The 121,202-nt window shown below is 42.9% G+C and overlaps 1 protein-coding gene across 1 annotated transcript; it reads right to left on the reverse strand.

The window, feature by feature from the left end:
* Positions 1-17,833: 17,833 nt before the first annotated feature.
* On the reverse strand, positions 17,834-105,397 carry ULK2 (unc-51 like autophagy activating kinase 2). The gene is made up of 27 exons (XM_087825799.1): positions 105,224-105,397; positions 103,943-104,035; positions 102,597-102,638; positions 91,510-91,542; positions 91,141-91,177; positions 80,720-80,893; positions 79,920-79,993; positions 77,479-77,580; positions 76,098-76,156; positions 68,047-68,129; positions 64,363-64,410; positions 63,914-64,002; positions 57,740-57,908; positions 50,546-50,606; positions 44,137-44,274; positions 36,182-36,327; positions 34,341-34,424; positions 32,049-32,335; positions 31,020-31,207; positions 30,537-30,640; positions 27,031-27,180; positions 25,261-25,466; positions 23,513-23,691; positions 22,972-23,090; positions 22,069-22,226; positions 20,181-20,316; positions 17,834-19,376 (listed from the first exon to the last, which is right to left on the reverse strand). Exons 1-27 carry the CDS (start codon positions 105,311-105,313, stop codon positions 19,318-19,320), a joined length of 3,108 nt encoding a protein of 1,035 aa, XP_087681925.1. The 5' UTR covers positions 105,314-105,397; the 3' UTR covers positions 17,834-19,317.
* Positions 105,398-121,202: the final 15,805 nt, after the last annotated feature.

The following is a 121,202-nucleotide window of genomic DNA, read 5'->3' on the forward strand; positions in this document are numbered from 1 at the left end:
GCGGGCCCTTGGTGCCCGCAGCGGGGAGGCGGGGCAGAGGCCGCGGGCTTCCCGGGCAGGGCGCCCTGTCCGCCGGCGCTGCCCGGGGCCCCTCTGGTGGCCACGGGCGTGAAGTGCAAAACCCCGCCCGCTTCCTAGGTCGGCAGTTCTCAGTTTTTCCATCTCATAGCGCATAAACTAACAACTAACATTCTGCGGGGCACCAACAAATATATTTTTGCCAATCTGACTGAAAAAAAGGTATAATTTTGATTCATTCACACTGGACACTGGCGTTGTGTTGGCGGGTGTCGCCGTTTCGTTTGACAGTCCAGGGGCCAGGGGCAGGCCCCTGAGCAACCGGCCGGGCCCCGCGTGCCTTCAGCGTTCTTGCGGCAATCGCTGCCCAGGCCACCGCGCCCTTGGCCAGGTCTCCTCGGCCCCACCTTCCAGTCCGGCTTTCTCGAGGCTGCTGCCCTTCGGCAAGGCCGTCCTGCGCTGTCCGAGGGTCTCTGCACCTTGACCTCGGACCCTGGCTCCTCCGAGGCCGCAGGGCCCGCGGGGCCTGAAGGCTCCCTCCTAAGCCAGCCTGCGGCCGGACTCCCGCCTTCGTTCCCAATCTCTAGGCCTCCCCGAAATTCCTTTTACAAATAGTCATTTTGGACACATTCCTTCCTGCCAACATCGACCAGGGCCATTTCTGTTTGGGTGGGTTGCAAAACTGGCCGCGGGACTTCCTCCTATCCCCGTGTCAACGCGAGGAACATTCAAACCTGTCCAGAATTTTTGTGAGTTTATTTGAGCCAAACTGTTGACAACCGCCGGGAAGCAAAACCTCAACGGATTGAGAAAATGCTCCGGAGAACGGCGGGTTAGCACCTGATTTAACACGTTACAGCCAAAAGAGGAGCCGTAAGTGGCCACATGCAACCCGCGGGGGAAAGCGGAGCGGGGAAGCCGCTGGGACTGGATGGAAAGTGAAACGCAGGACAGCGCTTCCTCCACGCGGGCGGCCGGAGAGCTGACAGCCAGCAGTTAACATGGTAACAATAGCAACGAGGGGATTTGGGGGCTCTGCCCCCTGCATTGGTTGTGCCCTGAGGCGTCTGGAAAAGGGGGAGTTACCCTGAGATTCCAGGGGAATGTTCACGTAGATGCAAAACACCATCGACGGCTCGGTCAAGGTAAAGATGGACCTTTGTCAGGGAAGATGCCGGCCTAGGCATGACGACCCGCCATAAACTGCTTTTAGTTTAAAAGTTTTCATTTCAGCCCATCCTTGTGGTCTCTTTGGTCTCTGAGTTTTGCAGCCACCGCGAAGGCCTCCAGAGCGCGCCGGGGAGCATGTGGCCCTTTCGGCCGCAGCCCCTTGTGGCTGGATAAGGGGGCGCCAGGGCGCTAGGAGGGCTCATCCCCAGGAAGCCTCAGTGTCAGCGTTTGTCCCGCTGACTGTGGACCGTTGGGGATGGAAGTCAAGGGTGGAAGTCAGGGCCAAATTTTTTTTCTTTTTCCAAAATGAAAGGCAGGTAAATGGGAGGCAGTCAGGTCTTAGGGGCCTTTATTAAGAAAAACACTGGAGTATTCCTAACCTACAAGCTATTATGATCCAGGTTTTGTTGCCTGTTTCACTTTTTTATATTTTGCACATAGTATAACATTTACTTATAGTCTGAGGGCATAACATACCCCTTTCCAGTTTTCATAATCTGGCCATGAGGTGGGTTTCTAGTTACTGCGGCCCATTTACTTCCCTTTGGAAACATTTAGGGGCTGTTATTAATTTGATTCCCTCTAGTTGCGCAATTGGAAACTGTAATCTTATGTGGTTTTTTTCATTGGGGCCAAGGCTATAAGAACATAATGCTGTAAATTACAATTACCATTTAAATTCCAGAGGCCAGGAAGTTTCATGAGTAAATTTCCTGCGCTCAGCAGCAGGTATAAAGGGCCATGTTTTTACAGCCACTGCAGCTTCTGTCTGAATTAATATAGTTAGTAGTCCTTGTTGGGCTAGGGGGTAAGCACATTTCCACAATTGGGTTCTGGGTTTTATATATAAAATTCCTTTCTTAATATTTCTTTTTTACTAACTTTTTGCAACAGCATTTTTTTCTAAATTTCAAAAGAGAAACTATAAAGAATATTCTTGATAATACAGAAAATTACATTATATACCTTCAGCAATTATGAACAGTTGGGCTATATAAATAGAATTTGAAAAAAGTCTAAAGTACAAGTATAATAATTATTATTGATATTAGCAGCAACATTAATTTGTTGGCATACAGGCCTCATTGGTGTCTCGGGATATCTGTCTATTTCTGGTGAAAAGTCTTTGATCTCCACTGTAGATGGAGGTGAGTGTCAGAGACAGGGGCAGATGTCCATTCACCGTTAGGCACCTGATAAGCTAAGGTCCCTTTCAACACTGTTGGAACGAAAGTCTTTAATTAACGTCTTTCCCTGGTTGTGCGTCATGGTCTTTGGAGTCTTCTTCTCCCGGGGGTGCACTGTGAAATGAATGTTACTAATTCATTAGTCCCCATAAACTGGTTAATGAGTCATTGATAATAATACAGAAAGTCTCACTTTAGTTTCCCTTATATTTGGAAAACAAAAAGATTTAAAAGTCAGCAATATTTAAAACAGAGTCATAAGAATAATTATTCTCATTTCATTTAGTCCCATAACCAATTTTTTTTGTTTATCCTGATTATTTGCCAGTATTTTCATGAATTCAGTTATTCCTTGGAGTTCTATAAATCGTCATATAGTTCCAAGATATGACCTGCTTAGAAACCTGTAATTTAGAGTAAGTCAGAGTCCTTTTGTTGTGGGCAGCGGGAACAACACAGGGTGTTAGGCCCGTGGGGTCGGACGGGACCTGGGTTCAGCAACCTCGGTACTTGAGTTCTGGCTAGGAAGGAATTCAGAGCCAAGACCCAAACTATATGAGAACATTTATTTAGAAAATCACAGGTGGAAGAAGCAATTCCTAGAAGAAATGGGCTGAGGAAACAAGTTATAGAGGCAAAGGGCCCTAGGAGCTTGGGAGTGAGGAAGGTAATGGTAACACGCCTGGGGGGAGGGGAGGGGGCGAAGGGAAAAGCTCAGGCCGGCTTCCGGGAGGGAGGGCACACTGGGGCTCCTGGACCCTCCGTCCTAAGGGTTTTAAGGGTGGAGATCTTAGGGGAGGTCCCAGGGGAAGATCTCAGTGGAATATTCTGCAGCTCTCCAGGTGTGTCCTTTCAGGGTCCAGGTCTCCACTGATTGGTCAGCGCCAGGGCAGGGGCCATTCATTATCCAGGTCAGCTGTGGCTGGTTTTGTTGCTGTTTTGTGCCTGGAGCTGAAATACAGCTGAGGCCTAGATGTTACCTCTAGGGAGGAAAAGTCAGGGGTACAAACCACATGACCAGTGATCTGCTAGGAGAGGAAAGGTCACCCTGGGGGCGAGATTCCCACCCTACAGTTGTCCTTTGCTAGGCACCAGGGCTTTCCGCCCTGGTGACCTCCTGTACCTGACCCATGTCTTTGCTGTGCTCATGTCTGTCTGTCTATAACACTTTTCATGAATCTTTCTAAAGATGTAACATCTCTGCAAATGTATTAGAGTAAAATAATGACTATCTATAAATGACAAAAAATAAGTAGCATGGTTATAACCATTTGATTATAATGCAATTTGATTTGATATTAATGCAATTGATAAAGAACTTTGCTTTTCTGTAAGATATAACATTCCAAGACAACAGTTTCTTGGTAAATAATAATTACAGTAAAATGACATAGAGAATAATATATAAAGTCCATATTTTTTAAATTTTTTAAATTTTTGAATGCATTCATTTCTTTCTTTTTTAAATATATCTTTATTGATTTCAGAGAGAGGAAATGAGAGGGAGAGAGACAGAAACATCAATGATGAGAGAGTCATCCATCAGTGCCCTGACTGGGAATCGAACCCTGATCGCCTGGATCCCAGGTCGACGCTCAACGGCTGAGCCACACCCGGCTGGGCAAAGTCCATATTTTTTTTAGAGTTAATACACAAATTCAATATATAAAGAACAAATAATATGCAAGATTTTTAAATGTTGCATATGGCTTATTGGAAGTGTGCATTGAGCATTGGAAATAATTCATAGACTCCCAATGTCTGAAGCATTACTGACGGATGCCCCCTCAGGGACCCTTCACTCTTGGCTTGCCTGGTGTCACTGACAGGACACCTACCACCCTTGGGCACCCCCTGTTTGAACTTGGCTCTGAATCTGCAAGTTCCTCCCTGGGGCAAGCTGAAATCTCTAGAACATCCATTTTAATAAAAATAAAAGTACACAAATAGAACAGTTATTATTTTTTATTTGGCAAAGCTTCCCATTTAATTTCAAGCATATTAAATAGGTCTAATTAGTTTAAAAACTTTTCTTTTAGCCCAGCCAGGTGTGGCTCAGCGGTTGCGCATCAACCTAGAATCCAGGCGATGGGGGTTCGATCCCCAGTCAGGGGCGTGAAGGAGGCAGCCGATCCATGACTCTCTCATCATTGATGTTTCTCTCTCTCTCTCCCTCTCCTTTCCTCTCTCTGAAATCAATAAAGATATATTTTAAAAAACCAAAACTTTTCTTTTAGCCCTAGCCAGATTTCTCAGTGGTTAGCGCCCTGGCCCTCGGACTGAAGGGTCTGGGTTCAGTTCCAGCCAAGGGCACATACCTTGGTCGCAGGCTCGATCCCTGGCCCTGGTTGGGGCTGTGTGGGAGGCAACCAATCGCTGTGTCTCTCTCACACTGATGTTTCTCTCTCTCTCCCTTCCACTCTCTCTGAAAAGCAACGGGAAAAATATCCTCTGGTGAAGATTAAAAACAGGAACAACAACAATGAAAAAAACTTTCATAAAGAGAGAGAATAAATCCTTGATATTGTAGGGCCCATCGGAATAACTGAAAGTCACCTCTCAATTAAAGAAGTCTCTTAAAATTTAAACTTTGGGAAGGTTGTCAAACAAACTTAACCAAAAGATTATGGCAAATTTTGTAAACCCAGATAAAATAAATACATTTTTATGGTAATAACTTTAAAAGACTTCAATCAAACTTTAAAACAGTTTTAATATTAAATGTTTTGTCCAGACTACAGAATTCAGCTTAATTTATATAAGTATGTAATCTCTTTGAGCCAACAAAAGATTATACCCTAGTAATCCCACCCGCAGGCTGAAGATGCACCACACATAATGTACAGATAAACACATATCACATAGAGACCACACACATAAAGACCATTCACACAATTGGAATTATTAAGTCTTGCAGAGAAAACACAAGACTTTTTTTCATTTGCCCTTGATAATTCTTAAGAAGACTGGAAAAGGGGAATTTTTTAATTCCCCAGCAGGTCCTAATTACCGAGCAGAAAGATCTGCTGAGACTTGGTTAAAGCCGCAAGGGCTGTGAATGAGCCGTGGGAACAAAGCGAGTCTTGGCTCCCATCTAAGGAATTAAGAACAGGAGAGAACCGGGCTGGGGTTTTGTTTTTTTCTTTATAAACTTAAAACTTTCTCAAACTTTTATAGCTTTCACAACCTTTCACAAACCTGCTTACCCATTCAGAAATAAGTATCCTTAGAACAACTCACTTTTGTTTTCCCACAAAAATCAATCTCCGTACCTCATGTCTTCTGTTACCAAAACCGTATCATTTCTTTCCAACTTAATTAGAATTTCTAACTGTAAGGAACCTCAATCTCCAATGATAACCAAAAAGTAAGCAACCGGCATTCCCTAGATTGGCTTTTATGAGCACATTTCATAACCTTAGAAGCACAGGTTCCTCTCTTGGCAAACACGCTTTCAAGAAACACCTCTGACAAAGCACTAGACAGACAGACAGACAGAGGCGCCACATCCACTCCACGGCCTTTGCAACAGCCAAAAGCAGGTGAACACAAGGCTTGTCTAACGATCAATGTTTCCGTATTTCACGTTGTTTCAAAATATCTAGATAATCAAGAACTTTTACCAAAGTTACTAAAAGGAACAGCTGAAATAAGTTAAATTGATTTGCTTAGAGGACTAAGGTTTTGTTTCCTTTTGATAAGATTTACCTCCGACAAATTTACATTTTAGAAGATGGTCCAGATGAAAGTTCTTGAAGATCAGGTATTTGCATTTCAAAGGGCCTAAGACTTTGGTTTCTTAAAGCCGGTATCTATAAGGGAGGTAAAAGAACTTGGTGGGCTTTTGATGTTCTGGAGCCACACCCCTGGCCCTGTCCAGACTGCAGTGTAGCCCCAGCTGCTTTTTCCCAGTGGTTAGAGCGTCTGCCCACGGGCTTAAGGATCCTCAGGTTCGATTCCAGTGCAGGCCACGTACCTCAGCAACCACATTGGTGTTTCTCTCTCTCCCTCCCCCTCCTTCCCACCTTCTCTGAAAAGCAAAGGAAAAAATATCCTGAGGTAAGGATTAAAAATAAAAAAAGACTGCATTGTAAAACAAGGACAGTATATTTTATTTTATTTATTTTTATTTTTTTATTTTTTAATACCCCAACAATCAGGTCACCACCCAAATGTTGGCAACAGACTGTCAAATCCATTCACCCATTTTTGGAATGTTTCTATCCATCTGGCACATTTTTTCTAGTTTACAGAGAACCTGCACTTTAGGGTCGCCTCTGAGAGCCATAAAGGCTTGGAGATGTGGAACCTCTGTCCAGTCCCTGGGGAATGGTAAAACAGGCCTAGCTGCAGCATCAGCTAAATAATTTCCTTTTGCTTCCATGGTGGCAGCTTCAGAATGTCCTGGAATTTTGACAATTGCCTGTTTCAATTTCCGTATGGCATCTACTAATTCTGCAACCTGTTTTCTATTCTTTACGGGCTGCCTTAGAAAATTAAGAAGCCTCACTGCTTTCACAACCTTCTAAAGCCACGAGCTGCGCCGAGGCATAGCTACTATCAGTGTAAATGTTGGCTATTTGGTCTTTGGCCAATTGACAAGCCCAAATTAGAACAATTAGGCTTGTTGGGCAGATTTTATTCAGGTAAATAAGAACCTTCAGTTACGTCCACACGGAAGTTCTTGCGTCTCCAGCTCAGGAACATTCCTGCTGACCCTTTAAAGATCCATCTGTGAACCAGACTAAGTGGGTGGTACTGAGGAGCGTCCCCTAACCATCCCCAGGCGTAAGGAGGTCAGTAAGCAAAACGTAAAGGTAGATGCCCTTGTCCTGCAAAGAAAGTAGCAGCGTTGCTGGGTTAAGACTGTTCCATCGAGTTCAGTTGCAGAAGGCAAGAGCCAGCAGGCTGACGGGTGTTGAATGTGCTGAGAATTTAGTGGAGATTTGAACATAAACAAAGGAGAGCCTGTAACTATGTTTGTTTGCTTGCAGAACACGTCTACAGCAGAAATGGCGGTCATGCAGCTGATGACTATAACAGCCTGCAGATCTATGATGATCTATATTTTTGAGTTAAAATTTCTATAATTTCTATAATTAAGGTGTCCCAGGGTGGAAGTTTTAGATAATTCTTTAGAGACTTTATAACTTGTTTCCCTTCTGGGTTCACTGAATTTGGATCAGGTACATATAGAGGCTGGGTCATTAATGAAAAATTTGGAATCCAATTGTGACAATATTCAGTCAAAGCTGCTTTCTTGTTTTTTTGTTTCATTTTGTTTTTTGAAGAGAAAAAGATAGGATTCCTCTGAGTCTTTCAGGGTTAATTAGTGGCCCATCTTTAGATATCAGAATCAAGTATTTAACCTGGGTAAATAGAACCAGAGCTTGTTCTTGGATGTCCATGTCCCTTCCTAGCTAGCTGCTGTAATAGGTATATTGTGTCCTTTTGGGAGCCTAGTAATTATCTAGAGCATAAAACTAAGTCACCCTCATGTTCTTGGAGTGGAATATCTAGGAAATTTAACATCATTTAAATCAGATTTTCATATCTAAGACAATGGGGGGGGGCTCTTTGTATATTCCTGGGTGAAAGCAGAGAGGCATTGACTATCTTTTTCTACTGGAGTGCCACAGAAATCTGTTACTGAAAAATACTGGCAGCCACAGGAATGGCTGGTATGTGGGTTCGGACCACAGGGTGTCTGGGAATAATTAGCTTATTTGTAGCCCTGAGATTTCGTACAGATCTCCATTTTTTTCCGTTTGGCTTCTTTACTGGATGGATAGGAGAGTTACAGGGGCTCATACAGGGACTTATAAGCCCCACTTTCTGTGGTAATTTTAATTTCTCCTAAATTAATAAGAAGGGGAGACGCCTTCTTGTAGTCCTCAGAGCAGCCCTGTGCTTGTTGCTGTTAGTTGTGATTTTTTCTAAATCCCATTTCAGTTTCCTATAATCCTGAAGTGGACAGACAGACTTCTCTACAGGAGTTTTCCTGCGAACCTGATTTAGTAATTCTGTTGCTTTTGCTCCCAGAAACCAGTAGGTATATAAATTGCAATAAATTAGAATAGCCACGATTACATGTTCTAACAGTTAAATTTCTTTGCGAACCCATCAGGGTCGCAGAGAAAATCAGAAACTGTTGTTGGTTCCTCTCTGGCAGAGACCAGCTTTTCTCCAAAGGGAGCTGTTAGAGTCCCTGCCCCCCCATTTCCCTCCAGTCAGGAGGGCAGGGAGGGGGGCAGGTCCAGATGGGAGCTCAGAGAGCACAGGATACAGTGCAGGGGCTACGGAAGGGGAGAAAGGGGTGTAAGCATTTATTACCTTCAGAAGAGTTCAGACAGTCTCTAAAATTTTCTTTTTTATTTAACCTTCACCCGAGGATATTTTTCCCATTGCTCTTCAGAGAGAGTTGGGGAGAGAGAGAGAGAAACATTGGTGTGAGAGAGACACATCGATTGGTTACCTCCAGAATGCACCCCACCTGGGGCAGGGGATGGAGCCCGCAACCGAGGTACATGCCCTTGGCTGGAATCGAACCTGGGACCCTTCAGTCCTCGAGCTGACGCTCTAACCACTGAGCCAAGCCAGCTAGAGCTATTTTTTTTTTAAAGAATGTATCTGTGCTTCTAGAAGCTTCTAATTTCCAAATCAAGGCATGCTTCCCATTCACTCATTCATTCATTCAGTTTAATTTCAGAGTCAGCATCTTTCTCATTTTTGCATGCAAAGATTAATTTACGCACCCAAAGACAACTGCATTTTGGCCATTTTAAGTTGATATCATCTCTGCAAATGCCTTGCAATGTACGGCTTCCTATCAGGAGTATTAATGAGGGCCGGAGTCTGGGAGTTCCCGGCCTTGGAGGCACGTTAATTTTAGGTTTTGTTGTGTGAGGGTTTTTTTAATATCCGCAGAGTCTGAGCATATTTTCTAGGGATGTCATGTAGTGCGTCTAAGTGAGCTGCTTATGGTTAAGCTCCACAAGGCTCTCATCCCTCGAGTCACATTAAACTCTCACGTGTCTCAGTTTCTCTCCTGGCCATCTGAAACAGCTGGAAGGGCTTGGGCACTGGTGACTGACTGTCATGGGTGCTCCCCAGATGAGCCAGTCAATTTCATTGCAGTTGAGTTGGACTCTCCCTATGAGGCTCCTGCACAGAGCGTCTTAATCGCCTAAGAACACCCGAGATTCCACCTGGAGGGGAGACCTTTAGTAAGGAAAAGTACTGCCTTAGGACAGGACTGCCCGACATGAACTACCCTTAGTTAAAACGTTTTCATTTCAAACCATCCTATGTGGTTATTTTAGGTCTCTGAGTTTGTGAGGCCACCATGAAGGCCTCCCCTGAGCTTATCAGGTTTAGTATGTGGCCCGTTTTCATCCACACCCCCTTAGAGGGGGGATGGAAAAGGGGACTGGAGAATAGCCCTTAAGTATTAACCCTGAGGGATAAGCATCTTCATCTCAGTTGTTTCAGCTCCAGGCCCACAAAAGCAGTAAAACCAGACAAGGGATGCCTTGGCTGACCTCAGGACACTGACTAATGACCCCCTACCCTGACACAGACCAATCACTGGAGACACCAACCCTGAGATGACACACCTGGAAAGCTGATGAATATTCTATTGAGATCCTCCCCTGGGACCTTCCCTAAAATCTCCACCCTTAAAAGCCCTTAGGATGGAAAAACTGGGAGCACACTGAGCCTTACCCCTGTCCCTCCTCTTCCCCCAGGCATGGTGCCTTGACCCTGCGCTCTCCTAAGCTCCAAGGGCCCTTCTTTAGCCTCTATAATTGTGTCCTGAATTCATTTCTTCTACAGCTCACTTCTCCTACCCCTATAACTTTTGCTTATAGCTTGAGTCTTGGCTCTGAATTCTTTCTTAGCCAGAACCCAAGTACCAAGTTTGCTGAACCCAGTCTAGTCTGACCCCGCCCATCTAACACCCGGTGCTGTTTTGTTCTCACCACCACCAACCCTGTCCACTGTTCTTATTCATTGAGGCTATTATACCCTTGAAATGTTGGGGTAATTTTCTTTTCCAGACCCCTCGAAGGCTTTGGAGCACAAGGACCAGAGCACCCCTCAGTGTTACCTGTTCTCCGAGTCCCATCTCTATGTGCAGTCAGGTGTTAATTAGTAGCTCTCCTATACCGACCAATGTAAAAGAAGAAAGTGTGTCTTCATTTTGTTTTTTACCCAATCCTAGAGATTTCCCCATTTGCTTTCTCCCACCTCCTTAGTGGATTTCATGTGACCCTCCTTACATCTCCTCCCTTGATTCTAATGTGTAAAATGAGCTGCAAAGCTGCCATTCTCCAGAGCATTTTCTCAGTATGAGATTTTGCTTCCAGCATGTTCTCAAAGTTTTGGCTCAAATAAACTCTTATCGAACTTTTGTATAGGCTGGACATTCTTTTGTGGACAGGGCCATTCATCTTTCTCATTTGAATAAGTTTAAATGTGTCCCTGCATCCATTTGTGCCCCCTCCAATCTTTTCTCCAACCTGCCAATTCGATCAGACCACACCCTCTGCTTTTAATGTCTGCAAGATGACCTCCCCCACAGGCCTCTCCCTCTCACTTTGCACCCACTCTGTCCCAGTGATGGTGCCCGAGAGCCTATGTTCCATCATGCAATAGTCCCCTCTTGCTAACACGAGCACAGGCATGCTTAAAATAGTAGATGCACTTAAGCAGATTCCCCAGCTTCCTGTGAATTTTGGGCCAGCGTGTAAGGCCATGGTCTCTAGAGGAAGCTGCCTGAGGTCAACTCCTGACACAGGCACTCACCACCTGTGAGAAATCAGCAAGTTGCTCAACCTCTCTATGCTTTAGTTTCCTCAAAGGGGGGCTGAGCCCATATATATAAGATTCTTAGAAGTGTGGCTGGCACAAAGTATGCACACAACATATGTCAGCCATCATTTCCCACATATTCACCGGGCACTACAGTGTAAGCCCTGACTTAGTGAAAGTTTCTTTTTTTGTGATGCAAGAGCCTGATTTAGGCCTTGATTGCAGAGGTGCCCCCTTCAATAGACAGACTGCAGCCAGAACCGAGGAGCCGGCCACCTCCCCACACAGAGGCTCCTTTGTTTTAGAAATTTTGGTTGATTTCAATAACTGACCACTTGAACCAATTGTTTCTTTCACCTCTGTGCTTTAAATTCCTGTTCTTATGTTTAAAATTTACCAGTAAAGTGTGAGCCCCCAAAACCCTACCCCCAATTCCAGGAAGTCCAGAACCCCGGGTGTTTGCTAACTCGCACTCTGTCTCCCCACCACCACCTCCACCTCCACCACCGGCCCTGTGGCTCCAGTTGTGCTACAGGATTTCCAGGGCCTGTGAGTAATAAACTGTATCTTCTCAAAGTGTCCTGGTGATTATTGCTGAAGAGCATCTTGCAATCACAGTAAGAGGCAAAAAGGCCGTCCAGCCACAACATAGGCTGTTGATAGAATGAGACCAACGCAAAACAAGCACCTATTTGCCAGGCACTGTTCTAGGTGGATGGGGCACAATTAACAAGACTAAGATTCCTGACTTTAGGAAGCTGACATTTTCGTGAGGTGAGTAGGTAATAAACAAGTAAAAATACAGGCTAGATAATTTCAGTTATTGATTACTGTGTTGCAGAAGGCAAAACTGCTGGGATAATGACTCTCATATCTTTTTTAAAAAAAAAATGTTTTTATTGATTTCAGATAGAAACATCAATGACGAAAGAGTCATTGATCGGCTGCCTCCTGCACGCCCCCTACTGGGGATCAAGCCCACAACCTGGGCATGTGCCCTGACCAGGAATCGAACCATGACCTCTGGGTTCATAGGTTGACGCTCAACCACTGAGCCACACAGGCCAGGTTCTATTATATCTTTATCACCTAAATTGCTTCATGTTCCCCCACCACAGGACCTATGCACATGCTAGTCCCTCTCTTTGAACACTCCTCTCCTTTCTTAACTTGGTTAAGGACCATTTATCCTTTCTTGACTTTCTTCACTGGTCCCACTTCCCCCACCACAGTTCCCGTAACAAGAACACCGTCCAGCCCGGCCGGGCGTGGCTCAGCGGTTGAGCATCGACCTAGGATCCAGGCGATCGGGGTTCGATTCCCGGTCAGGGCACATGCCCGGGTTGTGGGCTGCAGCCGATCAATGACTCTCCTCTCATCATTGATCTTTCTATCTCTCTCTCGCTCCCTCTCTCTTCAATCAATAAAGATATATTTAAAAAAAAAAAAAAGAACACCGTCCATCTCTTTGTGGCGTTAATCCCACCGTCATGCTTGGTTACCTAGGTCTCGTCTGAAGAGCACGTCCCAGGGCAGCGCCATGCCTCTTGTTCACTAGTCGCCCCAGTGGTTAGCACAGTAGGTGCTGAACAGCTTAGAAAGTGTCAGTGAAGCAGATTTAAAGCAGACGTCACGTTCCTGGAGATTTTCCATCAGCCTCTGGCATGGGAAGCATCTCCAGGGGAGGCAGCGCCTTCCTGAGACCTTGCCGCATCCCCCCCAATTCTAGGCCTTCACTCCTAAATCCAACTGTAGAGCAACTTGGGGATTTTTCTTCTGTATCATGATTGGCAGGAGGCCTTGCCTTTCTCGCAGCCCAGGCCTGTCCTCGACGCAAGAGCAGCCTTGGCCTGGCTGAGGACAAGGGTCCCTGGGGGGCAGGAGGCAGAGAAAAATGAGGGAACCCTCGGGACAGGGGCCCTCTGTCTCCTTTGGGATAGGCTCCCCCACCCCCAGGAAAGGCTGATCTGCCCGGCCCCAGAGGGGCTGAGGGCATCCCTGGAGCAGAGTTTCCGGGGGGAAGAAGGCGTAAGGACTCACCTCACTGCCTCCCTCGGGAAGGGAGCTGGGCTTCTAGGAGCAGGCGAGGTGGGCACGGGGAGCTGGGGCCATCTGTGCCAGCCTGTGCACCTTCTCGGATGTTTTAAGCCTCATTCCCGGGTTGGGCGCCCTCTGTTGGCTGGGGGCGGTTAGAGGCACCTCTCACCCACACCAGAGAGGTGTTTCCGACACCCCAGGGTCAGCGGGAGAGGACTGTCCCCACCCCGTTCTTGTCTTCCCACACAGTGAATTTATACAAGACCTTGACTGCGTTGTGATGAAGCAGTTTTATTGAAGCAATTAAAGCACGCACCTTTATGAGAGAAGCCAGGCAAGCAAACCCGTACACCTGGCCTAGGAAGCACAGATGGGCCCTCAGCTAATCTGAAGAGCGAGCTGGGTTGGGATCCAAGGCCTTACATACCCTCCTGTCTGTGGGTCTCAAAATGCCTCTGCTGAATATTTTAGTACAGAGGAATTCTCAAGGTCCCGTTTTACTTTGTTGTGGCCTTCCCAGAATTCATGAGAAGCACCTGGCGATTTTATCTTCCAAGCCTCGGGGCAGCTGGCTCCTCTGCTTAGGGAGTGAAACCGCCCTTGTTTCCCTTCCCCTTTCCCCTGCCTTCCCTGCATCTCTCCTTCGGGAGGCGTGTCCTTGGCTGGGAAGATAATGGCTTATTTGCAGGCTGGCGGCACTGTTTGGCCTTGTTTTAACTTTGCTGTCTCAGTTTCCCTATTCCACTTGCCCTGGAATTTTCCCAGCTCCTTACTGCCCTATAATAGTGGGACTTGCCTGGCGGGACCTGGGTGCCAACTCTCACCCAGGCAGTGTGAAGTGGGGGCGCCCAGGGGGCCACCGGGGACAGGAGTTGGGCACAAGCTGCTTCTCAAGGCAGGGATGGGACCTGCTACTGACACTGTGGCTGTGGGAGTCAGAGACTTATGACCTTAAAGGAAATTACTTGCTTCAATTTACATACACACAAGAACGAAAATATCCACTTATTTCCTATTTTAAACACAGAAAGAAGAGAGAACTAAACGGTTTATGGAGGATCAGCCCCACAGTGAGGCACTGGGACTTGGTGTTGCACAGTCAACAAGCCCAGGTCACCAGGGACAGGACGGAAGGGCAGACTAAGGAGCTCCCTGGAGAGGGGTCTGGAGCTGCTGCCACCAGTGAAAGAGCTGGGCCCTGGGCACGCCTGGGGTTGAGGCTCCTCTTACCTGGGACTGGCCCAATTCCCTGCTGTTTGATTTCACTGGTACATGCAAAAAACAAGCAAGGAAACTGTGAGGTGGGTCAACCAAATCCGCGAGTTTGCTGAGTTTCAGGGGGTGTCTGACACGGCCCCTGGCTCCAGCCTGTCCCCACGGGGCTGCACCAACCCGACTTCACCTGCTTCTGGAAACGTCTGCCTGCTGCAGGTAGAAGACAGCTCCAGCAGGAGGCATCTGGACACCAGATGGCATACAACTGCCTCGTCCCCTCTTCCTGTGCACCCTCAGGAGGGGGCATCAGGACACGGGGGGAGCAGGTGTGGGCCTCCAGGTGCACTGGGCAGAGAGCAGGGCGCTGTGCCCGGCTCCCAGCCCAGCCGGCCGGCAGCCAACCCCTGGCAGGGCTCGGCCTCTACCATTACCTAGTCATGGGCTTTTCCTCTTGGGAAAATTACCCTCCAAGTCAGTTTTTCCACCTGTAAAGTGAGGCATGTAAGGGTTACTGTGAGAATTAACTAAAGTAATAAATATTAGGTTGACACAAACATTTCATTAAAATTGCCTGGTTGACCTAAAAGGGTCATTAAAGGATACCTTGAAGCAGGGTGCCCGGTGGGACAGCAGGGAAGAAGGAAGCAGCTGTGTCCTTTCTTTAAAATCCTCACCTGAGGATTTTTTTAATTGATTTCGGGGGGGGGGGGGAAGAGGGAGAGAGCGCACGAGCAAGCGAGAAATGTTGATGTGAGACAGAAACACAGACCAGTCACCTCCAGTACGCACCCCAAAGGGGGATCAAACCCTCAATCTAGGTCTGTGCCCTGACTGGGTGAACCTGCAACCTTTGGGTGCACGGGACAGTGTTCCAAACGAGCCACCCGGCCAGGGCAAGCAGCTGAGTCCTTTCAGAAATTGTCTAACTCGAGCAAGGGTGGTTCCAGTGAGCCCTGAATCCAGGCCTTTCCCCCCACGCAAGACAAATCGGTCCCCACCCCTCTGAGACAAAGCAGCAAGGAGCAGGGGGGCTCCTGAGGCCTGCCCGCGCTGGGCTGTTCAGGGCACTTCCCACTTCCTAACCTGCTTCAGTCCCACCAGCTAGGAGCCGTCCCTTTCCCGTCTGACAGGGGTTAGGAAGGTGCCCACGGACACACCGCTGTGCAAGGGACAGCGGTGGTCTGACACCTGCAGGACCACGTGCCCCAGGACTGGAGAACGGGTTTTTTTTAACCCCCACCCAAGGATACTTTTCCATTGCTTTTCAGGGTGGAAGGGGAGAGAGGGAAACACTGAAGTGAGAGACACATCGACTGGCTGCCTCCCATGTGCCTCCTCACCAGCAGGGATCCAGCTGCGACCGAGGTGCGTGCCCTTCGCCAGAGAACCCAGGACCCTTCAGTCCCCAGGCTGACGCGCTAACCACTGAGCACACTGGCCAGGGCTGGGGAAGTTTTCAGTAAGCTAGTGCTCAGTTGGCCTTCCCTAGTGATGTAAACAAACTCTTAAAGGACAGGATGGCTTCGGAGGACACGGGGCAGCTGCACAAGAAAATCAAAGCAATACTGTGCCTCCTAATACAATCCTTGTGTGCCTTGCAACTCCCTCAGTGCAAACTTCAGAGGAGCCCCCGTGCCAAGGGTGACCGGAAGCCCGAGTCTAGTCACATCAGCCTCATCTCAGATCCACACTCAGGAGGCCCCTTAGAGATGTGCAACATTAAAAACTGGGCCGAGAGGCCCCCTGTGAAAACACACATACAGTGAGTTCCGCCTGCAGAATGCAGAGCCTCGTACCGGGCGTGCGCCTGGTCCTCAGGGCACAGCCTCTGCCCACCGTGCGCTGCCCGCAGCTGGCTCTGCACCCGCTGGCCTGGCGGAGTGAGCTCCCTGAACTCACACCGAGTCTGCACTGCTTGGCGTGGCCTTTCACAACAGCGGACATCCCAGGGAACGACTGTCAGGCTCTAGCGCAGCGCTTTCCTGGGTGGGGAGCCTCTGATGCAGTGTTCTCAGACGCGGGTGAGGAGAATACCATTCTGGCCCCTCTCCCAAAGAAAGCGCTTTCACAGTTTTACCGACCAATGAAGAGTCTCGGGTGGACTCGGTTTCAGGGCAGGATGTGAGTCGTCCGGCTAAGCAGCAGTGGGCAGAGACTCCGAAGATGCACCGACCAGCGGAGCCGCCTCCAGCTCTCTGAGCAGCAGCTGCTGCCTATGAAGTGCCCAGCAGGCAGTCCTCTGAGAAGGCACCGCCCGCTTTACCCAGGCAGAGTTTGAGATTCCTACAGAAGCCCTCGAGGAGGAAGCACACTGACGTGGGAACTTACCTCCAAGGCCTGGGCGCGGGCCACTCCACCACCTCAAGAATTCTTTAGACGCTGAGTCTTGGCCTCTTGTCCACTACGTGCTACTCGGCATCCTCCTTCCTACCCAGTGGAGGCTGAGGCTACCCACCCCGAACAGTAAACCCCTCTCCTGGCTCCTCTCCCGACTCCAGTGGGGACCAACACTGGCTGCTCTGCTCTCCCTCCTGGTGGGGAGAGGGGAGCGTGTGACTAAGGGGCCCAGCAGGTCTAGCACAGGGTGCGATTAAAGCAAACTCACAGCAGGAAGAGCCAATAGCAATTCATTGATTTACCCTTGTGTGATCAATAACTTCCCAGGCTGTGGCTTGAATATGCACATGAACCCATGAATGTATGAACTGGTCAATTTCTATGCTATGAAACAGATAATATGAAATTAAAAAAAACTCACGGGAACAAAGTACTTGTTTATTATTGCTATAATCAAGGCAAAATCTCAAACAATTCGCCTTGATAATGGAAGTACAATCAGAACTTTATTCATGGACTTACAGCATGCTCCTCCCTGCTGCTCAGACTTCGGTTTCACACACACCACCTACCACAAGCCCTGGTCACACAAGAGGACAGAGAACTGGGAGGCTACAGAGGCGGTGCAGTCCCTTCCTAGTGACCAGACTCCAGCCACTCGTTCCCCGTGAACCTGTTTCATCCTGAGTTTAAAAAATAATTGAAGGGGAGATGGGACCAGCATGAGCCCACCCCTTGGAGGGTCAACAGAAACAGCACAGCAATAACTGAGAACCATCACCCCGCACGCTTCACATTTACACAAGGGGAGCATCACCCGCGCGGGCGCCCAGAGCCCCTGCAGAGGGCAGCGACCCTCGCTGCAGTCTGTGCTCCTGGCAGCCCCGGACAGCTACCGGGTCTGAACTCCTGGGCGGGCAAAGTGTATTCGTGGCTAAGCCTCCAAGCTCACGGAGAAAGGACCTGCCTCGAAAAGCCACGCAGCATGGACCCAGCTTTACCCTGGAAAGAATTTGTAAGGTTTATTTTACCTTAATTTACATCTGTACAGGCAATAATAAAAAGGCTGTTTATTATGAAACAACTTGGAGAATTTACCTAGTTATAAGAATAATGCATGCAGTTACAAATGAGAGGTAGAAACACTGTATTAAAGACCTAAGAATACAAACATCATATAAATAAATGTTCAAATTAACTGCTAGATTTTGATCAGATAAATAAGGTAAAATTACATTACTTCGTCAAAGTAAAGGAAAGCCATGTCTGTTTTATCAGCACACTAAAATTAGATTAATGCCAAAGACCTGTGCAATTTGTCAAGAGTTCAGATTTATTGTCTAAAAGGATTAAAATAAAAGAATTAAAACTGGAGAATGGTTTATTCAAGTATTCAAGCAGGTAAATAAAAGAAACCAAATAATACACAACGTAGGAACCATTTCTGGAGGGGTGTTAACTGCCCCCAGTCCCCATGACTAGCTATGTGGCGAGCCGTCAGGATTAATGTGGAAAATGTGTGTTAGGCTGGAGACAGCTGCCCTTGTCCTCAGAGGAAACACACCTCACTTGTCACTAATTTCATGTACGAAGTCCACACCATTAACAAGCCCTCGGGTCACCAATGCTGTTGGCCCTTTTAGAATTCTTGAGGGTGTCCCAAATGACATTTTTCCTAATACTGCCCAATAAAGCAGCCGTTAGTAAGCGAGCAGCCCAGGCATCGGTGCGCATCCGCATGCACAGTGAGGTATGCAACCTGTGCAGACGGCCGCACCTCAAAACATCACGGAGAAAACCCAAGGGTGCAGGTGAAGAGGTTGAAAAACACAAGGAGTAGGTGGGCTAAGCTCTCAGCTCGGCAAAGTCACCAGAGATCCGTGTGGTTCTGGGAAGGGTGTGTGTATACAATTAACCATTTCTTAAATAGTCCACTGTGCCTCAGTTAGTTTTAAGTTGCAAAATCCAATACAGAGTTGTTTTAATAAATTAGTGCAATATATGAAAGATTTTGGAAGATTAACGAGAGTCCATATGAGATCACGCTGAAGATTTCACAAGGCCTTCTAAGAGCCACCTTTGTGTCTTCTCACGCTAGTTCCTCCTGAGCTATTTAAGGGTCATGCTCAGATTTAGACACTCACCCCAAGTACCAAACTGCCTGGATGGGCCGTGGAGTTTTTCTACTTTTACACCTCAGTAAACACGTGGAATTCCACACACTGCTCTGCACTGCCTCACCCTTAATTATCTGTAAGAATAAATGTGCTGGTGACTCTAGGGCTAAGGTACATTTATTTACCAAGTGCGACACTCTTGCTTCTGCTTCTACAAAGGGAAAGGAAGGGGTGACTTCTCCAATAAGGCAGATTTCCTACAATATGTAGTTTTTGGATTGTTTTTGTTTTGAAATCACTGCTTGTTCTTTGGTAGTCACCAGGCAAGAACCTGCAGTTTCTTGGGGATGGGCCCACGGAGCCCAGGCCGCACGCCAGATGCACCCGCACACCCCGCACGTGCCCTGGGGGCCTGCGGCTGCTCACGTCACCGGGGCCCCACAGCAGAGAGCTGCCAGTCTTCTCTCCACGCTACACTTATCTAGAAACAAAAGAAAGTAAAGCACAATAAAGACCATTTACATTCTCAAAACCAAGGAAAGAAAATCTAATAAAAATCACTAACTCGACCCACATCATCATCTCTGCTCTGTGCCAGCCCAAAGCTAAGTTTTAAACACTTTTTCTTCTTTGTCCCTGGCAACTGCTTAGCTACAACCTGTGTTCAGCACGGCACATTGGCAAAACTTAGATTAGCATGTTAGATGAACATTTAGATTTTAACAGCTAGCTTGCTCACAACTGCCAGTAACTTTAGACTTGCCATCCCTTGTAGCTCTTGAAAATGTGGTAATTCCACATATACTCCAAGGGCCACCACCTCCGCCTGGAAAACCAGATCACTGTGCTGGATCTGACAAGTGACACATGTAGCATCCCGGCATCCTACCAACCTCCGTCTGTCATCTATACCACACACGCGGTACACAGGGTCTTCAAGGATCCTCAGTCACCAAGCCCATAAGGCTAAAATAATTGCGTTATTATTTAATAATAAAAACAAAGTTCTCTGCAAACACAGACACATGCCCACCAACACAGTAATGCGGAGTAGACACGGAAGGGTAATGACAATGGCCCTCAGCACTTTACAAGCATCACCTGAGCTTCGCAACTCTGCACACCAGGCACCATCCCTTCTTTCAGAAGAAACTGAGGCCACAGAGGGGGAAAGGGACTTGCCCACAACTGGAAAACCAGCACCCAAACCCAGGCAGCATGACTCCAAACTTTCTCAGCTCTTCCCACTATGCCTATGGGAGACACAGCTTCTAAGTCAACTTACACTTATGCACACTTTCCACGTCAGCAGGGTCCTGGAGGATCTTGGCCAGGCCTTCCAGGAGGAGGGCTGCCTTATGATAGCGATAAACAATGTCTTCCGTGGGCTGGAACATCTCATCCAGGGCCGCAGCCTGAACCTGGCACAGTCAACAAAATGAGGAGTCTCAGCTTTTCCAAGAAAATACAAATCCATCAGGCAATGTAGCTTTAAGTGGATCTATCTAAAATTAATACATTTTCATCAAATGATACAATCTACCAATGTAAAGGAGCCTCCAAACAAGTTCTTTTGCATTCAAACACAACCTTCTTGTTCTCCGACATTCATGACTCCTGGAATTTATATTTCTAAATGGCTCTCCTATGACGTCAATAAAAAGTTTATTTTATACATACACTTTCACACTAGGGTAACCTGGCATTTCATTAAGGTAGAGTTTGTTATAATAAAATTAAATAATGTTAAAAGTCATTTTCAGCTTCTTCTTTTAAACAACTGTCTGGTATAGTCAACCACACTCCTTCAGAGATATTCACTGAGCACCTACTAAGTGCCAGGCACTGGGCACACAAGGACAGGAGCTCAGAGTCTGGGGGAGGGGCTTGCGTGACCTACCATTCAGACTCCCAGGGACACGTGTGTTCTGGGAGGAAGCCCCAGATGTCACAGGACACACACGAAGTGCATCCCACCCGACCATGGGAGGAAGTGGAGGTCAGGGAATCACCATCAAGTGACGCTTGGGCCAGGTCACTTGCCCAAGAATTTAGGGAGGGGATGGACAGATGCATGGGGCTCTCCAACATGAGGGGACAGTAGCGTTACGCACAGGGCTATGAGTATTTGAGCTTTCCCAACAGCATTCTGATTTTCTCTTTAATAATTAAATGCCTGGATCGTCATTAATCCAGCACCCTGATATACTTGTCAATATGTTCTGTTTCTGTCAAAAAATAATTTAAAGCCACATACAGTAAGATAAATAAAATGTGTATAGAAAATCAGAGCCAGGAAAAGGAAGAAATAACTAAACAGAAGTGGTAACATCCCTAAGCTTGCTAAGCAGCCAGGGCAAAGGGAGGGCCCGTTGAAGTCACATGGCTCGTACTGTCAGAGGAGAGACACCATATTCCTTTGGGGCGGACATTTCTCCTGGCACAACGTCTATAAACAACGATGTGTGATGTCTTAATTTGGCATAGAGTGATACAATGCATATTATTCATGTCAACAGTCCAAAGCTATTTCCATGACTTTTTATTATAATGGCTTTCCAAGTTAAGTCCAAGGCTGTGCTGTAACAGTCCAGAGCAAAGGAAACACACTGGGGGAGAAAGGAGGTCTGTTATGTTGATGTGGTAAAAATAAGACTGGTCAATAGTTAATTTTTTTACCACTATTCTTTAACAGTTCCTAGTTTCACCTACACTTTAGAGCAATTTTTTCCCCATGAGACAGAAAACGAACGCTTTCCAATAGGATAACAGACAATGTGAAAGCAGATTTTACTGCGTCTATACCTAAGGAACCTGAGTACATAAATTCTTGTGGATTAACAGGGCAGTATTTTTCCTAATGTTTATCAAGCCACAATTTCTAATATTGTAGAAACAGATCCAGCTGAGCTTTTAGATGCAAACTATGAAATGATGAGACCATGCCTCATGTTAGTAATTTTTAAGAAGTATAGCAGAACTTTACCAAATGTGGGAACCAATGCTACTTACTGTGTTACTTCAACATTAAGTCCAAGGTTGGTAAGAGGTGGTCACAATACTTGGGGGAGCATAAGCTCTTTTTAAAGGGCCAGAGAATGTCCAATAGGCATTCAATTGAAAAGACACTCTTCAAGTGGTATCATACAACAGTAAACCTTAGAAAGCGTTACCATTTCTACAGCACAATTATAGATGAGTTTCTCCGCAGTTACACTGTTGATTTCATCAATAAATCTCTGTTTGTCAGAGAAGAAACGAGTCAGCTTTTCTGTAAGTTTCTTGCACATGGTGATGCAGAATTTATATCGTTCATTCAGATTTTTGACAACTGAAAAGAAGAGAATTAATTTTAATTTTCCTCCAGAAATAAAGTCACATGCACCTTTCCTGCTGATTTAAGGAAAGTGACACTAAAGGATCATTAAAAAAAAAAAGTGACTGGAGCCCAGCCAGCATGGCTCAGCAGTTGAGAATTGACTTATGATCTAAGAGATCAAAGTTCGATTCCTGGTCAAGGCACATACTCGGGTTGCGGGCTAGATCCCCAGCCGGGGGTTGTGCAGGAGGTGGCTGATCAATGACTCTCTCTCATCATTGATGTTTCTGTCTCTCTCTCTCCCTTCCTCTCTCTGAAATCAATAAAGATATATACAGTGGTACCTCGGTTTTTGAATGTAATCCGTTCCGGAAGACGGCTGGAGTTCTGAAACATTCGAAACCCGAGGGAGCAACAGCTGACAGCTAGGGCTCAGGATCTTGCACTCAGCGGAAGCCATGTGGCGTGTTTGAAAACACAAGCATTTACTTCCTGGTTACCGGCGTTTGTAAACCGAAACGTGCGTCAACGGAGACGTTTGAAAACCGAGGTAACACTATATATATTTTAAATGACTGGAAATCAGATTCTTTCAGATGCTCTCTTTCCGTTTAGAAGATTGGATAAAGCACTTCTCATTGGCAAAAACAAGAAAACAGGAAAGCCGGCATCCTTTCCCTTTAAAAATGTGTAACGGGTTTGTCATCAGGAGCTTCCTTAGAGTGAGGGCAGGGCAGCTCCAGCACTGCACCCATACCTTGCTTCACCGCCGTGGACGGGCTCAGCTTCCCGGACTTGACCTGGGCTTGAGCAAGGTGCAGCGAGGCCGCCAGCAGCTGCGCCACCTTCATGTACAGCACCAGCTGCTCCACCCGCCTGTGCCGGAAGACAGCAAGCAGAGCATTACCCCGTGAGCCAAACGTGGACACGGCTCTCTCCACATCACTTCACCACTAAAGCAGCCCTTCTAGGGAACAGCACATGCCTTGGTATTTTTAATGCACAGGTAACTCCTGATGGGAGATGTTTTGGCATGGAAAAAGGTGTGTGTACTTTGAGTACAATACACTCAGAAATCAGTATGACCTCTATCAAATACCCTCAACAGTATAATTTGCAGGGTAAACCTCCAAGTCTCAGCTAATGCAGTAAATCTAGCACGAAGACATAACTTAGGGACTTCCTTGTCACCTTTAATAACAAGATAGGTTCTTCAGTGGATGACCAGGCCTCCCATCGCAGACGCAACTTTACAGAAAGCATACAGAACCTGGAAATAAATGGCAAAGGGCACCTACCCCCAGTCTTTGCTCAGCTGGCTGATCTGGTCCACAACCACACTTTCCTGGATCTGGTACAAGGAGACGGCGGATGTGCACAGCTCTGGGCTGCCCCCCCTCACTGCTGTCAGGTCCAGCACACACTCAGTGAACAGCAGCATCACATTCAGGTGGCGTAAGGTGTCTGTGTGTTCTCGCTGCAGCAAAGCCAGTTTGTCTTAGAAACTTTTAGGTAAAGAAGAGGTGTGTACTCAACTGTATATACACCACGGCACTGCTAACATTGTTCTATACTTATATTAGAGTGATCAAAGGAGGTGAAAAATTTTAAATTCCAGGAAACTAGTGAGAAAATAAACACAAATAAAACCAAATGTGGATGCGAGCACGTTTGTGTGTAATATATGAGAGCACTCACAAAACTGAACCTCAAAGATATGAGGCCACTGTGCTTTTACCAGAAAAAAAATGAAATGCTGAATGATTAAATTGCTATACATGCGACAAAATCATGATAAAACATATACCAAGATTACAAGGATCTTCAGCCCAGTAAACCATACTTCTTGATGGTTTAGTGAATTCTACTGACTTACAATTTCAGAAATGCTTTATTTTAGTTTCTGGTGGCTTTTCAGTTAACACGATTCCTAACACCAAAGCTGAGCATACACTGAAAATAGGTATTCCAAAATTAATGTTTTGAGATTTATTTTTAGCTATAAATATATTTTGAAATCTCACGTAAGATTAAGCTTCTCACTCTCCTTTTATGGTTGAAAAATGACGAGAACCGTTTTCCTAGAGAGACTTATCCCATCAGCTCCCAACGGTCGGCCCTGTGACAGAGCACTGGGCCACGTGTTCCCACACACTGGCTTCGCCAGTGACCCTCCACACGCATCCGGACGTAATTTATGTCAAATCTGATGGAGACTGAAAAAACTCTGAAGGTTGCTTTTCCAGTCTCAGATTGTATTACAAACTTTCAAAATCACTACTAAAGTTCTTATGCAGTGAAACTTTTATGTGAAATATTTAATTCTCATTCACACAAAATAGAAATGTTAAAAGGACCAGCACAGAGAGAAAATTTATTCTTTAGTTGGTCCAGAGAATGACTTGTTTTAGTTTGAAATGCAGACCAAGTTGGCATTGTACTCAGGGACCAAGGACCCGGTGCAGCTGCCGGATGCTGTCCCAGAGTCGGGTCAGGAGGTCATCTTTGGAATCAAAATTAACTTCTCTTGTTCTGGACTGGCGCTCAGCAATCTTCAGGTGATGATGTGTCTTTCCCCGTAGAGCTGGGTCCAGGAGGGAAGGTACAGGGCTACAAATGTAAGTGAGCATCCAGCCTGCCTGGCAGATTTATTTTCCAGTGTTACTGACAAATCTAGCATCATGCTTTTTATTTTAAAACCTGAGTTTAACTGTATTATTTTTATCTTATGAGGAAAAAGAAGCTTTGAGAATAAAAAAGTTATGGCTTTAGGAGAAAGATTATACTTTGGAAGTCACATAAATAGTAAATAAACTTCAGATTAAAAAATTAAGAATACAAAATCTATGTGTAACTTCCTATCAACCAAAGCTTACTATGAATGAGTGTCATGGTCAACATTATTCTAAAAATATGTCAGCAATGTTTTTCAAATAGAAAAGGTCAGTTAAAGAGAAGAAAAGAACTTCAGAACTTCTGAGAGTCTTTTGTTCTTGTGTCATCACTAGAACATTCTCCTACAGATCAACATCACAATGATCTCTACCTCCATCAGTGTCTCCTCTGGCAGTTCAGGGACTTCAAAGGTGACGAGCCCCTCCAGGCTGGGGGGTGAAGCACCATAAGGCATGTATCTCAGGCTAGGAGCCGCCTCTGTTCCCGGAGGAGACCCCCAGCAAGGCCCAGGCGGGGAGCCCACACACACTCGGCCACTTGCGGAGCACAGGGAGCCTCCAGAGCTGCTGGAGCCCACTGCAAGGAAACGGGACACAGGCACAGTGCCCACAGTGAGTGCACGGAGCCAGGGCCTCCATGCCCACTCCTACTACAAACGGACAGAGGAAATGTTAGACGAAAAGCGACTGATCCCCTACGGGAACATATCAATAGGTTTTATTTTGCCACGTTCACCTTTATTCCTTGTTGACATGTATATTTCAGACTTCATCACAGCCACTTTTTAAATACTGCTTTTTTAACCTCACCTGAGGATATTTTTTCCATTGCTTTTCAGAGAGAGAGAGAAACATCAGTGTGAGAGAGACACATCGATTGGCTGTATCCCAAACATGCCCTGACCAGGGCCGGAGATGAACCTGCAACCCAGGTACATGCCCCTGGCTGGAATCGAACCTGGGACCCTTCAGCCTGCAGGCCACACTCTGACCACTGAGCCACACTGGCCAGGGCTTAATTTATAGCATATACATTTCTTTCTCTCTCTCCAGTCTTCATAATTATAAAACTCAGTGGATGCAATTGTGGTTAATTAAATTTATATACATAATGCTTATCTGAAAGCATTTATACTATTTCTGATTTTTTTATACTACAAATAATACTTCAATAAAATCCAAATTTTCCCCCTTTTGAATTATTTATTTGTGATTAATACTCCAAAGTGGTGTTATAAGCAGGAATGGGATTACCATAGAGAAAATATCATAAACATTTTTAACAGCTCTTTGTAAGGACTGTACTACTTTCTAAAGCTGCTGTGAGCCAGCACACAGAGCCCGCTAACCTCAACAACACTGGATATTCTACTGTTTTAAATACTGGTTTAGATAATAGGTATAAAATGTTACTTTATTATTACTTAATGCTTTTAAAATCTTAAAAACAAGATCATTAGCTCTCATTGCTCTCTTGTTATCTATTTATATCCTCTGCTGATCTACTGAATCTTGATTAGTACCTTATTTAGCATATGAGAACTTAAATGACACAGTGCAATATATGAAGTAATGTCAAATGATTTCTCATCCCACGTCCAATCTAAATACTTTCTTAAGTGTTAGTATTAATAACCTATTTATAGAGTATGAATGATAAAACCAATCTATTAGCCTGTCTAAATGTATATAGGATTAAGTGCAAAGATCGGGAACCAAAGTACAAAAACAAATGTAAAACTTAGGCTGTGAAATAAACAAAACAAAGATAAACAACAACCTATCATTTTTAAAAACTTGACTGGATGTACTAAAATAAGCCTTCAGTATATGCAAGATCATATATGCACAGCTGCTTCATCATCGAAAGTCATACTTATAGTCTAATGCTATAATATTACATATCATTACAAATATGTAATGTAAGGCTTTTGTTTTATAAAGGTTTTTCCCCCCACAAATATTGCTTCATTTATTCCTTATAACCCTTTAAGGTAAAGAAAATAGTTATTTCTATGGATTGGAAAGAAAAACTGAATTCCAGAGACATTAAATGATTTAGTTAAGTTACACCACTAAGTCATTATCCGGACACTATACTCCAAACACAAGCCAAAGATTGTAGCAAGACAATTCCTCACCTGAGGTTGTCCTTGTTCGTAGGACCATGTGGGTACAAGTGGGGGCTGTGGCACTGTGGGGAGGAGATCCCACAGTGAACAGGACAGCCCTGGAACTTGCTGCTATTCCCACGGGAGGCGCCAGTGCACCACCACAGGCTCCTGCAGGGGCTGCCACAGAAAGTTACAAGAAGTTACTTTACTTTGATAATGTTTATATTTGGGGGTGGGATTATAGGGGAACCTTTACTTTTATACTAAGTTTCTTTTTTTTACAATAAGCTTTCAATACAGATACCCATTAAAATATTTTATAGTAATCTCTTCATGGCTATGACTCCTCTTCACACCAAAGCCTAGTGCTCAGTTAGTTCTTTATACTTAAAATACATCAACTGGCCCTGGCCGGCGTTGCTCACTGGTTAGAGCGTCAGCCGGAGCACCGAAGGGTTGTGGGTTCGGTTCTAGTCAAGGGGAGGTACCTGGGTTGCAGTCTTTCACTCCTTGCCCCTGGTTGGGGTGTGTGCAAAAGGCACCCAGTTGATGTGTCTCTCTCACATCACTGTTTCTCTCTCCCCTCCCATCTCCCTCCATTCCACTCTCTCTGAAAAGCAATAGGAAAAATATCCTCAGGCGAGAATTAACAAAAAAAATTTTTTTAAATATAAGAATTGGCCCTGGCCAGGTGGCTCAGATGATTAGAGTGTCATCCCACACACCAAAAGGTTGTAGGTTCGATCCCTGGTAGGGGCGCATATGCAGGAGGCAACCACTTGATGTTTCTCTCTCACATCGATGTTTCTCTCCCTCTCTCTCTCTCAAAAAAAAAAAAACCAAAGCGATAAAAACATATTCTCAGGTGAGGATTAAAACAGCAGCAACAACAAAAACTGCAGTCACACCTATTGAGGATAATTTGAAAAAGTGGAAACCAAGAACAGGGAATAAAAATTTGAGGTAAAGCTGAAGGGGATCAGGAGTCTCCATAGCAACAGAGCTGTAGATGGATGTTGAAAATTGAGTCAAAGTATACAAATATTAAGCCTTAGGATCACACACTCACAACCGCCAGGAAGAAAGGGAGTTGGGACAGGTGTCAAAGGGGCCTGATGGGCTGAACTTGGGCTAAATGAAGAGAAGGTGAAAAATCTCCCATCCACCAAACTAAGCAGAATCAAGAAAACTTGTCCAAAGCGTTTTCACACTCAAGCATCTGAAAAACATTACAGTTCTGAGATCACAGAATGGAGGCAGGAATTAACAACATAGACCATAAATTTAAATGAGAGACACTGATGTGTCCATCTTCTCTGCAACAGAGCATAACAAACTCAAAGCATCTAATTAACAGCAGAAAAACAGGTTCATAAAAACCTATAGCCACAGCAAACACTAAACAGCCTAACTCCTAGCTAGATTAACAAAAAACTTCACACTATTTAACTCAATTCCTTTTCTCTAGTGCATCATGTCTGGCTTTCAACAAAAAATTAAACGGCAAGCTAACAGGTAAAAGCAGTTTGAAGAGATAGAGTGAGCATCAGAACCAGACTCAGGTATAGTGCAGATACCGGAAAAAGTAAACAATATGCAAGAACAGATGGGCAACATAGGCAGAGAGATGGCAACTAAGAAGGAATAAAAAGGGAACGCCCCCAAGTCAAAGTCACTGTAACAGACGAACAATGCATCTGAAGAGCTCGTAGACAGACCTGACATGGCTGAGGAATCAGCTCTAAGATCTGTCAACAGGAACTTCCAAAACTGAAAAGCAGAGAGAAAGAAGAATGAAAGAACAGAAACAAAAACTACGGAATATCTGAGAAACTGCAGGACGACTACAAACGAGTAACATGCACAGTAGGAACATCAGAAGCTGGGAGAGAAAAACACCCTCACCCGCAGAGGAGCAGGATAAGAATTACAGCAGACTTCTCTTCAGAACCATGCAAGCAAGCAGCAAGTGGAGTGAAACAGTAAGTCTTACAACACAATATTCCCTTCGGATTAGAGATCATGTTCAATCAGTTATTTGCTAGTCTAGATATTTGCCCCTTCAGATGCTCATGGGAAAGTCAATTAAAAAATTATACTGTGTCACAAGAGACCTCTGCCATTGGTTCCCATGTCACAGCTCCTAGGTCATGAGACCTTGGCCCCAGAGGAAACCAATTCTCAGAAATTCTTTGTGGCTTCAAGTTCCTGTACTAGCTCTATATATTTGGCATGCTTAAAGGTGTGTAAAATAGTAAAAACTCTGAGCTATTAAAGAGAATGGGGAGTTGAGCCACTACTGTATGTTGACACATTTCTTACTCCTGTGTAAACATCTTAATTAATAATTATGATTTAAAAAAAAAAGTCTATACTGATTTCAGAGAGAGGAAGGGAGAGGGAAAGAGACAGAAACATCAGTGATGAGAGAGTAATTGATCAGCTGCCTCCTGCACCGCCCTGATTGGGGATTGAGCCCGAAACCCAGGCATGTACCCTGACCGGGAATCGAACCTTGATTTCCTGGATCCTATGCCGATGCTCAACTGCTGACCCACACTGGCTGGGCAATAGTTATGACTTGTGATTCTGAAACTTCAGTGTACTTGGTAAACATGTAGGGAGCTTATTAAAGATACAGACTCCTAGAATCCACTGCCAGAAAGTCTGATTAAACAAGTTGGGGTTAGGGTCTAGAATCTTCCTTGTTTTTATTTTTTGACAAGCAGTCCAAGTAATACAGATGTGCATTTATAGACATAACAGTCCCTGGAACAACTCTGAAATGGCCAAGAAGCTCAGGGACCTACGGTTCTTTAGAGGATCTACTTGCTGCATAAGAAATGGTGGTGAGCCTAAATTTAGTCAGTACTATCCTACTGATAAAAAATAACCTTGGTCAGAATTCCTTCTAATTCACAAGCTATTGATCATCAAGATATGGAACAAGCCCATCTTAATGGGCTACTGAGAAAGATGGAATGGCAGGCGCAGGATGAAGAAATCTAGGCCAGTAAGTTCATTCTCAATCACCAGAAGCAGGTGAGTAGAACAGTTACCTCCAGCCCCAGCCAAAGATGACATGTCCTAACCCCTGGGGCCTTTAAATAGGCCACGCTATGTGGCAAAAGGAAGTTAAAGTGGCACATGGAACTAGAGTTGCGAATCAACAGACCTTAAAATAAATAGTCCTGGGTTACACAATGGGTCCAATGTAATCACAAGGGAGGCAGGTCAGAACCTAGACCGGCCACTGCTGACTTTCAGGATGGAAGGGGCAGCACCAAGGATGAACACAGTCTCTAGAAGCTGGGGGAGGCAAAGAAATGCGTTCTCCCCAGAGCCTGCAGGAGGAACGCGGCAGGCACCTTAGCACCTGACTAGCCCAGACTTCTGATCTCCAGAACTGTAAGATAATGCATGGATGTTGTTTTTAGCTTATGGTCATTTGTTACAGCAGCAACAGGAAATTAATGCAGATGCTAACAAATTACCTGCTCCCTGTCCCCTGAAAACAAACAGGTTTTTCTTACCTATATCCATTGGTCGTTCTGTATTTAAACTGTCTGTGCTGCCCTGATGTCCACCTAGAGGTGTCTTTACTTGTTGATCAGATAATTTCCCAGTACTGACAGATCTGAAAAGAAGAGTCATGTTAATAACAAAAAGTACACTTTTAAAAAATCCATACATTTGCATAGTAAGGATGTAAGCCAAGCCATAAAAGGGTCAGTGGGAAGTCAGAGAACAAGGAGACAAAAAGTAGATGCCAAACAATTCAAGGTAGAGATAAACTTCATTAACAAAAATAAACAAAAGGCAGAAATAGATATTCAGGAAATTCAGCAAGAGCTCTGTATTTATAGTTACAGGAAGCATCTATGGTTTTCAGAGATTCTAAACATATACAGTTCATATCCAGCTGTTAAACTAATTTGGTCTGGTTGGTTTTATAACAGAAATGTATGTACATTACAGCTTTCACGTTCAAAGCTGAAGGGCCCGGTGTCTTTTACCTGCCAAACACTGCCTTGTTTTGCTGCTCAGACGTCTGCCTCTCACTTCCTTGTACTAAGAGGCAGTGAGAGCATTCGCGTGGGGTATTCCCATCTTTAGACTGCCCTTCCGAAGGCCCATGACGAGGAACCAAGGCTAGCAGGTTGGAAGATGCTTGTGTTTTGGGGATTTTGAAAGGAGCAGTGGCCTAAAGAAACATATGTGGGCTGGTTATTATGATGTGTATGTAAAGCATTCAGTGCTGTCAGGTTGCATGGCCCAGCAGCCAGGAGCACAGACTCCCTTGCAGTCCGTAGACCTGGACTCAAACACTGGCTCTCCTCCTTACAGCCTCTATGACCATGCACAACTCAGTGGGGTAACATACATAAAGCATTCATCAAGTAAAGGACCTACGCTGTGCCTGGCACATCCCAAGTGCTTGATAAATTGTAGCTATTCTTATCCTAAGTCCTTTCCATAAAGTCCTTACTATACTAGCTCATGACCTACTGCACGGAGTTCACTAAGCTACACGGTACTGCCGCCTCAGCATCCATTCTGTTTGGCCAAGTGGGCTCAGGAACCTTAAACTGACACTCGCCCCCTGCAAGTGCAGGCTCCAGATAGCAGCCCTCTGCATCAGGAGCAAACGTAAGCTCCTGATGTAACACCGCACTTCCCAGGATCTCCCTCCTGTGCACACCTTAGATAAGGCCCCATGGAGCTTACCAGAACCCTGCTCTTTTGGTTTGAATCGACCAATCCAGCCTTAGCCAGGGACCCCGAAACACTCTACCCATGAACCCTAATAAAGGCATGCGCCCAGATCCTGTCTCTCCCTGTCTGCTTCCTGTTTTGACATCCCTGTGTGCCCCCGCCCCAAGGTGTGCAGGGCATTTCTTTCAGGGCCTGTGAGTAAAGACCTCTGTTTCAAATCCTCTGTGGTCTGTTGCTGAACTTGGCACTCTATCCGCAGCCTATGCTCCACTTTGCAAATGTTAAATTAACAAAGACTTAGGTACTTACAAAGGGCTTAATAAACACACCTTAGTGGGAGAGCCAATGATGGTAGGCAAAGGGGTTTTAAAGAACCAGTCAGAACTCCGCGGAGAGGACCCCATGTGTTTGGTGGGAGAAGTCCCCAGGCTGCCAGGCCGACTGGGCTGAGGGGAGTGGCTGCCCCCAGCCCCAGTGTGGGACGGACACACAGGGTCAGAGTGCTGCTTTCTGAGCTTCTGCTTGTGCTGGTAGATGTCAGTGAGGCTGGGGGCACTCTGCAGTCGAGCACCCAGTAAGAAAGACTGTGGTGACTGAGCCTGCGGCACTGAAGAACCTACCGAGAAAACGGATGCAGTGTTAGCCCAATGGGAAGACGTACATGGCAGAAATATAAAAATTCAGAACACAATTCTTAAAATGAGAATTCCAGTGAATGTCTTATTTTTCGTGAGATATTCTTAAAGTGTTTATTGGCAGGAGACTATTTTTTGGCATACTTTACAGTGACAAGAACATCCGTCACTGGTACTCTCAGGACATGGAACTGGATAACGGGTATATCAGCTGTTTATCAGCAGCTACCACATAACTCAGATTAATGCAAGGTCTAATTAGGACCAAAGAGAACTGTATAATAAATGGTTCAGGTTAATGAAAACAATAAAAACCTACAATGAACAAGATGACTTCTACCCTTTACATAAACACATACTTGGGTTTAGCAATGTGATTATTCCCTTTTCTCACATCACAACTAAAATAAATTTTTCAAATTAACCCAGAATAATTCCTTATTTAAAATATATAAAGTGTAAGAAAGAGAATTAGATAATACACCTTTCCTGGATTTTATTTGTTTAAAAATAACAACAAGCTTGCTCTGGCCGGTTGCTCAGTGGTTAGAGCATCGGCCCAAGGACTAAAGGGTCCTGGGTTCAATTCCTGGTCAAGGGCACACACATTGGTTGCAGGCTCAATCCACGGCCCTAGTCAGGGCACGTGCAGGAAGCAACCAATCGATGTCTCTCCCCTTCCCCCCTCTGAAAAGCAATGGAAAAAATATCCTCAGGTGAGGATTAAAATAAATAAATTAAATAAAAACAAGCAGCTCATCGCCATGGCTGGTGTGGCTCAGCTAGATGGGCACTGTCCAGTGCACTGAAAGGCTGCCGGTTTGATTCCCAGCCGGGGCACATGCTCAGGTTGTGGGCTCATCCCCAACAGGGGGCGTGCAGGAGGCAGCCAATCCATGTATCGCTCTCACATCAATGTTTCTCTCCCTTCCTCTTTCTCTAAAAATCAATAAAAAATCTTTTTTAAAAAAAGAACAAGCTTATGGATAATTTATATTATCAATTTCACTAATGAAATTCATTTAAAACATGGAGTATCCACATTCTCTTCAAAGAAAATACCTGTCCACAGATATTCTTGACTCTAAGGGGACCATTATCGAGAGCCTGAGAGACAGTCTCGATATGCTGAGCAGTTGGGAATTCACCTACATAAACCTTGTTGCCAACTTAAGGTCTACCTAAGCCTTGAGCTCCACTTACAAATTCTTTGGCACTTCTTTAAGCCAAACTACCACTGATACCATTAAGAACATACAAATCTTCCTAGTGATATAACCATCATCTTCCCCAAAACAGACACCAATAGGAGCTTTTGCCACTGACCACTCCTGGCTTAATCTCATCCTGAATTTGATATTTAACCTTCCAGAACTGGGTTCTGCCAAACACAAACACAGGCACACACATATATACGCATGTATATATTTGTATATACATACACAATACATATGCACACAAATAAATAAAATTTGTGGCTAAGTGTTATGATCTGGAGAAAGCTAAGTTTTATGCCTTCTCAAGTAACACAATTCCTTTAACTGGCCAACTCCTCAAATGCACACACAATAAGATTTGACTTAAAAAAATATGATTTACATATATCTCTGGACGCATACATGGTACATAATAAAGCAAATAAATAACTACATTTCTTTTTTATTTGATGATAACTGGTAGTTCTTATCAAGAATAGTATTAATCAAAGTAACGAAATTCCATCTCCTAGATTGATTTTCATTATTTGTGTGACAATGACCAAAATTTAGCTAAGTTACTTAATTCCTAAGATTTATTTTTCATAAAAGAATGATATACCCAAAAAGGGATATTCGATTGGCTGATTGCTGAAACATAATGAACAAGATTCTAAAAAACAGGATAGCATTAGAAAACATTTCACACAAATTCTGTTCTTTTGATAGGACTAGAAAAACAGGACTCAAATGCAAATGAAATTATCAATATGTCAAATATATCCCCTACCAGATGAGTTTCTCCTCCTGGATTCCTCATGGCCCTGAGAGTACCCACAGCAGCACTGACTGAACTGCTCAGGAATGGCACCAACTGTGAAGAGGGAGTGGGACGGAAAGAGGAATGATTAAAAACCCGTGAGGAATGGAGACAAGCAGTATACGTACAACCTGCACATGCATTTTAGTTTACAAAGTTTAATCAGCACACATTTGGCTCAGCTAACACCAAGCATCAATGTGCTGGGTGCGGGGCACACTAGAATCAAAAGCACCCATAGTCTTAAAACAAGAGCAGTAGGAAAAAAGCCACGTAAACAAATCAGTGCCTATAACAGGTATGTCGTTAAGACAAAATTACAAAGAGTTTGTATATAGTTTGGGGCCTGTGCAGCTGACAGCCCAGCTGCTGTCCCACTGAATCCACCTCGTTCCAGCTGAGGCATGCTCTCCAGGGCTCCCCAGCCATTGGTCACATATGGTCAAGGTATTAATTCAGGCCTATTCAAGCAGGTCAGGAAATTTGGAAAACTCAGTGCTTGGGGACACTCCTTCAGCCTGAAGTCTTAGACCTCACTCCAGTCAGGACTCCCCTTCCTTCCTTCTCCCTCACAGGGTCACACCTGCATGGCTGTCTCAAGGGGCTCCCTGTTGACTCCTGCTTCTTCCCTTTATCCATGACAAGTGTCTCCCCAACTTCTCTTGCACATCTCTGCATCTACCTTCTTTGCATGTACCTCTAAGAACCCAAATCAATAAAAAGGAGAGCTGGGGAAGACTTCAGGACTTTAAGTAGACAAAAGTACATATGTCTACAAAAAGGAAGAGGCACTGACCAACTGGTTAGGAGGCAGGCAAAGCTTAGAGCCTGGGAAGAGCCTTTTCTTTGAGCTCAAAGGTAAGTTTTGAAACTTGTCTCTGGAGACCTTGGAATGCCTCAGGAGCTGCGGGGGCGAAGGGTTGTGTGTGAAGGAAGGCCAAGATTTTGTTTAAAAAAATTTTTCAGCTAAAAACAGCTTCAAAACCATTGCAACAGGTGAGGTGGTGATATAAACATTAAAAAAACAAAAATTATCACTGTGGTTTTGTTTTGAAATCAGGGCTGCTGGGCACTGTGCTGCTCACTCTGCCTCCTCCCAAGATTCCTTCCCATCCTGAGCGCTGCAGCAGTCTTGGGGGAGGGTGGCTGCCCTCTCCTTTCAGGGGTGTGTACGTGTGTGCATATTTTGCAGTTTTGAAATCTGCCGCCTCAGGCCCTCTCTGCACTGCCTTTTCTTCCCCACCACACCAACGCTGTTTCTCACACATTCTGCAATCTGCTGCTCTGGCCTCTCTCATGTGTATTGAGTTGAAGCATTTTCTTTGTCTCTTAGTTTCACTAAAACTGTGCTTTGAAGTTTTTAGGTTTGGTTGGGGTTTTACTGTTGCTGTTGCCTCACTATTGCCTTTGGCCTTATCTTAGCATTTTCCTTGTTGCTGTATACAGTTCCAGGAGAGTTGGGAGACTTCCCACGGAGCTGCCACCACGTCTCTCCCAGAGCTGTCAGACCTCTGCCAGACGCAACACAGTGCTGCTTGCTATGTACACTACTGTCTTCTCAACCTCAGAGAGCTGAGTGGCGAGCAGGGTGGGCATTTTATGTACTTTAATCATTATTATAGTTCCAGTAGACATCCTAACAGATTTAGCCAGAGCTTCTCAAGAGGTAGTAGGGAGTAGTCGGAGGGATGGGACAGGATTCCCAATCAGCTGAGGCTCACTGCCATCGTAAGCCAATGTTCCTAAAGAGAGTGTCTTGTCAGATCTGTTACAGTGAAAAACAGTTGAAAACAACTGCTCTAAACTCTTACCCAAAGGGGAAGGTGAATAAGGCCTGGAAGACCCCGTAGAGAGTCTTCGTCCGACTGTCTGCACTGTGTCTGCTGGCGCTGGGGAGCAGGATCCCACCCGGAGAAAGCCCATAGGGCTGGTGTTGGACCTTCGTACCACTGCAGATCTGAGAAGAAAAATAAAATGACTCCCTCTCTGACAGATTCTAGGACTCTCTATTTTTGTCTTTTTTCCTAAAACGTCCTAGAAATATGCCACGGAGTATATTTTTTAAAAATCCATAACACAGTCACATGAACAAATATAAAATGTATAAAACTGTACAGCGAAGTCTCCCTCTCATCCTCGTGTCCTGTCTACCTCATTCTCAGCACCCCCTCCATCACATTAAAAAGGTTACCACTACTTTCAGTTTCTAATGTCCTTCCCAAGTTCCTCATTCATACAAAGGCAAACCCAAAGCTGCAAATACAGCTGGCAGCTTCAGCAACACAGGTCTGAACCGAGTGAGTCCACTTATATGTATTTTTTTCCAATAGATACTGTAAATGTATTTTTTCTTTCTTATGATTTTCTTACTATTTTCTTCTCTCTAGCTTATTTATAGTAAGAATACAGTATATAATCCATGCAATAAACACAATATGTGTTAACTGGCCGTTTATGTTACCGGTAAGGCTTCTGGTCAACAGTAGGCTACTAGTAGCTAAGGTTTGGGGAAGTTGAATTTTCGACTGCACAGGGTATTGGTGCCCCTAAGCCCTGCGTTGTTTAAAAAGCCACTATATAATCATACTTTCGTCTTGTTTTAACAAAGATAATGTTATATATACCAACCATTTTCAATTTTGGGGGTCTCAGGTCTCCATTATACTTTTTTCTTTTCCTTTTTTAAATTCTTACCTAAGCCCAGCTGGTGTGGCTCAACGGTTGAGCATCAACCTATGATCCAGGAGATTGCGTTTGATTCCGGGTCAGGGCACACGCCTGATCCCCCGTAAGGGCCGGCGTGCAGGAGGCAGCCAACCAACAACTGTTTCTCGTCACTGATGTTTCTATCACTCTCCCTCTCCCTTCCTCTCTCTGAAATCAATTAAAAAACATTAAAAAAAACCCAAAAGCATAAATAAATAAATCCTCACCTGAGGAGTGAGGATATTTTTTCTATTGATTCCAGAGAGAGTGGAAGGGAGGGGCAAGGGGGAGAGAGAAACATCGATGTGGGAGAGACACATCAATTAGTTGCCTCCCATCTGTGCCCTGATTGGGGCAGGGATCAGGCCTACAACCCAGTTATGTACCCTTGACTGGAAATCGAACCCATGACCCTCTGGTGTGCAGGTTGATGCTCTAAGCACTGAGACAGACCAACCAGGACCCCCATCATACTCTTAAAATTACTGAAGATCCCAGAGAAATATTGTTCATGTAATAAACAAGTTGATATTTACTGTATTATAATTTAAGACAAATTTTTGGCCCTAACCAGTTTGGCTCAGTGGTTAGAGTGTCGGCCTGCAGACTGAAAGGTCCTGGGTTTGATTCTGGCCAAGGGCACGTACTTCGGTTGCAGGCTCAATCCCCAGCCTGTTGGGGCACATGCAGGAGGTAACCAATACATGTGTCTCACTCACATCAATGCTTTTCTCTTTTCCACTCTCTCTGAAAAGCAGTTGAAAAAATATCCTCGAGTGAGGATTAAAAACACACACAAAACATCCAGAAATTTTTGTAATTCATTAAAAATAAACTTATCACAGGTAACATAATTATGAAAAATAATTTTATTTTCCAAAATAAGTGAGAAGCGCGACTTTATTTTCAGTTTTGCAAATCTCTAATGTCTAGCTGAATAGATGACAGATGGGTTCTCATACCTATTTCTACATTCAATCTGTGTAACGTGTTACTTTTGGTGTAGTATGTGAAGGAAACCCAGACTTACAGATATATAACTGGAAAGGGGAGAAATATTTTGGTAGCCTTTTCAAACACTTCTCTTCGATACTACACAAAAACTCAGCATGTGGTCATTTCTGAAAGCTGAGTCACAGCGTGGAATTGGAAACCAAGTCAGAGAAATTATGTACTATTACCTTAAATCCATTCTTTTGCAAAATATCTTGCCTTTGGAATGGATCTTTCATCTATACATAATTTTTTTAAACATTTGGTCACTTAGAAAATATTGGTTGAATGAGTTAAGCAGATATTCCAAATGTTGACACATTATACAGTATCAAAAAGTCACATTCATATCAAAACAGGACCATCAGTCTTAACAGAAATGGCTGTCAAGACATAACAGAAGCCATCAAGATCACAGTGGTGAATACAAGTTTTCCAAAATACTAATTTTGGCTCAGGAGCTCAAATTTAATGTCGCTTGTTTTCTATGAAATGACAGACTTAGTTCACTTCTGACAGAATGTCTGCCAAATACCCATAATCATAGTTTTGTTCTTTCAAGTAAAAATGGTGTTCCATGGAAAAGTGGCTAGTTCATCTTGCAACGGAAACAATCATACAAGTGCTTTTCCTAAGACCACTACTCAATGTGCAGCAAAAGTGCTTTATGCCTACATTCCATACGTAAGGCTAAGATTTTCAAAGAAAAACAGTAATTTTTACTGCTTCACTAAAGACATTTCTTGGTGCCGCAAGTGTGTGACAGTACAGAACACAGACTAACAGCACAGTTGGGGGCCACCACCCTGAGGCACTTTAAGGCACCAGCCGTTTTTCCATCACTGCTTTTGCACTACCAGAGCACACACAAACACGCTGAAAAGGGAGCCACAAACCACACTTTGAGACCATTGCCAATACCTGCTGATCACCTTTGCTTTTTCATTTTATAACATACCTTCAAAATTATTCTGTCTCAGTACACAGAGAACTGCTTTTTGGGGAAAGAGTTTGATTGTCAGAGATAAACTGTAATAAATCAGTCCCTTGCTGGTGGGCATTTGGCTTATTTCTCCTGTGCTATGACAACTTTGTACACATGCAGTTTCGTACACAGGAAGGACTGGGGTCTGTAGAATACGCTATCAGGAGTTCAAGTGCTGGGTTAAGCTTTATGCATTAATAATTTTCACAGGTATTGTCAAATGCCCTTCGTGGAAGTTTTCTCAATTTAATCCTTCGAGATGGTGAGGGTCACTTTCCACTCACTGAGCTATTTACTTGGGCCCTTTTAATCTAAAATCTTGTATCCTCCAATTCTGGAAAAATTTTTCTTATTATTTCCTAGAAATTTTCTTCCTCATCATTTTCTTCTTCTTTCTGGAATACCTGTATCAATTAAGCCTTGAAGAATATTCTTCATTTATATTTTCCGGCTTTATCTGATTCACCTATTTCAGATACTTCCTCAACTTTGTTTTCCAACACTTATTTTAGTTATATTTTTGTAATGTCCAAGAGGTCTTCTTTATTTTGATTTTTTTCAATAGGATTTCATTCTTATTTATGGATGCAGTCTCTAACCTTTCTCTAAGGGTACTAATTTTTTAAATGAGTTTCTTTTCTTTGCATTCTTACAATTTCCTTCAGATTTATTTTTCCTATTTCTAGCCATAGGCTTTACTTTCACCTCTCCACTCCATCTGAGTTCTCTGAGATTTCAGCCTCTAAGGGAAAGGGTACTACCATGGGGCAGCTGCTCTCATCAGAATCTCTGATCACACACTTTTTGCCTGCCCTGCTACAGCAGGCATCCATCTTCCATTCTCTTTCTGTAGCCCAGAAATTTATTGAAATCTCTCACCCACTGAATAGTTATTCTTATTTCACTTTTTAAAAAATTTTATTATTATTTTTTTACTTTTATTAGTATTTATTTTATGTTGAATTTACTCCCAGGCCATAAGTTTTTGTTTCTTCAGGGATATCTTTTTCTTCTGTGCAACCTCCTCTTCTGGCTTAGGAACAATCTGCTCTTTTCCAGTAGGATCAACTCAATGTCGCAGGGAGAACTCATGTATGGGTTAATCCGCCCATGAGCTCTGTAAGTTCTATATCACATCTTGGGAGCTTTGTTCACCTGGATGTGCTCAATTACCAGAGAATCTACATCTAAACCCTGAAGTTCAGCATTGCTCTCTGTGTTTTTAATCACGTGCAGCAAAAATTCAGCACTCTTTTTGGGCCACCGACCCTGTGTCCAGCCCCATTGTTTCACCTGGGGACACCTACCAACTCTGCCATTGTAACGACAGAATAGCACACATTGCTTCTGTAAAGTGACATCCTTCAGATAGTTGGTAGCTTTTCGAATATGCATACTCTTGATGGCCTGGGCAGTTTCACGAGTGTTCTTAAAGTGAACACGAAGATTTGAACCTCTTGATTTGCATGATTTTGTGTGGTTTTCTGGGTCAAGTGAATAGTGAACCATTTTCAGAGAGTACCTCTGGCCGCTTTCGGAGAGAGGAAGCTCTTTTTATTTATGTTGTGTGTTTCTTGTTAATCTTCATATGAGGATATTTTTCCATTGCTTTCGCTTTTCAGAGAGTGGAGGAGGGAAGAGAGAAACAATGATGTGAGAAAGACACACCAACTGGTTGCCTCCTGCATGCGCAGGGAGCAAACCTGCAACCCAGGTACCTGCCCTTGACTGGGAATCGAACCTATGTACCTCCAGTGCACAGGCCGACGCTCTAACCACTGAGCAACATGGGCCAGGGTGTATTCTTATTATACGTCTCTTTGTGGACTTACATTATCATCATTTCTTTGCTACCTTAGTGAGGGTTCAGGATGTAGGAGAAATAAATAATATATAAATAATCTGCTAGGGCTGGTGGGATTCCATTTTTAACACATTTTCCTCAATTCTTCAAAATAATTATTATATTTGTGAACAAATATATACATATATTATTCAGCCAAGCTTAAATATCATCTAAATAGATCCATTAGAAAAAAAAATTTTGTTCCATTTTTTGTACCATTTTGTACACCACCATCAATACAGAATGGGGCAAAAGTAAGTTTACAGCTGTGAGTACACGAAACACTGAGCTTATTCTTGTATTATTAATTATTGTCCATATGAACAACTGTAAACCTATTTTGCCCCACCCTGTACACATACATAAGGGACAAAGTTGGCTATGGAAAGTAAAAGGTCTTTCAACAACAAAAACAAATATTTTTAATAAAAATTTTGTTTTTAAATCACAGTTTACATTATTTTGTATGTGTTCCCCCTGACATTTGCAGTACCCACCTGGCACCATACTTATTACACTATTATTGGCTATATTCCCTGTGCTGTATGTTACATGCCCATGACTATTCTGTAACTACCAGTCTGTACTTCTTAATCCCTTCACTTTTTTCACCCGTCCCCCAACCGCCTCCCTTCTGCCAACCATCAATCTGTTCTCTGTATCTATGAGCCTGTTTCTGTTTTGTTTGTTTGGTTATATTGTTCTTTAAGAATCCACATAAGTCTTTCTCTGACTGACTTATTTCACTCAGCACAATACCCTCTAGGTCCATCCATGCTGCTGCAAATGGTAAGATTTCATTCCTTTTTTATGGTCATTTATTATTTGTATTTTTTATCTTTCTCCTCTTCTTCTTTTTAAATATGTCTTTATTGATTTCAGAGAGAGGAAGGGAGAAGGGGAGAGACAGAAACATCAATGATGAGAGAGTCATTGATCGGCTGCCTCCTGCACGCCCCCCACTGGGGATCAAGCTCGCAACCTGGGCATATGCCCTGACCGGGAACTGAATCTCAATCTCCTGGATCCTAGGTTGATGCTCAACCACTGAGCCACACCCACTGGGCTCTTCTTCTTCAAGAAGACCCTTTAACATTTATTGTAACACTGGCCCGTTAGTGATGAACTCCTTCAGCTTTTTCTTGTCTGGGAAACTCTTTATCTGTCCTTCAATTCTAAATGATAGCTTTGCTGGGTAATCTTGGTTGTAGGTCCTTGCTTTTCATCACTTTGAGTATTTCTCATCAATTGCTTCTGGCCTGAAAAGTTTCTGTTGAGAAATCAGCTGAGAGTCTTAATATGGGAACTTCTTTGAAGGTAACTAACTGCGTTTCTCTTACTGCCTTTAAGATTCTCTGTCTTTAACCTTTGCCATTTTAATTATGATGTATCTTGGTGTGGACCTCTTTAGGTTCATCTTGTTTGGGACTCTCTGCACGTCCAAGACTTGTATGTTTATTTCCTTCACCAGGTTAAAGAATTTTTCAGACATTATTTTTTTCAACAGGTTTTCAATGTCTTGCTCTCTTTCTCTGGCATTTCTATGATGTGAATGTTGGTACACTTGACGTTGTCCCAGGAGCTCCTTACACTCATTTTTTTTGGATTCTTTTTTCTTTTACTGTTCTGATTGGTTTTTGCTTCCTTGTATTCCAAACTGCTGACATAAATCTGTTTCATCTATTGTACTGCCGATTCCCTGTAATTCATTCTTCATTTCAGTTAGAATATCCTTCATTTCTGACTGGTTCTTTTTTTATGGTTTCCATGTCCTTTTTATGCTGCTGAAGTTCTCACTAAGTTCCTTGAGCATCCTTATAACCACTGCTTTGAACTCTGTATCTGGTGGTTTGCTTCCCTCTGCTTCATTTGGTTCTTTTTCTGGAGATTTTTCCTGGTCTTTCATTTGGTACTTGTTTCTTTGTCTCCTCATTTTGGCTGCTTCTCTGTGTTTGTTTCTATGTATTAGGTAGAGTTATGTCTCCCGGACTTGGTGGAGTGGCCTTATGTAGCAGGTGTTCTGTAGGGCCCAGTGGCACAGCACCCCCGGTCACCCAAACTGGACCCTGCAAGTGCTCCCCTATGTGGGCTGTGTGTACTGTCCTGTTATTGTTGAGCCTTGACTGCTACTGGCATCATCAGGAAGAATTGACCATCGAGCTGATCAGCTGTGAAAACTGGCTATGACTACAGCAGAGGAGCTGCTATACAGAGGCCGATCTTACAGAGCAGGACTTGCTTCAGTGGGGTTTTGGTGCTCACCGAGTCTGCCCCTTCAGTATGTCACTTGTGGAGGTGGTAGGGTTATAATCCAGTGTGGTCTGAAACTGTCCACTGGGTGCACTGGTTCTGGGGCCTCCCAGGAGGTAAAGGGTCAGCCACTGCCTGTGCTCTGCCTGGGGCCAAACCGCAAAAGCTACAAAATGATTGACAGATGGTTGTCACTTGTGCTAGGCTTGGAGGTGCCCAGGAGAGGACAAGCTGCAAACCAAGGCCAGCTGCTGCTAGTGCTGGGCCTAGGGCCACATAGCAAGAGGTATGGGGTATGCAGAGGCCAGATGCTGCTTGTCTGAATTCCAGCCGCCTCCATCTCACTCAGCTACAATCCCCGCTTGCTTTTACAGCCACAAGTTATGGGCACTTCTCTTCCTGGCACTGGAACTCTGGGCTGGGGGCCCTGGTGTGGGACTGGGACCCCTCACTCCTCAAGGGGACCTCCACAGCCAAGATATCCCTCCTGATTTTTTTTTTTTAATTTTTAAAAAATTGATTTCAGAAAGAGGAGGGGAGAGGAAGAGATAAAAACATTGATGATGAGAGAGAGTCACTGATCAGCTGCCTCCTGCATGCTGGGGATGAAGCCTGCAACCCGCATATGCCCAAACTGGGAATCAAACCCTGACCTCCTGGTTTATAGGTCGAAATTCAACCACAGAGTCATGCCAGCCAGGCTCCCTCCTGATTTTTATCTGCCACACGCGGGTGTGGGACCAGACATTCTGTGTCTCCACCCCTCCTATCAGTCTTGATGTGGTTTCTTCTTTATATCCTTAGTTATAGGACTTATGTTCAGCTAGATTTCAGGCGGTTCTAAATGATGGTTGTTCTGTAGTTTAGTAGTAATTTTGATGTGGTTCTGAGTACCACGCTTACCTATGCCACTACCTTGACTGGAACCCTCAATATTTTTAAAACAAAAGAAAAAGAGATTAGAAAGGGAAAAAATACTAGCTTACCTTGGAGAACCATGCAGATTTGTGCCAGAGCTGGCAGTAGATGTAAGGTTCTGCTCTATGCGCTGATAATTCCTTATCTGAGTAGGAACTGGAATTGGAGCTGTTTCACTGTGTGGGGACACAGTAGGCTGACACTGTCTGCAACCATAATTTATTGAAAAAGAAAGAAATCCAAGTGAGACCATTTTTCTTTTATTTGAACCATTGGTAATATTTAGAGAAAAATTCTAGAAGAAGCCAAATGATCACTTCTGTATGTAAGAAACGATCATCTTACAAAAATATATAAAGCAAAAAAAACCTCATTTTTCATTTAAAGAACTCTCCTGGCATTCCTATGCATTTTGAGGACTAAGAATTATAACAAGAATTGGAAAAAACATTCCTCTACATTAAGAAAAGTAGGTTGGCAAAACTCAGCTTCATCTGCCTACATTCTGCTATTCATTACTGAGAGAAAAAAATATTTCTAGGAAAATAAGCTGGGTAAATGAACAGGAAGTTCAAGAGCAAAGATGACTGGAATGTTTACAAAAGTTATGAATGCATTAAGCATTCCCATGGAACTCTTTTATGAAGATTGAAAATACACTGTGCAACTCTCAAAGCATAGAACTGATCTAAGGTCCACATTTTTAAATGTTAGTATTTGATTTCTTAATAGTCTGTTTCCCTGATTTTCATAAATTCAGAAATAGTATGTCCTTAGATGACTTTCAGTTCAATTTACAACATAACAATACAGAGCCTTAAGATGACTTACTTCATTCTTCTGCCTTTCTATAATTCTAAAAAAACCATGCAAATCTCCCATTTTTCCCCAATTACATTATAGATATAAAAAGAGATTATACAGTTATCTAAGTAAAACAATGACTATTTTCTAGTTTCACTTTAGAACATTTTAAACCATTAGATATTTTATATTTAAATCAAAAGAAAATCTCATCTGTAGCAGAGCTGTTGCTTTCCCAATATCCATTCACCTGTTTCTTACTATCAGAACTCAAATATGGAAGGTAGTGATTCTCCCAGTTAATTATGACATATCCCAGACTTCCTGGCAGCCAGAGTAACCATATGTCTTTCTTGGTCAATAAGATGGGAGGGAAAGTCTTCTATCCATTCTTCCTCCTGCCTGGAATGCGGGCATGCTTGCTGAAGCTTCAGCAGCCATCTTGGAACCATGAAGAAAAGGCCAAAAGAACTATAGAAAATTTCCTTGAGACACAGAAATGAAGGCAACAACTACTTATCTTGACTTCTCTTCATGCAAGAAAACAAAACCTGTAGTGTCCAACTACACCATAGTCAGGACCCTATTGTTTACAATCAGGTGGAATCCTGAATGGGTGCATCTATACACTCTGGCTAGTTTTACTTACCTAATTCTATTAAGTATCTTTTAAATACAATGATTTATTTATGTTTTTAATATCTACACATCTGATTTTGAAGCTTATCTACAACCTAAAAGCAAAACAAAACACTTCTACTTCTTGGGACTAAACAGCTTTACAAGACTTTATTAACTCCGATGCCCCCAGCCCAGTGCACACACAGGCCTGACACCCTAGGTTGCTCAGTAACAGAATAACCAGCAGTCAAGAATGAGAAAGGGAATGAACAAATGCCATCTTTCTACTGCCTCAGGTTAGTAAGGACACAGAGCTGGTGAAGCGTTCATGGTAACTAAGTAACTAGTAGGCAGATATAACCCAGCCGGCATTCAATGAAAGGAAGGCCAGTAAACTGGTCAATAATGTCAAGAAGTACAACTTTATAAACCCTTTGAGAAGCTAGAGGAAATAAAATTCAAAGGAGAAGGTACTTTGGGGCATTTCACTACTAAGATACCTAAGAAAAATAAAGGACCCATTCAAGTGCGGCTCACAATAGTGTCATTTACATTACGCTTTAGATTAATTCTTAGGCTCCTAGCCTAAGCAACGCTCTCCTGAAATGGTAGACTAAATGTGTGCCCAGTAACGCCAAAGTACTGCAGGCCAAAACTTCAGATGCTAAGACTTTCAAGGGTGTTAGTTAACATCAAACAGCATGTACATATATATCACTCAATGTATGTTCCTCAGGGGGTGCTACAAGTAAAATTCTATATCCTGAATTATATTGTCCTAATGTATAAAACTAGAACCAGTTTTTCAGACAAATTTCTGACGCCTAGACAAAAATTACTCATTTCAATAAAAGTGAGGTTCTAAGGAAAGAATTAAGTAAATATACCACTACTAAAATTGTTCCATGAGGTGGTTATCTATTGGGATATGGAGATAACAAAATCTTAATGGCTCCATAAAGAATAAGTGTTTCATCTGCAGGGAACCATTTTAATTTTGCATACAGCATAATTTTAAATATTCTTTATATTCCTGTTTTCACTTGCACTTAATATCTTATGATAGAATGTATGACTTTCTTTGAAAATATTCACTACATCTCTCTGGACCCATTTCTACAGGCCCTGATGTACTCCCTGCCACAACACCTGGGAAGCCGCGGTTGGAAGAGCAGCTCCTACTTGGGACATGCTGTTCTCAAAGCAGAGGAACACAGACTGGTGACAGACCAGAAGCTTCCAGAGCCACTAAGTAGTTCTGCCATCACTCTTTTTCCCTCTCCTTTGAGATCAGCATGTCCCAAATTCCTGTATAGAATCTAAGAGCAAAAGTACAAAAATCCAGGCGTGGCTCATCGGTTGAGCATCGACCTAGGATCCAGGTGATCGGGGTTGAATTCCCGGTCAGGGCACATGCCCGGGTTGTGGGCTCAATCAATGACTCTCTCATCATTGATGTTTCTATCTCTGTCTCTCCCTCTCCCTTCCTCTCTCTGAAATCAATGAAGATATATTTAAAAAAAAAAAAAAAAGGTACAAAAAACCACAAAGCAAACACAAAAAAACACCACCCTAGAAATCTATGTTCATTAACACATTATAGATAAAGATGCAATTTGTGACATCAATAACATAAAGTGGGGGTGGGTATTTTTTCCATTGATTTTTAGAGAGAGAGGGAGGGAGGGAGGGAGGGGGGCGTAAGAGAGAGAGAGAGAAACATCAATGTGAGAGTCCACACAACACAAAGGAAGCTAGAGAGTAAGGGAGGGACAAAGAACTTACAAGACAGAAAAATAACAAAATGACAATAATAAATCTTTCCCCATCAGGCTGAAAGTGCAAGGATGGAAGAAGATACTCCATGTAAATGGTAACCCAGAGAGCAGGGATGGCTATATTAGTATCAGACAAAAGAAACGTTCAGTCAAACACTGTTACAAGACACAAAAAATGACATTGGGTCAATTAACCAGGAAGATACTGTAATTATAACTATTTATAGGCTAAACATCAGCATTCTCAAATATATAAAGCAAATATTGACAGAACTGTTATAGTTGGACACTTCCAATACCCCACTTTCAATAACAGATAGAACCACCAGATGAAAGATCAATAAAGAAACAGCGAGTTTGAACAACACAATAGGCAACTGAAACTAACAGGCATCTATAGAACACTCCCCCACCAACAGAAAAACACACACGCTTCTCAAGTGCACATGAAACATTCTCCAGGGTAGACCATGTTAGGTCACAAAACAAATCTTAACAAATTCTTAAAAATTCAAATCATGCAAAGCATCTTTTATCATCAAAATGAACAGAAACTAGAAATCAACAGTAGAAGGAAAATTAGAAAAATCCAGATCTATAGAAATTAAATAACACACAAATGACCAGAGTCAAAGAAGAAATCACAAAAGAAACCGGAAAATATCTTAAAAAAAAAGTTTTTATTGATTTCAGACAGAGGAAGGGGGAGGGAGAGAGAGGTAAAAACATCAACGATGAGAGAGTCATCGCCCCCAATTGAGCCCGCAACCCAGGCATGTGCCCTGACAGGGAACTGAACTGTGATTGCCTGGATCATAGGTCGATGCTCAAGCTCTGAGCCGTGCCAGGTAAGCCAGAAAATATCTTGAGAAAATGAAAATGAAAACACACATACTGAAACTTACGGGATATAGTAAAAGTAGCACCAAGATGGAAGTTTATAGCTATAAATGCTCACATTAAAAAAGAAAGTTCTCAAATCAACAACCTAACTTTATCCCTCAAAGAGCTAGAAAAAGAACAAACTCAATCCAAAGCTGGCAAAAAGAAGGAAATAATAAAGATTAGAGCAGAGATAAACAAAATTGAGAAAATAGAAAAAAAATCAAAGTATCTAAGAGTTGGTATTTTTAAAAGATCACAAAATTGACAAACCCTTAGCCAGATTAACTATAAAAAATAAAAAATAAAAAATAAAAAATGAGAGGAGGCTTAATATTAAAAAATGAAAGAAGGGACATTACAGCTAATGCCACAGGAAAAAAATGTATCATACGAGAATAGTATAAACAATTGCTTGCCAACAAATTGGGTAACAGAAGAAACTGATAAATTCTTACGAACATACCACCTAACAAGACTGGATCATGAAGAAAGAAAATCTGAACAAATCCGTAACTGGTAAGGAGACTGAATGAGTAACTGAAAACCTCCCTATGCTGCCCCCTCCGAAAAACAATACAATCCAGCCCTGGCCGGGGGCTCAGCTGGCCAGGGCGTTGCCTGTGCACCAAAGGGCTGGAGTCCGATCCCCGGTCAGGGCACGTGCCTAGGCTGGGGAGTCGGTCCCCGGTCGGCATGTACCAGAGGCACCAATCGATGTTTCTCTCTCACACTGATGTTTCTCTCTCTGTCTCCTTCTCTCTAAAATCAGTAAACATCCTCAGGAGAGGATTTAAAAAAAAAAAGCCCAGGACTGGATGGCTTCACGGTGATTTATCCTGAATACCCACAGAATTTTTTAATCCACTGATCTGAAGTCAAAACATCCTGGAAAAGAGCAAAGCTGGAGGCCTTGACTTTTAACAGAGACCCCAGAACCTACCAGTGCATCTTCAACAAGGGTGCCAACACCTTTCAGCGGGCAAAGGATAGCCTTTCAGCAAATGGCGCTGGGAAACCTAGATACCCACATGAAAAATAATGACGTTGGACCTTACCTTACACCGTATTAAAAAAATAACTGAAAATGGATTAAAAATATAAACATAAGACCCCAAAATATTAACACTTAGAAGAAAACATAGGAGAAAATTTTCATGCCTAATCATAGGATTAGGCAATGATTCTAGGATATGGCTACCAAAAACACAGGTAACAAAGATAGACAAATGGGACTACATCAAATTTTAAATCATCTGTGCTCAAAGGACACAATAGAGTGAAAAGACAACCTATGGAATAGGACAATATTTGTAGATTGCATATCTGATACAGGGTCAATATCTAAAATATATAAAGAACTCTTACAACCCAATAACAAAAAATAACCTGATTTAAAAATGGGAAAAGAACTTGAATAGACAATTTCCCCAAACATGATATACAAATGGCCAATGAGTATATAAAAAGATGCTCAAAACCACTAATCATTAGAGAAATGCAAATCACAACCACAATGAGAGATCACCTTATACCCATTAAGGATATGGCTACTAAAAAACCAAACATAAAAAGAGATGGCTATTATCAAGAAGAAAAAAAGCCCACAGAAAATAACAAATGTCTGCAAGAATTGGAGAAATCAGAACCCTTGTACACTGTTGGTAGGAATGTATAAAAATGGTGCATCCAGTATGGCATCTCCTAAAAAATTAAAAATAGAATTACCATATGATCCACCAACCCCACTTTTGAGTATATATCCAAAAGAATTAAAAGCAGGGTCTTTTAATTAACAGATGTCTGCACACTCACATTCATAGCAGCATTATTCACAGTAGCCAAGAGGCGGAGGCACTCCAAGTGCCCACTGACAGACGAATGGATAAATAAAATGTGGTGTGTACACACACAGCGGAATACTATTCAGCCTTAAAAAGAAAATTCTGAGACATGCTACAACATGGACGACCTTGAAGACATTGTGCTGGCTGAACTAAGCTAGTCACAGAAAGACAGTGTATGATTCTACTTATATGAAGTTATATAAAGTAGTCAAATTCATAGAGACAGGAAGCAGAATGGTGGTTACCAGGGCCTGGTGAAGGGGAAATGGAGAGTGTTATTATACACTGAGTACTGAATTTCAGTTTTGCAAGGTGAAAAAGTTCTGGATCTTTTTGACAATACTGAATATACTTTACTGAACTATAAACTCAAAAATGGTTAAGAAGGCAGATTTTATGTGTTTTTTAACACAAGTATATATTTTTTTAAAATGATAAATTGAAAAACAATAAATTTTAGAATCACAAACACAAAGTTCTATAACTTTACTCACAAAATATTTAAAACATAAAAAAATCTTTTAGTTAATTATATGTAAACATACCCTCCAAACACCAAGAACTCATTTGAAGCTCGTCTGCCAGCAGTTCCCACTGGCATATCATCTAAAGGAGAAAGAGAAATATAGTCAGTTCTGCTAATACCATCTACCTAAACATAAATTGTTTCTACATGATTATTAGGGTGGACAAAACAGAGGCCACATACTAAGCCTGACAAGCTCAGGGGAGGCCTGCATGGCAGCCTTACCAACTCAGAGACCTAAAGTCAGCACAGAGGACAGTCTGAAATGAAAACTTCCTAACTAAAAGCGAGTCATGGCAGGTAGTCATGTCCTAGGCCAGTATCTTCCCTGACAAAGGTCAGTCTTTACCTTGACTGAGCCTGGCTATTGTTTTTTTGCATCTATGAAAACATGCCTTTGGAATGTCAGGGTGATTTCCTTTTTCCGGACCCCACAAGGCACCTTCTCCCACCAGAGGAGGAGACCACAGAGCCCCACTGTTATCCTATCCCGCCTCAGCACACCATCTCTATGTGCTGTAAATGTTAATTGTTACTATCCTATACGCATCAATGTGAAAGTATGTGTCTCTTGGTTTTACTTTTTATCAAATCCCACAGATTTCCTGGATTTGCTTTCTCCTGCCTCCCTAATCTATCACCAATGGATTTCACATAATCCCCTTAAGTCTTCTCCTTTGATTCTAATGTGTAAAAAGTAGGGCACAAAACTGCCATTTTCCAGAGCATTTTCTCAATCCGTTGAGGTTTTGCTTCCTGGCAATTATCGTCAGTTTGGCTCAAATAAACTCATAAAAATTCTCTACAGGTTTGGATGTTTCTTATGTCAACATTAGGAAACAATCTGAGCACAACCATTTGCTTACATGCAGTTTCGTCCATGAGTAACAACAGGTGAACACAGAACACTGCAAGCAGCTTAATTCACAGGCTGCAATCCTATCAATGCCCACTTCTATAAGCAAACATCAGGTCTTCTCAAGGTAAAGTGTCACATTTATGTATTTCTTCACCATTTAATAAGTGCACAAACTGTGCTGTGGTTTTATTGTGCTTCTTTTAATATGTCACTGACAAAAGTTTTTGTTAGGGGCAGGAGGGAGAAACAGAATAGTGGGAACTAGCTATATAAGAAATATTAACCCTGCTCTGTTAACCATGATTGTTCTGCTCTGATTAGAGAAAGCACATTCTGACCTGGCTGGGAGCTGCAGGCCCGGGACCTGGGAGTTAACCTCGAAATGCGTCCCTTCTCCTATTCTAGAACTGCCTAAAATCATGGAAAGATTAACAGCTTTGTTGCCCAATGTAGTCCTGGATTGTAACCACCTGGAGGCGCCCACCCTCTGCAACCCCAGCCCACACTGCCGGTAACCTGTATCAGTCATACTCATTCTTAATCTTCGTCCTTCTACCCAATACAAGCAGCTGGTTTACAGAAAGGGAGGGTGGTAGAGCAGATTTTCATGGATGACCTGCTGCTGTCCCACGCTGCCGGCAACATTAGAAAATAAAATGCTCATATACAGTTCAACCCTGTCTCTGCTTAACTGGCTCAAGCAGTGACAAGCAGCCCAGACACATTTGTTGTCCGGTTTCATTTTGAGTATTGTACCCCCCTAATCCCAATTTGCCCATAAACTCTGTTGCTTTTACTGAACAGCTTTGCAGGTTGTGGTGATTTTTAGACACACACCTTGCATTCCAGCACTGCTGACTAAACAGTCTAGTTCACTTTAACACTGGAGCACCTCCTGCATCATAAATACTCTCTTGGGTCTTGCATGGGTTGAACGAGGTGCCATGGAAGCTGGGGCCTCAGACACCAGCCATCTCCATCTACTCCTTAGTCATCTATTTATGGGAATAGAGCACAGCTCAGAAGGCAGGGGCCCCTCAGCCCTTGTCACTGTTATATCCACTATGTCACATTGCCCTGTGTGATTTTAAATGACTGTAAAGGTAAAATTAGTATGTGCTGATGTGAAATCACAATGTTGACCAAATAACATAAATCTAAAAAAAACCAAATACTATTCTAACTTACACCTTATGCTCAAAAAGGGAAAAGAAACAAAAGCAGTCACAACACTCCTCTGAGTGGCCCTACATGGGCACTGAGAGATGCATTTATTTTGGCACATCCCGGTCCCTGCTCTTATGAAGGTTATATTCTAGCAGTGAAAGGAGGTAATCATGTCAGGGAGAAGTAAGAGTTAGGAAAGCAAATTAGAATAAGGGGATAAAGAGCAGTGGGGCAAGGAAGTAGCTGTGTCTTAAAGATGATAGTTGCCTATCAAGTAAGAAACAGGGTAGGTGGGACCATGACAGAAGCTAGATTCACTAGCTGTCCATTTTGTAGCTTTGAGTTTGAAACCATACATAATTATGAAACAAAATTAAATTTAAAAGAAAAGAACAATCCCTAGAAATCAAAAGTAAAATGCAGCAAAGGAACCTAACCATATATCAATTTGATAGCATAATCACCAAACTTGAGGCAGGCTAAGAGTAAGCCAGGACAAGCAGAATAGGGAAACTGAAACCAATAAACAGTTTGCAGCCACCTAGAAAATCTAGATGTCAAGCATTTGGCAGCCATCTAGTAAATCCTATCTTCCCTAAAGCTGGGACACTTAAGAGGCTTATGTAAATGGATTGCACTTCTCCTCCCCAACCAGAGGGTAAATAGCTTAAATCACCCTACTCAGGGAGACGGACACCAGAAATCCAATTAGTTGGCAAAACCACACCCAAGGAAAGATGAAGTTAAGAGAATAAACTTCATTTTGGTCCACTCGCATAAAGCTGAGGATATTCTATCGAAATCCTCCCCTAAACACGTGGCATTTAAAACCCCTTAAGACCAAGATCCCAGCACAAGCTCTCCCTCCCAGGAGCATGCCCAAACCTCCTCCCCCCCTTTCCCCACAAGCATGAACCTAAACTCTGTGGGATTCCACAAGGCTTGCAACCAGGGCAGCAGCCAGCAGTTTGTCCCAGGCAACCCCTCTGAACCTGTCCCCAAGGCCCCCTTTTCTCTGACTTCTTAGTGAGCCAAAGCAGACCAGCCTAGGCTCATTTCCCCAGCCCTTTCTTGTTTCACTGTCCCTAACTTTAACAAACATGCTCTAATATTCACCTGGACTCATGTTGTAAAATTTTTCCTGCACAAGTCAAGAACCCACACACTAACGGCTGGGACTAGAGAGACCTGCTCAGGGCCAGGTAGGTCCCCTTTTTGGTAACAAAATGAATTTTTCAAGAGAATTTAAACTCAGTAATTTAATTTGGACATTCCTAATGGGATTGTCCTAAGGACAAAAAGACCCACAAAAAGTTTTAAATGTTTTTTTAGTAATCATAATTGTTATTTTGATGCCATGTAGTTATTTTGAAACTACAGGGGAAAAGGGAAGGAGAGAAAAGAGCCTAAACTCACAAGGGCAAAAGAACAGAAAAGTCAACAGCCACAAAAATTTGGAAGCTAAAAAGTTGATATAAATGGTATTTGACCTATTAGACCCAAGAAGATACAATCCTTAGCCAGCAGAAGGAAAGCCCAGAAGTACCAACTGATATCAGATTCCCAAAAGGCTGGTAATTAGTAGTATCAGATCCTCCACTACAGGAGAGACTAGGTGTTTATACTTAGGACAGAATAAAACACAGGGTCTCTGAGCTGCAGAGCACCAGGTGGAGATGAAGGCAGTGGTATAGAGCAAGAGATGGTTGGGGGAAATGGGGGTCAGTAAGTGAAATTTTGCAACCTCCAGCCTTCTTCCCCTATTTGACTCCCCCACATGGTATCAGGTATATACTCTTTAGGCAGAAGACTGGCTGAGTCTTCTCTGGGGGATCTGAGAAGCCCCCCAAAAGGAAGCAGTCCAAGGCAGTGACTGAGCCACACCGCCCAGTGCAGAGGCTCACTGCTCCTAGACCCACTACACACAGAGCTCTCAAGCAATGTTTTAATCTTCCATCCTTAGTTATGAGCATACAACAATCACCAAACAGCCAAGGAAAGAATCTAATATGAAGACCAGACTCCAAAACAAACTAGGTAGAAAAAAAGAACTAAAATATTTTTCAAGGAAAAGTTAAAATATATATATAATTAATGACCTCAGAGATAAAACAAAGTATTTCACCCTGAAGTAAGATCAATACTACTCAGAGCGGGGGAGAAAGAGCTTCTGAAAATTCAAAATATGAGGGCATAAATGAAAAACTCTACAGAAGTGTTAGAAGAAAGCATTAAGGAAATTTCCCTAAAAATGTAGAGCAAAAAGACAAAAAGATAGAAAATCTGACAAAAAAATAAAATCAGAGAAAGGTACTCAGGTATCTGTTTTCACTTTTAAATTGTATAGATGTTTTAAATATCTTACATGGGTTCTTCCCATATCTGTTTTCCTATGTAAGGAGCTTAAAAGTCGGCATTCCATCCTAACAAATAAAAAGTTTAACAGACTGAAAACCCAGTAACTCGTCTTGTATCCAAAAGAGAGGGGAGGACACAGGGCAAGCAGGTGCCCCAAAAATTGGAGAGACAGAGACAGACAAATACAGGGAGCTCTGGCTTACCTGAGAAGACTCACCAATAGAAACCTGCTTGGAAATCAGAGCCAGGACAGAAAAGCCTGAACCATATCGACAATGTGCTGGAGACTCAGTGCAGACAACTCTAAGAGTTACAAATTCCAGGAGGACCCAGTCAGAGGGTGGCTCAAAATATGTCAGATTTACCTCCAGGAGCTCACAGACTCCCAGTAAATATTGGAGAAAAATCTCTTCTTGCTTTCAGTGGGAAGAGGGGAAAAGAAACATTTTTAAGTTAAGTCAGAGCATTCTGATCTTAACGAGGCCTGCCCTCAGGGGAAACTATTAATCTGCTCACATTAAGCTCAGAGCCTAACTGCCCTGGGCGAAGAGAAATACCCAATTCCTGCCCTTCTAGCCATCCTGTCCTCCTAATACTGGAGAAAGAGCTGGAAAACACTGTGAAGTTCTCAGGTCAAAGGCTCACTAAAAGACTGAGACCTAGTCATAGGCCTACAGAACACTGCCCCTCCCCTGAACCTCACCACCACATTACTGAAGGCCTAGTTACAGCAGTCCCTTTCACCTGGTACACCATACATAGCTATCAAGAAAAAATTGCAGCCCAGATGGTGTGGCTCAGCAGTTGAACAATGACCTATGATCCAGGTAACTGCATTCAATTCCCGGTCAGGGCACATGTCCAGGGTGCGGGCTCGAACCCCCAGTAGGGGTCGGTTGTGCAGGAGGCAGCCGACAGATGTTGAGTTCTCACTTCAATGTTCTTCTTTTTCTCTCTCTCTCCCTCCCTCTCTCTCTAAAAATCAATAAACTATTCTTAAAAAAAAAAAGTGGATGGAAAAAATAAACAACACTAATACTAATTGAAAGAAAGCAGAAGTAGCTATATTCATTTCAGACAGAGCAGACTTCAAAGTAAGAAAAGCTATCAGAGATAAAGAAGGACATAACTTAATGATGAAATCTTATTTACATAAAATAAGTTATCCAAGAAGACATAACAATTCTTAACATGAGTCAAGCCATTTAGGCAAAAACTGACAGAAGTGCGAGGAGAAACAAAAGAGTCCACTATTATAGTTGGAGATTTCAACAAACCCTCTCAGAAATGGGCAGGTCAAGCAGACAGAAAATCAGTAAGGACAAAGTTGAACTCAATAGCACCATCAATCACCTAGATATAATTGACATCTACAGGCTATTTCATCTAACAACAACAGAATATACACATTGTTCTCAAACTCACCAAGACAGATTACAGACTGGACCATAAAACATTCCTTAACAAATTTAAAAGAATAAAAATCATACAATCTCTACTCTCTCAGATAATGATGGAATAAAACTAGAAATTAATAGAAAGATAAATGAAAAATCCCAAAATATGTGGAAATTAAACAACACACTTCTAAATAACTCATGAGTCACCCAGCCAGCATGGCTCAGAGGTTGAGCATCCACCTATGATCCAGGAGACCGAGGTTTGATTCCAGGTCAGGGCACAAGTCCAGGTTTCAGGCTTCCCAGTAGGGGGCGTGCAGGAAGCAGCCGATCAATTACCCTCTCTCATCATTGATGTTTCTATCTTTCTCTCCCCTCTCCCTTCCTCTCTCTGAAATCGATAAAGACATATTTTTAAAAAATAAATAAATAAATAAATAAATAACTCATGAGTCAAAGAACGAGCTTCAAGAGAAATTTTAAAATATTTTTAAGTAAAGGAAAATGAAAACACAATTTATCAAAATGTGTGGGAAGCAGTGAAAGCTGTGCTTGAAAAGAAATATACAGCATCGAATGCATGTATTAGAAAACAAAAAAGGTCTAAACTCTAAGTTTCCACCCCAGGAAACTAGAAAAAAAGCAAGTTAAATTCAAAGTAAGCGGAATAAAAGAAATAATAACAATTAAAGTAGAAATCAATGAAACTGAAAACAGCAAATCAATAAAATCAACAAGACCAAATTTGAAAAGTTTGAGAAAATCGAGAAAGGACACAACTTTTAATATGAGAAATGAAAGAGAGGACATGACTAAAGATCCCACTGAAATTAAAAAGATAGATAATGGGAAGGTAGATTATAAAGGACTACTATGACCTCTATGCCCACACATTTGACAAACTAGATGAAATGGATCAATTCTGTGAAATACACAATTTACCAAAACTCAAACGTGAAAACCCAGACAATGAAAACAGAACTATCGTATTCAGTCAACTTGGACTCACCTCTCTTCATAAATATTCTCCCTGTATGTCTATGAAGTTTGCTCCTGAATTTACACCATTATTTCCTGAAGGCCTCTAGATTGCTTTAGGACTGTGACCCTTAGGTTTTTTTCTAAAAGAGATCTTCCTTTAATTCCTTTCCTTAAACTTAATTTTTCTTATTATACAAATTATTTCTATTTGTATCTTTAGATACAAACAGAATGAGATCATTTTCTATAAAGTTTTCATGCACCTTCAGAATCCAAAGTTATGATTTTATGGAAGATGACTAAGAATATTTTAGAAAGGCAGGTCTGTAATATTGGGAATTCAAACTAAATAAAAAGAGAGCGTGATATAAAGGTTAAAAAAACAAACAAACAATGCTAGTCTAGTAAATTAAGAAACAGAATGTATATAGCTAGAAAAGATTCTCACATGAGTGGTCTGACGAGATGTGTGGAACCAAAACAAAGTCGTCCGTGTCACAGGAAGAGTTCTTGCTACTCGTACTGGCAGAATCTTTGGACACCTGTAGGTAGCTGGGAGGACCCAGAGGTGGGGAGGACAGGGTTTCTTCCTGAATATGCTGCACATCTGGAAAGGACTAAAATTAACAACATAAAATTAAACCTGGCCTAATAATAAAGTGCAAGTCAGAAGAGCCATCAGACTAAAGAATATTTTTTTCATAAAAGTAGCCATAAATTCAATTTCGTCTAAAATTTCAAAAAATGTCTTCGGAAATCTTTCCTTTAGAAAAGCACAGTTTCAAATCTCTTTGCATAAAGACTTCTTAAATGTTTTCCAAAAGGGATACTTAAAAATATACCATGCCAGCCAGTGTGGCTCAGCAGTTGAGTATCAACCTAGGATCCAGGAGATCGAAGTTCTATTCCCAGTCAGGGCGCATGCCTGGGTTGTGGGCTCGATCCCCAGTAGGGGGCGTGCAGGAGGCAGCCGATCAATGACGCTCTCATCACTGATGTTTCTATGTCTCTCTCCCTCTCCCTTCCTCTCTCTGAAATCAATAAAGACATATTTTACATATATATATATGAAATATATACACACACCATGCCACTTACCACATGTACCCGTACGCCTCTCCAAAAATGTTTGAGATGAGTTTGAACCATCTCAGTATCCCCAGTTTCAGCTCACGGCTTTGCAAAGCAGATATTCGATAACTGTTCACTTAATGACTAAAACAAAATGTCCAGGGATTTTAATGACATCCTGGAAGCACATAAAGTCTTAAATCTCCGATGAAGAAAAAGTTACAAACAGGAAAGCTGGAGACCATATTATGTAAAAAAGTAAATATATCAATAATAATAACTGCATTTAAGCCTGAGGTTTATTTATATTCACAAAAAGTTTAGAAAACCTTAAAGGTGTAGGTGTATTTCTTTTGTTAGGGGGAAGAGTTGGTCTGTGGGAGGTAGGACAGCAAGGGAAGAAAACTATGAAAATATTTAAACAAACAGGTGTCTCTTTACCTTCCTAGTAAGCACTTGCCCAGTTCAAGGTCTCTAGTGACAACTCTAACTGAATGTCCTGATTATATAATGGTTTTTCTAAAACAACAAACTAAAAAGTTATTATGTTTAAGTCCCCATTAAGTTTAACCTTTGTTTCCATTTAAGAAAAGGAAAAATACTACATAATGCTCTTTAAACTCAAGTCTTAAACACCCAACTCATTGCTGGTGCTTCTCTTAATGTCACTGTGCAATGAAATCAGTCTCAAATCTCCTTATCACTTCTTTTTGAGTGTGTGTGATGTACACAACATAAAATCTATTACTTTTTGAAGAGAACTTATATCTCAAGGAAGGGAAGATGGAAGGACTAACTATAGTGGACATCAACCATGGACTAGATACTGTGAAGAGTTTTCCAGGTATTAGCTAACTTCAGTCCCAATATGAATTCTATTCCGTTTTTAAAAATATATCTTTATTGATTTCAGAAAGAGGAAGGGAGAGGAGAGAGAGAGACATCAATGATGAGAGAGTCGTCATTGATCAGCTGCCTCCTGCACGTCCCCGGCTGGGGATCAAACCCGCAACCTGGGCATGTGCCCTGACCAGGAATCGAACCACGATCTGGATCCTAAGTCGATGCTCAACAGCTGAGCCACGCCCGGCCGGGCCATTCCAGTTTTAAATAAAAAAAGCTCAGAAGATCAGACCCTGGCTGGCTTGGCTCAGTGGTTAGAGCGTTGGCCTGTGGACTGAAAGGTACCAGGTTCAATTCCAGCCAAGGGCACCTACCTCAGCTGCAGGCTGGATTCCTGGCCCAGTTGGGGCACATGCAGGAGGCAACCAATCGATGTTTCTCTCCCCCTCCCCTTCACTCTCTGAAAAGCAGTGGAAGAAATATCCTTGGGTGGGGATTAAAAAACAAAAACAAAACTCAGATGATCAGGATCTGCCCAAGATCACACAACTAAAAAGCAGTCATGTTGAGATGTGATTCCAAGTATGTCCACAACTTCTTTCAGTGGTTTAGGCAGAAACTTTTTGCATTTCTTCCTGTTACCTGTAAAATTATCTGCATCCACAGTTACCTTGTGAAAGGGGGGCTTCTTGCATGAACAGCCAACCTCTCCTCTACGCTCGTTCTAACCCCATTCCCCCACCTCTTCCATGACCTAGGTCAGCTTCCCTTTGCTCCTGACACTTTGCCCTCTGCCTTGGTTCTGGCTTTTCCCCTTCTGCACATTACCATTTCGTTTTCTCCCATCTCAAATCCCTGTAATTACCATCTTCTCTTAATGATGTTTCTTGAAATTATCGATCTTCACCGACTCAAATTCCTGACTACCCATATACCCGTTAATCAACCATCATCCACTTTCTGCCTTTAATGCTCCAATAAAATGGTCTTCATTAAGCTTACCAGTAATGCCCATTGCCAAGTCCTGCGGATACTTCCTCTACTCCCTAAGCTCCTTGAATTCTCTGCTGCAGCTGAACTGTGGACCACTCCTTTCTTGACACTCTACCCCTTCATTCAGCGACCCTGCTTCTGCCTGCCTTCCCTACTTCTCTTTTGTGGGTGCCTGCTTCTCATTTGCCCCTTCAAAGAGAAGAGTACAGCATTCCCCAAGATGCCACCCTGGTCCTCTACTCCTGACATGTTTTATACTTACCCCAGTGACCACTCATGACCTACCTTCGGCTACCACTTGCATGATGATGACTTTGAGCCCAGATGCTCTCCAATGAGCTCTAGCCCGTGGCTTGCTTGTACAACACTAACTCATTGCTCTCATCCTCCAAAGCCCTCCTCCCTGTGTTCCCTTACTGAGTGCCCTCACCACCACCCATCCAGTCACTCCCTTTAAGGTCTCCCTCTTCCTTAGTCCCAAGTTCAACCAATCTCCCAGCTCTGCAAATGTGTTCCCTTTCTCCCACCTGCATCCCATCTGCTTCTTTCCCACTGCTGCCTTAGCTCAGCCCTCATTCTTTACAACAAAAAAGCTGCAACAGTCATGGGCTGTTCTCCTTCCTCTGGTGAGGAGGCCTCTCTACTTGTCCCGTCCAGTCTTCCACCCTGCTTTCAGAAGTATCTGGCTAGAGCACACCTCCACTTGAAATCATTCAAGTAACTCAACACAGCCTTACGGATAAAATTGGAACTCCTTTGCTCAATGCTCAAATTCTTTCGAGATACAGCTTCTTCCTACGTCTTTAACTTTATTTTCCCCTCACCAATGCTCTTTACATCCACCAGACTGACCTGCTGAGAGAAGCCTTGTCCAACAGAACTCCCTGCAATGATGGAAAGTTCTCTATCCAGGCTGTCCAGTATGGAGCCACTAGCTATAGATGACTACTGAGCACTAGAAATGTGGCTAGTGTGACTAAGAAATGGAATTTTAAATTTCATTTAGTTCAAGCCAATTTAAACGTAAGTGGCCATGGAGGGATGCAGAGTTCTTCAGTGGCCATGCTTTCCTGGCTTGCTAGCTCTTTCTTCAAGCCTCAGCTGAGGTCCCTCTTCTGAGCAGCCTTCCTTCATTCTTGGTCTGATTTCATACCCCTCATCCACATTCCCACAGGCAATAAAGACATATACACACATGCTTCTAACAGTGATTGATTAGCCTGCCTCTTCTCCAAACAATTCAATTAAAACTCCTTATTGTAAGAGACCTGGTCATATCATTCATTAGTATCAACTGAGAACCTCACACAAAGCAGGCATGTAATAAATGAACCAAACTAATAAACAGATATTAAAGAGATATTATTTAAATGTCATTTAACCTAGCCCAGCCAGCCGGCATGGCTCAGTGGTTGAGTGTCGACCTATGAACCAGGAGACCACGGTTCGATTCCCAGTCAGGGCACATGCCTGGGTTTCAGGCTCAATGCCCAGTAAGGGGTGTGCAGGAGGCAGCCGATCAAATGACTCTCTCATCATTGATGTTTCTATCTCTCTCTCTCTCTCTCCCCCCCTCTCCCCTCCTCTCTCTGAAATCAGTAAAAACTTTTTTTTAAAAAAAAATCCTTAAAATTAAATAAATAAATAAATAAATAGCATTTAACCTATAGCCAGTATCTTAACTAAACCAGTGATTTGGACTTATCTTAAGGGTTTTTTTGGGGGGGAGAGTTGCCTTTCAAAGATTTCTCTGGAAAAAGACACAGCTGCATATCTGTGTGAAAGAACAAAAAAAAAAAGAATGTGCGCCCCGTGTGCACTAGCCCTGAGAGAGAGTCTGCTGCAGCCCAGGGAAGGAGAGCAGGTGTGTGGAACAATCTTACTTTTGGCAGATTATATTAAAAACCAATCAAACCTCCCATTTTCTAATCTCACTAACCGGAAGTTATAAGAAATGTTCCTGCTTTCCCTTTTATTTTCACTTTAAGTGTGAGCTTTTAATAAGCTCTAAAAATGGTCTCCCACTGACATTTTTAGGTTCTAAGTATGACCCCCCCTCTGCCCTGCAACACCCCATCGGCACTCTCTTCTGCTCTTCCCCAGTAGCCCAAAGCCTAGCTCCTGTTTTGCTTTCCTTTCAATGCTACGTATCCAGCAAAAGATGCCAACATGCTCTCGCCAGTCAGAGCAAGTTCCAGCTCAGCGTCCTACCTGGTCTTTTCCTCTATTCCTGCTCTCTCACAGTCTTCCAGTTTCCCTTGTTCTAGCATAAGCTTTGCTTCCACATTATGTAACATATGCATCAAATGTATACTTCATAATAACGGCTCCGGCTCACCCGGTACTCACCATGGTGAGGCACCCTGCACACACTAGCACGTACCGCCCTCACACAAAGGGCAGTTAGCCGCCTTACAGACAGCAAGCCCTGGCTCCGCTCCAGAGCTGACTCGCCCAAAGTGACAGTGAGCAAGTAGCAGAGCCAACAAGAAGCCAGTTATGCCTGGCCCCAGATAAAGTCCTTCCCTGTCAACACACTTCCTCCCCATTTATCCCCAATCACTCCAAATCCAGTGTGTTTTTTAAACTCATGAGAACATGTCTTACCTGCGCATCTACTTTTTCTATTTAGCTTGAGTCTGCAGGGTTGTGTGAAAAGGTTTTTTGCCAGTTTTAAGACTCATCTGTTTGCAATAGGCTGATTAGCATCCTAGGCTTCCCAGGAAAATAGCAGTTGCCACTTGCTAAGTATTTATTGTGTGTCAAGCACTATAGTACGTGCTTCTGCTCATTTATACTCACTTTACATATGAGAAACCAGTTCAGAGAGATTAAGTCACTTGTCCTAGTTAATATGGCAAGTAAGGGTTGTGGAAGCTCCCAAGCCCCATACTTTTAAACCTGAGTGGCCTCAACCAGCTAATCATACAGTCACCTCCTATTATGACTCCCCCACCCTTCTGCCAGCAGAGCTGAAGAAATTCATGTTGCCACGTTAATCTGGAACATGCAATAGCTGACACAAGAGCCTGGACCTTCAGTTTGCAGGAAAACCTCAAGGTCACAACCCTCTCCAGCTGCAACAGAGATCTAGGGGAAGGGCCAGTCTAGGAAAATACAGAGGACGGTAAAGTAAGACCCTGGGGGGCAGAGTAGGAAGCAGTAGCAACCAGAAGTGATCGGAAGTTCTCAGGGTCAGGAAGAAGCACTTGGACCGGAAAGAAGACAGCCACGGGGAAATGGCCTGGGGACCTCAGCAGGGGGAAGAGGGTAGAGTAGAACAAGCTTACCAGGCCAGGAATCACAACTAAGGGAGTCTAAGTCAGTGAGATCTGACTCAGGCGTCACTCCTCTACCACTGGGAATTCTATGCATAATAAGACTCATCTGTTTTTATCCAAACTGTTATGGCATTCAGATAAAATAAATATGTATTAATTACATACCCACCTTTATTTAATAAGCGGTACTCTTTGTTTGCAAGCATCATCCTTCCCAACCCCACAGGGCATGAGAAGGTGAGAGTAGCATACTCACTGTTCAGAGGAAAGCAGCCCAGAAAGGTAAAATTTCTTGCTGAAGCTTAGGGCAGAGGTCAAAACCTAGGTCCATTTGACCTAAGCCTCAGCTGTACTAGTGAATACCACATATAAAAAGAACATGAAAAGATGCAATGGCACTAACTGAAATTGTATTTAATAAAACCAGAACTTACTGGTGGAGAGGCAAAACGACATGATGGAGAGGGGCCACAGGAGCTTCCCGAGACAAAGCCAGCACACGCGGGCACTGGCACTGGGCAGGCTGTGGGGACAGAGACAGTGAGAAGCACCACTTTGTAAGTCAATTACATGACCTAATAGAAAAACCTATCAGAACCACTAACGTTTGTGTTGACCAAAAATTCACATTCGCCTACTTATTAAATACACAATAACTAAGACTACTTCAACTTATTAAATGCAGCAATTACTAGAACTATTTCACTTGGATTTGGAAGGAAGAAACAGAACTATTATTAAATAAACACAACTATAGGTATTTTAAAGAAGGTCAATGAAATCTTAAGAAACACAATGAAAAATTAATTTTGTATATAAAATACTAATTTTTCCTTAAGCTTGCATTCACTCTTTGGTAAAAATGAAAAAAGTGGGTACTCACATTTTTTTACTGGAACTTGTTCAAGAAAAGGATGGCTGAAAAATGCTTCTGTAATGAAAACAAGAATGCAGCCTTTACAATAGCGCTGACTGGCAAACAGGCTGATAAACATAATGTCTTTAAGATCATAAATAATTCATTCATGTTGCCTCCATTTCCTTTCAATGTAAAAGCATGTTATTTTTACAAATCAAAAAATTATCAAATTATAAGTAATTCTTAATCAATGAAAAATTTAAAATAATAACTGTGAAATTTCAAAACATCATTACCAACACAGCACATCCTGAGACACTGGCAGGAGACGTGCTCTCCAGTGTGTGGTGTCCTCAGGCAGACCCCGGGGAGTGCTGGGCTGGGACCAGGCCCTTCCTCAGCATATTTCTGAACTATGGCTGTTCACTGTCCTAAGAGGAAATCTAGGTAGTTGATTTGTACAATAAAATTCTATCTTCTATCCCAGAAGAAACAGTCCTGAAGGTGGTTTCAAAAAACTATTAAAAAAAAAAAACTATTTTAAAAAACTATTAATTGAATTTCTTCACTATCCACCAGGAATAAAAGTTAACAACAATCCTGACAATTAGATAAAGATATTAAGTAGATGAGTACATGATAGCTCATTATTTCACTCTCTTTATTTTCCTGTACATATAAATTATTTCATTATTTCTTTAAAAAACCACAAAGACTGCCCGGGCCAGTGGCTCAGTTGGTTAAAGCGTCATCCCATACACCAAAAGGCTGAGGGTTCAATTCCCGGTCAGGGCACATACAGGAGGCAACCGATCAATGTTTCTCTCTCACATTGACCTCTCTCCCTCTCTCCCCCTCTTTCCCTCTCTCTTCCCCTCTCTCCCTTCCTCTGTCTCTAAAACTCAATGAAAACATATCCTCAGGTGAGGATTAAAAAAAAGACCCACAAAGATAACCTCACTATCATTAAGTCTCCAAATTGTATGATATTAAATATCACAGAGTAGGCAAGGAGAATAGCACAGTACCCACATGGAAGTTTATTAGGTAATACAAGATCAGTAATAAGCTGAACTCAGGTTTAGACTAAACTATCTTCCACTCTGAAGGATCCCATGAGTTTCACTGAAATCAGTACCCAAAGCCCCTTCAAGTAAATGTCAACCACAGCACTTGCTAAGGAATAGAAGTGTGGAGGATTCTGAATAGAAACATGAGTTTTCTACCTTAGATCTTTTTTTTTTAATATGTGCTTATCAATTTCAGAGAGGAAGGGAGAAGGAGAGAGATAGAAGAAACATCAATGATGAGAGAGAATCAGCAATCTGGGCATGTGCCCTGACTGGGAATCGAACTGTGACCTCCTGGTTCACAGATTGATGTTCAATCACTGAGTCATGCTGGCCGGGCTCTACATTAGGTCTTTTTAGAACAAAAATTAATATACATATATACATAAATTCTGGTTTGACAGTAAGGTTTTTTTATGCTGACTTTCACAAAGGACATAATAGGAATGAAAAAGAAAAGATATAAGTGAAGAAACTAGACAGACAACACAAAGACTCTGAAACCACCTTCCAAATCAACTGCGATGGCATGGAAAGGATATGAATATTTAATATAACCTATCATTTTAGAACTATTATCCATGAGTATGCTGTTTCACTGTTGACCCATATTTCTCATGATTATAGAGCAGCTCCTGATTTAATCTCTTCTTCTGAAAGATAAAAATACTTTCCAACTACATGAATGGAATTTCATTAAACTTTTAAGAAAGTCTGTATTCAGCTGATTTTGCCCTCCCCTTACATAGGAACTATTAAGGCCACCATCTACCAAGGTCTTTACTAGGACAATGAACTGAGTGCTTCAGAGCCCAGGTCTCATTTAACTCCCACTAATTTCATGCAAGGTATTGTCTTCCTTTCACAAGTGAGGCCGTGTCTCTTCCCCACTGTCAAAATGCTGGCAAGTTGAAGGAAGAATTAAACCAGAGTGTGTCTTATCCAGAAGCTTATGTGGATTTCCATAATATACATTAACAGACCAAAATTATGGAATGAATTTTTTCAAATTTCTACCATTATTATAATTATTACTACAGAAAAAATATCTTTTTAAATTTTTATTTGAAGATCAGAGTTAATTTGATAAGCATTTTCATTAAACATGTTTTATGGTCTTTCTGGTCTGTCATTTTGAAGTCTTGCTATTTTTACATAAGGTTGATAAGAACAAGTAAACAAACTATCCCCCAAAGAGGAGCTGAGACCCAAACAGTTTCAAGGATGAGGGAGGGTTCTTCAAAAACTAGATAATCCCTACAATAGTAAGCACTCTAAGTTCTTCCATTACACATGAAGTGGTAAAAGAGTATATGAAGACACACTGTGATGAATTAAAGTACTGAGAGGGAAATTTTTAGCTTTAATGCTTCTATTATAAAAGAAAAAAGGTTCAAGATCAATAATATGAGCCTCTACCTCAAGAATCTAAAATTCTAGGACGAAGGCCCTGGCCTCTGAGGCACCCACAGCCCCCTCTCCCAGAGCACACGCCAAAAGGCCACCATACAAGGAGGTGCCCTCCCTGGCTCCCTAAGCCCATTCTCTGAGGCTGGGGGCTTTTCTACCAGGATTCTGGGGTGTTTCTCCCTCCACTCCTTCTTCCCAGATCTTTCCCCAAATATTTCACCAGTCTCAACTTCTCCCCTTCTCCAGATGCTTTTTGACATTTGCTCTTAAAATCAATGGCTATCTTAAATTCACCACGTCCAACTAAACGTCTCATCTTGCCCCCACAGCTTGCTCTATCCACAAAGTCTTTCCCATCCTCTGACAGCTCCACCCTTTCAGGTGCTCAAGCCAAAAATCTTGGGAGTCATCTTTGAGTCTTCTCTGTCTCTCACCCCCCACCATCTAATTCATCCAGAAATGCAGTTGCCTCTACCTCCAAAAAGATCCAGAATTCAACAGTTTCTTCCCACTTCCACTGCTTTTGCCCCAGTCTAAGTTACTGCATCTCTCACAGGAGTGACTCTGTGGTCTCCTGATTCCTTCCACCTCACCACCCCTCACCACAGGCTGTTCTCACCAAGCAACCAGACGGATCCTTTCAAAACATTAATCAGATCAAATTGTTCCTCTGTTCAAAATCCTCCATCACACGTTAAGCAGAAGCCAAGTCTTTATGTGACATGTTCCTGGCTCAGGGCTTTGGTACTGGCTATTGACTCTGCCTGAAAAGCTCTCCCATAGATACCCATGGCTCACTATCCCACACCTGTCAATCAACCTCTGTGCCAGTGTCACTCTCTTAAAAAAGTCTTCACTGGTGACCTTATTTGAAACTTTAACCCCCACCCACCCTCATTTCTCTTCCTTCTTTATTTTTTTTCACAGTACTTACCACTTTCTAACATAGCATGTAATTAGAGCTTATAATTTGTATCTCTCCCCCACTAGGATATATGCATCATGAGGACAGGGGTTTTGTTTATTACTCTATCCTTCATACTAGAACATAGCAGGCACTCAATAAACATTTACAAAGTAAGCAAAAGAAAAAGACAGAGATAGAAAGAAAAGTGAAATTGACTTTAATTTTCTTCTTAAACCCCTATACTATCTTTTTTAAAAAAATTTTTTCAGAATACACAGAAGTAAAATTAGAAATCATGAGGAATTTGAACATATTACTTACCAAAGTCCATTCTATCTTTTTGGTTTTTCTGAAGCAAACCCAAAAGGAGATTAGCCAAATAAGGTGATGTTTCTCTGGGGATGCTGAGGGAAAGGAAAATAAAAACAACCTAAGTGGTGAGTTTATAGACTATATTAACTAATGACTTTTGCCTTAAATGTGGTAAACAAAAATGTATATGCAGTTTCACAAATACTACATTTCATACCAAGAAGACCATAGTAAAGACCACAGACCATTCCTTAAAGGAAAAAAAACCCACTAAGCCACCACCTTTGAGAAACAGCATCAATTTGGAAGGATTCCTGCACTGTGCTTACTACTGTGTGCGCTGGAGTACCCACACGAATAAAGCACTTCACAAGCACAAGCCATCTTGAGTTTTACCACAGCTTCAGCCAGGCACTAATAGTTGCTATAGATACAGAGTGCTCTGTTAGAAAAAGAGCCACCTCCAGTTTGCTCCGGAAAAGGGCAGAGCTTAAATAAACACAGTGAGAAATAATACAGGCTCCTGAAATCCAACAGGAAAAAGACAAGGTGACAGAAAAATGAATAATAGGAATATGTAATTCAAAGAACAAAACCTACAAAAAGGACATTAAACAAATACAAAGAGCCAACCTCACTAAGACAGAGAATGATGTGAATTAAGTTACTGGCTAATCTGTCCTCCCACGTGAAGTGTCCAGTCTGGTAACACCCCACGTTGGTAAAAGTGAGGGGAAGGCACTACATCTCTGTATAAGCAGGACGGCCAGTTGGGAGAGTGTGCCTTCAGTCCAGCAAGTCCTTTTCTAGGGGTCCATCCTAAAGAAATGCACAAATGTGCATTTCCCTCCCTGCGCCCCCACTAAAGCCTGTTTGCAGTAACCAGAAAAAAACAAGCATCTGATCAAACAAAATATGATACATCTGACTTTGAGACTCTATGTAGCTATTTAAAAGACTGCAGCACTTGCTGAACAATGTCTGTGCTATACTATAGAGTAGAAGAGGTTGTGAGATAATTTGCAAAATATGATGTAATTTGTATTGAACTATATGTGTGTGTGTATAACTACACATAAACAAGCATTCAAATGTGCAAAACAAACTTGCGTAAGAAAGACCTGGAAAGACATTCAGCAAACTCTCATTATGCCAGGACAGCAGGGGAAGGCCTGGGGGATTGCTCTCTACCTTATGTGCATCTAGTCTCTCTGCATCTCCTTCTACTCACAGAACATACAACTTCCATAGTTTTTCTTTTATTTTTTTATTTTTTATTTTTTTCATAGTTTTTCTTTTAAATATACTTTTAAATATAAAAAGGAAGATCCAAGATGGCAGCAGATTACATGGGAGCTACACCTACACTCTCCAAGGACCAAACTGGAATTACAACTAAACTATAGAAAAACCATCCTGAATAATCAACTGCAACTGAAGACAAGCTGGAGAGCACCCTCATAACCAAGGAGGAAAAGTGGTGACCACATAGATACTGGTAGGAAGTGTGGACGTGAGAGGGCTGGCTGGGCTCCCACAGGTAGCAGCTGAAGGTCCGGAGGGGTATCTCAGCTGTGGGGGGTTCCCACTGAGGACTCTGGGGCCTAAACCTCAAGCTGGGCTTCCAAGCCAAGAGCACTAGAACTGAGAAAGGTGCCTATATGACATCTGGCTGTGAAAAGCAGCCAGGTTTCTGTCTGCCACAGAGAGAGGGCTGGAAATGCAAACACCCTCTTAACAGGCTAACATGCAAGGTTTTGCGTGCAGCCACTCACCCTGGGCTCCAGCAGAGGGAGGGCACAGTGGACTGGAGTAGTGGGAGGAGAATCTAGGGTTGTGGGCTCTGGGGATAGAGCTCAGAGGGCACCCCTCTTGACTCCTGTGCTGAGTCATGTCCCCATACTGCAGAGGACCTCTTTTTCAGGCAGACATTTACCTTCCAAGCAGCTTTTGCATAAGGGGGAAGCAACTGTCCCACCCTGCTGGAAAACCTCTCACCCTACCCTGTGGAGTTTCTACAGCCTGAGGCCCATTAAGAGACTGATAACAATCAGCCACCCACCCTTTGGAGTTTCTGCAGCCTGAAGTTCATTAAGAGATTCAGATTAATCAGCCGGCAGGTAGACGTGGACCTAAGAGTGCTTTGAGTCTTTTCCTGATCTGCTTCCGGACCCCAGCCTTGGAAAAGCAGACTTTGGTGTGCATCTTGGTCCTGTTCAAATGCACCAGCACCAACAGAGGAGACCTCAAGCCGTGGGCTGTTGTTAGCTCCAAAGAGGGTACTCAAAGCCAGTCACAAACAGCATCTGACAGTGGTCTGCACCAGAGACCCTCCAAAAAGACTGAGAGTCCTAGCAGATCTACCTAATACATAAAAACAAACCCAAACAGGCAGCCAAAATGCGGAGACAAAAAACAAGCTCCAAATGAAAGAACAAGAGAAGCCTCCAAATGAAGAGCTAAGTGAAATGGAGATAAGCAATCTATTAAATACAGAATTTAGAATACTGATTGTAAGGATGATAGGAAAAGATAGGGAAACTATGAAGAAAATTAAAAATGACATAGCAGAAATAAATAATACATTGGAAGGAACAAACAGCAGATTAGAGGAAGCTGAGGATCGGATCAGTGAATTAGAAGATGATAGAAAAAAATCAATCAGAGAGCCAAAAAAATAAAAATAAAAAACAGGAGAACAGTATGAGCAGTGGAACATCATGAACATAACAATATTTGCATCATAGGAGTACCAGAAGGGGAAGAGAATAAGCAAGGGTTAGAGAATTTATTTGAAAAAATAATGGCAGAAAATTTCCCTAACCGAGTGAAGGAAAATGTCACACAAGTTCAGGAGGCACAGGGAGTCCCAAGCAAGAAGAATCCAAAGAGGTCCACGCACAGATACATCATAATTAAAATGTCAAAAATTCAAGACAAAGAGAGAATCTTAAAGGCAGCAAGAAAAAAGCAATCTGTTACCTACTAAAGAGTTCCCATAAGGCTGTCAGGTGACTTCTCATCAGAAACTCTACAGGCCAGAGGGAATGGTATGAAGTATTCAAGGTAATGAAAAGCAAGAACCTGCCTGGCCGGGCGTGGCTCAGTGGTTGAGCATCCACCTAGGACCCACGTGATCAGGGTTCGGTTTCCGGTCAGGGCACATGCCCGGGTTGCAAGCTCGATCCCCAGTCGGGAGCATGCAGGAGGCAGCCTATCAATGACTCTCTCATCATTGATATTTCTATCTCTCTCATTCTCCTTTCCTCTCTCTGAAATCAATAAAGATATACTTAAGAAAGAAAAAAGAAAAGAAAAGCAAGAATCTGAAACCAAGACTACTCTATCCAGCACAGCTATCATTCAAAATAGATGGTGAAATAAACAGCTTCACAGACAAAAAAAGGCTAAAGGCATTTATCGCCACCAAACCAGCATTGCAGGAAATGTTAAAGGGACTGCTGTAATTAGAAGTAGCAAGAGAGAATGAAACATAGGCATAAAGAGCTAAAATGGCAATAGATAAATATCTATCAATAATAACTTGAAATGTAAATGATTAAATGCTCCAACGAAAAGACATAGGGTGGCGGAGTGGATAAGTAAACATGACCCAAATATACGCTGTCTAAAAGAGACCCACCTCAGAAAAAAAGACTCACACAGGATGAGAGTAAAGGGATGGAAAAAATTTTCCCATGCAAATAGAAATGAAAAAAAAGCTGGGGTAACAACACTCATATCTGACAAAATGGACTTCAAAATGAAGACCATAATGACAGACAAGAAAGGTCATTACATAATACTAAACGGACTGATCAACAAGAGGATATAACCCTCATAAACATCTATGAACCCAAAATAGGAGCACCTAAATTTATAAAAAAATTTCCAGAGGACTTTAAGGGAAAGATTGACAGCAATACAGTCATATTAGGTGACTTTAACACCCCACTGACTTCACTGGATAGATCTTCCACACATAAAAAATCAACAAGGAAATAGTGTCCCTAAATGACACACTAGATCAAACGGATTTAATTAACATTTATAGAACATTTCACCCCAAAGCTGCAGAATATACATTCTTCTCAAGCGCACACAAGACAGTCTCAAAGACAGACCACATGTTAAGACACAAAACAAGTCTCTACGAGTTCAAGAAGACTGAAATCATATCAAGCATCTTCTTGGACCACAAAGGCATGAAATCAGAAATCAACTACAACAAAAACACTAAAAAACATTCAAACACATGGAGGCTAAATAGCGTGTTATTAAACAATGAATGGGCTACCAATGAGATCAAGGAAGAAATCAAAAAACTTCCTGGAAACAAATGAAAATGAACACACGACAACCTGTAATCTACGGGACACAGTGAAAGCAGTCCTGAGAGGGAAATTCATAGCATTGCAGGCCTACCTCAAAAAAAACAAGAAACATTTCTAATAGACTCTCTAACCCTACAACTTAAGAACTTAGAGAACAACAAGAAAGCCCAGAGTAAGTAGAAGAAAGGAAATAATAAAGATGAGAGCAGAAATAAATGACATAGAGACTGAAAAAACAATACAAAATATCAATAAAACCAAGAGCTGGTTCTTTGAAAAGATAAACAAGATTGACAAACCTTTAGCCAGGCCCATCAAGAAACAGAGAAAGAGGGCCCAAATAATATCAGAAACGAAAGAGGTGACGAACTGACTCAACAGAAATACAAAGGATTGTAAGAAAATACTATGAACAACTATATGCTACCAAGCCGGACAACCTCAATGAAATGGACAAATTCCTAGAGAAATACAATCTTCCAAAACTCAGTCAGGACGAGTCAGAAAACCTGAATAGGCCAATAACTGCTGATGAAGTTGAAGCAGTAATCAAAAAACTTCCAGTACACAAAAGCCCTGGCCCGGACAGTTTCACAGGGGAGTTTTACCAAACATTCAGAGAAGAGCTAACATCTGTCCTCCTCAAACTATCCCAGAAAATCCAAGAGGAAGGAACACTTGTAAGCTCTTTTTATGAGGCCAGCATTAGCCTAATTCTAAAACCAGATCAAGACACTACAAAGAAAGAGAATTACAGGCCAATATCCCTGATGAACATAGACGCTAAAATCCTCAACAAAATATTAGCAAATGTGATCCAGCAATATATTAAAAAGATCATATGCCATGACCAAGTGGGCTTAATTCCAGGGATGCAAGGCTGGTACAACATCCACAAATCAATAAACGTGATACATCACATAAACTCAAAGACAAAAATCACATGATCATATCAATAGACACAGAAAATGCATTCGACAAAATCCAACACCCATTTCTGATAAAAACTCTCAGCAAAGTGGGAATAGAGGGATCATACCTCAACATAATAAAGGCCATATATAACAGACTTACAGCCAACATCATAATCAATGGGCAAAAACTAAAAGCATTTCCCCTAAGAACAGGAACAAGACAGGGATGTCCACTCTCCCACTCTTATTCAACATAGTACTTACTGGAAGTCCTGCCACAGCAATCAGACAAGAAGAAAACATAAAAGGCATCCAAATTGGAAAGGAGGAAGTAAAACTCATTATTTGCATATGATATGATGTTGTACATAGAAAATCTTAAAGACTTCAGCAAAAAACTACTAGATTTAATAAATGAATTCAGCAAGGTAGCAGTACACAAAATTAACACATAGAAATCGATGGCATTTTTATACACCAATAATGTACTCTCATAAAGAGAAACTAAAAAAAATCCCATTTACCACTGCAACAAAAAAAACAACTAAGATACTGAGGAATAATCTTAACCAAGGAGGTATAAGACCTATACTCAGAAAACTACCGGACACTGCAAAAAGAGATAGAGGAAGATATAAACAAGTGGAAGAATAAACCGTGTCCATGGATTGGAAGAATTAACATCATTAAAATGTCCATACTACCCAAACCAATCTGTAAGTTCAATGCAATCCCTATTAAAATACCAACAGCGCCCAGCCAGGTGTGGCTCAGCGGTTGAGCATTGACCTAGGATCCAGGCGATTGGGGTTCGATTCCTGGTCAGGGCACATGCCCAGGTTTCGGGTTCGATCCCCAGTAGGGGGCATGCAGGAGGCAGCTGATCAATGACTCTCTCATCATTGATGTTTCTATCTCTCTCTCTTTCTCTCCTTTCCTCTCTCTGAAATCAATAAAGATATATTTTAAAATAATAATAAAAATAAATAAATAAATAAATAAAATACCAACAGCATATTTCACAGATCTAGAACAAACACTTCAAAAATTCATATAGAACCAAAAACGACCCTGAAGAGCTGCAGCCATCTTGAGAAAAAAGATCAAAGTTGGAGGGATCACAACACCCGATATCAAGTTATACTACAAAGTCGCTGTAATCAAAACAGCCTGGTACTGGCACAAAAACAGACATATAGATCAGTGGACAGAACAGAGAACCCAGAAATAGACCCAAGGAATTATACTCAATATTTGACAAAGGTGGTAAGAGCATCCAATGGAGTAAGGACAGTCTCTTCAATAAGTGGTGCTGGCAAAATTGGACAGGTACATGCAAAAAAATGAAACTAGACCACCAACTTACACCATACACAAAAATAAACTCAAAATGGATAAAAGACTTAAATGTAAGACGTGAAACCATAAAAGTCCTAGAAGAAAACATAGGCAGCAAAATCTCAGACATCTCTCGTAGCAACATGTTTGCTGATACATCTCCCAGGGCAAGGGAAACAAAGGAGAAAATAAACCAATGGGATTACATCAAAACTAAAAGCTTCTGCACAGCAAAAGAAACCATCAACAAAACAAAGAGGGAGCCCACTGTATGGGAGAACATATTTGCTAACAACACATCTGATAAAGGGTTAATATCCAAAATATATAAGGAACTCATACAACTTAACAAAAGGGAGACAGACAATCCAATGAAAAAATGGGCAAAGGACCTGAATAGACACTTCTCCAAACAGGACATACGGATGGCCAAGAGACACATGAGAAAATGTTCTCAAGTCACTAATCATCAGAGAGATGCAAATTAAAACCACAATGAGGTCTCACCTCACACCTGTCAGAATGGCTCCATCAACAAATCAACAAATGACATGTGCTGGCGAGGGTGTGGGGAAAGGGGAGCCCTAGTGCACTGCTGGTGGGAATGCAGACGGGTGCAGCTACTATGGAAAAGTGTATGGAGGTTCCTCAAAAAATTTATATGGAACTGCTATTTGACCCAGTGATCCCACTTCTAGGAATATATCCTAAGAAACCCAAAACACCAATCAGAAAGAACATATACACCCCTATGTTCATAGCAGCGCAATTTACAATAGCTAAGATCTGGAAACAGCCCAAGTGCCCATCAGGAGATGAGTGGATAAAAAATCTGTGGGACATTCACACCATGGAATACTATGCAGCTGTAAAGAAGAAGGATCTCATACCCTTTGCAACAGCATGGATGGTCCTGTAGATTATTATGCTGAGTGAAATAAGCCAGTCACAGAAAGATAAGTATCACATGATCTCACTTATATATGGAATATAATGAACAAAATAAACTGATGAACAAAAAAGATCCAGAGACACAGATGCATAGAACAGACTGAGGGATCTCAGGGGGAAGGCTGGGGGCGGGGGAGGGTGAGATTAATTAAAAAACTTATGTGCTTATATGTATAACCTATAGACACAGACATTGGTATGGGGAAGGCCTGGGGGTGGGGTGGTTGTGGGGTGGAGGGGACCAATGGGGGAAAAAAGGGGTCATTTGTAATACTTCTAACAATAAAGGTATATTTAAAATATATATATATATATTTATATATATATTAAAAAAAAGAAAACTGATACAGCATTACATAGGTACCTACAATGTGCTAGTAACCCTAATTTCCTGTCTTAATGAATTCTCTCATTACTGTCATTGATAAAAGGTTCAATAATAGAAATACAGAAAACAGAAAGAGGTCAAATAAACAACACTGTATTCACAAAGAGCAAAGCTCAGTGTAACCAAGACACATACCTAGGCATTAAGCTTCTGTGTTTTTCATAAAACATCCTTAAGTCTTGAGGACTATTGGCCTGTTTGAAAAAAAGAAAAAAGGTTTAATTTACTAAATAACAGGAGCAAAAATTCCAGACCATATGATTGATGCTCATATTCTTGCTACAGAACCTAGATTCTGAACTTGGAAGCATGGATTGCTGAAGGAGCCACAGATGGCCACCAGGGACTTAATAAAACCTCTGAAATTATATGCAAATTCTGCATATCTGGGCACTGAGATCAAACTCTCAGAGGCCTAAAACTTATAAAGATTAAGAACCACTATTCTAGAGTTTAAGAAGCAACAGGTACACTTTTATTGTGCAAAATCAGAGTGTATTTTACCTTAAGACCGTCAAGGGATTCACGGAAGAGAACTGGGTGCCTGCATACTGCTACTTTTCAGTCTCTCCGCAGTAGCAAGCGGCACCTTCAGAATAAGAGCTGCTGAATTACTGAAGCTGCCTGTACAGACAAACTAGATTTGAAAATTGACTGCTTAACCTGGCTGTGTCACTGATTTTTTTTTTAAAATATATCTTTACTGATTTCAGGGAGGGGGAGAGAGACAGAAACATCAATGATGAGAGAGACATTGATCGGCTGCCTCCTGCATGCCCCCGACTAGGGATCGAGCCCACAACCTGGGCATGTGCCCTGACCAGGAATCGAATCTTGATCTCCCGGATCCTAAGTCGATGCTCAACCACTGAGTCACGCCAGCTGGGTTGTGTCACCGATTTTTTAAATACCATCTTAGGCAAATAAGTTCACTTTGATCCAGTGTTCAGATTAAAAAAACCTCTTGTAATTATGCAATATGAACTCAAGAGGAGTCATCATGATTATACTCTAAGGGCTTTTTTTGACAGGATGTTAGGGGAAAGGAGGAAAGGGAGACAGACCCAAAATAATTTCCATAAAGCCTAAACAACTGGCCCTCTCTAACTCAGCAGTGACAGGAATGGATGTCTGAAGGCAGTTTCCAGTGATATTTCCAGGCTAGCCCTCTCACTTCTTGGATTCCCGGACCCCAAAACTAGGCTAAGCAGGAAGCACTGACCTCACAATTCATTTCCATTTTCCACTAGATTGCTGGTCCTGACCCTCACTAGTTTTCACTACCCTGGGAAACATATAACAGGCTCATGCTCAGTCCAATTACAAAGGGAAGGCAGACAACACAGAAAAAGCTAAAATGTTCTCACTCACTACAGCAGTTTTTGCCTGTAACAAAATCAAAATAAGTCACAAAGGAACCAAAACCACTGCTTTCAAAGTATTCATTTAATAAGTCAAAGGAACTGCAAAATGAGAGGATCTCAAAGCTGAGCACATAAGAAAAAAGTCAGGATACCTGAAAAGGTGGTTTTCCAACAAGGCATTGATATATTACTGTTCCTATGCTCCACAAGTCAGCCTTAGCATCGTAATGTTGAGACATAATAACCTCAGGAGCCTAGGGTAAGAAGATTCAGGAGACATGTATTACATTATTTACATAATTAATATGAATATATTAACTGAAAAAAATCACACTTCTAACAAAACTACTAAAATAAAAACAACACATTGTGATATTTCCCTAATCAAAATAAAACTGTAATGAATACAGAACTTTGTTATATTGACATTTACCGGTAAACCTCAAAAACTGTTGCATGAAAAGAAGTAGTAGAAATAAGCATTTCTATATATTATTATGAAATACAGTAAAAGTATTAAAGTAATAATAAAGAAATATACACACCAGTTACAGGATAGAGGTTACTTCTGGGGTATGAGAGTAAAACAGTGGGAAATGGAGAAAGGGAGAGGTACAATAGAACTTGGACTGTCTCTGAAATAATTTACTTCTTACTAAAAAAAAAAAAATCAAGGCAGCATGGCAAAATGTTAACTTTGTTAAACATAGGTGGTAGGTATCAAGTGTTTGCTATACTATCCCTTTTTTCTGCCACTTAAAAGCTTTTAAAATAGCAGAAAAACTGTACCACAAAACAATAATAAAAACAGTCTTAAAAGCAAGGTCATTTCTCTGTTGCTTTGCTATAGCTATTTTCCCACCTCTCATTAGATGTTGCTTTTTAAAAATACCATCAGACAGGACAAACATTAAATAGAAATTTGAAATATATTAAAGATAGTGAAGTTTTATTTTCCAGGCATAACATTTTTATTGTCTCTTGTAAATTTCTTAGAGTCAATTTCCATTAAAAATCAGCCCAAGGGCCCTGGCTGGTGTGGCTCAATGGGAACCCAAAAGGTAGTGGGTTCGATTTCCGGTCAAGGGCACATACCTGAGTTGCAGGTTCTATCCCTGGCCCCAGGCGGGGCAAGTGCAGGAGGCAACCAGTCAACCAATCAATGTCTTTCTCACACCGATGTTTCTCTCTCTCTTCTTCTCTCTCTTCCTTCCTCCCTCCCTCCTTCTCTTCCATTCTCTCTACAATCAATGGAAAAAATATCCTCGGGTGAGAATTAACACACACAAAAATCAGCCCAAGCACTTACTCTATCCTTAAAGCTATTGAGTCCAAGGCTGGACTAATTTCATACTCAAGTGCAAAATAATTTTTAAATTATATTAAATTTAAAAATGTGTATATTAGTAGTAAAATTATGATCAAAAAAGTAAATCTAATGTAAAAATTATTTTGAACTTTGATTACTAGTTCCCTTGATTTCAAAGTTCATTCTAGATTAGACGAAATCCTAACTGAAAATAAACAAACCCATCTTAAAGTTAGAATTGAAACATTCACTTACTTTGCAGGATTCTGAAGTTCCAGAATTAAGGTATTTCTAGGCTTAATACTTCACATTAGTTCAGAAGTTTCACAGGCTAACCCCATCAGACCTGATAATAGGCATATGAAAGGGTAAAGAGGAAAGCTAAGATTCTTTTTTTATTGACTTCAAAAAGAGGAAGGGGGAGAGAGAGAGAGAGAGAGATAGAAACATCAATGACAAGAGAGAGTCACTGATCAGCTGCCTCCTGCATGCCCCCAACTGGGGATTGAGCCCACAACCTGGGCATGTCCCCTGACCAAGAATCTAACCACGACCTCCTGGTTCATGGGTTGATGCTCAACCATTGAGCCACACCAGACAGGCGAAAGCTAAGACTTTTTCAGCTTTAATTGTGACACTGATGAAACTTTTACAATGTAGGGATCTCATCAAGAGAGACAACATGCAAAAAATTAAATGTATCCTGGAGCTGAAGAGATGTCCCCAAAAGGTGTTTTATAAGTATTCCTAGTATTACACATCAAGTATAGCATGACCATACTTCATCAATTTTTATTTTCAATTTAATCTAGTAGGAAATTTCTACCACAATAACTATTTATTTATTTTTAAATATGTTTTTATTAATTTTAGAGAGAAAGGAAGGGAAAGGGAGAGAAAGAGAGAGAAACATCAATCAGCTGCCTCCTGCACACCCCCTACTGAGGATCAAGCCCAAAGCCCGGGCATGTGCCCTGACCAGGAATCAAACCTGCAACCTTCTGGTACATGGGATGATGCTCGACCAGCTGAGCCACACTGGGCAGGGCAATAACTACTTTTTAAAAAAAAGTAAAAATCAATGGACAAACATGACTAACTTTTGCAGTCCACTGTGCTAAAGCAAAAGGTGTCTGCGTTACAGCATTATCAGTAACATAATTAACGTTAGTGACTTAAGTAACACTTCAGACTCTATAAACTGACATCCTACTTGGAAACAAGCGTTATGCTTAAATTCCACACTATGGCAGTAAACACATGAGGATGCAGGTGCTCACTCACCATGTACATCGGGGACCCGCACAGTGTTGCAGCCATCATGTTGCTGTGTAGGTAACGAGCAAAACCAAAATCCGCTATTTCACAAAATAAAAAGGAGAAAAACAATGATACCTTTGCTCATAGTTACAAAATAGTCGTCATCAGCAATTGTACAAGCCAGTGTCTGCGAGCTTTGTGACCAAGGAGAAAGCACCAAGCTTTGCAAGAGAAAATGCTAATTATAACAAACAATTCATTAATATAGCCGTCATTGAACATCAATACCACATATAAAATCTGAACTGTTTTTGCCCTGCAGACATCAGATATAATCAATATAACATCAGAAATTTCTTAAAATAAGAAATTATTTTTCTTACAAAAAAGTTTTTTTAAAAATCCAGCACTACAAACTGCTTCGAATAATGTTGACATACAAGAGCACTAAACCCACCAAATAAGAAGGCTGAACTGAACAGTCTTTTAGATTTCTTACGTTAAAAAACCTGTGAGTTGTAAAGCACCTGGGTTATGACTTTGCCGCCAACAATTGAAATACTTGGCTTCCCTCTGAGAAGAAGCAGGGTTTCTTGCTGGGACTCATGTCTAGAGTCCCTCACCTGAGCCCTTGGCCCTGTCCGAAATTCAGCAGGTGCTGCCAGGAATGGAGAGAGTTCCCCTATCTCACACCTCACTGAAGTCAACAGAAACTTCCAAAGTGCATCAACAAAATCACTCATTCTAACAAGGCTGAACCAAAATATCTAAAAATACTAAGTCTCGAAAATGTTCTTTGCACGAAACAATGCACGGCCTTTTACCTATTTTGATGCGAATCCCACTGACACCGGACTTCCTGCGACTGGCGTAGGACAGCAAGATGTTCTGCGGTTTGAGGTCCCTGTGGATGATCCCTTTGCCGTGCAGAATTCGCATGGCAGCGGCAATCTGATGCAGAAACACTCTGATAGTGTCTTCACTGAGAGTTCCTTTGGCTGGCAGGAGAGGAGTCGCGTGAGTGTTTAAGCGCACAGAGTCAGACACCATCAGCACGTGCCATCAACAGAAGCGAGTAGCTAAGAAGACCATGGAGGAAACTGGATTCACATTTCCCCCGTTTTTACTTTGATAATTTAAGTCTATGGATCTCAAAAGTTTTAATTAATTTGTTGTAAAAGGAACTGATTTACATTTGCATCTTTTGTTTTCACTGGTGTTCATTTGTTTTCCTTTCTCATTTCTCTCAATATAAAAGGTGCTCAACAAATGTGAGTCCTCTCTACAAGCCAAAAAATAAGTTCCCCTTCATATTAGTAAATATCTGGGTTAATGTCCATATTTAATTCCAACCATTATATGAGCACATTAAAAACAGGTAACATCCTTGAATGGAGAGACTTGGGCATTACCACCAGAGACTTGTCAGGAATCTGTTCCCACCTCTGCCTCCTGTAGTCTCCCTCCCTCCCGACCAAAACTCCTGTCCCACCACAGTATCTTTCATAACTAAAGACACCTTTAGGAAGAAATGTGTTAACCTGTTTTTACTACAATGAGGGGGTAGCAGGAAGGTTATTTCTGAGAACAGTCATTATCCAGTAAAATGACAGTGTTTCTACATGTGCGCCGGACTGTGCAATGCCTGCTTAACAGCTTGGTTTGGAGGCAGGGTGCCTTTGTTCAAATCGTTGCTCCTCCACCTGCTGCTCACTGTGAGACCCTGGAAGATGACCCCTCTGTCCCCGCCCCTCATCTATAAAAAGCTGAAATAGGCAAACCACACTGGATTGCTGTGACAATCACACGGGATAATAATCTAATAATAAAGAGTTTAGATAAGTACTCAAACATAAACAGCACACAAACATAAACTTATTACAATGAATCTAAAAGTCACAAGTAGCCCTGGCCGGGTAGCTCAGTTGGTTAGAGTGTCGTCCTGATATGCAAAGGTTACAGGTCAATCCCCGGTCAGATCCCTCTCTCTCTCTCCCCCCACTTACTCCCTCTCTCTCCCTAAAATCAATCAAGAAAGAAAGAAAAATAAAAAAATAAAAGCCACAAGTATAATTCCTTGAAACTCCATCAGGGATTTAACATCCATGGCGGTCTAAATTGTCCCAGCAACTCCAGTATACTTTCTATATAACCTTTCCATGTGCAATTAAGACAAAGAAGATAAAAATAACAGTAACACTTGGAATGAGTCAAATACTACGGTTTTAAAATCACTTTAACAGCATGTTAAGTGATACTTTATGTCTTTAACATCTTCAAATAAAATAAATCCCTTTGGTTTAAAAATTATGAAACACTTTTTCCTGTGAGAGCTGCTCTTAACCTATCCCTGTTTTTTAATTCTTTGGAGTTCTGTTCCTGATGCTCGCTGTAAAAAAAAAATTTAAAAAGTAAAATACACTAAAACATATAAAAAGTAAAATCTCCCATAAGCCCATCCCCTGGAGATGAACACTGTTTAAATTCAGAGTGTCTGCTTCCAGGACACTCCCTTGCTATGATGATGAACGGGCCAAAGCAGCACCAAACTTTATATTGTAACGTTCTCTTAAATCACGTTGCAACAAAACAGATAGTATGACTTTTTCCATTTCACTCATTTACATTGTCATTCTACAGCTTAGAAAAAATTTTGCTTCTTTAAATTATTGTAGCTACTTAGAACTTATATCTCTGCCCCATGACACCCAATTGAATATATTTAAAATTATTTAATTCAGGATCCAAATTCTAACACTGTTCCCCTGGGGGAAATTAATGATCTACTTTAGTTTAGGCTGTTTTTGGGTGCAAACTGTAGTAAAAATTCACATATTTTTATGAATATGGGATGTGTGCTTCTCAACACAATCCCATAAACTGAAATTCCCACATTAAAAACTCAATATACTTATCTCTCAGTATCACTGAGGGACATGGTTCTAGGACCCCTGCCAATAACAATCCATTGACGCTCAGGTTCCTCATATAAAATGATGCACAACAATGTACCCCGCCAGCACCCTGCATCTGTGGATTCCCAACCTCAGATCGGAAATGCTGTTTTGAGAGATCCGGTCAAGATGGCGAAGTAGGTAAACGGTGTGCTCACCTCCTCCCATGACCACATCAAAATTACACCCAAATTACAGAACAGCCAACCTGAAGAATCATCTAAAGACAAGTTGAACAGAAATCCTATAACTAAGGAAATTTTAAAAAGCCACAAGGTAGGAGGGGCGACATGGGCTGGTCCCACACCCACAGCGGCTGTTGAGAATCAGGATGACTATCTCAGCTACAGAAGGGGTCCCAGCCCCACACCTAGCCCCCAGCCTGGAGCACCACTGCCAGGAAGAAGAGCCACCTCAACATCTGGCTATGGAAACCAGCGGGGATTTCATCCATCCGGGTGAGACAGAGGGCTGCTGGAAACCCAGGTGTCTTCCTAAAGGGCCCCTGACACAGACTCACCTGCTCCCGGGCACTCACCCTGGGTCCTCGCAGAGGGGCAGCAGCTCAGGAGGCCCCAGAGCCATATGGGAAAAACTGAGTTGTGTGGCCTCTACAAGGGTTGAAGGGACAGCCACCATGATCTGTGCTGAACCATCCACACAGCCAACAAGCGGCACCATCTTTCCTGTGCTGAGCCCTCCCCAACATGGACAAATCTGAATCTGCATTAGCCTGGTAAACAACACTCGCCCTACCATGGTGACTCCAACACCCCGCCTCACACAAATCAGGTACCAGCAGAGGCTTTTTCAGTGGCAGCCGGCAGGTGGCAGCAGGACTCAGTGAGCCCTGTGTCTTTTGCTAAGCAGCCCCAGGCCTGGTACTGGTGGCAGCCGGCCTTGGTTCTCAGTGTGGCCTCTCCCACGCACCTCCAGGTCCAACACAGGCAGTTAACAACTGCAGACTGCTTTGTAGCCCCTACTAGGTAGCCCCAGCCCGTAACAGGCAGCAGCGGATCTTGGCCTGCACAGGAACCCCTCCCAAGAGACCCCAGAACCAACATACAGGGTGGCCTGTGTCAGACGACCACAGACCACCACCTGATTAGCAGCACAAGCAGCACATCCAAAGGGTGGTGTTGGCAGCACCAGAGCCAGATAAGGTGGGCGGCTTTCTGTGGGCTCAGCCCTAGCCCAGAAGCTTATACACTGTGGTCTTGGCCAATCCTCAGAGTTAGTCAGCCTGAGGACCAATGCCACCCACTGAGGGGCCAAGAGCAATCAAGGCTCAACCACAACAGGAGGGCACACATGACCCACACAAGGGACACGCCTGGAGCACCCAGGTCAGGTGATCAGAGAGACTGCACCACTGGGCCCCACAGGACACCTACTGCATAGGGCCACCCCGCCATGACTGGGAGAAGTAGCAGATCTACCCAATACATAGAAACAAAAACAGAGAGGCAGCCAACATGAGGAGACAAAGAAACAGGCCCCCAATGAAACCTCAGGAGAAATCCCCAGAAAGAGAGCTAAATGAAAGGGAGACAAGCATCTACCACACACAGCGTTCGAACCACTGGAACTTAGTTAAGAACTTCAACAAAGAGATGGTAAACATCAGAAAGAACACAGAAACCACAGGGAAGAGCCTTTCGGGAGTGCATATAACCATATGGAGAGCATGCTGGGAAGAATGAGCAGCGGGGCAGGCAGAGGACGGCCAGACGGACGGAGTCAGTGATGCAGGACAAGGCAGCAGAGAACACCCGACAGGGCAGGAAAAAGAATAAGGAACTTTTAAAAACTGAGGACACTTTAAGGGACCTTGAGGGCACATCAAGGGTGACAGCATTCACATCGCAGGGGCGCCAGAGGAGCAGAGGTACTGGGAACCTACCTGAAGAAATAACGCCTGAAAATTTCCCTAACCCGCGAAGGAAACAGACACATGAGTCCAGGAAGTACAGAGGATCCCAAACAAGAGGAACCCAAAGAGGCCCACAGCAAGACACAGCATAATCACAATGGCAGCGGGTAAAGACAGAGAAACTTAAAAGCAGCAAGAGAAAAGCAGTTAGTTATCTGCAAGGGAGCTGCCTTAAAACAATGAAACTAAGACCACCTTGTTACACCACATACAAGAACAAACTCAAAATGGATTAAAGACCTAAATATAAGACCCCAACCATAAAATCCTAGAAGAAAGCATGGGCAGTAAACTCTCTGACCTTACTAAACATTTTTTTCTGACATAGCTCCAGGTAAGGGGAACAAATGAAGGAATAAAGAAATGGGACTACATCAAACTAAAAAGTGTTCTTACAACAAAGGAAACCATCAACCAAACAAAGGACAGCCTACAGACTGGGAGAAATATTCACAAATGATACATCCAGTAAGGGATTAACACTCCAAATATGTAAGAAACTCACACAGCTTAATACCAAAAAAACCCAACCCAATTAGACATATGAAAAGATGGCTAACAGAGATGAAAAGATGCTCAACTTCAGTAGTGATCAGAGAAATGAAAAATAACCACAATGAGGTATCACCTCACACCTGTCAGAACGGCTCCCATCAATATATCAACAAACGACAAGCAGTGGCGAGGATGTGGGGCAAGGGGAGGATGTGGGGCAAGGGGAGGATGTGGCGGGAATGCAGACTGGTGCAGCGCTGTGGAAAACAGTATGGAGGGTCCTCACGATTCCACTTCTGGGTATTTATCTGCAGAAATCCAAAACACTAATTTGAAAAGATATATGTACCCCTATGTTCACTGCATTATTTACAGTAGCCAAGATATGAAAGCAACCTGGCAGTCATCAATAGACAACTGGATAAAAAAGAGGTGGTGCATACAGACAATGGAATATTACTTGGCCATAAAAAGAAACAAAATCTTACCCTTTGCGACAGCCTGGATGGACCTAGAGGGTATTATGCTAACTGAAGTCAGACAGAGAAAGACAAGTACCATATAATTTCACTTATATGTGGAATCTAAAGAACAAAATAAACAAAACAGAAAAAGACTTAGATACAGAAAACTAAGGGTGTCCAGAGGGGAGGGCTTTTGGGTGTCTGAAAAAGGTGAAGGGATTGAGAGGTACAAATTGGCAGCTACAACACTGTCACGGGGATGTAAAGCACAGCATGGGGAGCATAGTCAATGATATTGTAATAACATGTGGGATCCCAGGTGGGTACTAGACTTATCAGGGGATCACTTCGTAAATTACATATACATCTAACCACTATGCTGTACACCTGAAACTAATATAATATTGAATGTCAACTTTAATTTAAAAATAAAAGAGGAAAAAAGTTTTTTTAACTGAAAACAAAGAAAACAGTTTTGATCCAGCTGTTTGAATCTGCATATGCAAAGCCCAGGAATACAGAGGGCGAGCTATATTCTTAAAAGTCCGTGTATGAGGACCTGTGCAGTTCAAACCCACACCATTCAAGGGTCAACTGTATTTTAAAGGCATTCCCAGCATCAAAACTCTTTCAAACACAGGAATTCTTGAGCAAGTTAGCCCTTAGGGAGCGGGCTCAGCTGAAGCTGCCACACTTAATGTAGTCTGCTAGAATTAATGTTAAATTACAATTTACTAATTTAAAATTTATTTTAAATTTGCAATTTGTTTTCTATCTTTTGCAAATGAAGAAGGCAAAACAAATCAAAGGACTAAATAACCATGTTGTGATATTAGACTTCTAGACTTTTTAGACGTTCCAGATCTTCTAGACCAGCTCTTCAGAAGTATAATGTGAGCCGATTATGTAACTTTAAATTTTCTAGTGGCCACTTTTAAAGTGAAAATAAACAAGTGATATCAATAGTATACATTTAACCTAATACATCGGATGTATCATTCGAACTTGTAATCAATATAAAACTTATTGATGGGGCATAATCATTCTTTTTTTCCTATGAAGTGTACAAAATCCAATGTGTATTTTACATCACAGCACATCTCAATTCAGATCAGCTACATTTCAAGAGCTCAGTAGCCCCATGTGGTCAGCAGCTACCATATTGGACAGTACAGCTCTAGACAGTTTTTTGAAAACAAAATTTATGTTTTGGGTTTTTTAAAATATATTTTTGAGAGAGAAAGGGAGAGGGAGAGAAACGTCGATGAAAGAGAATCATCCATCGGCTGCCTCCTGCATGCCCCCTAGTGGAGCCTGAAACCCAGGCATGTGCCCTGACTGGGAATCGAACCAGTGACCCCCCGGTGCGTGGGGTGACACTCAACCATTGAGCCATGCCGGCCAGGCTATGTGTCTTTTCAAGTGTTTTGAAACTACAAGGCCTGTGGCAGGCATTTTCACCACAGCGTCTTTGCAGTATATATTTGTCACAAGCATTTCTGCCACAAAATTGGCTGTAAGGCAATTTTGTTGTAAGAAAGATAAAATAACCGACAGTTTGGGTTTTTGGTTTTTTCAATCCTCACCCAAGGATATTTTTTCTATTGCTCTTGGGGGAGCTGTGAGAGAAACATTGATGTGAGAGAGACACATCGACTGGTTGCCTCCCACACACACCCCAACTGGGGCCCGGGGATCAAGCCTACAACCCAGGTAAATGCCCTTGACTGGAATCGAACCCAAGACCCATCAGTCCGAGGGCCGATGCTCTAACCGCTGAGCCACACCAACAAGGGCAGTTTGGGTTTCTTGCTGGTATTGTTTGGCTTCATTACGCCATGAAGTTCTCCCTGTTACTCCCATTGTCGTATCTGTATATAAACCTTACCCAGTCCTCATACTGATCTACACAGTGACAAGTCGATGGGGTGGGGTCTTAAAATAGTTAGCATTTCTTTCAGGTGATGATGATTTGCCTCAAGAGTCGGTTTCTTATTTTGAAATATAGTGCATTGGGAGGAGAGAGAGGTCGAGGGCCTTCTTTGGGGGCATAGTTGATTTCCCATGGAATAGACACGTGCTTAGTTACAATCCAAATAAAATCAGTTATTTGCGCAGTACTGGCATGAATCTGCACGCATTTTAAATGCGTATAAATATCTTATATTTCACAAGTGTTATTCATTTTCCATGTTTCATTATGTCCTTTTTAAGGTGCCTTTCATTTGTCCTGATTTTACCTTTTTCATTGAAAAACTGCCTACAGCCAATTAGTTATTCGGTGAAAACGTTTGTGGAAAAAAGCTCACAGCAAAGAGGTGTACGGAAAAGACTGTGATGAAAGTTCCGCGAACCAAGGCAGACAAGGAGCAGGGAGAGGTTGGATACTTGACTGAAATCAGACAGCAATTAAGTAGTGTAAGCAGTGAAACTGCTGCACGCCAGCTGGCCTCGCCGACGCCCATCCAGGCAAGTGCTTGGCTCTGGGTCTCCTCTCACTGCTGCTCTGCAACAGCCAATCCAGGATCACAGCAGACACAGCTGCTGTGGAAGCTAACGTCAATCCGCTCACCAGCACCAGCACCTGTATGAGCAGACAGGACTTTTTGTCTTGTTTTTTTAGATATGTCTTTATTGATTTCACTGAGAAGGGAGAAGGAGAGATGGAAACATCAATGATGAGTCACTGAACTGCTGCTCCTGCACATCCCCTGGCTGGGGATCGAGCCCGAAACCCAAGCATGTGCCCTGACCAGGCATCGAACTGCGATCTCCTGGGTCCTAGATGGATGCTCAACAGCTGAGCCATGCAGGCCTGGCTACGAACAGAACTTTTCTTAATGCCTCTCACTCTGACCCCCGCAGGAAGGTGCTTTTATCTAGGTCACTAAGAACGTCAAGGATCTCAAGATTAAGACCATCTCCTAGCTTCACCTCCTTTCCACCAGTACTTAATAAAAGTCCCTGTCACTGCTTTCTACTAGTGAAGTGTGACAGACAGACATGAGCAGAGCAAGGACGATGGGCCCGGTACAGGTCACCAGGGCGGAAAGCCCTGGATGCCTAGCAAAGGACAACTGTAGGGTGGGGCCTCACCCCCAGGGTGACCTTTCCTCCCCTAGCATATCACAGGTCAGTTGGTTTTGCCCCCCCCCCCCCCCCCGACTTTTCCTCCCTAGAGGTAACATCTAGGCCTCAGTTGTATTTCAGCTCCAGGCACAAAACAGCAACAAAACCAGCCACAGCTGACCTGGATAATGAATGGCCCCTGCCCTGGCGCTGACCAATCAGTGGAGACCTGGACCCTGAAAGGACACACCTGGAGAACTGCAGAATATTCTATTGAGATCTTCCCCTGGGACCTCCCCTAAAATCTCCACCCTTAAAACCCTTAGGACGAAGGGTCCAGGAGGACCCAGTGTGCCCTCCCTTGCCTCCCCCTGCCCCAGGTGGGTCACCTTGACCTTTTTCACTTCTAAGCTCCTTCCTTAGCTTCTATAACTTGTTTCCTCAGCCCATTTCTTCCAGGAATTACTTCTCCTACCTCTGTGATTTTATAAATAAATGTTCTCTTATAGTTTTGAGTTTTGGCTCTGAATTCTTTCCTAGCCAGGATTCAAGTAGCAAGGTTGCTGAATCCAAGTCAGGTCTGACCCCACCAGGCTAACACCCAGTGCCGCTCCCACCGCCTACGACACTTAATTCAGGGTAATGGTTGTCTCTAAAGGGAAGGCAGGAATGGAACTACAGGACTTAGAGAACTTCAACTATATTTTTAATTTATTTTCTTTAATTGTGTGTTGGGGGGATAGCAGTGTTCTTTATATTATTTCTACACAGCTTTTGAATTTCACCAATATTTTATTTTTTCTTCTTGTGTTGTTTTACTCTAAAGATTTTGTTGTTGTTAATTCTCACCCAAGGATATTTTCTCCACTGATTTTTAGAGAGAGGGAGGGAGGGGTGGGGAGAGAAACATCCATGTGAAAGAAACATATCAATTGGTTGCCTCCCACATGCTCCCCGACCCGGGCCGGGGATAGAACCTGCAACCCAGGTATGTGCTCTTGAGTGGGAATCTTTGGGGGGGGGGGGGCACCTCTCTCTCTTTTTTTTTTTCTTTAAATCCTCACCTGAGGATATTTTTTCCACTGCTGTTCAAAGAGAGTGGAAGTGGGGGGTGGGGGGAGAGAGAGACAGAGAGGGAACCATAGATGTGAGAGAGACACATTCACATCAACTGGCTGCCTCCTGCATGCACCCTGACCAGGCCAGGGATCGAGCCTGCAACCCAGGTACATGCCCTTGGCCAGAACCGAACCCACGACACTTCAGTCCACAGTCGATGCTGTAACCACTGAGCCAAAACTGGCTAGGGTGGCCGGTCTCATTCCTAATTGCACTCTCTAATTACTCACTGAAATCAAACATCTTTAATATGCTGTTTCTCTTTTGTAAACTGTCAATACCCTTTATGGGTATATCTATTGATGTCTTAGTGTTTTTACCATCAACTGTCATGATCTATTTATAGGCTGAGTTATGAACCTCTAACTGTATTTCTGTGTATTTCCCTTGCATCTTGAAAGGGTAACTGAGTATATGCTTACCTCCTCTAACATCATTAAAAAAACACTTTTGAGAGACACAAGTTGGCCTGAATGCTTATTATCCAACATGTACACATTTTGGATACAGAATTTCAAAAACCATCTAATACTAAGATCTGATCTCTGTGCCACAAAAATAATTTCAATGTTACTTTTTTTAACCCTCACCTGAGATTATTTCTTCCATTGATTTTAGAGAGAGTGGAGGGAAGGGAGGCTGGGGTGGGGAGACACATCGATGGGTTGCCTCCCGCACTCATCCCAACCAGGGCCAGGAACTGAGCCTGCAACCCCCTGGTTTGTGGCCCGATGCTCTAACCACTGGGCACACCAGCCAGGGCTCAATGTTACTTGTAATCCCTTATAACATTTTTAAGTTACATAGAACATTCACATTAATCAACATATTCTTGGATACATTCTCCCATTATAATTTTCTTTTTGTTGGGGAAGAAATGAAAGGAGCTGAAGGTTCACTGATGGCAGCCCAGGGGAATCCCATGAAGAGGAGAAGTTTATTTGATTCCTTCTCTTGGGAAGAGGACCCCTCCCAAACACTGCTGAAGAGAGGCACACATAAAGAAAGTGCTCACACACCAGCACAGTGCGAAAACGAATCACGACAAACTACAGTCAGCACAGTCACCACAATTAAGCAAGCACACAAATATTTATTCAATGTTTCTATATAAGTGCAGAAAACAGAAGTAGCATATTTCAGAAATAACTCTCAGAATTAAAAAGATTACAGGACTATCTTTATTGAACACTGACACACACAAAGATTACCTTGCAAATAATCTGCCAGGTCTCCACCATTGCAATACTGACATACAAAAGAAAAAGTAATTAAAATAAGGACACCAGTTCAAGATTAATTCAATCCATTATCAGTTAATTAAAAATTCATTTGTATGTAATGTAAATCTAGCCTGAAAAATATAGGAGAATCAAAAATGTTTAATACTATTTTCCTTATAAGGCAGAATCTAAATCAATGTCAACTTTATTAATTCAAAATTTCAAATAACTATATACTCTCAATTTTAAAGTGTATATTGGGGGACATGTGTAATACTTCCAACAATAAAGAAAAAAAATTAAGTGCATATTAATCAAAGGGAATTTGAAATAAACACATGCTTGTATACTACCTACCTCCATCACCAGGAAGACAGAGTTGGGTAATTCCTGAAAAGTAAACAATATTAAACATCATTTAGATTAAAAAAAAATTAAGCACAAGTTTAAAAAGTAACTTTAACAAAAATATTATACTTGTTCATTATTAAACTAAAAATAAATCACAAAATCCACTAGCAATTTTAAATTTTAAATCCCCAACACAACAATCTAAGCACCTCAGCTTCAAAGCCAAATTAAGTTTTGCTGACACTAACGTAGTCTTAATGAACTTCTTAATGAAGTTCAACTTTGTTCACGAAAAGAACTGAAGACAGACTCATCTTTGGTTATGGTTACAGTAAATTTACCACCTGTGAGAACAGGAAGGACCCTCTAGTCCCCGGGAAGCCTCCTACTTTGGAAGGTCTGGAAAAACGGCTTGGGGAACCCCCTAGCAACAATGAGTGCACAATATGATTTCTGGAGCTCATCATCCAGGATACTACTTCACTTTTGTTTTTCTGGCTTTTATGTTTATTTGGAGGTAATCCTATTATCTGGGAATTTCTGGCAATGCCCTTGAAAACATTTCATCGTATCTTGGTAAGAGACTGATTTTAAAGAACTGATCTGAGAAATTTTACCCAGTCTCTCTAATATAGCTCCAGTTCTGTTGCCTGGTTAAGCAATTCAATGACTGATTAGCTGAATCTTTAATAACAATTTTTATAATGTTAACTAAATTTTAAATTGGGCTTCCCTATGCTTAACTTGAGCCACTGTTCAAATGTGATTCAGGAGACAGCCCTCCCAAGTGGCAATTGGCTTTACTAAGACCCTCATTCAAGAATAAGGTATTCTCTGGAAGAGGAAGGCGGAAGCAAGGGGCAGGTCTCGGCAGGATCACAGAGTGCACGAGCGAGGCTCACGGCCCGTGCGGGCCGGGGAAGTAGTTGGTACTGGCTCAACTAGTAGTTGGTACAATGAAATAACTACAGAAATTAAGAATAATAATTTTTTCAGGCTTAAAGTAATTTAACAAAATAATTTTATGTCTGCTGAACCTCATAATAAAAACTTAGGACATCTGTTTGCAGGGCCTTTTAAATTTCATTTTCATAATTCATTTTTATTGGATTTTGTAAGTATCAGTTCACACAGATTAGAAATAAAAACTGGTGTCACTGGTGTCTCACAACATTGAGTTCAGAGCACTTCCATGCAACAAGTTGAGGGGCTGCACAGAGCAGTGCCACCCACTCACCAAGGACTGGATGCCACAGTCCCACAGGAAACTCAGTGGCTTAGGATGGCTTATTTCACTATTTCTCCAGAGGACTAGGTAAAAAACTAAATATATTTGTTTTGTTAAATCATCTCCATTGTGAACTGGTCTTAATCACAAACCTGTTCAAATCCAGACCAAACTATCCTTCAACCCTAAAAGTACCACAAAATAGTTAAAAATAACTTTCAACAAAATTTCTTCTCAGGTATAAAGTCAAAGGTATTATCTCAATTAGTATTATTTAATCATATAATAATGCCTTATCCTAACTACTACAGAGAAAAGAAAGCTAGGAATTCCTAAGGGGAGACTCAATGACGATGAAGGACTTCTGTACACTCCACATGAAGAAGTATAATTCCATTTCAGCAGTCACTATTTGTATGTAACCACGTAGTCTCCCTCTCTCAGATTCAGTCACTCATTCCATATATAAGATGGAAAAAGTGTCCCTTTTTAATGAAAGCAATCAAGTCATCTATAAACAAAATGAAGCTCAAATGACACTGGAGCACCAGGGAAAAGGTGAAGAGATGCCAGCTGGGTCATAAAGCTGAGCGGTACAGCCAGTTTCACCTGGGAGGTAGGACACCGAGGGTCTTACATCAAGAAAACCTCACTCTCAACCACTCCCCATCAACAAAATTAAACATAATGAATTCCATTTTATTACTTCCCTACTCAAACTCTTTAACAACTACGTTAAAAACCAAATCTCCAAAAGGAAAAAAACAAAGAATACTATTATGAACAATTTTATGCCAGTATTCCAAAATTTAGATGAAATGAACAAATTAAAAAACAACTTAAGGAAAAACACAACTTACTAAGATTGACAAGAAAATCTGAAAAGGCCCATATTCATTAAAGAAACTGAGTAATAATTTACCACCTTTCCACAAGAAAATTCCCCTTGTAATCCCAATAAAAACCCAAGGTCTTGTGCATGTGTGGAAATTGATGGACTAATTCTAAAATGTATGTGGAAATGCAAAATGTCAAGATTAATCTAGAAAAAGAAAACTTGGAGGACTTGTACGACTAGATAGCAAGACTTACTGTAAAACTACAGTAAGGAAAACAGTGAGGTAAAGGCTAAGGGGACAGAAAAGAGAGTCTAGAAATAGGTCCAAACATATGTGGCCACTAATTTATGACAAAACAGACTGTCCAGTATAGAAGGAAAAGGAATGTTGTTTAGTAAACGATCAACTGGCTACCCATTTATAATAAAAAATGAATCCTGACCCCTATACCTCATGCCACATACAAAAATTGTTTCCAGGTAGCTTATAGAGCTGAATATGAAAGATAAAACAGTAAGGGCTCTGGGGGAAAAAACACAGGAGAGGATCTTCATTGCCCTGGTGTAGGCCTAAGTTTTCTTAAGCATGACACAAAGCCGCTACATACAAAAGAAAGACACAATACACTAGACTACATTAAAATTAAGAATTTCTGTTCATCAAAATAAACAATTAAGATAGTAAAAGGCAAGTCACAGTGTGGGTAAGTCATTTAGGACACCAACAAATTAATAACAAAAAGATAACCCAATAGAAAAACAGGCAAGAGACTTAGGAATTTTAAAAAGATATTTAAATGACTCATAAATTTATAAGAGGTGTTCAAATCAGTAGTCATCAGGAAAACCCTAATGAAAACCATACGAAGATACCTCACCAGAATGGTTACAAGTGTCAAGTGTTGGCAAGGATGTGGGGCAACTGGAACTGTCAGGCACTTGGTGGGAGTGTAAAGCTGGGCCTGCCACACCCCGTGGTCCAGAAATTCCTCTCCTAGCGACTGAGAGCCACTTCAGCAAGGAGGAATGGTGAGACAAGGGAACCAAGGAGAAACCATGGCAACAAGCCATCTTTATTGCTTCTTTTAGCCTCTTTACTCAAGGAGACACTGGGCTGGGAGGAACACAGCAGTGACTTCTTCTGAAAAGGAAAGTGGGACTTGTAGAGGTACTTCATATACGGCTAGGCCACTTGAATTGTCTTTCCACTTAGAGCTTATTAGTTTTGTAATTTAAAAAATAATAAAGAAAAAGTGAATTTTAAAAATCAGACAGCTTGAGTAGATGGTTATCTCCAGCAGATTCAAACACATGGAAGTAGAGAACTACAACATAACAGAAGAATTAAGTAAACAGCAAGAGAACTAGTCAAAGGAAAACTCCTGGATCTGAAGACCCACACTGCACATGTCTCTGCTACTTTTCCTAATTCATTCTCTAACCCTCAGTTAACCCCTATGGGGTTATCTCATAGGAAGAAAGGAACGCAGCACCAGTATAGCGGACCTCAGACTGACTCCCCTTGGGGTCACCTAGTACTGGGCAGCCTCACAGCACACTAAAGGCAAACAGAACTGGATTACCTTCCCCACTATACCTAGGGGGTGATGTTAAAAAAGAAAAAGAAGTGTTTTGCTCGACATCCTAAATTGAGTTTGATATAAGAACAGGACTCTACACTCAGGTATCCTTATTTCCATCCAGGGCTAAAAAACTTAAGATATGAAATACAATAGTGAAAGCCAGTTCTAGCCCTGGCCGGGTAGCTCAGTTGGTTAGAGTGTCGTCCCCATACGCCAAGGTTGTGGGTTTGATCTCAGTCAGGGCACATACAAGAATCAACCAATGACACATCAATAAATGGAGCAACACATCAATGTTTCTCTCTCTCTAAAAATAAAATTTAAAATTAAAAAAAAAAAAGCCAGCTCTAGCTTACTTGACCTGACACAAACCAACCCAGGTTTGTAGAAAAACGTTTGCCTTAATCTGTATCTCAGTAATACAAATTACACTAAAGGTTTCAAAATAGTCAAAATATAGTTGTGGTCATGACTTATAATGAGATATATATATTTGGTCTATGTTCCTATTCCTGGCACAGAGCTCCTAAAACCTTTGGAATTTCCCAAGTGATGAGAGTGGTATTTTTTATTATGTTAATGAGGTGACTTTGGAAAAGCTAAGGTTGGGGGATAGTTGCCTAGACCACCCATGTGATTAGTTGGAACTTTCAGTCCCACTCCCTTAGTTCAAAGAGCACAGAGGGCTGGAGGTTGTGTCGAATCACCAATGGCCAATGAATCAATCAATCATGCCTATATAATAAAGCCCCCATAATTATCCAAAGGACAGGTTTTCAAGATTTCCAGGCTGGTGAACACAGGAAGGTTGAGGAGAGTACCATACCCAGAGAGCATAGCTTGTTTCATGCATCTCTTCCATCAAGCAGTTTGAGTTATTTCCTTTTATAACAGATATCTGGTAAATAACATGCTTCTCTGAGTTCTTTAAGCTGCTCTACCAAATTAACTGAAATCAAGGAGAGGTTGGTCAGAATCACTTGCAACAACCTGAACCTGGCAATTGGTGTCCAAGGGGGTGGAGGGGCAGTCTTGTAGTGCTGAGGCCTGAAACTGTGTGATCTGATGCCGTCTCTGGGTAGAGTGTCAGAATTGTTGCTTGCTTGGTGGTGCTGGAAAAAACCCTCATTCAACCATTACTGACTTCAAATGAATTTGTAAGCTGACAGCAAAGTAGCCACCTAATTTGAACCTGACTTGCCCATAATTCCTCACTTTTAACAGTCATACAGGCTTCCTCGCTTGTAGTCAAAAACACTTAAAAGTTTGAGATAACTCTCTGGGAAATAAGTAAATCATCGTATCACTCTTTTGCATATAAATAAATTCAAGATCAAAGATGTAAATATGAAAAAAAATGAAACCACGAGTACTAGAAGAAAATACAGGGGGTCATTTTTATAATCTCAAGGTGGAGAAATCCTTAACATGATTCGAGACCTGGAGGTTATTACGGGACAGACAGGCAAATTTAACTATGTAAGAACTTCTATAAATCAAAAAGAGGCTAAAATAAAATGAGAGAGGGGGGAAAAAAATTGGGGAAAACATTTTAATACATACAGCAAAGAACTACCAGCTCTGATTCCCTCCTCCTAACCTCCCACAGCCCAGACCCAAAGTCCTACAAACCCAGTCTTCCAAACGTCTCGCCAATCTCTCCTGGCCTCTCCGTTCCCACGGTGCCATCGCCCACCCAAAAGCCCCAAATTCACTATTGCCCATTCTCCACAGAGCAGCAGTTTTTTATTTTATGTACTTTAATAAACTCCTAAGCCACTTAATTTTTAGAAGAGTTACTAATACTCCTTTCTCTAACCACAACGGCTGAATCTAATACTCAAACGTATATGTACTCCTTTACTGGCATAAAAGTATGTGGAATACTAATTTGTAATCAGAAAGTTACCCAATAATTTCAGAAAAACAGCAAAGTGGGTATTCCCTCCACCCAAAAATAAGAAAAAGAAAACTGCCGCTTTTTCTTTATTAAAAAAATGTGCTTATTGCGAAAACTTTAGATAAGATTTGAAGGAATAAAGTTTTAAAAATCACCTTTATCTCCCCACCTGAGAGTAGCCCCGTCAACAGTTGGAGAGCAGGCTTTCGTGCATTTGTTTACTGCTCCCCCCCCCCCCAAAGGAAGCGTGTGCATGCTGGGTCTTTTTAATATAACCCATGTCCTTTCTGCTTATCTTCACCTCTCTGAGCATCCAGGTTACATCTGGCACGTGTCCTTACATACCTTTTTCTGCTCATACAATCATAAGTTACATTTTCTTTAAAAAAAAAAAAAAGATATAAATAAACGTCTGAATATTGCTTTCCTCACTCAATATACACTACAGAAATGCCTCCAAGTAACTATATGTAAACTCTTTAATAACTGCATAATATTTCATAGTGTGACTATCTCACTGTTTACTGAGCCATTCATTCCCTTACTAAGAACATTTACTCGTTTCCAGTATGGATGGAGCAGAAGAGCAAGGCGCAGAGGAGATTGAGTTGAAGATAATAGGGTTTGGCTTCTATTCACAGAAATGGGGAGCCCCTGCAGCGGTCTGAGCAGAGGAGTAACAGGAATATTCTTCAGGATATGGCAGCAAAATATCACCAGACAGCATTCCAAAATTATTCTAATAATTCACATTTCTAACAAGTGATACATGAGACTTTCCACCTCCTCCCCAATTCCACCATTAAGAATCACTGCATTCTCTAATTTTGCCAATTGGAGGGTAAGACGTGACATCTCACTATTACTTTAATTTAAAATTCCCTGAATTTACAATTTGCAATTCATGAATATTATTTCACACACTTATTAGCCATTGTATCCCTTATGATAACCAACACTGTATATCCTTGACTCTCTTCCTCTCTGGGTTTCCTTTTCCTTACCAATTTGTGAAAGGAATTTGTATGTTTTAGATATTAGCCTACCTGTTGTGTTTACAACACACAACAATATTTTCTCAAACTATTATTTGTCAATTACATTTATTTTGCATTTTATTATGGTGTAATTTACATACGCTAAAACACAGAGATTTAAGTGTACAATGAGTTGTAGCAAATGTATACAACCACGTAACTACCCTTTCAATCAAAACATATAACATTTCCATCACCCCAAAAAGTTCCACCTTGGCCGGTGTGGCTCAGCTGGTTGAGTGTCATGCCATGCACGGGAAGGTTCGATTCCTAGTCAGGGCACATGCCTGGGTTGAGGGCTCAATCCCTGGTAGGGGGCATGCAGGAGGCAGCTGATCAATGTTTCTCCATCTCCCCTTCTCCCTTCCTCTCTTTCTAAAATCAATAAAAAACATTTTATTTTTTTTTTAAAGTTCCCTCATGCCCCTTTGCTCTTAATCTCAGCTACCAAGAGGCAGCCCATATTTTGCTTTCCTGCCGGTCTATAGCTGACTTCTTTTTCTCAACACAATGCTTGAGACTCCTCATCTGAGGGTACTTTTTCCATTGCTTTTCAGAGAGAGTGGAAGGGGAAGAGAAAGAGAGAGAGACACAGACAAAATTGACTGGTTGCCTCCCGCAGGCACCGACTGGGGCTGAGGATCGAGCCGGCAATCGAGGTATGTGCCCTTGACTGGGTATCGAACCAGGACCCTTCAGTGACTGGGCCAACACTCTAACCACTGAGTGAAACGGTTAGGGCAAGTTTGTTCCTCTTTATGGCTGTCAATCTGTTCATGGTATTATTTGCCATAAAACACAGTTTTTAAATTTTTCTATGTCCCTACCTTTTCCAGTTCTTCAAACCCCAATCTCTCCTGTCTGCTCTTCAGAGGCATCATCTGCTTGGGAAGTTAAGCTTACAACTTGCTCTTCATCCCCTACCAAGCCGGGCCTCCTCTCCCTCTTCCTCAAGTCTGTTTACACATCCCTTCTGCAGGGCGTCCCCCCTCCTGCTGCACAGAGTGGGTTGCCCTACTCCCCTAACCCCATGTTTCCTCCAAATCGCTCCTCCAGTTCTCCTGGCAGCACTGCGCGCATTTAGAATCAGTCACTACTCGCCTCATGTTTTCTTCCCCAGTGTACACTGCAAGTCCACAAGGGCAGGCCCGTTTCTGCTTTGTTCACACTATACTCCTCTACATTCCCTTAGCTGGTCAAGAAATACTAACCACACAAAAATCAGTAGGAAAAATGAACACAGCCCAAGCATCACAGAACAGCGACAGGAAAGTGACAAAAGAAATATGAAAACTAGACACGGACAATGGTGGGGAGAGTGACTGGGGAGGGGGAAGGAACGGGGGGAGGGAATGGGTCAATGGGGAGAAAAAGGGACATCTATAATACTTTAAATAAAAATAAAAATTAAAAAAAAAAAGAAATATGAAAATGCAATTAAAACATGAAGATGGTCAGTAACCTAGGGTATTTTTCTCCTGTGAGACTGTCAAAATATAAAAATAAAACAGAGGTAATTAGTGGTCAGAATAAATTGGTACAACCTTACAGAATGCAACATGGTAGGATCTTTGACCAAGTAAATCCCACATCAAAGAATTTATTCTATAAAAACACTCATACAAATAAGCGGAGATGTACATACACAGCTTTCCTGTTTCTAATAGGAAAACAGTAAGAAATAATGCAAACAGCCACATCTGGTTTTAAGTAAATAAATTATAATTTAGCCCCACAGTATTATACTGATATGAGAAGATACCCAAAATATATTAAGTTTAATAAAACGAGCTGCATTTCTATAAAAATACTACTAATTTCTTCACAATGAAAAGCTTAAAACCCAAGTATAAATTACTATAGATTCTGTATGTATTTAGAAAACTATAAAAGAAATATAACAAACAGTGGTTCTCTCTGGGAATTGCCATTTCTTTTCTAATTAATCATTTTGACAATGTTTAATTACTTAACTATGGATATATAGTATTTCTGTAATTAGGGAAAATGTGTTTAAGTGTCATCTAAACTGAAACCTATTTTTGATAAACAATGTCAAAAGTTCTCAATTTTAAAAAGCGTATACATAAACTTTAGATGGATCTCCAAAACTGATGGCCAGTAAGTATGATGCTCGAGTTGACAGAGTTAATGTACCAGTCTCTATAAACATACTGCACCCCTCGATAGTTAAAATCAAGGAAGCAAATTTAAAATGTTAGATCAAGACTGTTGACTTGATAGCCAAATGATCAAGACTATATTCATTTGACTGATATTTATCTATTTTTATAAATTAGTTCCAATAATATACAATGTACAAAATAATAAACATTTTAACTTCAGTCACCTACAAATTCCTGATTGTTTGATAATCCAGGTTTTTGAGCACATATCCTCCCTAATAAAATGGTATTTCATTCTACAACCAAGGAGTGTAAGACTTAAAAATATTTTTTGCCCAGCTGGGTATGGCTCAGCAGTTGAGCATCGACCTAGGATCCAGGAGATAACGTTTCGATTCCCGGTCAGGGCACATGCCCGGGTTGCAGGCTCAATCCCCAGTGGGGGGCGTGCAAGAGGCAGCCGATCAATAACTCTCTTATCATTGATGTTTCTATCTCTCTCTCTCCCCCCCTCCTCTCTCTGACATCAATGAAGATTTATTTAAATATATATACTTTTTTTTATTCTGATAGACAAAGTCTAAGTATACTCTCTCAGAAAGCAAAACTTACTCTGCAATTAAATTTTCTGTGCATCTCCAAAAAAAGGGAAATTGAGAGTTAATATTTAACAATTTTTGTACTAGGCACTGACTTGTACCACTCGGTGCCCTCTGTCAACAGAAACTAAGACAAATTACACTAACAGCTCTGAGGAGAACTGACATTTCAACTAGGAACTGTGAGATCAATTTAGTTTTGACTTTAAAGGTTTTTCCACTTGTTTTTATGCTGCTTTCATTTCAGCTTCTGAAATGAAGGAATGAGTTACACCAGTTTAAACAGGTAATAAAATACTCCCCACAGAACTCAGACAGTCTGTGCATAGAGTTTAAATTGCAATTGTTGGGAGAGCAGTCACACTCTACAATCAAAGAACTTTAAAACTGCGCATGCTATTTGCCCTGGTAATTCCAATTCTAAAAACTAAACTTAAAAGACATTCAGATATGTTCAGAAGGTATACACAGGGTGGGGCAAAAGTAGGTTTACAGTTGTGAGTACCCAAAACAGAGTTTAATCGTGTATTATTATTAATTATTGTATTATTTTCCAGATGAACAACTGTAAACCTACTTCTGCCCCACCTCGTATTACCCTCTGCACTTTTCTATAATGGGAAAAACCTAAACATCTTATAACATGGGTTTAGTTAAATACTTTGTCATGTGATATGACTACACAAAAAATGACTAAAGAAAAAGGTACATCTAGAAGAGTCTATTTTTTATCACCCCACTAAAATTAAACACATGGAGAGCAAAGACTTTGTTTTACTCACTGCTTTATTCCTAGTTTAGAGCAATGCCTGGCACATGGTCACCACTCAAAACCTAACAAAGTGAATGAATCTAAGCAATACAAGTACATACAGAAAAGATTTTAGCTAGAAATACAGTATAATAGCAGAATCACACAGCATGTCCATTACCTGACTGAAATTAAACTATCCAGACTAAGTAAAACAAAAGAATGAAAGAAATGATGTAAATCATGCACCCCAGCCGCTCTGGAGTGGGAGTGGAGGGAGCAGCTCTCTGTGCTGTCCCCTCAGGGCTCAGGTCCCTGAGGCTCTCACAGGATGAATCAATACCACACTAGCCAAGTGTGATTCTCCTATTTAAAGAAGGAATTTTAAAATATAATATGCCTGTAACTGTAAGTCAACTACTTGCTCTGGTGGTCCGCCCCCAAAATAGTAACTTGCTCCAAAGATGGTTTTTTTAAAAGGATTTCCAAAGGTAATTTTGACAATACAGAAAGGTTGCCTTAAAAGATAACTTTAGAAACCAGACTTTCCAACTCCAAATAAATGCAAATCTACATTATGCCACAGGGAAAATAATCACAGATATGTCTGGGATACAAATATGCAGTTTTCTTTCTTAGTTTATTTTCTAATATCTCTACAATTAGCAAATGTTGCCTTTGCAATAAGAAAAAAGCTCTAACTTTTTATTAGTCCACAATAGTCCTTTCTACACTCATCACAGAAATGCTACATCTGGTACCAATATTCCTCTATTTGACCTTTAAAACAACACTACTCCTTTAGTATATTATCACTTGCTAAAAAGTTTACTGATGCAGCACATTGTTGTATCCTATTACCCCATGCTATTTAAAATTCCTTAATAAACATATAACTCAAGCTATATATATTTTCAATAGGCAATTTTCTGTTTATATTAAGATTCACTTAACTGTCTATGAAATAAAAAAAAATTAGTTCCTTATTAATAGACATAAAAGTTTTTTTTTAAAAAACCAAAATAAGGTACCTGAACATCATAGAGTGCTACAATATTTTCGTGTTGAAGTTCCTGTTAAGAAAATTAAGAATTATATTTATTCTAATAAATATATTTCAATATGCAAATAAAAATTAATTTAAGTACACACAGATGCTATTTCTAGTATACTACAGTTCTGTTACTAGAGTACAACATTCAATCTACTAAAGAATAAGAAATGTTCATCAAAATTTACTTGGGGCTAAATATTTTTTTTACCACTATTGTTTTTTAGATTCCTAACAAGGTATTTACCAAAGTACTCATTTACAAAATAAATGTCAGAATAAATATGACTACAGACTTTCTGCTAATCTTTTAAATTTAATATACAGTTTCTAACAGCAATAGAGGCATAAAATTCCAAAGTGCTTGGCCAGGTGGCTCAGTTGGTTGGAGCATCAGCCTGTGCACAAAAAGGGTTGCAGATTCGTTTCCCGGTCAGGGCACAAGCCTAGGCTGAGGGTTCGATCCCCAGTTTGGGCACCTACAGGAGGCAACTGATTAATGTTTCTTTTTCACATAGATGTTGTTTCTTCTTTCTCTTTCTTTCTCCTCCTCTCTCTCTCTCTACATCAGTGCCCATACCCTCCGGGGAGGATTAAAAAAACAAAACAAAAAACCCCCACATTATTTGCTTGAAAGAAAACAAAGTGTAATTCTTTGCTCAAAGAGCCGTCCACAGAGTAGCAGTGTTGATGAAAACTGGTATTAGATGACTGTTCCACGTGCATACTCATCTGGGAAACACTGGGTGAAATACACCTACACCGGTTCCTTTACTGCATCACTTTCAGACTTTCTTTCATGAGCCAAGTGCTCTGAGACTCCAAGAAGTATTTAGTAAATAGAACTTATTTGACCATAGGACGTTTTTTTTCCTTAAAGCATCTCACTTGGATGACACTGCTTGTGAGTGATCTAAAAAGACCACTTCTAAGGGAAACTTTCTTCAATTTACAAGGAAAGTAGTATCCCAAGTACAGCCAGTTCTCCCCAAACTTAACTGTACGGGGAACGGGATCAAAAGAAGAGGTAAATGATGTACAAGAGGGGCCCACCTTTTCCCAAACAACACAACAAACAGGAAAGGAAAAGAATTATGAGTTTTCAGAGTCCCTCTAAGCATTGGACAACAGCGACAAACACCCATTTTTTTAAAATATCTCCCCAGTCAGTATTCAATGTTTCAAAAAACTGAACTTGCAAAAACAAGAGCAACAGGTGAAAATCCTCAAACTTGGGTCCAACTACCAAAATTACAAAGTATGCCGTCATGCATTCATTTAAAGTACGTTTTCACTCAGTATGAAATATCACATAAAGAAACATACCTTTAAGATCTTAATTTCCTTCCCAAGCAGCATTTGTGATTTTGACAAGTTCTTTTTATTAATACTTTTAATAGCTACCTCCCAATCAGTTTTCTGAAAAGGAAAAATAGTGTTACTCGTGGAAATTATTCTGCAGAAATAATTCAACAGGAAAAACATCTATAAGCTTAAAGATGTTTTTAGCAAGTTCATGTACAGCACTGAGGGGAAAAACTGGAAAAGAACTGTATCTCCAACAACTGGGAAAGGATTTCATAAGTTAGTGTCACAGCTAATATCCTGCAAGACAGCCACTGAAATACGGTACCAAGACCACATAGGAACCAGCACTGGTGGAAGAAGAAGAGCTGACAACTGTGAAAAGTTAGGGCGAATGCGGGTGATACACTGGGAGGCGGTATGGCTGCCTGAAGGCAGTGTTTGACAGTCTGGCAGAATTAAGCCGCGTTTTAACTATTTTTTCGTGAGTTTTAAGTTATTCTCATAACAAATGGAAAGCAGTACTTATTACTTGGTCAGGTAAGCAACAAAGCCAGGCCCTTGGCAACAATCAGAACTGCCAAGCCCTTTATGATTATTTCCACTCCCAAGGTGCCTTTCCAAATTCTTTAGATTCTAAAACCTCGTATGACCCCAGTTTTCGAAATAGCAAAAACTTAAAAAAGAAGGAAAAAAAAAGTTGAACCTGCTCTCATGTTGATTTGGGCTGTGAAATGGAGCGTCCCACCATTTCCACTTGGAGCCCGCCTATTCCACCCCAGGAGAGTAAGGCGCTCGGGGATGGCGGGGTGTCGAGGAACCCGTCCCGGGGAGCGGGACACCCCGACTTTGAGAAGGCCTCGGGCCAACGGAAAACCAGCCAGTTTTCCTCTGGGTCCGCAATCATCGCCTCAAGGGTGCCGCGCCCGGCCGCCCGGGAGGGGCTCAGGCAGAGGCGCGCCCACCGGCCTGCGCAAGGACCCGCCGTCCTCCGGGACGCGGGCGAGCTCCGGAGGAAAGCTCGCCCCGGCCGCGCAGGGCGCGCCCCTCGAGCCCGCGTTCCCGGCGCTCGGCGGGGAAGGAAATCGGCGCCGCCGGCCGCACGACGATCCCGCCCGACCAAGACAAACCGCCGCCGCAGCGCGGTCGCCGCGGGCCTCGGGCGGCGAGCTGAGCGGGGCCTCGACGCCGCCGCTCCGCCAACTTTCGGGGCAGCCGGTCCGGCCGCGGCCGCGCGGGGAGGACGCGCCGCGGAGGCCGCGCGGCCCGCAGACCCCGGCCGCCCCCGGCCGCGGGGCTCACCTGGCGGTGCCGCCCCCGGAAGACCACAGCGAAGGCCCCGTGTCCCACGAGGTCCCGCTTGCTGTACTCGAAGTCGCCCACCACCTCCATGGCCGCTGCCCGGGGCGTCGGCGGGCCAGCGGCCAGGGCGGCGCGGCTGCCGGGATCAGCACCACGGGCCCGCCGGCCGGGAGCGCGCCCGCGGGCAGCCGGGCTGGGGCAGCCGCGGCCCCGGGGACTGGCGGACGCTCATGCCGGGAGGCCGGAGCGAAAACGGGAGAGGCCGCCGCGCGCGCGCGGGGCCGGGGTCAGCGAGGCCTGGCCCGGCCCCGACCGCTCCTCATGGCCCGACCCGCCGCGGGCCGCGGGCTCCCTGGCGAACGGCCTCGGCGCGACCCGGCCAGAGGCGCCGCCGCCGCCGTCACTGGGCGCCCCCGGAGCCGCAGGCGCGTCGGGAAGAGGCGCGGGGTCCGGTCCTCCCCATCCCCGGCGGGTCCGGCCGCCTCGCCCCTCTCGGCCCAGGGCGCTCCCGCCGCGGCCGCCGCCCTAGGACCACACGGCAGCGCTCCCCTCGCGCCTCCCGGGCTCCGGCGGGGCCCCTCAAGCGCGCGGCCGCCGTCCCGCGCCGACTGCCGGCCCCTGCGCGACGTCAGCCCGTCTTGTAGGCCGACGCACGCGCCGCGCGCTCCCTCCGCCAGGAAAATGAGTGCGCGCGGCCCTGGGGCGCGGCCCGCTCCCCGAGGCGCCGGGGGCAGCGCTCCGGCGGCCCTGCCCCCGCGGCAGCCTCCGCGCGGCGGGGAGCGGGTGCGAGCGCGCGGGGCGGGCCCCGGGCGGCGAGCTGACCCCCGCCTCGGAGACGGGGAGGCGGCTACGCGGCGCCGCGCCCTGGGCTGACCCGGCAGGTGGTTCCTGCGCCCTCAAACTGTTGGGCGTCGCGGGCCGCAAGGCAGGTGACTGCACGCAGCCCGCACATTGGCGCCCGGCCGCGTTCCCACCGGCGCCCGTGCTCGCGGCGGCGTAGCCACAGCGGCCGAGACCCGGGGGCAGCGCAGCGGGGGGCGGGGGGCGCTGCGGGCCGTCAGCGCAATAAAACGCTCCTCAGCCGTACAAAATGGAGAAGCCTCACCCCAGCGACAGGGGGCGGCTGGGGAGCGCCGGGCCGAGTGAAGCGCCGGAGACGCACGAGCGCCGCGCGCCCCTCACCGCTGGAGCCTCAGGCGCCTCGGCGGGAGGCGGACTCGGCCGGCGCCGGCGCCCGGCCCTCGGGCAGAAGCCCAGCCCCTCAGCTCCGCGCGGGCCTTCTACACCCGCACGGGCGGCTGGCCTAACGCGTGTCTGGAGAGCTCACTTCCATTAAAGAAGAATGCAACTGAGCGGATTTTAAACGTCTCGCAGGTTCCATCCCGGGACTCGAGCGCGCAGCGCCCGTCGGCGGGTGGAAGGGGCTCCCGGGCTGCACGCGCGGACGGCGCGGACCGGCGGCGCCAACCCTCCCTCTCGCTGGAGGTCACGTTCCTGCGGGACGGCGGGGCCTGTCGGCCGACCTCGCCGCTCCGGGTGCGGGCCCAAGGCTCGGTGTCCGGAGGCCGAGCTGTGTGCGGGCGCGGCCGGGGGCCGGGGCCGCGCGCGGGCCGCCCGTCCTCACACGCGGCGTAGGGGGCAGCGAGGGCGACGCCGGCGGCGGGGGGCGGGGAGCGGGGAGCTCACTCCCGTGCAGGCTGCAGCCCCCGCGCCGCCTGCTAGCCGCCCGCACCCGAGCACAGCTGAAGCTGCCGGCCCACGGCCTGCCCCACGCCGCACCTCCTGGGCCTCAGCTTTCGGGGAGCAGCCCCTCCCTTCCGGCTGACCCCCTCGGCATCCGTGGGAGCACAGGTGCACCTGTCCGCTGAGCCAACGCCCAGTTGATGCGTCTCCGCGCTTTTCCTGGGGCATATTCATAGTCTGGCCCTGTCCACAAGGTCACATCCCCTAGGACATGAAGCTCATAATTAATATACAGTTTTGAACCGTTTATATTTAATGTCATCAAAATTACCACCCACACTAGGACAGTAGGGAGATGCTCGCGAAGCCCTGCATCACATCTTACATGCACAGACCAAGCGTGGGTCCCACGAACACGCCATTGCTTTAAAAAAGAAAGTGCGGCCCTGGCTGGTTGCGCAGCGGTTAGGGCGCCGGCCGCCGGACGGCAGGGTCCCGAGGGCACACTCCTCGCGGCAGGCTCCATCCCGGCCCAGCTGCGGCACGCGGGAGGCCGCCAATCCATGTGTCCCTCTCCCCCCCTTCCACTCTGAAAAGCAGTGGAAAATATCGTTGGGTGAGGGTTAAAAATAGAGAAAGTGTGTAGCTTGCACACAGACGGATCTCTGGCCTGTGGCTCATTATTAAAAGAAATGGTGTGGGGGAGCTTTGCTAAGGGAGTATTTAGTTAGGACTCTATCGGCAGCAAGTAACAAACGCCAAATATGATAAGGCAAAAAATAAAAAAAGGAGTGGAGATAAAGGTGCAGGTGTGCCTCTCAGTTCGCAAAGCCTCAAAGCAAGGCTCTCCCAGGGGCTGCTTCCCTTGCGCGCCGCTCTTGCTCCTTTCAAACCCTGGAGTTCCTCCACCCGCAGAGGGCGGGGGACGGGCACCAACAGTGACCAGTCTCAAACCCAGAGTCCTCAGGACGGGCCCAGGTGGCCCAGCGGAGGTGAGGTCACTGAACAGTCCTGCAAAGCCAGGGATTGGAGCTGAGGGCAAGCCCAGGTGCATAACTAAGGCTGCCCCCAAAGCAAGGCTGCCCGGCCAGAGGCAGGCCCCGCAGGGCCAGCACAGGAGGTGCTGGCCAGAGGTCCAGGTTAAGCTTAATCCAGGAATGGAGGCAAGGAGGGTTTTTAGTCTGCTTCTGAAATCCCTCAGAGTTGCCAATCTGATTGACTTTCATTGTTCTTAATTTGCCGTATTAACTGTGTGTGTGTGTGTGTGTGTGTGTGTGAGCGCGTGCGTGTGTAACCATTACTGCTGATAAACTGTTGAAAAGTTTCAGTGTCGGTTAGTAAACTTTATAATAGTAACTACAATGAGAGATAAAATTACCAATGTAAATTCCGATTTTATAAACTTAGTTTATCAGCCAAATGCTGGGGGTGTTCTTCTGCTCTTAAGGACACCTGTGGAAGCGAAGGTGAGGATTGTTGGTCTGCCTCTGAAATCTCACGTCCAGTGAGGAGGCCCGCCCGGCAGGGAAGCATCCGGGCAGGTACAGAAGCATCAGTTATTAACCTCTGCAAATCACATCGTTGTTACTACGTCAACTGGGCTCTAGTCTTTCTACTTTGAAGTTCTTGTGAACAGCCAGTGTGCACAGCTTTGATGTTTATACATGTGTGGGTTTACAATAAAATATGGAAATAAAACAAAATAAAGACATGACCAAGTTTAGATGTATTTCTTAAACGTTTTAGGAAATAGCATAATGACAAATCTTCTGAATCATAAACATAAATCTTCTGAAATTTTTCAAAAATAAACTTCAGCTGAGGAATTTTTAAATATTATGATAATATGAGAACAGCAAGGAACATCTTTCTATATTGTACAAGAAACGGTATCAAATTTGCAATTCTAAAATGAAAAAGTTATATTATTTCAACCAAAAATATAAGTAGCTTACTATTGCTGTAACTGTTAGACGCAAACAGTGCTCAAAACCTGAATCATTAAAAGTTAAAACTGCTGTCCTGGCCGGGTGGTTTGGTTGGTTGGAGCGTCATCCCGTAGAACAAAAGGCTGCGGGTTCGATTCCCAATCAGGGCATATACCTAGGTTTTGGATTCCATCCACGTTTGGGGCAGGTTCAGAAGCAACCAATCGATGTTTCTCTCGCTCTCTCTCTCCCTCCCTCTGCCCCCTTCCCCTCTCTCTAATATCAATAAAAAAATATATCCTCAGGTGAGGATTAAAAATGAAAAAAAAAACCCACAACTACTAAATGCATATTTCATTGGAATGGCCACAATGTTCTGTTAATGCTAATAGTTGAAATAAAGAATAGTTGCAAACATGACTGAGATAAATTTCAAAAAGCATCATGAGTCAGTTTCCCAAATAAAGCATCCAAAATAGAAAAACTCCTAAAAGAACTATTTTACTAATGTGATAAAAAGTAAAAATACTTTAAATTTTATTTAAATTTTATGCAAAAATTTAAACAGAATCTACCGCATAGTTTAAATAGAACATTTTCATCCACGATGGATTTATTAGAGCTTCAAAAAAGAACCACAGTATAATAAATGTCTCACTGCAGCTAGATGTAAGCTTCCTCTTCTAAAGCGCTGCCTACTGGAAGGAGGCAACTGTCCCAGGTGGCTTCTCTAGAAACAGACGCGGGCCTGGAATCGGGGTGATTATTGGGAGGGTGTGGAAGCAAGAGTGGCAGAGAGAGAACAGTGATGCAGGCTTGACCCCAGCAGAAAGCTCGAGAGCAAAACAGCAGTTGACCTACATGGAGCCAAAATGTCCCAGCTCAAGCACTCACCTGATGGGCCTGCCCCGAGGGCATCGCCCCAGCCCCAGAGCACCCGAGGCAGCTCTCTGGGGCCGAGGCCCTGACGGGGCAGAAAGCGGGAGGCTGACGTATTTCTTCCCCAACTGGGCCTTTGCTTCCACCCAGGGGGTGTCACCGGGCAGCACACCTCAGAGGCAACTACAACTTTCTGGAAAACTTAGGAGACAGGCTGTACAATTTCTATCATTATCAACAAATGACATCTATTGTTTCAGTATTAAAAGTATTTTAATACTGTACTTAGAGTGCAAAATATAAGATGTGGAAGATTGTTTAGTGGGTCTTGTGGATTTCGTGGCGCTAGCAGGAACAACATTTAAAATCATATATTAACTTTGTCAGTGCTCAAGAAAAATGGTTTCAATGAGAAATATATATGTGAAAACTTCATTGGCCTTTGTACAGATGGTGCCAGAGTAACGCTAAGGAGAAAGTCTAGCGTTCCAGCCAGATTTGTAGAAAACTTCCAAATGTTTCCATTTGGCACTTAGTCACTTTATCCAGTTATCTCTGGATCATGCAACAAATTTGCAAATCAAGTAAGTTCTGTAAATCTTTCCTTGCAAAACTTTATATTTACTACCATACGTCAAATAACAGCCAGGAGAATAAAATAAAGTATCTGGAAGTTGGATTGAAATAATGATGGCTGGATGAAGAGCTGAACTTGATAGGCAGCCCATTATCCTAGAAAGATGGAGCAGCTAAAATTCTATCAGTCCTGCTCCCTAGAGTTTAAGAAAAATTGTAACACGGAAGTAGCTATTTAATAAACAACAGTAAGAGTTTGGATTTAATAAATGATATATATTATAATAGAAAAGTCAGTACTTCATTTTTACAAGAATGCTATTGAAGGTGATAGACAATTCCATGGTACTGAAACCTCTGAGGAGTCCTGAAGTTCTCTGAGACACTTTCAGGGATTCTGTGAGATCAAAGCTATTTTCATAAAAACATGAAGACATGAATTGTCTTTTTCACTGTGTCAATATTAGCCCTGATGATGCAAAAGCCACTTTTCTCACAACATTTGTTTTGGAAAATACAGTTCTTTTTCACAGTAATATGTTATTTGTGTTAATTTATTATGGGCTTAATGTTATTTTTCAATAAATTAAGAATAAATATATTTTGAATCTCTTAGTTCTTATTTTTAATACAACAAATATGTTGGGGGTCTTGAGACTAAGAAGTTTGAGGACTTGTGGATTAATTAGGGAAATGATAAAAGTGACTGAACACATAAAGCTAAGTAAGGAAAACTATGAAAAGAGAATAAAAAAAGAAAAAACAAAGATATGATATGCTATAAGAAATAAAACGTAGTATCAATTTTAAGAGAAACTTTTAGTTTAATTATATGAAAATTAACTTACTATTTAAATGACAAAAGTGAAAATTACCGTAAACTTTTAAATCTTTCCATTTATCAAATTCTGAAACTTGTCCAAATGACATTTTAGCGCCATGGACTAAAGATGGACAAAGATTAATAAAATCATGTGAACTGATTAAATAAGACATACCAACAAATTATTTTATATATACTTGAAAATAAAGACTTTGAATATGTTTAAAAAGTCTGACATTATAAAAGGATTCAGAAGATTCAGAGCCATAAACAATATAGTTAATATTAAGTCATATTCTCTACATTTTAAAAACACAAGTCATCTTGAGACTTTACTGGAGGAGTCATGGGGGAATTTGTCATAGCTCCTTATCGTTAAACCAAGGTTTAGACAGAGCTCTCATTTACCTAGTAACAGCCCTCTCAGATGAAGGATCACCCGACAACTTCAAAATATTAAGTTATTTAGGAATTATTGAAGTATTTAATAGTCTGTGTTACATCTATTATTGTTTAGTTTACTCAGAAAATAAAATATGTTTGAGATTATTTGTATACTAACATGTAATATTGTTAAATGTTGTTCATGTTGTTTAAATAGTATTAAATATTGCTAAATATTGTGAACATCACCCTAAATATAGGGCGATTGCTCTCTGTCCTCAGCAGCCTGGGTTCTGGTTGCTCTGCATTCCCACCGGCACTGAGCACGGTCAGCCTTCTGTTCATTTGGTGGCACGTATATTTGTGTGTCAGTCTCTGGGAACATGATTAATGTGACCTGTTCTTGAAAGCAGCTTTCACCCTGTGCTCTGGGAGCTCATGGAACCAGGTTTGTGTGGATTCCGTAGAGATGCCCTCGTGAAGGCTCAGGGAGGACAGCGGGCTGCCAGCTTCCCCTGCCGTCTGCCCTGCCCCAGCCAGAGCTGAGGGCTTGCCATCGGGTTCCACCATCTCTGCTCTTTCTGCACCGAGGCCACGCTCACAGTTAGAACCCATGAGCTCCCTTCCCAGAGGTCCAGCATGTCAGCTCTGTGGTTACCTCGGGTGGGGGATTCAGGCCAGGTGCCCAAGGGGCAGAGGAGATAACTTTGGGTTCTCCAGCCAGGACACAACGTTCACTCCGTCTTGAATTGGGTGATGACATCGGATCAGCAATTCTCACCACAGCGGGGAGAAGAGGAAATCTGCTTCCCTGTCTTGGCAATTACACAACACAAGTAAGTCCTCGTGATTAGAGATGCCTCTAGTGAGGAACCAGGGTCTGCACGACGGCCGGCTCTTTACTCTGAGAGCAGCCTTGGGACTGTGGTTAGTAGGAAGGGTCTTTCTTCGTGATAAACCAAAGAAAACCACCCTTCACACTCTTCCTAATACATCACCCAGATCTTTTGATTGCACTTCCAGATAGCTTTCAAATCAGTGGCCTTCTCTCACGGTGCCACCACCAGCTGCCAGAGCGTCACCATCTGCATTTCCACAGGTGACACAAGGTCCAGGGAGGAGACACAGGGCCGAACACCCCCAGCAAGGATGCGGCACAGCGTGGAACTGAACCTACCTCCCCGCCAGCCGCACAGTGGAGACGAGCTCCGCCCTGGCGCGTGGCTTCCACCACCGGCCCGGGCTTGGACGAGTGGGGCCCACCCCAGACCATTTCAGCTCAGAAACCCTTCTCATCGGTAAAATGTATTGAAGATCTCCAAAGAACTTTAGTTTGTGTGGGTTTTATCTACTGACATACACTGTATCATAAGTTAAAACACAAAAATGCTTAAAATATTTTATTTAAAAAGAATACACAATAGTAACAAATTATACATTACATGTAATTATGAAAATATGAAAAATAATATTTTGAAACAAAAAAATTTAGTTGGATAGTGTTTTGCTTTTTTTCCTCAAATCTCCTTTATATCTGGCTAAACAAGACAGCTGGATTCTCCTCATCCGTTTCTGCCCTCAGTCTGTTGTTTTGGCTGAAGCACATGAAGAAATGCTGGCCTCACAGATACATATCTGGAAAAGGGAGGAGTGTTTTAATAGCTTTGTGGGTATTTCTTTGATACTGCACCAAAACTTGACAAGTGTTTCTTAAAGGTCAGTCGCAATGTCGAATCTGAGACCCCATCAGTGCACTTTTTATACTATTAAAATCTACTGGTGGATGTTGCACTTTGAATGAATCTCTTACCTATGTACATGGTTTTGTATGTTACACATTGGTCACTTGGAAAATACCGATTCATTGGGTTGTGCAATCTTCCAAATGCTGACACATTTCATCATGCGATATTTTAAAAATCACATTTGTTAGCCAGATCTCATCAAAAATGCCTTTAAGTACTGGGAAGTTATCAAGCTCACAGTGGTGAATACTAGTTTTCCAAACTTCTAATTTTTGCATGAAAATTCAAATTTTATCCTTGGCAATAAATACTGTGAGTGTTTTCTTCCTGAAGTGACAGGCTCACTTCATTCGTTTTCAAGAAAATGTCTTCTAAATACCCAAGTCTGATGACCAGGTGGCCAGGTGCCCCTTCATGGTGCCCCGCGACAGTGAGCAGCGCGCCCACGGCCCGAACACCTGCCTACGCGCCTCTTCTGGAGACAGCCGGGGCGCTTCTGCGTGCGCACGTGTTCTAGGCGGGCTTCCCTTTTGTCTCACATATTAAAAAACATGTACTTGCAGGTCGAAACTTAATGAAATAATTATTGCTTCATCAAGGACATTCTTATGGAAAATTGGCTTTTTTTTTTTTTAAATTTTTTTAATCCTCTGAGGACATTTTTTCCATTGATTTTTACAAAGTGGGAGGGCAAGAGAGAGAGAGAGAGAGAGAGAGAGATTAATGTGAGAGAGACACAGAGATTGGTTGCCTCCCACACGCGCCTCAACTGGGACTAGGGATCGAACCTGCAACCCAGGTATGTGCCCTTGACTGGGAATCAAACCCACGACCTTCCGGGGCAGGGGCTGATGCTCCAAACACTGAGCCACACCGGCAGGGCCTGGCTTTTTTAACGGCAAGTGCATGGTGGTGAAGAACACGACCACCTGCACAGTTTGGTGTCACTGTCCAGGTTCCTGTACAGTGCTGGAAGTTTCACCCACCATTGCTTTTACACGAGTGCAAATGTTCACATGGTGAAAAAGGCAACTAACGTCTTAGCGTTATTATGAAAATAGCCTGACCTTGCAGACCTCCCAAAAGGGTCTCAGGTTCACGCAAGCACCTGCAAATCCTGCTTGTGAACTGCTGAACCAGCACGAGAGACATAGCATCAGCTTATTGCAGGAGCATATAGGGACCCCTTTGGCCTCTAAGGCATGGGGAGGCTTAGTTCTGATCCTGGGCAGATGGAAGCCATGAGCTGGGCCTGGTTCATTTAAAACAGACCCTCCCCCACTTCCACCCCCACCCTCTCCTGGGCCAGGCTCCCTCCAGTCAAATCCAGGCCTCTCCAGGGAAGTGCTCACTGACCTTGGCTGAAGCAGATGGGTCTAGAACCGACCCTTGCTCAAGCCAAATTGGATGCTGTGTGAGGTGTGCTCAGGGGAACTCAGGGCTGAACTCAGATGGAAATCAGGGGAGGTTTTGGAGGACAGGAGAACGTGAGCCAGCATTCACACATAAGGACTTCTTTAGGGCAGATTGTGGGGAAGGACATTTTAAATTGTGGGCAGTGTTTGAGTAAAGGCAGGGCTCCGAGGTGAAAGGCCACTGAGGAAAGTGTGGGGAGAGGCACAGTTTAAGGGCTAGTGTGGCAAGATCTAGGACCCTAGATCAGTCAGGGAATGAAAGAAAATTAAGGTATCGATCTGAGTATTTAAACTTTTAGGAATGTTGATGAAATAGTCAGATGTCTAGTTATAATATCTCATTTATTTAGTTACACATGCATGTTTAAAATAACATTATATACAATAATACAGTAATATAAAATATTGCTTTTTTCCCTCCATTCACATTTCAAGTAAAAATTTTATTCAAACTCTCGACATGCATCTTGGACATCAATGCCTTCATCATTATCTAGAGCCAGTTTCTTGAAGCGTGTCTCCTTCACTAGCGTCTAAGTTGTTTGGGATGCAGCATTTTAAAACCCTCGTGTGACAATGTCATTGGGAAGTTTGATCCAAGCCTGACATCAGGACAGTTCTCCACCCCAATTACCATGTCAGTGCATGTTTGTAATCCTCACAACAAACCAGGTACTTGCTTACTGCTCTTGAACTTGCTCTTGAAGAGGCTGGTTTACAAACCTTACTGTTGTATCAGTGAGGGAACATGCCCTGGAATAGTCACCGAATCCCCACACCCCGTAACTCATTCCAATAGGAGGGACCTGTAACCGTGCAAAACTCCCATCAGTGGAGGCTGCTGTGGGCTAAGTGTGAGGAGAAATGAGAGGTAGAGCTGCTGCAGGAGCCGACAAAGTCTGGTCGTGGGTGTGTTTGAAGAGTAAAATATGTTCTGGGGAAGAGAAAAAGCCAAAGAGCTCTACGTCAGGTTTCCTGGAGTGAGGAAGGAGTGACAAAAGGTGGGAGTGGTGCCCAAGGACTTGGAGGCAGATAGGGAGGAGTCCTGGAGCCAAGCAGGTGGCAGAGAGGCCTCCCAGGCAGCAGTGGAGGAAGTGGAGCAAGGACCCAGAAGCAGGGGCCAGGAGTGGGTGGCTGTGGACAAAGCTGAGACAAAGTCCTGGTCCAGCGGGGCAGCAGTAGCCCGTCGGTGTCAGGACTGTGAAGAAATTCCACTACCTTGAGGCAAAAGGTACATGCAGATGTCCTGGGGAAACCCTGTGGATTACAAAGGGTGGGCCCACCTTGCCTGTGCACTCCCTCCAACAGGTTCCCTGCTCACTCCCATCATATGCATCACATGAGTTGTCATTATTTGTTTTCTAGACTGCAAAGGAAAGCAGTTTGTCCTGGGTCCTGCTGCCATATCCTCAGCAAGTAGAGCAGGCACAAAAGAGGCCTCAGGAAGCACACGGAGAAGAAATGGCGGAGGGCAAGTGAAGAGGGGAAGAGGGAGAATGGAGTGCCAGTACCTAAGGGCGGGCCTTGGACAGGACGCAGGAAGACACAGGTCAGGGGCGCATGGTCAGGACCTCAAAGGGCAGCTGGCATCTAGGACCTGGGGGCGAACTAAAAGGAAATGGACCAGACAGCATTTGTGCAAAAGGTTCCACAGGGACCTTGGGGTGATACCAACAGCCTGAAGTCTCGGCCCTGGAGGAGTATGTCACCACCTACACTGTCTCCAACAAAGGCACTGGGGGCTGGGGAGCTGAAGACAGGCAGAGACTGGCCTGTGGCCTCTTCTAAGCCTTGTGGGGGGGGGGGGGACTGGCCTCCACCACCTCAGACCTGCCCACTGACTGAGACAGTGGTGGTTTGAGTGTTCTTGGCTTTGATAAATGCCTGAATACTAACAGAATTTATGTGCTTGTTTGAATGAGTCATGACCAATCGGTCTCAAATTACATTTCTGTAAAGCATGGGCTTTTCTAATAAAAATATTCACTTCCCAATTTATAGGAGACTTTAAGGCAGCGATTCTCAAGTGTGGTCTCTGGAGCAGCAGGGGCAGCATCTGGGAATCTGTTAAAAATGCAAAGTCTCAGTCTCCACCCCAGACCTACTAAATCCCACTAAAATTCTGGGAGTTAACAAGTTCTCCAAGGGATCCTGATGCATGTGAAAGTTTAAAAACTACTTTAAGGTAATGGATGGAATGTATTTAAGTGTGTGTGTGTGTAAAGAGCATACACTTTATTTTTGAAACTGAATATATTGGGGAGACATTGGTTGATAAAATTATATAGGTTTCAAGTGTACAATTCTATGCTGTATCATCTGTACACTGCACTGTGTGTTCACTACAGAAAGCCAAATCTCCTTCCATCACCATATACTTGCCCCCCTTTTACCCTTTACATAGGTAGTAAACTTAGGGATTCTGGTCTTAGAGAGTATTTTAGGAATTTGACCTCAAAGGCAAGGGAAATAAAAGCAAAAATAAATGAACGGGACTATATCAAACTAAAAAGCTTCTGCACAGAGAAAGAAACCATCACAGAACAAAAAGGCAACTGACTTAATGGAAGAAAATATTTGCAAACAACTCCAACAAGGGGTTAATACCCAAAATATATAAAGAACTCATACAACTCAAAACCAAAAAGACAAACAATCCAATTAAAAGATGGGCAGAGGACCTGAACAGACACTGCTCCCAAGGAGACAGACATACAAGTAGCCAACAGGTATATGAAAAGATGCTTAGCTTCACTAGCTCTTAGGGAAATGCAAATCAAAACTACAATGAGAGACCACCTCACACCTGTTAGAGTGGCTATATTATCAGAAAAGCAAGTAATAACAGGTGTTGGAGAGGCTGTGGAGAAAATGAACCTCATTTACTGCTGGTGGGAATGTAGACTGGTTCAACCACTGTGGAAAGCAGTCTGGCGGTTCCTCAAAAAATTAAGAGGAGAGTTACCGTATGACCCAGCAACCCTCTTGAGGTATCTACTTGAAATATTTGAAAACATTGTATCATAAAGATTTACGCACCCCTAAGTTCACTGCAGCATTATTCACAGTGGCCAAGACATGGAGACGACGAAAGTGTCCTGCGATAGAATTTGGATAAAGATGATGTGGGACATACATGCTGCGGAATACTACTCAGCCATTAGAAAAGATGAAATGCTGCAATTTGCAACAACATGGATGGACCTTGCGAATATTATGAGAAACAAGCCAGTCAGAAAGTTGAGAACCATATGATTTCACTCGTGTGATATATACAAATTGTTGTGAAAGCAACAAATTGGACAGGTACATGCAAAAAAATGAAACTAGACCACCAACTTACACCATACACAAAAGTAAACTCAAAATAGATAAAATACTTAAGTGTAAGACATGAAACCATAAAAATCCTAGAGGAAAACATAGGCAGCAAAATCTCAGACATCTCTTGTAGCAACATGTTTGCTGATACACCTCCCAGGGCAAAAGAAACAAAGGAGAAAATAAACCAATGGGACTACATCAAAATAAAAAGCTTCTGTACAGCAAAAGAAACCATCAACAAAACGAAGAAGGAGCCCACTTTATGGAGAACATATTTGCTAAGGACACATTTGATAAAGGGTTAAATATATAAGGAACTCCACAACTTAACAAAAGGAAGACAAACAATGCAATGAAAAAAATGGGCAAAGGAACTAAATAGACACTTCTCCAAAGAGGACCTACAGATGGCCAAGAGACATAGGAAAATAAGCTCAGCCTCGATAATCATCAGAGATGCAAATTAAAACCACAATGAGGTATCACTTCACACCTGTCAGAATGGCTCCATCAACAAATCAACAAATGACATGTGCTGGCGAGGGTGTGAGGAAAGGGGAGGCCTGGTGCACTGCTGGTAGGAATGCAGACTGGTGCAGCCACTATAGAAAAGTGTGGAGTTTCCTCAAAAGATTACAAATTGACCTTCCATTTGACCCAGTGATCCCACTTCTAGGAATATATCCGAAGAAACCCCAAACACCAATCAGAAAAAATATATGCACCCCTATGTTCATAGCAGCACAACTTACAATAGCTAAGATCTGGAAACAGCCCAAGTGCCCATCAGTAGATGAGTGGATAAAAAGCTGTGGGACATCCACACCATGGAATACTATGCAGCTGTAAAGAAGAAGGATCTTTTATTCTTTGGGACAGTGTGGATGGACCTGGAGAGTATTTCGCTAAGTGAAATAAGCCAGTCAGAGAAAGACAAGTATCACATGATCTCACTCATAAATGGAATGTAATAAACAAAATAAACTGATGAACAAAGTGGATCCAGAGACACAGAAGCATGGAACAGACTGAGGGGTCTCAGAGGGAAGGTGGGGAAGGGGGGTGGGTGGGGAGAGATTAATCAAAGAACTTACATGTTTATAAGCATAACCCATGGACACAGACACTGGTCTGGGGAAGGCCTGGGGGTGGGGTGGATGCGGGGTGGAGGGGATCAATGGGGGTAAAAAGGGGACACCTGTAATACTTTCAACAATAAAGATAAAGAAACTTAAAAGAAAGCAAGCAACAAATGAAAAACAAGACAAACAAAAACACAGGCACAGACAACAGCACGGTAGTTCCCAGAGGGAAAGGGGAATGTGTTTCATTTTAAAGCTACAATCCCCTCAATTTTTCTTAAACCTTCGACATCTGCTACACTCTCTTTAGTGAGCACCAACGAGCAGCAGATGAGAGAAGAGCCAACAGTCTGCAGCAGAGCCGAGCCGAGTCAAGCGGAAGAGGGTGAGATTCCCAGAGGCAAGGTCTCGGAGAAATTCCTCTACCTCTTAAGCCTCAGCCTCCTCATTTCTAGCAAGGGAAAAGTATTCTAATATTGCCACACGGGTCAGAGGACATGGTGCCTGACACACAGTATGTACTCAGTGGTTATTGTTATCACCATTAGAGGAGAGCTCGGAGGGAGCCAGTCGCCTCCCGGAGCTGGCTCAGTGGCCAGCTAGGTTTTCCCAAGGTCAGGATTTTATGTCACATGCGTAGAATAACTTCACACTCGGCTGAGACTGATCCCGTGGCGTCCTCCAAGCTGTACCCTATTCAGAGCGACTTACCCTCCTCAGCCTCTGACACCAAGGTGCCCACCCCTTATTGTCAACCAGGTGCTCAACACCTGAGTGTCTAGTCTTGCGGTGAGCAGATGGAATGGCACAGCAGTGGGCCCTCGAGGGGCTGTGGAAGGTGGGTGCTCGAAAAAGGGTGAGGTGAGGTCAGGGAAGGAGGGGCCCTTCTCCTGTGGTCTCCCTGTGGGTCAGGAAAGAAGGCCGATGACTTCCAGGATGACTTTGGAAGGAAAGGGTGCTGCATAACAGGCTTAAGAGGTCATCTTGAATCAAAAATACCAGCACCCGTTTTTGATGGAACTTCAAACTTTTCCCTCCTCCTCAGTAGAATGGAAGCTCCAAGTGGCCCAAAATCTTGTTTTATTCCTTCATGTGTCCCTGCACCAATGTCTGGCACTTAGTAGACATTAAAATACTTCTGAGTGGATGAGCACTGGCTAAGCCAGTGGTTTGTTTTTTCTTAAAATATATCTTTATTGATTTTAGAGAGAGGAAAGGAGAGAGAGAGAGAGAGAGAGAGAGAGAGACAGAAACATCAATGATGAGAGAGTCATTGATCCAGCCCGCAACCCGGGCATGTGCCCTGACCGGGAATCGAACCCCGATCACCTGGATCCCAGGTCGACGCTCAACCACTGAGCCACGCCCGGCTGGGCTAAGCCAGTAGTTTTGTAACTGGAAGGTACAAAGTTTGCTTTTTGCCAAGCCTCAGGTCCGGGAGGAGCCCTTGGACTCTGGTGCGCTCACAAGGCTGGCCCCTGCTAAGAGCTAGTTTGGAGACCCAGGGTGCTCCTCAGCTAGAGCCTTTTTCACGAGGTGCACAGCATGTGGGGCTCTTACTGTGATGTAGGGAAAGGCCAGCTTGGAATCATTTAGGGATGAGCCCAAAGGTACATGCAAGACAGGGAACTTGGGCCCTAGCCGGTTTCACTCAGTGGTTAGAGCACTGGCCTGTGGACTGAAGAGTTCCCAAGTTTGAATCTAGCCAAGGGCACATACCTCGGTTGCAGGCTCGATCCCGAGTCCCGGTTGGGGCATGTGGGGGAGGCAACCAATCCACGTGTCTCACATCAATATTTCTCTCTCTTTCTCTTCCACTCTCTCTCTAAAAAGCAGTGGACATAGTGAGGAGTTAAAAAAAAAAAAAAGACAGGGCACTTGGCATTTGCTCCTTGGCGAATCCTGGCTCCCTTCAAGCTGAACTTAAGCCCACTCTTCCAAGGCACCTTGCCCAACCCCCAGAGGCTGGGCCTAAAGGGCCCAGCTGCCCAGCCTATGCTCCTACAGGCTGCTCGGTGGTGCCTGTGAGTGGTGGATGCAGATGAGTTGCGACACCCTGCCTGTGCTGGAGTAGGAAGTTTGAAGGTAAGAGACTGAGATGTTTGCATAACATTACTAAGGCAGAAATACCACCCTGTGT

The sequence above is a fragment of the Miniopterus natalensis genome, chromosome 17, assembly GCF_054644295.1.
Source record: "Miniopterus natalensis isolate mMinNat1 chromosome 17, mMinNat1.hap1, whole genome shotgun sequence".
Lineage (NCBI taxonomy): Eukaryota > Metazoa > Chordata > Mammalia > Chiroptera > Miniopteridae > Miniopterus > Miniopterus natalensis.

Bases quoted from the DNA above. Each gene is read 5' to 3' on its own strand.
- ULK2 (XM_087825799.1), bottom strand. From the start codon at position 105,313: ATGGAGGTGGTGGGCGACTTCGAGTACAGCAAGCGGGACCTCGTGGGA. The intron at 57,909-63,913 runs GTAAGTTCTGGT...TGTTAATTTTAG, and splicing joins GTCGTTTTGCCTCTCCACCA to TCCTTTCCAGATGTGCAGCA. The intron at 36,328-44,136 runs GTAAGCTAGTAT...TTTTCTTCTCAG, and splicing joins AATCTGCATGGTTCTCCAAG to ATCTGCAGTGGTACGAAGGT.